The sequence below is a fragment of the Rhopalosiphum maidis genome, chromosome 3 (genome assembly GCF_003676215.2).
Source record: "Rhopalosiphum maidis isolate BTI-1 chromosome 3, ASM367621v3, whole genome shotgun sequence".
NCBI lineage: Eukaryota > Metazoa > Arthropoda > Insecta > Hemiptera > Aphididae > Rhopalosiphum > Rhopalosiphum maidis.
Window position 1 is genome coordinate 50785042 of NC_040879.1, and position 107208 is coordinate 50892249.

General features: G+C 27.8%; 1 protein-coding gene across 1 annotated transcript; it reads right to left on the reverse strand.

The window, feature by feature from the left end:
- Positions 1-9044: 9044 nt before the first annotated feature.
- Positions 9045-88079, reverse strand: LOC113559143 (mediator of RNA polymerase II transcription subunit 12-like). Its single transcript, XM_026964759.1, is given in 19 exon segments — positions 9045-12235; positions 16307-16664; positions 16666-16792; positions 17810-18033; positions 18449-18668; positions 23439-23746; positions 25577-25830; positions 32682-32881; positions 35446-35731; positions 36456-36795; positions 37286-38421; positions 41379-41550; positions 47008-47340; positions 49382-49463; positions 49631-49769; positions 51372-51587; positions 52853-53760; positions 58333-58495; positions 86933-88079. Coding segments are annotated over 19 exon segments (6453 nt in total). The 5' UTR covers positions 87555-88079; the 3' UTR covers positions 9045-11870.
- Positions 88080-107208: the final 19129 nt, after the last annotated feature.

Below are 107208 nucleotides of genomic sequence, written 5' to 3' on the forward strand. Positions count from 1 at the left end.
AATATATAGGTATTGATGATTTTCATTTTAATCTTCTAAGACAAAGAACAATATAAATTATGAAATAAACGTCAAAACGGACCGTTGCAATTTGTTATAAGGTGCATTACACTTGTGTGCGTTGACCGCTTCTAAATCCGCTGTTATTGCTTGAACCGAAATTGGAAAAACGAAAAATGTCGAATTTAATTTTTTTAAATAGCCAAAAAAGTAAAAACGCACTTAAGGCGGATACCTATTTATATAAAGATAATATAGAACCAGTGAAAACAAATGAATTTGACGCTGTGTAGAGTTCATAAACTATAAATGTAAATGATTCTATCATACAACTAATGACGAAGAATCAGATACGTCAAAACAGATTGGTACAACATAGTTATAATAACTATATATTTATATCATGTACTATTTTCATTAGAATAAAATACAATAATAAAAATATGAAATAAGGAATAATATTATTGGAGACATTTGTAAAACGGGTATATTTTTAACGTAGGATTGTGTTTTTGTAACTGTGATATTTTGATGCGAAGAATATTTTTAGAGTGAAATCATGAGAATTACATTGTTACGAATGGGGGTAGTAGGTAGAAGACATAAAATAACAATTGAAATAAAAATTGTAATAAAAACAAAAAAAAATGTTGCCACGTACAACAATTTGAGCAGTAAGTGGCTCCCAAACTTTTTTTCATTACTAATACTTCTAAAGTATTGTTACAAAAGTATGCAATGAAAAATTAAATTTATTTTTTATAAATAAGTATATGTTTTATCATAATATTGTATAATGTTTAATTGTATAGGTAAAAATTAAAAGAGGTGTCCTTATGAGATGGATGTGACTGGTGTTTTGCTAGAAATTGGTTGATGTTAGGTTCGATTTTCGTAAGAAGCAAACAATGTAGTAATAAACATAATATTGTTGAAAACTTTTACAATGAAATGTCCACAAATTAAGCTTGTAACTTCCATTGCCCCCTTGGAGAGAACTAACGCCCCCAAGGGGACGATATCGCCCACTTTGAAAAACGCTGAGTAGACGATGGTATACTAACTCGGAGCGGGGTCCAGTGGATCGATCTTATAAGTGGATAGCAAATATGAATGTTTTACTTACCTCATAGGTTAGCCATAAAATTGTTTAACACGCTTGTTTGATGAATTGACCTGTAGGAAAACCTTGTGATTGAGTGGGCTTAGTACGGTGGGCACACCTCACACAATGCAACACCGCAATACGATCACAAATGCGAACATTTATTTTGAAACTGAAAGAAACGCCACCTAACATGGTCACCAATCCACGATTTCACATTATTAAAAACTAACTGATGGGTATGAATGGTCTATTTTAGCACTTTACAGCTTTTTTTTTATCAACAGTCTGGTCGTACACTCTTAGTGAACGTTATATTAAACGCATCGAGCAAGTTGCTACGAAAACGACGACATAGTGCTACTGGCTATATTTAATCTACTTAATAAAATATTTTACTGTTTTTTATTATTATTTTTTTTTCAACTTAATTGGTCATTTGTTAACCCCTTGTGTTGTTGTCTGTAAAGTGCTCCCGAGAAAGTGTTTGATGAACTCACTTTATGATGGTATTGTATAAGTATGGATATACTCGTTTACGCAATAACTAAAACAAAATTAGGTACGTACTCACTCAATACAGTTTCGAAATTTTTATTTTGGAACTTACAACCTGGCAACTACAAATATTTTATCATGAATATTGAATATAAATTATGCCTGTGTTGTATCTACTGTATTTCAAGAGGACATATCATCTGGCATACCTGCTTAGTACATATTATTATGTCTATACCACCATTCCATGATAAATCCGTTTATGCATAAAATGGAAAATGTAAAGTTCAAAAACATTAATTTTATTTTTAAGATAGTTATGAGCATTTTATAAGAAATTTCCGAGGGAAATAAATGTGTATGTAATCACTTTTCTGTACAGTCGATAAGGATCAGACTTTTCGAACCAGTTCAAGCGTTTGTGTTAAACTATAATAAATTACTTTACGCTCAGTAGTATAGTTTTAATGGTATAATTGGGTATATGGTAAATTATTAACCGTATGTGGTGTACAGGCTGCGTGTCTCGGTTGCCATCTACTTCTAGTTAATTAAAAATAATTACGACTCTGAAAAAAACTATTACTTAATTAGAATTGTTGAAATTTAGTATTTTAGTTTATAAAAATAAAATATTTTGTATACCTAATACGTTTCAATAAAAATATTTGTTTTCTTGATGTCGCATTATCAGCTTGCTGTTGTGTGATTATTTCAGTGTTTTATCATAAATTTTCGGTACAATTATATTTATATTCGTTATTAAAATATATAACATGTATTTACTAAATATTTGTATTTACATTAAATTATAAAATGAAATGTAAAATTATACGTAGTACCTAGTAACATTAAAAGTATATTGATTGATAATATTACATTATTATTTTATAAAATCACGTTTAAAACCTTGTAATTCATTTTCAGCCGTAAAAAGAAAATGGGATAGAACCACAGAGTTACATATTTATCTTTTTGTTTTTGGATTTCTTGTTGTATTTTGCGGGTCGTCACTCATCGATGGTTAATCAACAACCAAGTTCTCAAACTAGGCATTACTTGTATATACTAAGTTTTAAGAATATAGATGATAATATTATTATAGGTACCATTTAAATATTTTATGAACAATATATCATATATTTTCAAATATATGATTATCCGTATACGCGCGGTACTATATACGACCGTATAACCATAGGCGCAATTTGGGGGGGGGGGCTTGGGCATGCTTAGCACCCCCAATTTTGAAATTAGCACCAGTAAATTGTTTCATGTTAATTTATATTTTAATAGTAACAGGTATCCATAACCTCTAGATAACATTACAAAAAAAAGATAGAGGAGCTTCAGCACCCTCAGATTTTTCAATAAAATTGCGCTCCTACGTACAACCGAGTTATTATCTTCAATTCTCTGATAAGCACACCTGCAGCAATTCTTTTCACCACTCTACGCAAATCCAAAAATTATAATACTCTAAACTCAATGGGTATAATATAGCATGGTTTCATAATATTAAATACCTTTGAGTTATATTATTAGATAAAAAAAAAACTTACTCGGAAACTTCATCACATATCTTCCAAATTACAGCAAAGATAGCAACATACATATATCCAATATATCCATTAATTAATCGTCAAACTTAGCTGAACTGAAAGTGTTTATTATTGTTACATAAAAACAATTATTCGCCTTCCACCATTATATGTTGTCCCGGTTTGGAGTCAATGTGCTACAACTCGTATAAACAAAATACAAGTCCTACATTCTAAGTTCTCCGTGTGATTTAAAATGCTCCATGGTTTGTTCGAAATTATACACTTTTAAATTAGCTCATTAACTTTACCTATAATATTGCAAAATATAATTTAATTTTAATTGTTATGTAGTATAATTGTTTAATGTACGATTATATTATTGTACTCTGTTAAATTTAAAACCTAATAATCTTACGGTAAGATTCTTACTGAATAGCTAATCAATATTATTACTTATCAGACTTACAAATGTTAAAAACTGAAATTTAATATTCCTAAGTTTAGATGATTAAATGTTAAAAAAAACTTTAAAATAATAGTAAAATGTATAAAAAATAAAATTAAATAACCGTGTATTCACTTTTAAAATATTATAAAATATGTGATAGCGAGTATACGCCATAACCTCTGATGTATACCAACTAAAACAACACTGCAATTGCGCCGAAAATTACGAGATTGCATGATATTTATGGACAATGTAATTTAATGACACAAGACACAGCAAAGAGTATTGAGAAAAAAAATAAAATATTTTTCGAACATCAAATAGTTAATACTATATTGTCTATATTATACAGTTTATTAGCAGCGCCATGCATAATACCTATAGTATATTGCATTATTTAATAATATCTGCAGATGTTTATAAATTGTTAATTGTAATTATTTTAAATAAACATAAATAAGGCGTTTTAATTAAACATGCCTAAAAATAATACAACACGTAATAATTATTTTACATTCAAAGATATCTCGTTTTTATTTTCACAACATTTCAACATTAATATTTTATTCTTTGAATCACATTGTCGTTAATTTTTGTAAATACGAAATAGTAAAATCTTTTTTTTCAATTCAAAAGATAGAACTGTTATAATATTTATAGTTTATAGCAGTATAAATGATTTGTTTCGAAATAATTAAACAGAGGTAAAGGTACATAATATATAAGAATCCATAATAGTTACATAGTCTGTAACGGCTTATAATTATTATAATGATGATAAAATTATAATAAAAAATTATTATTTAGCAGTAAAAATAAAAAAAAAAAAACATACATAGAACATAATAGACACTTAGTAAAATGCTGTCAAATGTATTTAAAATACATTTCATTTCATTTATTTATTAACTAACAATGAAGTGTATATCAACAAACAAAAAAACTAAAATAACAATAAATAAACATTACATTATTTGTCTATGTTATATTGAAAATGAAAACGAATTAGATTTAATTTAATCGGACGAATTTTAAATAGTTAACAACAATTAGGGAATAACAAGATAAAAAAGTTTAAAATTTCATACACGACAAAAATTACACAACTATTATAGCAAATAATTTATAGGTAGTAATAATACTTGTAATTTTTATAATATAGTAATAATATAATATCCAACAGAAGTATAACTACAATTATTATTGTTTTTTAATCAAGTACAATCAATATAAAAAAAAAAAAAATGCATAACTCAAGATAATTGTATATATTATTACTTGGTGGAAAATTAGTAAAATGTACTCGTCCGATACAATGATAATAAGTATAATATAGATAGATTATATATAGATTAATTTTTTTTCCAAGTGAATATCAATAAATAAGTGTACTTGTGTAGGTTAAATATCCTATTCCTATTGATTTATTTTTTTAATATTATTATAAACAGTATTAAATTATTCTCGGAAATTAATATTATTATTATACAAAAAGGACTCATTACTGATATTTGGGTTTAATAATTTCGATAAGTAGATAATTATAGGTTCTATAAGTCTGACATTATATAAAATGTTGTGTCATGCTCATTATACCATTTGTATGTGTGTACATGTACATATATACGAGCAAATAAGGTATATATACATTAGACATGTATATTATGTTGGCATCTGTATGTAAATCTTTATTAGCCAATAAAATGAAAAAATATTCATTAAATTAAATTTTTTAATATTCATTTTATATCGGTAATATAATATATATTTATGTAAAGCGTGTGTGGGCATATATAAATATATTTGTTATATTTGTACATATACTTAATACTGAACCGATAGCCGATAGGTATACTTATTGTGTAATGACATCAAGGAATATTATTATTACATAAAATACAACAGAACTTTAATATTATCGTTGTAATAATAAGTACACATTAATATTATTTAAACCGAATATAAGCTAAAAAAAAAGTTAAAAAAAAATAATCCCAAAAAGTGCACGAAATACTCAGATGCATAAAATCGTTTATTTTTGTGATAGCTATTTTTTAACGCGTTGCGACAATGTGTAGTATTCGAATATTTATTATATATTATTACAATAATAATAGCAATATAATATAGTTGTATATTAAAATAATGAAAGAATAAAACGATCGCACACTTTTTGGTTTCAACTACGTGTAAATTAAATTACTTTTTTTTTTCTATTAGGTATACATATGTAAATGGAAGATAACAGTGTGAAAAACGAATAGGATGATCATCTATATTAATTATTATATATAGGTATTTTTCTCATCGCATAAGTATGTACAATATGTCTAATATTGCTTACATCAAAGAGTAAATAAATTAAATTTTCGAAAGATAATAGGTAACAGTAACAATTGAAAATTATATAGGTAACAGTTATACAAGCGGTGATATTATATTTAAAAATGATTTGTTGATAGTAAAATAATATCAAAGAAAACATTATATTAGTGGCCGATAAATCTCTACATCTAATACCTACAAGCACAATACGGTACCTATGGAACAAAAACTGGTAAAAAATATTTTGAAATTTAATTTTGATACCAAAAATTGTACCCATATCGAATACTGACAATTTAAACGCGTAATAAATCTCAGTCTTTTGACCTCAACAATTTCCTATTATGATAAGCTCCCAAACCGGATTTTTCTTAGAATTTTCTGGTAGTACTTTGATCGCGTCGACATTTGTGGTCCAAATTTGTTATGTTATTCTTCTATCTTCCTGAAAGCAAAATTGTTTGTTTTTCAATCGTATTTTGATTTATTATATTTAGTCTAAATTCCATTAAAACAATATTTCCACCAAGTAACAATATAAAATTGTCTACTGTTAAGTTTTAATATACATTATTATACATGCTACGATATTAAATTGTGTTCCAAGTGTTTCTAAACGATAACAATTAACTATATATAGGTAGTTACACAATCCACTCCTATCGAGAGTAATCATAATATAATATCAATAATTACACGCATTATTATTTATAAATTGCTAAATCATTATGTTATATATTATTCAACAATTTATATTATAACACATATTATACCTAGTAACATATTTTATTACAACAGTAACACGTAACGTAGGTCAGTATTTATATATAATATATTTCTAACTGCGTTTAAACTTGTCAAGATATCATCAAATCGAATAACGCATACGTTAACAATATATGGTAACAATAACCGTAAATATATATAATTAAAAAAAAAAAATAATAATAACAAATTCAGAAGATTAAAACAAGGAATTGGATGGATATGTAGTATAGTAATAAGTATAAGTAAATTATTATTGTTATTATTTCAATCACTCTTATATATTTATTTTTTTTCACGATAAATACATCAAAACTTAATGAAAAAACACACAAAACAAACGCATCGTCAAATATGCGTGAAAATACTAATTTTAAACTTTTGATAATATGATGAAACATCAAAAATGAAAATTTATCATTGATTACAGCGCTAGAGATGTATATGATAAAAAGTTACAGTGGAATAATATAATTAGAATACTGTTTTGGCGGGATTCGCTAAAGGTATTTGCACAGGACTGCTGAGAAAGTACCTATATAGTATATAGTCATATTTTTTGAGAATTATGTACGGTTTTATTTAAAATAATTTATTTATCGTTATATTTATAAGTAATTCTGACATTAAATATAATTAAGTTAAGTTTATTTTATGTTTTCTGATTTTTATTTTATATTATTTTCATTATTTATTAGTGTTATGTGGAACTTTACTCGAAAAAATTACACACAATACGCTGTTTGTGACATACGAAATTAATTCAAGTTATTGAATTATATTTTATATCCATAACTAATTAATATAATTTTAATATTATATATTCTAATGTGATGTAACAGCGTGATTCTTTTGGCATTCTCACTAATTTCTGGCGGGTTAAATAGGTATAATACTATAATAAGAGGTATGTTCTCCCGTCAAAAATCAACGGACTTTTATCTACCAATATGTGTAGTGAATCACCCTGTAGAACGTTTCATTTATACCATATTATGATATAATATATAACGTAATTTTTACACCGACAAACACACTGTGGTGTAGATAAATATAATATATAGTTAATTAAAGTAATGACACACAATAAAGGTCTTAAAATTACAAAGTCTTATTAAATTACTCGAGTTTTGAGAAAATTAACTTTCCGAATTTAACAGTCGGATTGAGAAATATTGTAACAGAATATAGTTATTCGACGAACATATTTATACGTGCGTTTGAAAAATAACCGTCTTATATATTCGAAGTAAATCTCTAAGTATATTATATTAAAAAATATATTCTTAAATAACTAAAACAAATCGTACGAAAACATCAGACATCAATTATTATCATCATCATTATTATTTTTTCTACGCATCAAATCGCAATAAGTACGAATACATTATATATGTATTTGTTTTAATTCGATATTATTCCAACGATACAATTATACAACTATAAGGCTTAATAATAATTATAACATTATAGAATTATTATTAAATTATGTTAATAGTGCTTGAATTGAGTGGGGTGTGATTGAACGAAGTCCCTCCTTGTTAAACAAAAATATTTATTGCGTACTTTATCTAATATTTTTATATCCTAATTAATAAGACATTTAAATATTCAGGACTCAGGTACGCACATTTCTTCACTCTTTTACATCCCCATTCCGATTTTCCCCCAAATTCAAGTCTTGTGTGTTATCTCATATAGAGAGATATAATATAGAACGTGATCTATAAATTGTACTTGTATACAACGTTAATCTTATACCACATATTATATCATATAATGTTAGCGACGCATATATTTTTATTTTGAGCACAACAATACCGCAGTATATAAATGGTGGCAATATTTTATTATGATGTATACTGTCATTCGGTTTAATCCGGATTTAAATGTATGGTATGGTCTGGCCCGTGTGTGCAGGAATTGAGTTCGATTATTAATTATCGCTATTAAAATATTGAATGTTTACCCAGAATTATTTAAAATCTAGTAGTTTATGTCACCGGGTTTTCCATTACGTAATATTTATTTAAAATGACAATTTAATTATTAAAGTAACTATAATAGATTTTATATAATATAAGGAATTGTAAATCTCTAGTTTTGAACATACCATTGAACACCAATAATTATTACAATAACTTATAATTAATAAATAAATCATTTTTATGTGAACACAAGATTAACATAAACGATGACGAAACCTTCGGCAATGTGTATCTCCTTAAAATTTGATAATTAGCAGATATTATGACATTATTTTATCCAACAAAAATGTCTAAAGTTAAGATACAACTATAATATTTAATACAAACTACACCAGTATACAATAATATTTATAAAAAATAATTGATTGTTTAACGTTCGTAATGAGATGGTTTGTGTAAGAATCTGAAGTATTATATTATAATTATTTAATTATTATAGTTATAAATTATTATAATCTGAAATAATATACAACCAAATGTATTACTGAGGTAACATTTGATATATGAATGACAACCCATTGATATTAATTTGATTAAAAAACGTCCATATCCATTAAGGCTTACTATATTTTTTTCATTTACTTTTCTTCCATAAATTTTGTCAATTGAGCTTGAGGTAACAAAAAGTGTGCGATTATTTTTTATTGCAAATATAAATCAAATGCACCTATTTTTTCAAAACATATTTAAACGTTATTTGTTCAATAGATTTATAATACTAAATACGTACCTACATTGAAACTATGATATAATTGTACGGTATATCCATTTATGTTTATGACTAAAATATTGTTCGTTAAATAATAGAATTTTTATATGAATCAGCATTATTATTAATTAATATTGTGCGTAAATATCATACAAAAAATTAGTTAAATTTGTTTTCAAGACTATATATTACGTTAGTAATCACCGTATGCATTTAACACTATTTATTAATGTATATTTACCGACATTTAAATACTTATAAATTATTTTCAATTATATGTGATTTCTAACCAATGCGATATATATGTAATAATTGAAAATGTACATTGTTTAAATAGATATTAATGATATTATTGTAACCTTTTGTAGAGTACCCAATATAAACGAATGTATAAATCTTGAGATTCTCAATAACTTTTTAATAATTCAAGACATCGATGGTATCAAATTTAAAAAAGTTTTATTGAACATTTACATGATCGCAAACATTTTGAGAACACTAGAGTTGAGTGATGGCTTAAAACAATTAGGTACATACTTAGATTATACCGTTTCGATATGATTTTAAACCACGAGGAAGCCCTTAGAATAATGTTATACCTAACATTAATAATTTTCACCATCATTGACGTTACTAAACGATAATAGCTATTAGAGATATTGGAGTATAGAATTATTTCATTAATTATATAACTATATGTCTTATATTAAGTCTCAAAAGATGAATACTGTTAACAACAGATTTGTGTATAATTGAAATCTGGCATGTATACGTGGGGGAAACGAGCAAAAACGAAAATCGAAATACATTGAAGCGGTGATTGATCGAGACCATGACATAAATAGATCGATTACAGAAACCACTGTGATAAAATCCCATAATCCTATATTATAAAACGAAATTACATACTATAATGTTTCCTGGCTGATTAGCGATTTTCCTCTGAATGGTACGAAAGCACTTGGCTTAGTTATGGATTTATGATAAAAGTTTAAACGTTTAAAATACATAAACACTAATATCGTAAATTATAATAATAAACATAAAGCACCACTCAAGAAAATTACCACGCAGCACAGACTATAACGAAATCCTATTATATTATAGGCTGTGCGTATTGGGAAAACGGTCGAAAAAAATTGGACGGCGTTCGTACGCTATACAAAATATAGTAATTATTAGGTAGATGTGTGCTTATAATATATAACATTTAAAATGTAAATTGTAGATATTATAATAGATCTAATACAGTTGTACGTGTAAGTATAATAGTTGGTTGCTTACCTACCTATAATAATGTATTAAAATGTAAGTTGGTTAGTATAGTTGGTGACATATTCACGGGGGAAGGATGGGGCAATCCGATTATTGGTCTTAGTACACATTTTTAAGGACGGGGAAAACATTTCACTGTGTTTTATTTGAAATTACATGATTATGTTTCATAAAATTATAAGAATAATATTTCTAAAAATTAAAATAATAAATGTCAAATTATTTTTTTAACTAAATGGACGTATATAATTTTCTAAATGTAATGAATTCGATTTATAACCATGCGATTAATTAAAATCACTTATAGTTTTTAATACTAAAAAGGAGAATAAATAGGGCACTTAGCATAAATACTAAGTATAAGTATATTATGCATTTACGTATTTTCGAAAGGGGTACGAAACCCGTCGATTTTGTACATTTGATAATAATAAGTGATTATTGTGCGTGTCGATCGTTTCGCCCTTCGAAAGTCAGGTGTACGTGGGCGAATCGCAAATTGTATAGTCAGGTGAGGTAGGTAACAATAGGTACAATTAATTACAATACATTACGGGCGATGTAGAATACCTGACGTTTTGGTCCTGTGCGGTTAATTTGAATCGTGAATATACGTATTACTGTGGGATATACTCGTTAAATTTATTATTACTATCAATATTGACCAAAAACAAAATAAATAATTTACTATAATAATTGTATTATATTATAAACATTATAAAACAATTATAATAATAATAGTAATTATACCTAATATTGATGGCATAGTGACCTTTTAAAATGAATAAGTTATTATATTTTATATATGATTTACTAGAATTTCGCTTTGAATCGCAGTTTGTCTGCTGCTTTCCTACACTTGTATTTATTTACTTTGATCAACATTGATCAACATTAGGTAAATACAAGTAGTTATTATTATTATATTATTATAATTATTTGAAAGTATTTAAAATATAATACAGTTATAATTAGTAATATATTATACTTTATTAATATTAGAAATAATAAATTTATTAGAAAATATTGCAAGAACAAAAAATTTGTTGCTGTTACTACTCACGATTCAAATTTTCCCTGGACGAAATTGCCCGTATCATATCTACATAACGTCATAACAGCTAATTATAAGGTAAACTAGTAGGTACACATAACATTATCAATCATTATAAACGACGTCGCGCGCGCGTGTGTGTTTTTTTTTTTTGTCTAATTATAGGACGTTGAGAAAGTTGACTTTTTTCTGCATGGCTTTCTGTTCGCCGTCCAATAACACGGAATCTGTGATCGGTGAACTTCCCAGGTTCTCCAGTAGCCTCCTGCTCCTAGTCGGCATGTCCGGCAACAGTGGCATAGCGTGCGGGGGTGTGTAATCACCAACCCCGCAGCCGACCGCCGTGCCGTACTCGCCGTAGATGCCACCGCGGCGCACGTAATCCTCGGCGGCCGCCGCAGCAGCGGTCCGGAACGTGGAGGCGATCCGCTCCATTGACCGTTCCTCGGCTATCTTTTCGGCCGCGCGTGCAAACACTTGACACTCATCCTCGGTCATCGGCCGCCGTCCCGCGTAGCAGCCACCTGTGTACGATATATGCACAAAACGCCCCCGTCACGCTTTCCCATATCGGTTCCACTTATAGGTAAGTTATATATTGTATAAATATATACATATATACACAGTAGAATTCGAGTATATTATAACGACACCATCGATTTTGTGGTCTCTCGTCGTAGGATATATCAGCGTATGGTGGATAAAAATTACGGCTCTGCAGTAGATGATATTAATTAGTAAAATTCAGTCAACTTTCGATGAACCTTCGAAAACTCGTAACTTTTGTTAATTTGAATTTTGAAGTATAATTTTGGACGTATTAATGCCAGAAAATCGAAACGCTTTTACTTACTGTGAATACGGATTGCTTTGAAAACTTGACACCACTTCTCATAAGAGAAGATACAAATCCTAAGTGATTTGAAGGTATATTATATAATTTTTCTATAATCGAAGCAAAAAGGTACGGACGATCACACTGCAGCAGTTATTTAACGATAAAACTACTAATAATGGTTTTACTGGATATGGGTATAAAAAACAGAACTACAAAATTTTTCTTTATTTTTTTACTATTACCAAGTTCACAATACTACCCCTTAACTAATACTGAAATAAACTTCTTCCTTACAATATAAGGACCAATCATTCGACCCAAGTATAATTCAGAATTGTAAGAATTTTTACCGCCTAGAAGTTATGAAAATAATTTTTGAAAGTAAACAGTTACGTACAAAATTAGTCAATACACTTATTGACAGTTTTGCTATTGGTTGACAAGTTGAAACAATCATGTATTTACCTATTTACAGAAATACAAATGTACACATAACTCTATGATTTAAATACATTTTTTCGGCCTCTTGATATTTGATTATCTTGTATTTTAGTAATTCAAACATTTAGTTATTCGAAGTTTTTCATCGAGAGTCGATTTTATAATACAGAAATTGACAATGGATTAGTTGGTAGCCTGCGGTAAGTAAATAAATCAGATTAAGTTAAAATATTTAACTAAAGAAATTTCAAAAGAAACTAAAAATATATATTTTTTAATAAGATAATACTTAAGTGTGCATTTTCACCTACGTATTTAATATTATTTTATGATAATAATATTTTTATTACACTCTTAATTGACATATTTTTAATACAAATCGATTGTATGTTAGTATACAAGTATACAACATGTGGAATTAGACATAATTTTTACTCACTCCCGTAAGGTTGTTATAACCGATTTCTACTGTATATATATTATACATTCATGCAATTTAAATACATATTACATAATATACTAAATATAAATACCTACCTATACATAATATAAAGGTATAGCTGTGTAACATACGCACACACACACAACACATCTCTACCACAGTGTACCTATATATTATGACATAATTTGGAAATAATTTCTTTCAGTTATTTTACTTGTATAATTATAACTATACCAGTTTATTTTATCTACGCTGGATGTTCTTAAAATCCAAGTAATTTGCAAAAATATACAAGTGTATTTTATTATTATCATGTTGACCATTGACCATCGTACAAACATTTTGAATGGAAAATTCGAAAACGTTTGATAAATTTTGTATACTAATATTATACTATAAATTTTCAAAACATTACTATCTACACTTAACCAAAATCGAGTAGCTATATTATTATTATTTTTTATACTAGTTATATCGTTATAATGTGTTACCATTTAACCTAACACATATGCATGCACATCAATAAAGTTTGATAAACTAGTATTCTGTTTTAAATTTATGTTTTTACAACATATTGTATTGATCATAAATAAAATATTTAAATATAACTTCAAATATACTTGAAAATATGTAAACTCAATTAACAAATTATTTAATTATTTTACTACGAGTATGTACGACGGAAGATATTCGGAATATACATATTATATTATATTTATTTTAACGGACATTATCATCAGTGAAAATTATTGTGACTCATTGGTTTCCTATTAATAAAATACCACATAGTATACACAGAAAATTTGTAAAACATGTCACTATTTTAATAAAAATGTTAAATAAAATTTCAAAAACAAAATAATATTTAAGAATGTATATCTAGTGAAACAATTTATGCACGATTTAAGTACCTACAGTCCTCTACTATCGTCAGTTTTAATCTATCATTATTATTAACTACTCAAAAATTATGTACAAAATACAAAGCAGTTACACTAAAAATATAATTTTGTAAAATGTTAATAAATTGTAATGTCTTTTCTCGATATTTCGTATAATAATAAATATTTTGTAAAATTTTACATATTTCTATAATGGTAACACAAACGAGCCAAAATTTTGAAACAGTATTCCCATTGTAAAAGGAAAACATATCATTATCATATATAGTATGAGTATATATTACGTAGTTTATATTATGGCTTATTTTATCATCATGACAGACCACGCGTTCCTTCTTTTATTATTGGTATCATGTATCCACCGCCAGTATATGATTGAAACTCGCACCGAGTTAAACCCACGGGATAAACGTCATACGTTATGAATGGCTTAATTAAATACGTATTTATCTGCAGTTCTGGCATTGTATGTTATATTTTTGATTGAGCAATTAAAGATTTTATTTTAATATTCCTACACAAACTATACCTACATAATATATAGGTATAAAGCGACTGATGTTGCAGATACGTGTATCGTGTATGTATGCATGTATTGTATTTATATACAAGGTATTTTATATGGTAGGAAATTTTCATTCTCCAATTTATCATGAAAAGTATCGTAAATAAGTCCAGTTCAATCTATATATAAAGTGAGACGATCTCCGGGGAAAATGTATGTACGCTCATTTAGGAGGCGACGATCAATACGAGTATCATGGTTTGTGCCTTTTTTCCTGCAGCCGTAATAGAAATCATATAAATAATGACCTATACTAAACTATACGTAACAGTCTTAAAGAAGATGTCGTCTCCGAAACGAGTGCAAACACTTTTCGCACTGAGAATTATGGAGGTCGTGCCCACTTTTAAACGATTTATCGCCCGACGTTTATCGTGTACAACATATAATATAATATATCATAACGCAATATATGCCGTACGTTTATAGTAACAAAAAACAATAATATCAAACAAATGAATACGGCATTCCTATCTTCGTTAAACATACACTTTTAGGCCAACACAAAGGAGAAGGAAAGGTTTGTTGTCACTTGCTTCCGTAAAAGCTTCCGAGCCATAATGAAACTAACATTTAAATAAGATGTAGAACAGATGTAACGATGTTGGAAAGGTTAACAATGATATCAGTTTTGTTGGCTTACAGATTTTTATACAATGCCGTGGCATCCATAAGTGTAATATCGATGAACACAAATAACATCACTGCCTAAGTAAGGTATCGTCAATAGATAATGCTATTTTAATTTACGAACAATATAATACACAGTTACTCGCCCAACCCTATATTATCCAAATAATATATACTAAAATTATGTACTCGGCAATAATATAATATTATTATCGATGAATGAATGATATTATCCGTTCCGTTACGCGTATAATTTTAATTATATATAAATTTAGATATAAGAGTTTGGTAAATTTACGTGAATAAATTGTATATGGATATTCTTTTTATCGTTCATCGAAATATAAATGACCCCTCATTTAAATTATTTTCATGAGCATAATAACATAATTTTAATAATATTTGGTTCACTTACTGGTGAACGTGTAACATAATACTATTACAAACGTAAACTAAGAAACCAAGATAAAAGCGTTTATAATAGCAATATCCGTCGATGTTTATTAACTGATATAATTCATAATAATAATACTATTGAGTTTGTATTAAATGTATTAATCGAAACACTAATTATTCCTACCGTCTGCCAATAAAAAAAACGTAACATTTAATTAGAGTTTAAAACTACCATCACTGTTTTTCATAAAATATATGTTATAATATATTATTATTATCGTCGAAAATATTAAAACGGCGTGGTGATCACACAACGACAGGTTTAATATTATACTGTTTTATAATATTGCCGGTATTATTGATTTAATGATTCATATATACCTGCAGCGGATAGCGATGGCAGCATGGACGACGAATACTCGTGTTCGGCGTTCTCACGGATCCGGGCCAGGCGCAGCAGCTCCTCGTGCAGCCGGACGTTGTCCTCGATCTGCCGCCTGCGCCGGGCGATCTCCGCCTTGATCCTGGCCTTTTTCTCCTCGCGCTGCAGCTCTTCGTCGTGTTCCTCCTCGGCGGCCAGCGCGGCCAGCGATTCGTAGTCGCCACCGCCGCCGTAGTCGTCCATGTAGTCACAGTAGCCGCCATAGCCGCCGTAACCGCCGCCGTCGTCGCCGCCGCTCAGGTAAGCGGTCGGTGTCGGCGACGGCGACGGGTCCCACGAACGCGACCGCCGGCCTGCAGGTGCCGTACTTCATCATGGCCGCCGTCTGCAGGTGTTGGTGGTAATCGTACGACCGTCGCGGGTCCGAATCGCCGCCACCGTCGCTATACCGCCGCTGTCGGCGGTTGTGCCGCCGAACGTCCCATCTGCGGAAGATGTAAAACATATATTTGTATACTTAAACATTTAAAAGGGCAAGTCTTGAATGACTGATTTATGATCAACTTACAGCCAAAACTGCCAAGCCGGTTTAATTTAAAATTTCAAGTGCGTGTACTACTTTTACTATTATGTATAGGCGCACTAAGAAAGACCTTTTTTGAAATTCGTATTTTAAAGAGGGGTTCATACAGGGATTTGTGGACTCGTGAAGAACGAATATGTTTTTATTTATATTGGCTATAAATTATTACAGAAAATAAAATAATGTATATGATGTGATATAATTTTAGATCTGAATTGTATGTTTAGTACCTATATAAAATTTAAAAAAAACTGTGTTTCAAATCTGTTTAGTTTATATTTAACAAAGTTTAATACAAAGTAAAACCCAGAATCGGTTAGCATATTATATAAAAGAGAATCGAAAACACTATTTCGCGGACAATCGTCGAATTGTCACCGACACTAGTTACTACGTCATCGAAAATACATAGATTATTTTTAATATTCAGTTTATATGATGAAGTCTGGATAAATCGAATTTCAAGAAAAATAATAATACATTTTACAAATGTATTTTTTTAGTTTTATGTATCAAACACAGCTTATAAATACTTCAAGGGACAAGAAAAATATCGAGTTACAACTACTCGATCGTATTATATATACATAATTTACTACATTTGTCTATGCTTTTTATAGAACCCGCTTCAAATGTCTCAATGCATTTGAACAAAGTACCAGTGTTAAAAATGTATTTTTTGGAGATATTATGGAAAAACTAATGGAAACTTATGTATTAATATCTATGTAGAATATATTATAGAACAAGGCATTTACATACAGTTTTGGATTCAGTGCATAATATGTAAATACGTTATATATCATGAAAAAATGAAAAAAAAATGTGCTTAAAAACCATACGAATCATTATCATAGGGTTCTTTAAAGATTATATATAGATATTAATTGTCCAAAGGTGAGTGTGAACTGTATCTTACCTTTTTTGATCGGCCGTAGCGGAATTTATTGCAGTATTCGTCGCGCGACGGTGGCCATTGTGGTCGTAAATTGCTGCCGATGAACCGATGGCGGTCTCGCGCAAAGCGCCGCCCAGATAACCGGATCCACCGCTAGTATCGGGCCAATGTCGCCAAGACGTCGAGGACGACGGATCTTCGCCACCACCATATGATCGGGACCTCGGTCTAGACGGCATAAAGTCCTGTCACAAACACATATCGTATTAAATAGTATGATATGCGTATTCGTTGATGTTAGTAGATATAACCGTGGTAGTGCCAGCACATGGGATTGACTGAAATTAATTATCTAGTTACCAGTCATCCAACAATTTTTATGAAATATAAAATATATAAGATTACATTAATATAAATATAACTATAATTCTTGGAATTGGTTTAATTCGTATTTCAATGTTTTGAATACGACATTTTATGTAAACAATTTATATTTAAGAATGTTTACGATCATTTGCAGAATATGTTCATATTATACTAAACATAATCAAACAAAATAAAACTGAACCCAATTTTCATTGGTCCAGACGGCGATTGCCACTTCCATCCATGGTTAGAGGCGGCCCAGCGTGTGGTCGCTCTATGATATAATATACTTACAGAGTTTCTGCCGCTGTAACCTCCGCCCAACACGACATCGTCCAGCAACAGTGCGGCAACCGTGGCGTCATCATGCTGCTGTAGTCGCAGCAGGTCGTCGTCGTCGTACACGTCCGACAAGTGTTTGGTTCCACCCAGCCCTCTAATCAGTCGTCCGCCGCTGCTGCCGGTTTGTCGTTGATGCTGGTTCTGGTACCACCTTCTTTCCAAGTGGTCAGGCCTGTATATACAAAACGAGTGAGTATAAAATACATAAAATATGTATAATTAATAATACTGTCGTAGTACCACAACTGGCACAACCGTTGATTGTGTTGGATATTATTCAAATTATAGTCATAACTCATAAGTTATAAGTGTTATGACACATAACTCAAAAGTCAATTCGGTGTAATATTTGTGGTAGGTAGGATTTGTATACATGGATCAATAGCAGCTTTTATTGCCTAACTTCGTCTGGGTCAAAATTAATTTATATTAATATCGTTTTCTATTTTTCTTCAGTCGAAATATATACGTAACACAAAAGCAACATTACAATAGTTAATTTATGATTTTCAGATTTTTAATTCAGGACATAGTTTTGATGTAAGCACAAAAAATCTATAGACAAATTTATATTCAACTAATATTTAAAGTACACATCTTTATGTTTTTACATAAAAAAATACTGAATTAAAAAAATTAAATTATGATTGCAAATTATAAAAATTTTGTTTTTAGGTACTTATTTGATTATAATATTCGTTTTGTTTATTATTTTTTAAACAGGTATATTCGTAAAATATTTTATGCACCATATTTCTACTAATTAAAATAATATTATAGAAATATATTTTCACAACTACGAATACTAGGTATTAGTAGGTAGTATACATACTACCAACTATGGTAGTCATTTAATAACAAAAAAAAAAAATTCAATTTGTATAAACAAAAATTTAATTCACGTATGAGCCATTCTGTATCTACCTATAGATAAAGAAATAGTTATAAACACTCTCCGAGTCTTAAAAAACCTATTTATATAATTTTTATTTAAAATTGTTGAGTAATTTTGAGTAGGTATGTTGAAGACAAAAAAAAACAACAACACTTTCATTTACAATTTTTTCTACATTCTACATATAAAATATTAGCATACTTATTTTTTTATTTTGTTCAATTCATTATTATTTAATAATAACTTGCATGTGCATCAAAAGAAAATTATTTTCAATTCAATATAATGTTAAGAAAATATAACTGTCAATTGTCTTAGAAAAAGCTTGATCACCATCAATCATAAAGCTATCAAATATAGTTATTGAATTGTAGGGAGGTGAATTTTATTTCATAAATATTATTCAATACATTTTTAATCTCACTATTATGACATATAATAATGCGGATGTATTATTAATAACCTAATGTCATGTCACAGAGTGAGTAATAAATAACAAATAACAATATATTGAATGACAGTATGTTTATAACAAATACTGGAAAGATGATCGAATTCTTACACAACTGCAATTTTCAAAATGCCATTTACATTTAAAAGTCAAGGATTTTTGAATATTCATCAATCTATTTACCGCATACTCAGACATTTTCCATTTTAAAATTAAAAAAAAAAAAAAAAAAACAAGGATACCTACTTTGTCATAGGTGTCGAGTGTATCTTGTTATTGAATTAAGGTTACAATAATGGATATATTCAATTTAAACTCAATTGAATATCATTGTACCTATTTGGAAAACAATTCTGAACGAAGAAGATAGCGTCTATTCCAAAAGTAACCACCAAAGTAATAAGGAGTGTTTCAAGTTTCTACGATTAAAATGTTATGAATAAAAACATAATATTAAATTGTTATTTTTTACTTAAATATTGAACTAAAATACTTATAAGCAAAACAAAACAAAAAATAAATATCAATGAATTTTAGATTAATTTAATATTTTGTTAAGAATCTTAGTAAACTATAACCTTGTATATTTAATTAAACATACATTTCAATAATACAAAAAAAATGTCCACTGAGTAAATATGTTTGAAAACTTAATATAAGATTCCTCATAAGTTTTTTATTTACCAATTAAAAATTTGAAAATTATACAATTACAATATTTTTTTAATACGCGTTTAAATTTAGAATTTTTATTGACTGACTTTTTATCTCCACTCAGAAACGTTCTTCATATACAATGTATACTATATATCATCGTATTACAATTTAACGCTTCCATTACAGAATGATCACATTTTCCTCTAAAAATAAAATACCATTATTATTTATTGTTCATTATCATTACCAAAAAACGGTTACATTCTTTTTTTCTTTAAAATTATTTCTGGACTAAAATTATGCTATGTAACTCAAACGAAAGACAATACAAAGTTTTCATCAACCCATTCGACACCATCCACACAGTAAAGCGATACCCACTTATAAACTTTTTTTTCTGAGTTACAACAAAAAAATAAAATCAATTTTTATTTGTTTACCCAATTATAGAACTTATACTGTTTTTTTTACTCTTAACTATCCTATTAATATAAACTACATCAAATTATCCATTAGAAAGAATCCTCATTGATGTAGAAAATTGAGTTGCGTTTTTTTTCCATAAAACGTGTAGTTAGACACAGACACACACACAAAAAAAAAAGTATTGTAAAACCAATATACATTATTTTTAAATTACTCACTCTGAAAACAAACTATATACACATTTTGTAAATAAAAATAAAATAATTTATTGTTTATTTTTTACAATATTTTGGATTAATTACAAATGTATATGCATAATGGTTTTATATTGATTTTTTTATGCAAAATGATACGAATCTCGGAAGACAAGAATAAATATACATTCTATAATAATTGTTTAATTGTACACAAGACAATGAAAATAGTGCCAAGATATTTTGTGTTTAGGTAAAATGTTCCTTATAGAGATAAACATTTTTAAATATATTATCATGTATTATTAGAAAATATTTATTAAAAAATATTTTAATATCTATACCTACATAAGTTTAGTGTTTATTTTATACTTTATATTAAAGTGCTTACTAAAGTATTTAATTTTTAATAAAGTAAATAAATTTATGTTCTATAATCATATCAAATATTTAATATTTATGGAAATAATTAAGTTATGTATTTTTTTTTATTTTAGATTAATATATTTTACAAAGTTAAATTTTCAATATCTTTTTCTTATTAGTTTTATGTTACTTTGACTCAACTCAATTTTCCATAGTAGTAAGCACTATCTAATTTCACTTCAACTTTGTTAGTTGAAAAGTATGGTATTTTAAATTGAAAACTAAATTATCTACATTTTTTTATAGATGAAGATAAAAAAAAAAAAGCTACATTTAGTCAAGAATTTGAAAATGTATTATAAGATATAACACGTTAGTTGGTTCTTATAGCAGTTTAAAAATATTTAAAATATATAAACGTAATTTTTTATAGAAATTTGCTGAAGTTTAAATATTGATGAAATATTAGTTATTTGTTGTAAATCAAAAATATTATTTGTGTATTCTTGAATCTTTTACGTATATTATAATATTTTATTACACATACCTAATGGTCAATGACATTCTTAAAATATTCAGATTTATTTTAAGCTATTACATATTCATATGTCATGTCCATGGACCTATTCATAGATGGCATTGGCTCTAAGGTTAATAACAATGATATATGAATAAATAATAAATTACTAAGTTATTAATAATGTAATAAATGCAATAAGTCCGGTAAAAATGTATTCAACCTAACATAGTGCCTACCATATTACCTTTACTAAAATAAATATCACTATATAATAGCAATATAAATTAATAATATAAGACTATATATATATATATATATATATATATATATATATGTATATAGATAGACTGACAAAATTCTTCGATCGGAATCATTTTTTCAATAATTTAATATTAAATTCAAATTTAAAACATACATTATCGGTAGTAACCCACTCAATAACGAGGTGATACACCCTACATCTACAGTCTACACAATTCCTACCATATTCATCTGTAGTTTATCATAAATTGGTACAATCGAACTAATAAATACATTTAACTGACAACGTGGCTTTCCAATTCTTTTTAAATTCTAACTTATAGGTACCTCATTTAATAATATGTTTGTAAGATAAATATAGTGGGAAAGTATTTTAAGTAAAACGAATGATACCATGGTCATAACCATAAATATTTCAACCAGTACTGATATTCATTACATATTTTTGAAAAAATAATAAGTAGTTAATTTTAGGGATAGGGAGGAGGTGGACGTAATGACGATGATTTGTTAAGCACACTTTCAAACCTAAATACGAACTTTAACTACTAAATATTATATTGCTCTGCTCAAACCAAGTCTTTTCTTTCTGATTGAACTATCTATTCAAACGATAACGCACAGAATTATATTAAACTAAGTTTTCAAAAATCGAGTGCTATAAAATTGTTCTAAAAAATATCAATAAAATTTGTTATAAATCTATTATATACTGAGTAATATAAAATTGAGGCTTATATTTGATATGACATAACTACTATAATTAATTTTATTACATTTTATTATAATTTTTACGCATTTTATAAAATTGCATCAATATCATAAAATTCACTATTAAAATAATTTGTAAAACATTAAAAATACATGAAATTATTTTCTAGTTATTAAAATTATAAATTATGAAAACATTTCAAAATGTCTAGTTTAACTGTTGTTATAGTTCTTTAATTGTTTTCATTTATCATCGTACGTTTTTTATCATTCACTCAACTTTTATAGATTACAAATTTTAATTTAATATTTTACATAACTCTTTTTAAAAGATTTTATTTTATAGGCTTACCAAAAAACAATTTTATAAAACTTGATTTTATAGCACTTGGTTTTATGGAATTTGGCTCCAATTCTTATAAATCACATGCATCGTGTAATATATTTTGTGCTACACTTACACATTACTGGTCGAACAGCGGTATAGCAGACTGTTACCGTCATAGACACCACCCAGCGATCTTGCGGCACTTATCGTCCTACCCCCGCCACTGTTGCGGTAGTGGTGCGTGTCCAGGCCTCCGAGACCCGCGACGCCGCTGCCTCCACCAAACAGAGCGGCTGCCTGCCTGCCGGTGCCGCCGACGCGACGGTCTATGGCTGACGAATAACCAATACCGGTGTCGTCGTGATAAGACCATGACGACGACGATGACCACGGTTTCCTGACTCCGCCAGCGCCGTACAAGCTCATCGCGGCTGTGTTGTTCTGTAATCATAATTTTTTAAAGTTACAACATCGATGGGTCAATCACAAAAAAGACATAAGACACACGACACAGTTACAGTTTTGTACAGTACTCGATTACACGTATTATTTATACAAATATGTTTTTAAGTACTAAAGTATGTAATTAAAATACTTTTAAAATAATATACAATAGTATAAATATAAGTAGTATCATTTATTTCAGTAACTGTATTCAAAAAATCAAAAACTTTTTCTATTTTTTTTATTTTCTTGAACCATGAAAAAAAAAATTGAGGAATGAACATGTACATTAGATTTAGAAAAAATAATTTTTATAAAAAATATTATATTGAATGAAATAAAATTATCATCACACATTTTCTATATGTTTTATTTTAATTTTAATAAAATTATAAAATAACATTTATGTCTTATTATAGTTAATTTTTCATCACATGTACAGTCATTTATTTGTATTTCGTGTTATTAAATAATTATACATATTGTGGTATGAATTATTGCAAATAGTAGCAGTTCAGTTACCAACAATATTTTTAAAAAAAGTTGTCAGGCCATATCAATGGTCGTGGTTTTACATAGTGAGTACTGAGTTTAGTATCCTGTACAATATAATCATTCTTACAGTCAACTATAGATGTATAATAAATAAGAATTATAATTCAATACATAAAATAAAATAGTATAATTTAAAAAAATAATTATTTTCAGATTACTGCGTACGCATAGTGCATACTATTATGTTCTATATATATAGGTTTGAGAATGTACTATAATCGTATTTTATAATAATTTATTATGTTATGAGCACTATCTCAAAATCAACCACCGAAAAATAGAATAAATACTTTAGAAAATAAGTAAAACATAGGTAGATTATAAAAATATAAAATAAAAAAGCGTTTTGAAAATTTTAATTACTTTTCTACATAGTCCCCGTTCTATGGGCGTTTTTTAACGAAGTACGAGTTTTTCGCATTTTTTTTTCTGAGTGACTAGACTAAAAATAAAAATAACTTATACAAAGAAAACAGATGAATAATTTATAGTTACGCTAAACGTAACATGTGCGTAAAATGTTTTATAATCTATATAATTAATGCAACTAAAATATGAAAATGTTAAAAATAGTCGGCTCAACTGATTCGTAATGTAAACAATATGTATGAATTAAAATATTTAAATGCATATAAAATTTAGATTAGATTAGGTTTTTTAAATACTTTTTAAATTAAGTATCTATATTTGTTGTACTTGTAGACTGTAGTATAGCGTATTATCTCAATTCTAGATTCTATAGATAATTGTATTAAAATTAAAATAATTTTTTCTAAATAAAAATAATTCATTTATATGCATATATTTATATATTTATTCAAATAAAATTGTCGTCTGACATAGATTATCTAAATAATATGTTTTATTTTTATTTCCGCGAAGAAAATTTCAATTTTATTAGTATGTGTAATGTGTGTATACTTATAGATTGTAGGGGAGGTGTTGATTATTCTGTTCTTCAGCCAGAATATATGATTTTATTTTTATGTTATTTTATGTATTTTACTATAGTTTTTTTGTAATGCATTGATCATGTCCGTATGATCATTCTCTGTCCGTACCGATGGCTAATGATATCTAGTTAAAATTTCAATGAATTATCTGTTAGATCTTATTATTTAGATAATGTTTGAACTATCACCTATCAGAGCCATTTTTGTACAACACTATGTACTTGAAAATACTTTTTAAAAAGCATCATTTACAAAACTACAACTGTTTTGATGGTCGTTGTCGACTTGCACGAGTTACAATAAACCGCGAAAGACTTACCAGTGAATTGGCGGCGGCCGTTGCCGCGGTACTCCTCTGCAGCAGTCCGTGTTGTTGCAGCCGTTGCGTCGTCGTCTGCCGGTGGTGCGATTGTGGTGTCGCCGCCGTAGTGGCGGACAACAGATGCCGCAAGTCGGGTGGCAGACAGGCGGCTAGCTCGTCGCCGCCGTCTGACCCGTATTTCCGCGTCAAACCGCCGTAGTGCCTGGCCATTGACGGCGTCTGTTCTCCGGTGCTGCTCACCAGGCTGGAACCTGCAAACGCAACGCAATCGATGAAACGGTGCAGGCAGTCGTCGAATAATATCATAACATATAATAGAATATTCGACGGTATGTTGTAATGTACCACTGTATTATGTCAGTAACAATATCGTTTATTTATGATAAATCGACGAGACGAACCTTATATTTTGTATACATTTTAAAACACATAACATAATTTACTTACAGATAAACAAAATAACATTACAGAACAATACAGATAACAATTAACAAAAGATAAAATTTAATTAAAAATATGGGTTTTTAGAAGTGACCTAGTTGGTCGATTTCATCATGCTCAGAATGATACACGATGAACTTGACTGAGCCTGTGTCGTATAAATAGTTAAATAGTTTATAGCGCACGCTGGGATACGAAATGTAGAGAATTTTCATAAATTTGTACTAGGAAACTTAAAATTGTCCTTAACTAATAGATCTGAATACTAAGTTAGTCTCTTATATTACTTAATACATCTAAATTTAGCAGTTTGAATACCGGATCGGTGGGTACTCTTCTTGCAGGGTCAAAGACGCATGTTTTAAAATTTTACACTGCACGCGCTCACGAGCTGGCGAGTACGCTATAACGAGATGCGAACAATAGATCTCGAATCACAACGTCATATTCCAAATGGGAATAAATAAATACACAAAACATATGTGTGAGAAATCTATAATGCTTTTGAAGAGCTATATCATTTAAATTTAGATGAATTTTTTTTATGAAACCTCAAACATTTTCGGGGCTTTATGTGTGTAAGGATGTAAATTTTGCAATAGAGGCATAAAGTGTATAGATTGGTTAAACGTGATATACCATGGTCTATATATGCTACTATCTGAACAATTTAGACTGATATTATCAAATGCATACGTAGTCTAACCGAACAAAACCACTTAATTATAACGGTATGACGACAATGACAACAACTACTACAAAGAAACAATGACGACAACACTACGTCATATACGCATGACACAAACACATCGTTGTTTACAATCCATATTTGCACCCTCTTACTTTTTAAACTTGAATCCTGTCATTGTCGTTGCACAATCGTTTCCACGACGCTGCTCTACCATTCTTTTACCACATAATCGTTGGCTAGTGGTTGTGAGGAAACGAGTTTTGGAAATATGCTCCACGGAAATGTAATGCTATTATATAAATCCTACTACGGGTGGTAATTAACCCGGTGTTTCCTAATTGCGGAAAATGTACCATGTGAGTATAGGATACAAGTTTCCAATAATTTTTTATAATACAACGATTGCAGACGTTTTTGCAATTTGTAAATTGTACTACTATACGAACTTTAAAGAGAGCAAAAAAAAAAAAAAAAAAAGGAAGCGTTTATCAAAAACCAAATGTTGCAATATTCTGGTGGTGAAATTAATAGATTAACGTTTATACAGGCTATTTCAAAAAAAAAAAAATAATAGCTTCAAAATCTATGATGACAATATGGTTATATATAAAAAAAAAAACGTTTTTAAGAATAACGATTGTTCTTTTGCAAGACATTTTGATTACAAAAACTCGATTCCGCAATATTTGAATATTATAATATTGGCCTGAAAAATTTGTCCACAGCTACGTACGTAGCCAGTTAACAATACCAAGACAATAAATGGCTATAGGTAGGTTAGGTATAAGATACACCGATATAATATACCATATTGTACTAGTATCCTACACTTGTACGATTGAAGCTCGATTGAATAAAAATGGTTATAGGTCTCCGATAAAATTAATTTTCTTCGGTAGGTATGAATGCTTGGTTTAAAATATTAAATGATAATACTACGATCATCTCGACATTTGACGTGTAGTAGCACCAGAATATAAATATTGCTTTCCTAAAAACACCGCCTTAATTGTAAATGTCTACACATGAAGGCGGAGATTGCAATTTACAGGGCGTCCACTAGCTCATTTTTTGCAAAAAAAGGGGTGAAAATTTAGAAATAGACTTAATATTTTCATTCTATAGTTTATACATATCCGAGAAGGAGTTGTACCTGCATGTGTTGTTTGTATCTATTAAAGTTTAACATAGTAAATCGTTCGTTCAGAATAATCCATTTTATTATATTATTTTTAATATTAAAGTTATTTGACCCGTTATTAATTTGAACGTAAAAATATTATTTAAGGTCCCAAAAAGGCTTTTCTGCGTGGTAATATCTATATTATTCATTTATTTACAAGTGTACTAATGTTGTATGTAGGTAATCAAAATACATCCGCTCCTCTGATTGCTACTTTGAATATTTTATTGAGGTTAATTCTTGATATGCCAAGGTTATATCCTACTATACTGTAAGGTATACAATGCATGTAATCTTGTTCCATTTACTAATATTAATGTTGGGTACGATTTATTACAAAGGCACTCAATTATGTAAACAGCTTGTAGGTAATTAATTTAAATAATTTTAGTACGTATCTTTTATTTAAATATTATGTTTGTTTAACCACATAGATATTTAGTTAATTTAAATTCTATAATACTATACATATTCTATACACTACATCAAACGTAGTTAAAAAAAAAATTGTATTTGAATCTCTTTTGAAAGGGAAATTATAATTTTTTTTTCTTAAACATGTATAGAATATTTACGTAAGTAATATAGGTTCGTTTAGTTGTCTGATTGGAGCAATAAAATTAAATAATAAAAATAAACAAAAATCAGAAACAGTTCATTTATAAAAAACTAATAATTTTTTTAAAAAGTCATAAGTCTTGTCTCCCCTTTAGATATCCCTGTATGGTGGTATCGTCGAGAGAATCTCAAGGCGGAGGTTACACGCAGGAGGTGACGATTTCGTAGAATCGTGTTAGTTTTTTACAAAATAACCCACACCAGTCATTCGTAATGTCTACAAGTAGTACAATGTATTTGAATATTCGGGCTCGATTTAGTTGGTTTAGATGGTGCGACGCGGTGTCGAGGACGCGACGACGTCGGCGACGTTTCAGCAGAGATCCCGTGCTGCTACGTACCGTACAATCCAAAACTGGCCGGCTGCCCGCCGTGCCGATGGTTCTGGTTCTGCAGCTGGTGCAGCTTCGCGGCGGCCGCGGAATAGTGCGGCGGCGGCGCGGACCTGTCGGCGTAATGCATCATCGTGGTCGCCGCGATGCCAACCGCCGAGGGTGACGGTCGCGCGCCGGCCGCTCAACCGAGACGGGGCCGTGGGCCGCGACGTCCGCCGCAACAATTGCGCCGCACGAGCGTGTGCGACGTCGCCGGCACGGCCACTCGTCCAACAGCCCCACGGACGCCGCAGCGATTGGACGGCTCGCGTGACGCCGGTTCGCCGGCGGCGGTACAGCCGCCGCCCGATGCGACCACGGGCATGTGGTATGGGATATGAGTTGGCGACTGTGGCGGCAGTATGAGACACGCGCGCGCGAAACGTTTCCCGGCGGGTGCAGAGGAAGACTAGTAGACGAGATACGCCGCGACTTGCGACCAGCGACCGCGCGAAAAACGCCAGTCGGCAGCGACGATGTACACCCGACGGTATTGTTATTTGCGATTGCAGTGTGTTCGTGCGGTGACGTCGACGACAACGAGGCGGCCGCAGCGACACGCGAACACGACGCGGTGTTGGAGCGACGTGAGCAACGGTACTACAGTCACGGCGCGACGGCGGCGGCGGTCACTAGTTCACACGGACGAGAGCGACGCGCGCGGCTAACGATTTTGTTATTCGCAAATATCCCGCGGGGCGGTTATAACATTATATATTATTATATGCGCTCTCGTGCATAGGTATACAGAACGACTATCGCTCGCGCCTGCGTGATGCCTACAGCATATGTCGCGCCACCCGCACGTATAATAACCCGCTCGCCCACACCCACACGCCGCCCGTTTGACGCTCGTGTGTGTGTGTGTGTGTGTAACACATAATATTGTACGATATTGTATATAATATACAATGATATGTATATAGCACCAGGTCTTGGTGGTCCGCGATAGCTTTGCGACGGAGGCGGCGGCGGCGGCGGCGGCGGCGGCCACTACGACGACGACGACGACAGTGATGATACCGCCGCCGCCGCCGCTCGCGTGCTCCGCGGTTCCCGCCACGATGATCAATACCGCCGCCACCGCCGCGGGACCTTTTGACCCGTCGCCTCGATGCCGCCACCGCGTCTTCGTCGTCGCAGTTTGACCTCCACGGTCACGCCGCGACCGCCACCAGCGAGCACGTTCGGCGTTGTAAATCTTTGTCGTCGTCATATACCTCGTGGCTCGTACCGCGCACACACGCATGTATACCGGGTGATCCGATTGACGTGAAACGCTCGTTATTCCAAAAACTGCTATTAACGTTTTTGAAAATATTCGAAGGCGTCGAGAAATAAGATTTTTACATTTTTCAACGGCAATATGTATTTCTAGTTCATCATTTCAAAGCACGATATTTTTTGGAGTACTCAGATCTTTTGTACTCCAATCGCTTATTATTAATAACTAATAAACTACCCACTTATCGTCTAAAATTTTATTATGATAGATCGAAATACTCAGCGGTAATAATACTCTGCATTGGGATATAAAATTGAAAATGTATATTATTGGCAGTTATGAGAGAAAATACTTAAAAATCATAACGATAAATACAATAGTAGAGGGATATAATTTTTTTCCAAAAATGTTGTTTTGTAATAGCTTAAAATTGTGTTAATCAAATAAATTAATAAACGTTAGTGTTTTTTGAAATTATATATGTTTTAATAGTTATATTAATTAAACCATATAATATATAAGCTACTTATTCTCCATCGCGTAACATAACCCCAGACCTGGTGCAGATTCTACAACCGACTTCTGAACGTATATACTAGTGCTCTGCATGGTCCGGTCTAGTTCGGTCCTAACATACAAAAACTATAAATCATCGGTTTGGTCCGGTTCGATATTTTTTAGAAGTAATTCAGTCCAGTCCTCAGATAAAATGCATTATTTTCAGTCCCATTCGGTTTCAAAAAAAAAAAATGAAAATAGTTCAGTCCGATTCGGTTCGGTCCCAATCACGATTCTTAAAATCTAAATAATTGATTATAAATACTATGGATAGCTCACTTAAAAACAATATCTTTCCATTGTAATACAAAACGTATCATTGTCCAGTCTGAGATAATATTGACTGAACCTTACGGTCCGGTCCGTTAACGGTCCGAAATGTTTTAAGATCGAACCGGCAGTCCGGTCCCGGTCTATTCTATATGAATAAAATCCGGTCCGGTCTATAAATAATACGTCCGGTCCGAATTTGGTCTTCTATTAAACTTTTAAATGTGGTCTGGTCCGAATTCGGTCCTTTCCTCAAATTTTAAGTCCTGTCTGATCTTTAAAATAACGGACCGTGCAGATCTCTAGTACATATTAACGCACATAGCTAATTAAGTATATAGCTGATTTTACCCGAACTCATAACAATTTTTTCTACCGTTTTGACGGCGATTTAATTAAATTAAACTCAGGAAAATTATACCATTGTCGTCTTGTATATATTATATAAAAATAATATTGTTTGATCAAAATCATTCATATATACTAGATAAATTGGTTATGTATATATATAACTATATATGACTATACATCATATAACTTGTAACGAAATATTGCAAATATTTTTGAAAATTTGTAAATACAGAAAAATTAAATTCCCAATTATACGTTGCTCTATATTTTTTTTTAACAAGGAAGTAAATAAATAATAGTAATGATAATACTGTAAAACTTAAAATATTTTTTCGAACGTTATTAAATTAAGAAATGTTAAACCTCCCGATATTAACGACTTCAAAAATAGCCTCATCTAAAACAGATGGAATTTTCGCATTTTTATTTTCATACGTGATTTTGGTTTATGGTTTACTTAACATTTATTTATCTATATCCTTTTTATAGTTTAAATAGTTTAGAATACTTTGATTTAATTAAACAATAATTTATCTACGCTATAATACGCGTTATAATTCTTCTAAAATTTAAAAAAAAAGTCCTTTAGAGTACTTTTATTGATACGTATGAAATATTTATTTTAATAAAAATAAGTCTTGTTATAATGTCTTTTTCTTGTTGACAATTTTAAGGTCAGTCTATAAATTCTATACACTAAAAATTTAATTTGAATATAAATAGCTCTAATTAATTAAATAATTATACTTAACTTGATCTGATTTATAAGGAATTTAAGATCCTGCTGTAAAATGTAGGTTGTATAATGGCAATTATTTAAAGCGACAATTAAGAAAAAACAGTTAATATTTAATAGTTAATTACAAGCTTTTAACCGTTTTCCAGATGAAATAATTTTTCATTGTTTCCAAACTTGAAAATATCAATTAGGAAGGTACTTAGGTACTTTTTAAAACATCTTATTGCATTTTAAAACTCATTTTACCAGTATTGTTTAAAAATGTATAATTATAGAAATAAATATATTATTATTAGTAGTATATATGGTAATATTTTATCATTTTCAATCATTTAACATTTTAATTATAAATACATGTTAATTTACATTAATTATAATAGAACAATTAATTTATAAGTAGGGTCTAATTTATTTTAATTTTAATAGTGGAATACATAGTTAAAATTACCTTATGGAATATAATATATAGACTTTTCAAATAAATACATCATTAGAATATGCTAAACAATAACGACACTCATCTTTATGGGCACAAATGTACAATATACTATGCTACAGTATCATAGTTAAACTTTTTTTCCATTTTTTCGGTGGATATTTTTTTTCATGGATATTTAAGTTCTAAAACACTACAACACTATATAAAACGTACCTTGCAAAAGACCCAGCGCTGATTCTGGCCTGACCGTGGATGTCGGACCACCATCTTTCTGAGGACGATACTTCAGTAAATTGGTTTCACTCATACTACCAGGTCGATTAATTGAAAATTTGTTGCCAACACTGCCACCATAGCCATAAACTGTAGTCAAAGCATCCACGTTCGCTACGTTCCGTGATGAAGAGAATGGCCTGTGTGAAATTTGTAATAACATGTATAATGAGTAACACAGTTAATAGCTCATTATAAAAAAAAAACACACACATCAATTTGTTGTACCCATCAATTTTGTCTACTATAATTCACATAAATCTAACAAATAATGCTAATTTTACTTTTTGTACAGCCAAGTCTTAAAATTGTATAGGTTAACGTCAAACTTTTATTTTTAATTCCAATAAGAACAATTTATAACGTATTTTGCATCAAATAAAAATTGAAAAGTAAAATTAACAAGATATAAAATTAAAATATTTATAAATGTTTGACTTAATAATTTGCAAAATGTAATGATTTCCTTCAAAATATGCTTATAAATAAATGTGTGACAAATTATTGATAATAATTGTTTATTGCTTGTAAGAACAACTTAAGGGGAATCGTGTTTTATATTTTTAAACTCTTAAAAAAATGTATGAATAAACATATAAATTAAAAAAACTAATTAATGTAAACAACATCAAAACTCTATACATAACTTAAAAATACCCTAAACATTTTTTAAATGTATTAGTCTAGAATAAGTAAGTATAAATATTTAGTCAAAACTTTAAGCATCTACATATTGTTGTTTTTTTATTTTTATAGTCAATAATTTATATACATAATATTATATTGTTATTATTTTATTAAAAAAAAAAACAGTGATAAAATACTTGACTTTTTTAAAAATGTATTCTATTATATCTTTATATTTATAATTAATAAAATTTTTTACCTCTATATGTAACTTCAAGTTTTCTATATCTTTTTTAAATTTAGAATATATACGCACTTAAGAATATATTTTGATATTATTTGGTGCATATTTTTATTATTTTATTTTAAGTCCGGTTCAAGTCTCCAGTCATTCATTAGTTATTGTTTATAAAATATTATTTATGAACACAAAAAAAAAATTACAATTTCAAAGTATAGTTTTTAAACTCTAATGTATGAAATTAAATATTTGATTAAAATAAAATGTTTTAGAGCTCGAAGAACAAGTTATATACTTTTAAATCGATTCCTTAATTAATAAAATTAATACTTTAAGAATATAATTTTTCAATAATTTTCTACATTTAATGAAACTTATACTTTTAATCATTTTCAAAATTATATAATTATATAATCGCCATAATTTTACAAAAGTTATATACCAATTATTTTATTTTTTTACATAATATATTATGTACATTTTTGTTTTGGCCGAAAAGGGAAGGGTATGTGTAAGATTAAATTACCTATATAATCTACATCTAAAATAATATGTTGGTTGGATATTTAGATAATTATATTAAAATAATTTTCAAGTCGAGTGATGTAGTAATATTAATTTATAACTTTATAAGTCATTAGATAGTCCATAAAGTCAAGTAAAACTTGTTTTCCTACTACAGTACTAGCAATGCGTGGAGACTCAATACTTGCATACATTGGACGGCCAATAGAGTTTGTGTTAAAATTGACCAAACTATCATTAGTAGTTGTTTTTCTATCTTAGTATTGACGTGTTACGGGCCGAGTACGATAACAAGTACAATTAATGTTGGACTATCTTTGGTTCTATATAGGCAAATTATACGGAATGTGATTTTCTCAGAACGTTTTTCATAAATTTAGTTTGGTCTCCTTATTTTTATTCTTTGTGGTAAAAAAAAAACCTAGTTTTTTAACCTTAGTCCAATTATTACGTTATTCATTGTCTTTCGGTTTATTATAACTAGATAGATAACTTGCCAAGGATGCTCACTTTCATTTTTTCCTTCTATAATAAATTTATTCATGTTCTAATTTTTAAATTTATTAAATATACAGAAAATCGATATTTTCAAATTCTTGAGATTACTTTGTACTACTTGTCTACTTAACGGTTCTGTGGCAACACAAATTTTTATTTTTTAAATAAAAATCCATTATTTATTCAATAACTTTTATTACAATTTTGAAGTATGTATAATTCAAAATCAAAATAGAAGTTTTGAGTTATTAAAATATTTACACAAAGAATAATAGTATTTTAAAAATATAAAATAGATATTAGATCAATGTTAAAAGTTTATAGATTAATATTAATTACTAAATTATTCAAATACCTTAGCCTCATATTTTTCAATTATAATTGACCCATATTATCCTTAGTTCACAAAGTTGAATAACTCAAAAACTACTACTTAATCGAATTTTGATTTTAATTTTGACTTTTAAATAATTTATTGTAGGACTGGGATATTCTAATTTTAAAAATAACAACATTTTTCATCCCTGCAGAATATTTAATAAGCAGAACAAAACTCACAAAAATTAAAAAATAATGCTCTCTATAGGTAATTAATAAAATTAAAAATTCCAAATCAGATTTTGAATAACTATATTATTAAAGAAAAACGAATGTGAGCATGGTTAGTGAATTAATCTGTAATATAATTAAGATGAATTATTTTACTTTCATCTTTTAACAGATATAATTGGATATGGGGCATGTCACATGAGGAACATATAGACAATTAATATCATTCAAGTATTAGTGACAGTAATACGACACCAAACTTACTTAAACTTATCCATCATAGCTCGCATCATTCGCTCGCGACGCTTAGCGTTCGCAGCCGCTGGCCACTGTATGCCAGCTATCTCTAGGTCAGGTGGCGGCAAATCGGGCAGCCGCCGTCGGCCGTCCCGTCCGTTGCTACCCCGCAACGACGACGAGCGCATAGAGTCCGGTTCACTGAGCGTGTCCGACGGCGAAGCAGTCAAATCTCTGAGCCCAAGTGCACCGGCACTAATCAGCAAGGTGTTCCTGGGCGTGCCGACTGGCGTGTTTTGTTGTGGTGGTGTGGCTGCAGAAACACATGTAAAAATTATATAAATTAATAAATTAACAAAACATAAATAATATTATATTCATTACCTAGTTATATTATTATAAAGCGTTTAAAGTATTATAATTACATTTGGAATCTATTTTCTATGATAAATTGTAAAATTATGTTAAATTATCAACTGAGTAAATTAAGCGCTTCAATAATGCTATTAAATGTTTGCTTGTACATAATTAAGCAAATTTATTTTTAAGTTTTCATTCCACAAATTTTCCTTTTCATTTTTCGGTTGGTTTATCGTTTACTTTATGTTTTCATTATCTTATGAAACTTTGTTTTTCATCTTATAAATTATGTAAAAACAAAGATGTGTCTTAAGAACTTACTCGTTTATTAAAGTTTAAGTTAAGTGGATTATAAGTGTAGATTGTTATTACAAATTTTGTTCAAAAGTTTTAATGTTTTAAAATAATAATATTATCATACGGCCTTACTTTAAGAATACATTATTTTGTATACTTTAATAGAATTTTATATTATAAGAATATTTGTAAGTGACTTTAATTTAATTTTTATATTTTTAAATAATTGAATGCGGTCAATTCAGTATACACATAATACACATTAATCATCATTGGATAATAATATTATGTAATTATAAATATATTTGTATTGGGAGGAGAGGCAGTGTAAGAATTGTTTAACGTTGTCGTTAACAACTCGAACGATCGGTACTACTTACGATGCAAAGTCGATGTCTGTGACGCAGTTTGTTGCTGAGTGGCTGACTGATATTTAAGACCAGCTGACCCAGTCAAAGGTTTAACACCGATCTGTTGCTGTTGATCCACTGTAGCTGAAGATGAATTAAGTAATACCGTTACTCTGGCCGTACTTGTACCACTAGTTGGCGCTGAAATACTGTTCGGTTGCTGTTGTTGTTGTTGCTGCTGCTGCTGCTGCTGCTGCTGCTGATTTTGTGACTGTTGTTGTTGTTGGGGTTGCTGCTGTTGCTGATAGTTATTACCATTAATATAGTGCTGTTGCTGTTGTAATGCAATATTCGTCGGATTGTCGCAACGCTGTAACACAACAAATGATAATCAATTTTATTGATCAATATTGATAAAATAAATGTATATGTAAACATGATAACTTAGTCACGTGTACTAAGTAGTTTGCTATTTTAATTAAGGATGATTATTATATTAACTTTTTAGCATATTCCATTGTTTATAACGACATTGTTAAAAGCATATATTTTTGGAAAATTATGTAAATTCAAGTTACTGAATGGTAAAATATAGATTTTATCTATCTGGTACTATAACAAATGAAGAAAAACATTCTTATATTTTAATATTAATAATAATAATTCAAATAACATACCAATGGACTGATACCAATTTATTTATAAACGATATTATTTTAACAATAAATTTGACTCTGTAGTTGAGTTTTTAAATCCGATATGATGATTAGAATATATATTATTTTTTAAGACATAATTATGTAAAATAGAGGTTTATAAGACTATCATAGGATCCATGCACATTGGCTATAATTACTTACTTGGCCCTGTGGTTGCTGCAATGGTCTAAACGCAGTGGAACTAAATTCCGCCGACGTCGTATCGTATTTTATACCCCCCGAAGTAATCGGTACTCCACCAAGTGTTGAAGCAGATGGATTTTGTACAAAGCTGTTGTCCACCCTTTGTTGTTGTTGTTCAATGACATATTGATTTGGATTATCATTGACAGTCGTCGGTAACTGTTGTTGATCTTGATTCGAAAACCTTTGATATTGCTGTAACTGACTTGACTGATATTGCTGATTCTGTTGCTGTTGATATTGGTTTTGAGATTGTTGTAGCTGATTGTACGGCTGCTGTTGGTGCGTCTGTTGCTGTTGTTGCAGTTGATTGTACGAGAGTTGTTGCTGTTGCTGCTGCTGCTGCTGCTGATTCTGTTGCTGATATGTGCCGTATTCCGGTTGATAAGGCTGATACAAGACTTCTTGCTGTTGTTGATATGTCTGTTGTTGGCAGTTAAACAAAGCACCACCGCCACCACCACCGTCTCCTCGTTTGTTAAAGAACAATTGTTGTTGTAGCGCGGCCGCGTTTCCGGTGACACTCGGCGACGATGAATAATTCGTTTCGGACAGTAAACTATTTTCAGTGGCCATGCCGGTAGCCGAGTATTGTTGCTGTCGCAGCTGCGAAGCAGGTGCGATGGTTTGTTGCTGTTGCTGAGCCTGTCTCGTGACGATGCTCGTCGGCCCACTTCCAACGCCACCGCTTCCATATAACGAACCATTGTTCGCTGACCCGTAAGCATTTTTGGTGGTTTGCTGCTGCAGTTGAGCGACGGCTGTATCGTTATACTGCTGCTGCTGTACCGATTGTTGCTGCTGAAGAGGCGGTGACGTGCCAGTACAATACAGCTGATACTGTTGGTCACGTAAGTTTTGACTGATGATAGATTGAGTGCGACGCAATTGCGTCGTAGTACCAGAAGATGTCGCAAACCCATGCTGTTGATACTGATTCTGCTGCTGCTGTTGTTGCTGTTGCGTTTGTTGATACTGTTGTTTTTGGGCGTTTTCACCAGACAGCGAATCGTATTTGTTGTAATTTTCGACGAATTTTTCGCTACTGTTAAACAACTGAGTCGTCGTTGTCGGTCCACTACCGTTCATGTTGGCTATAAAAAAAAATTATAATTTAGTATAAAGGAATAAAATATACAAACTATTCGTAATTTGTGATTTTTAATAAAAGTTGAAATTCGAAGATACATTGTGCGTTATTAGCTGTTTAATCCAACTTTAATCGGAAAGCGAACGAACAAAAAATACTGCACTAATCGGTTATCTCGATTCTAGTGTAAAACAATTCCACCGAGATGGGAAATTCGCCAATGGTTGATAAAACCCATGATATTTATTTTCTAACGAAGTTCAAAATACTCTTTAAACTATAGTTACTATTATAGTACTGTTTTCTCCAAAAATAATCTCTGTAACTTTTGTTAATTAGGATCGAGTAATTTTTAAGTCTATATATGTTATACACATAAAGGTTAAGTTAGGCCTTTTATTATATATTTTAATAACAAACAAAAAATTAATATTATTTAAAAAAAAATCTTATAGTAACGTATGTTGATTTAGTTAGTTGGTCTACACCAATTTTATATTCTGAGTGTAGCAGTGAATGTTAATACATTGTAATCAATGATCTGTATTTTTATTTTTGTATGTGTTCACGGAACTTTTTCTAGTAGAAAAATATGCTCTAATTATTAAATTCCATGAATGTTTCTTAAAGAAAATTATGTAATCTAGTTAATACTCGTACTTTTAGGCCGTTAATCAAAGTTGAAAAGTCTCTGTACTCTTTTAAATAATTAGGAAAATATAAAACGACTGTTCGATAAAATTTTAATATTATTGTTAAATAACTATTCGGTATCCTTGGTTAGTTAGACGATATTTTCTCATCATCGATTTTCATCGTAGATAATAATTTACTATAATGTACAATAAATTGTATTATTATTAATTTTTATTCAAAAATAGTAATAATAAAATGTTAATTATTAGCGATTGTTTGATTTAAGAGGACACTGAATCCACATATATTTCTCTGTGTTACTAACATAAAATATAGAATATTTGCGTTCAGCAGAATCCATTTTATGCTGTTAGCTTTAATATTAGAGTCAATTGACCTATTATAAAACATTATTATTAAATTATAAACAGAAAATGAAAATATTAAATGTTAATAGAAAATTACTTCACATCTATAAGACCATACGTATAGGTTAATATTTAAAATTAAAATATTAATGAAAACCTATATGATGTTCTAAATAATATTTTTACCTTTAAGGATGAATAGTAAATACATTTTCTGTACTATTAAAACAAACGGCAAAAATTCATATGAACTCAAATTACCTATGGTCTACGTTAGTACAATAATAAAACTAAAATAGCACATGCGGGTACAACGTCCTTTTAGTACGTATAATCTTATAGATGTAAAGTAATTATCTATAAAAATTTAATATTTTCATTTTCTGTTTGCAATTTAATGATTCGAATTTGGTTTACAATTTTTTTTAAATGACTTAGTTTGAATAAGAATTTTTTAATATTTCTCAAATTTACCTGCGTCAAGGTAAGCCATATAAGTATCAAGGTTAAGTTAGGATTTTAATTTTTAAATATTCAGTACGGCGTAATGTATATGCAATATCGGTACATTGGTGCGTCGAAGAGCAACGTATCTATATATTTATTTTGTATTACTCTTCGTTTATATTATATTTTTAACATAATGTTTTTCATATATAACACATTAATTAAAACTACTGATTTGACAAGAATGTCAAGTGGAGTTAAACATGGGGCTGGTAGGTCATTCAATGCTCGTGTCGCACCCAATCCACTTGACTAAATATTCATGAGTTTATTGTATAGAAATATCTGACCTATATAAAGTTCTTTATTATATAGTAGCACTATTTAATTGGAAGAAATATAATCATTCAATGGTGTATTGTGTTTTAATTTATTAAAATATTTTATTTGTCATTGCATTTCTTTGCTAAATTATATAGCATAAAATTACTTAAATTACTTTTCACATGATAGGAAGCAATTTAGCCTAAAAAAAAGTATAAAATTACATTTCAGACTTTAGCTAGCAATTATCCTACTTATTAAAATATTCAATCTGTAAAAAAAATTTGAAATATAAGTCGCTATTAAATGATATTACATCAAATTATTTTAATTGAAACTATCAATTAATAATTAGTTAATACGATTTAAATAATGGCCCAAAATTTTGGTATAACTCAAATATATAAAGTGTTTAGAAAGCTAACTCTACCTAGATCAATTGTTAATAATAATAAATAAATTAAATTTATAAAAATTCACATTCTCGATTCTACGATAGTAGAAAATATTTAAAATTACACCAGATAAACTTTATACTAATTTAAATATCTAACCTATTAATATAATCACATCAGAGTTTGAAACCGTTTTAAAATATTAAAAAAATTGTTAAATACTTTTTACAAAAATTAAAAGTACTATTAAAGTATAAAATGTTTGTTAATGATATTCAAAGTATATAAATAATATTAATAATAAAATAATAAAATAATAATAAAAAAAAAAGTATAATCAGAGCACAATCAAATTGATATTGTGCAATAATATAAATCATAAAATTAGAATATTAACTTATTATTTTTAAATTTAAATTATATAAGCTTGTATTGAGAATTAAAATTAAAAATATTTATATCAATTTAATTTCCACCACACAAAATATTACCCGATCGATTTTGAAACATTTATTATGAACCCTGCCCATGATACATTAATATTAAAATTTTACCTAATAGCTAAATAATCATCATACAAAAGTATTTTTTTAAACTAAAATGCAGCCTAATTTGCTCTAAAGTATTAATGAAAATCGATAATAATTATTTAACAAAAACGCATAATCAACACAAAATGGCGTATTTCAATTCATCACGAGTGTCAACGTAACCGACGGATGTACTCATTAATCGCGCATATTATTTTTGTTTAAAAATACCAGTAATGAATATTAAACGTTTGCTATTACCAATGGATCGGCTAAAGTCGGCCAACATTCCGCTAATTGTGCCACTGCTATCGTTGTCTGATACCACTGCCGACGTCGTCGCAGCTGGTTGCATTGCATAATTGTGTCGCTGTGTCTGTTGCTGATGTTGCTGCTGCTCCAACAACTCTTCCTCGTCGTCCTCGTCGTCATACTGTCGAAAATAGACGAAAGTGAAAAAAAAATACAAAAGCGCATTTGATCGGAAACAAAGTATAAAATATATCAAAACCACCTACGAATCGTTTAAATACCACACATGAAAAAATATCTACTTAACATCTACGTATTTTGGTTTTCCACTGTCTAAATAACATTAAAATTAAATACCATATCTTACTACGGCGCATAATTATATGATATATAATATTGTTCATGATTGCAAGCAGGCTTGTCAACGATAAAAATAATATAATATATCATAGTAATATTATACATAGTTAACGAAATCTGTTTCGTTGAAATACCTAATCGTGAATAATCGCATTTTTATTATATCATAGTTTGCATTAAAAGCTTCCGTTATATTATATTATTATTAGTATAAAACACCATCATACGAGCGCGCGCGTGCCCTTGGTGTTGTCTGTAATTATTAGTAATTACACACATAAAAATTAAATACAACACCTACCTAGGTATAATTTATATATATATAATATAGGATGATAAAATATTAATAAAGAATATAATATGTCAAAATAATTAATAATTATATACTGGTGAAGCGGGGGATCAAGAACAGTGTGCTATTTATAGGTATATACGTTCGCTATAACTATGTTCGTTTCCAAACACAATTTACGCTCTATACAAAAACAATAGTATAAATTACAATACATAAATATAAAGGTAGGTAATATTGTCGACTCGATCATAATAATAATATCTTTCATACCAGTGCTAAGTTCTAGTCTTTACTAATATGTAGAGATAGGATGTTGATGACTTTTGCATTTTTAGCCATTAATGCATTCTTTTAACGTTATTTTTGTGATTTTTGTACACGTTCCAGATCATATTTTTAAACTTTATATTTTAAAGAAAACATTTAAATTTTTAAAAAAATTTGTATTATTATTAATGAAGATATTTCTTGTTATTAGATTAACCTTGTTAAATTGCTTGTATAGATACAGTAAGTACACACTATACATGATTTTATAGACATACGTTTATTGAATATTATATTTATTTAAGCGTATCGTAAAAATCTTTCAGGTCATCTTTTATTTAAATAATAAATACATATAATTTTGAATAAAATTTAGATAATCATCAATACCCTATATCTACCAATATATAATATAAATTATGTATACACGCATAACGCTACATGGCGTATAAAAGTCTACGTGTCCATGTACAGCAACGATGCAACTATATATAAGAGACGTGGGTGGTATAAAATAAATAGCTTTAGCGACCACGAACCTTGAATGGGTTACTTTTTTTCTTAGAAAATGTTGAAATACTGCATGCATACACACGGTGATGATAATTTATCGTTTTTTTAAATTTTGACGCCCAACGTCCAACCTTCTATATAGTTACGCTCGCAGTGAACAGTTACACTAATATATTATCTCTACGTATGTAACATAGAATTAACAGAACATCATGTATGTACCTACGTAATATATGTATAATATATTATGTTAGACTTTCTAAATTGATCGCCTTATCAATAATACGTAAACATGTTATTGGCGTTGTTGGCGAGCTACGATGATTACAACATAATAGTATATTATGTGTTATATACTAGGTATGTAAACAATAATATAATATGCCAAGTACTCGGTAAACTTCCTACTTACTATATATTATATATATGCGTATATAAGGCATACTAATATATGAGTACTATTATACGCCATAATATAACATCATCATATAAATTTAATATCATGTAAACAATACCATATCACTTTAAGTAATAAGTAATGACTTATATAATAATACTGCAGTATAAACATCACCCTTGCACAAACGATATAATATAAATTATTCACCTACCTACTACATGTTCACAGCAACTATATAAATTATAATAAACAAGAATAATATAATATCTAATTAATATCTACAGTATTTAGAACACAAGTCCTGTATAATCTATTAACTATTTTTATATGGTTAAAGGCGTTAATGTGCCTATATATAAACATTAAACGTGTTCGCGGACTTAGTGGCGGCTCAAAATATCAAGAGGTTTAGGAAGAAATTATTAAATTCCATTTATATACCTTATGCTAATTACAGATAACTGTTGTTTACACCAGTTGTAATGAAAAATCAAATCCTTTTTGTTTTATTCACTCGCTGTATAAATAATAATATTATATTTTTATTTATCAATTGAATTTTAAAGTATATCACACAATTATAAACGCAAATAGGTAAACCGCCGCACCCGTAGATTCCATGTAAGCGCTCCCATTTTTCCAAAGTAATTTATTATACAAATCACTTGTCAATAAAAATATAAAATGATTTGGAGTTTGAATTTTTATTTGAATAAAATGTGTCATATTTATATTAATTCACTCGAAAATATTATGTATTATTATTTAAAAACGGAAGCACTTTTAGTATTCTAGTTTCTGCTTTTTAGTGATAAAATATGTTTGTGCTATTTATTGTTATATAACTACAGTTCTAATTTCTTTATAACATACTATATAATATGTACAATTATGATGAAAAAATAACTGATTTATAAAATAAATGTAAAATATGAAAAATGGAAAGCTCACTAAAATTTCTATAATTCTCATAGCACTGAAAGAGATATTTTTAACTAGGTAGAAGGGTAATTAATCTGAACAAAAAAATCAAAAACTTAATCTTAGTTAAATTATTATAACTGTTAACATATTTGTATTGATTACTAATAGCAATATTTATCTATAATAATAATTTAATTTAATTAATTTTTAATTAAATTAGCGACATACGAGTATATGGGAGGAGGTAGCATATCACGTGTTCGTGTAACATAAATTATTTAAATTTAATGTAGCACCAATGATATACAAAGGATATACCTCAACCACGAAATAACCGCCACTAATGCGCGAACTCGTTTATCAGGTAAATAATAATAATAAAACTGTTATTAGGTACATTATAATATTACAATAATAATAGTTTTACGCTCAAGCAATACTACTCTATAATAGATACCTATCTTTGGCGCAAATAGGGAGTTCAATCAAATCTTGAGCACTAACTTTAAATTGAATTTAAATCAATTACTTTTTAGTTAAAGATATTTTTCTACACATTGAATAATTAGTGAACATCACTGATCCATTTATAGAGGATAAATAATAATAAAAATATAAAAATAATAAATGCAACTGAAATACAATTCAATTATATCTTCTTTCCCCTAATCACCGAAAAAAGTATGACCCTATTTGCGCCTGTGCTACATATTATATAGGTATTAAATATTATGGGACGTATATTTACGGCACTATATTATAAAATAATCTGTGCACCAATAACAGCATTCAACTATATAATATTATACTATTTATAAAAATAATTTTAGTATAGTCTAACAGTGGCCATCATCATCCCCGTCGTCGTCGTATATAAGTTTAATATTGCCACTACGTCTTATACAAAACTCCATCCAGTGCCTTTGTAAAGGAGAAGAGGTAAAGTGGGCAATTAATACGTATAGCAAACACAATTTTAAGAGCTACAATTTTTTTTTTAAAATGAATCCAACTAAAAGTTTTGTAGTTACCCGTTTACTAATTACTGATAAATATGCATAATTATATAATATATTATATGCACTTTTGGCGTTTGAAATTATAGTGTGTATTTTTTATATTTTGATCAAATACGAACGACCATATAAGACGTTAAAACGTGGAACGTTCAATCGAAAACAACTTAATGAGAATTGCTGCATCATCTCAAATACAACCAAACAGAAAAATTAGATAAGGAAAAATAGTATCAAATATCCCACTAAAATAAATGAATAATTTGTAATTTGAATTTAAAACTATATGTTGTAATAATAATAAATGAATACAAATTATTTATGATTATTTAATGATAGTAAAAACTGAATTTACATATTACTAATACTTGAAAAAATTGAAGACACCTGACCTAGGTTATTATTTTAGTACACTCTGGTCAATAAATAAATATTATAACTGACCCAATATAAGAGTAGCCTAGTCCGATTGAATGAAAAACACAATTTAGTTCACCATTTAAATATGTTTCTTTTAAAACAAGTGGAAATTGAATACAATTAAATAGGATATACCATTTTAAGGGGTATATAAACGATGAAAAAATATTTATTTTTGTTTTCATGAAGGATAAATATGGGTATAATAAAGCATAGCGTTTTAAGATCTGCCCCTGGGTCATATATATTATTACACGACACAGCGGACTTTACTACTCGGTAGTGGTACGGACCACAAACACTATATATAATGTACAATATACATTATACATATTATACTACTTCAGGCTTTATTGTAAAGTTCAGTAGGTCACTAATAAATGTATGGTAAGAAATTTAAATGTACAGTTAACTTAACCAATATATTTACAGTATTTACACTTGATAAAAATATAAAATAAGAAATTACTTTACTATACTAGTATATATAATACTAATAAAGTAATAACCAATCTGTTAAAATAATTAATTTTTATAAATGATAAATAACGGTAAAACCTTGATTATGTTTCCAACTACTCAAATTACACGAAAATTTCTAAACTTGATATAACTATTTGGAGTTGTCTGATTACCATATTCAATATATTTTTTTCAAACATAAAATTTGAGTTATGAAAATAAAATGTAAATTTAATCAAATTAAATTTCATTTAAATATGAAAACATTTAATTAATTGTATTTAAGGATTTAAATTAAAGTATCTGTCCATTTGTTTCACCCACTCGTAAAAGGATACTTTTATATTATATTAATGCTTTGCATGGAAAAAATTGATTTTTTCATAAAAGCGGAGTTGTTTAGTTGTTGTAGCAAGCCTTTCATTTGTAGTAGGTAAAAACATGTATTAAATATACAATATACCTACGGTTCGCTATGTAAAGAATAAATATCTAATCGTCTCCTACTCTCCTGTACGACTTTATTAAGCCTAACCCAAATTAAAATAATGAACGATACATAATTGCATTAGCGTCGTATATCTACAGGGTTACTTAACCACAGGTATAACTTACCCATTTTATCTAAAACCTATGCTTATAACTTTAAAATGAAAATAGAGTACCTAAATAATTTACAATAGTGCGTAGATGCTTTATAAAATTTCACTCTAAGTTGTAAATGGCTTATTTTTTTTTAGCTTAAAATAGAGTATACATTTTTGGGTATAGGATTATTAACAAAGGTTGCATTGCAACCCCTCTCGAGTTACTATAACGTAAATTCTATTTGTGCGGTTGAAAGAAACCCTTACAATAAAGCCCGACACTACTTAAAGATGTACTTTTATTGGCGCCACTATCACCACCATTGTCGTCTACTCAACTAACACACTAAAAATAATAGCGACGACGACGACGATCGTTATGATATACCCTTACGCGAAAATTCGTCCGATTACGGTTCGCGGTTTGAACGTTTCCAAACGTATTATTGACGTTGTTCACGCCCGCCTGCCGATTTTGCTGAGAAGACGACAGCGCGCGGCCCAGCATACTGTTATACTGTTGTTGTTGTTGCTGCTGGGTCTTGTGCTGCAATTGCTTAAGTTGCCGTTGTAAGTGTTGTTGCTGCTGGTGCCGACTGGTTTGCTTCTGTAGCCGTTGCTGTTCAGTTTTGCCTGTCTTCGAATCGGAATGTCCACCCGCCACAACCGCACGAATCGGCTGATTCAACAGTTTGCATATTCGATCGTATTCGGGAGTTTTTTCCAACTATATTCAAGAGCGAAATTGTCGTAGGTACAACAACAACAACAACAACAACAACAACAATAAAATATGAATACACGTGCAGTGCACAGCCCGCAATTGATGATATTGTATAAGTAGTTAGATATCATCAGTGATATGTTGCCCCAAAAATAAAATCTTGAGTGCACTACCCTTTTTTACAATACTAGTGACAATATAGTTATACAACAAAGACATTATGATTAAGTCAAAAAAAAAATTTCGCTTCAGTCGAAATCTCTGTACCTATTGGCTATTATTCTCTATTTTTCTATAACCATATTCTTTCGCAAAGTTCATACGGACGTATAACATTACACGCAACTTTTACAAGACGAAATTTAATTACCTGACATTTAAATACGTTTTTTAATATTTTTACATATTTTTATATTTTACGATAAGATAAACGTAATATTTTAATGTTATATACTTATGTCTAATACACAAACACACATATTTATAGTCTCATAGGAAAGAATATTTAATTACAATGTTTACATACTTTAAATAATACAAGTGAATAACGAATTAAAAATAATATGTTTTTCAAATATATCGAGTATTTTTATCGGTGTTTTGGTTCTTGATTTTAAAAATATTTCGCAATAATCAGCAGATATCTACAATATCAAGTACTAGCTAGGTATCTGGGAATGTTGAAAATCGCGAATAACTAGAGACTATAATTTTGCCTACGACAATGAAATTTCAATTGTGTTTTGTTTATTACATACACAAACATAATATTTGTTTATTTTGTTTGTACAGTACACAAAAAGTGTGTTATATATTTTATTATTATAATAAGAAGGTTACAGGTTAGTATAGTATAAGTCGCGCATGTGTTTATTTGTTTTTGTGAACTTTCTATTTGTTTTATATAAATTTAAAACAAATAGAAAACCAACGCACTTCGTTATCTGAACAATTTTGCCACCGTTGTGAATTATTTTAGGGATTTTCGTCCTGCAGAAGTGGTAAATAGTTTTAACATCCCATGAAATAATCTTTTAAGACAGCCTTAGAACCCTTCCGACTTTCCTTATTCTATCTCTGTGTTTGGTAAATATTAAATAAACTAGGTAGGTATATATAATATAGCTCATGAGTATTTAAGATTTATTTAATCGAAAACAAAATATACAACAATGAAATTAATAATCTAACCAAACTAAAACTGTTTATTTATCTTTTAAACTCTAATTACCTAACATTAAATAGGAGTAAATTTAGATGTATAATAGTAGTTAGGCATATTAAGATCAATATAATATTATTATTAAATACGTCAAATAAAACCTAACGTACATAAGAATTAGTAACATTATTTTTAATTTTAACTAAAATTCTAAATTTTGATAATACAAAACAATTGAATTTTTTAAAACATATTGATTAATGATAAACTTATTTGGTTGTAACAAATATTCGCGCCGATTATTGATTGAAATAAATAATAAATAATAAATATAAATCGTTAATATCTAAAATTATAAACCATCAAAAGTAGACATTAACGAGTTTAAATGTTTATATTAAGTTAAGAAGATAATTTTATTTTAACTTTTTAACTTAACTAGTTACATTTAGATTTCAGTTAATGTAATTATTAACGTAATTATTTTTAACCAAAGTGAATTCACTGAATTCAATTTTAATTTATTTTGTTTTCAATTTTATTTTATTTTATTTTATTACAATTCGATTTGGTTTTTATGTCCAAAAATATTTTGCGTTATGTTTGGAGTGAACGGTTCTTTTTTTTTTTTGTGACAAAAAATGCAATGAAACACTTAACAAAAATATTGAATAAATGCCATATACTTTACTAAATTGATAAAAAAAAGTGTTATAAACAAAATAAATTCTCTATTAACTTTTAACCTAACCTACTTATTAGTATTGCCCTAAAATCCGAACTCAAATTCATTATTGCTTATATATTAATAATAATAAATATATTAATTAAAATTAAATATGAGAAAATTTTATGATAATTATTTAGGCAATAGGTACTCACGTCATCTTGGAATACGCAATTTTCCGCCGTAGTTTCGTACGCGGACGATATGTTATTGTGATCACCGTCAACCGACGCAAATCTAAAATGCAAACAACATTTGAATAACCACAATAACTTTAAGTGTTATCATGCGTGTCTTCGTAACATTTTACACAACCCTCATCGTAACCGGTGTATAACTGGGCACATTGTAGAAACTCTAAGACGCTAATAATCAGCTGCATAATATTGTCATGTATTATATACCTGCTGCTGTTACTGCTACTGCTACTACTGCTGTTACTGCCGTTGTAGTACGAAGGGGAGTTTTGGGCATAAGCAACAACTACTGGCTGAACAACGGTTTCCCCACTGCCAGCCCGGAATTTATTATTTTGTAAGACACCTAAAATGTTATAGTAAAGTAAATAACATACATAAATTCTGAATGGAATTTATAATAATTGTACAAACATTTAGTGATAATCAATTCCTTGGAACACGTAACAAATTCCTATAAATTATATGGAAATTGTTGGAATAAATTATATAATTTACACGTCATATCGATTTGGACATGTTTATTATTTATCTTTATACTGGGGAAATAATTTTGAAATATATTATTAGTCAAATATAAAGTTTTAGCTATTAATTTACTGTACTCTTTATTAAATTGGTTTTTTTATTTTCTATCCAAAATACAGTATATACTAGAAATTAATTTATTTCTTATCATATGTATTTGACGATACCTCTAAAATACATCAAAGATTTCATTTATGTGTAATGTTGTTTTTGTTATTTTATTTTTTATTTGCATATAATTGAGTATTTAAATTTTAGATAAGATGTTGACGCAAAATGTTTACTAACGACTTAAAATTATGTAACTAAATTTGTAATCAGGTGGATTATGCTAAATCATAAAGTAACTTAAATCATGTTATGACAAGGTTTGACATAAACGGTTTATGTATAAACACAACTAAACGTCTACAAAATATCTCTCTCACGTCGAAGAGGCAGCTACGCGATTAATAAAGCGTCGTTGATCATGGTTTCTTCCGGTGTCTGGAGATCAAATTATTTATATTTTATATTATACATAGACAAAAATGTATAAAAAAAAACTATACAATTTTTATGATTTATTATATACCTAAATTAGATTAATTACCAACAAAATATGATCTTTTTATGATTCAATATAGTTGCTTAATGTTGATTGTTAATTATATATACTATAAATTGATAATAATAATCACATTGTCTATCTCAATTTGTTACCTTAAACTAAATTATATGTACTCATATTTAACATTATTATTTAGTATAAATAAAAATAATAATAATAATAATATATTTATTTTATAAAATTTATAAAAAAAGATGACATTGGGAATAAAAAATTAATAAAGTTAAAATGTATCTTAACCAAAATATTTATACAAATATTGGTAATATGTATATTACCAATTATATTGGATATATATTTTAAATTACACCAATAAGTATTAGTATATTAGTAAAAATACTAATAGATACGTAAACACAATTTTTCTGATATGTGAAATATTTAAAGAAATTGTACCCAATTACATATTTTATTAAAATAACCTTAACACAATTTTATCCTAACCAACAAATAAAATTATTAAATTCCCGATGTTATTAGTTTTTGTACTTATTGATTTTTCTGAAATGAGGTTTCGAGAGATACCATTATTCGTTACATATCCAAATTCAAATTGTACCGTTTACAAATAAAAAAAATAAAAACTAAATATTTATATCCAATAAATAAGTATTTAGAATTAGTGTAAGCACACTTATATGATAAAGTATAGACTTTTTAAAGTACTAATTATTTATAATTATCTAGCGAAGGTACATTAATTTAATATGTATTAATATATTTTCATTAATATTATTATATTGTTATAAAATAATGATACATGTGTATTATAAAATACAAATACACATGTTGTAACTATAATAGTCATACCGGATTGTATTGTAGACGACTGATTGAGTTTTTTCGATCGGGTTTGCTCGGAAAAAACGGACGTTGCTGAAGATTCTTCGTTTGACAACTTAGATTTTTGATGCGATTCCGAGCTACCCGAATTCGCAGCAGCGTATTTCATCATAAACCGCTCGTTATCGACAATCTGATGATGCAAATTAATCGCCGCTGAACTACTGTTCAATCCAGAAATAGCTAAAAAAAAAAAAAAGAGGATGCAAAACGATCAAAATTAATTTCATTATTGGACTAGAAAGATACTATTACTAAGCATTAAACAGTTTCATACTTTTACATTTAAAATTATTTATATTTTAGATTAAACATTGTCAAGGTTGTTAACGATACATTACTTTTATGTTAAGTTTTATGATTTGATACTTTAATCATAACGTAATTCCAAATTTTCCAATTTAATTAAGTTTAAAATGTAAATTACTTTTTTTCAATTCTATTACATCATAGGTAGTTATAACTTTTCTATTTTTTTCTTTACACTATCAAAAACTCAAACTATTTATAGTTTCAACATCAGCAATGCGGCAACATAGTTACGTCAGCTATGTGCTGTAATTTATAAAATAAAAAATTTAATTTAGTTTAAAAACGTCAAATTTAAAGAACTTTAAATATCAACATTAATAATATATCCATAAGTTTAGTAGATAAAATATCTGGTCATCGTTGTATTGGTGCGCTATATAAAAACGCGTCATAATAGTTTAATAAGTACTTCAATACATTTTCTAAATGATAGTTTTAAGAAATATCAACGAATAAATAATAATATAAATGTTAATAAAGCTATTTATCTAGCAATATTTATATATCTGAAATTTAATCGAATAAAACAAACTTGTCTTGTCATTATATAAGTATATATTAATTAATTGTATTTCATATTAATTTTAAAGTATAACTATTATAAGTTAGTAACTCTTTGTCTTTAACACAAGCTTTGCTTATAAATAGTGAATAAATCAATTGTTTATTATTTTAGATGTATTTTAATTTCCTATTTTATGCATTAATATGGTGTCCTATCAAAACAAATACATAATAATATATGAAATACATTTGATGATAAACAATTAAAAATAACAGCAAAGACTATTCGATTTAGTTCCTTCTTCCTCAGCAAAAATGTCTATGGACACACTTAGCATAAGTGGTAGAAGAGGGAGTATCCTTTTTTTTACTATTATTTTACTAAGGTTTTAGAGTTTTGCTACTGCAGATCACTATGATATTATACCATTTAATACATAGTATTTTTATAAGCAAGTCACGATATACATGATTATACACGATCTTCCAAATTGCAAGTGACAAAAATGGTAGGGAATTGAGATTATATTGGTTTTTACGTAATAGACACCAATTGTATTGCATGAAATTTAGAAGACCCTGTATAATAAAATAGATATACATCATCAATCATTCAAGTATAATAAACTGACCGGTCAACGTATTAGCCATCTGCCGCTTTCGGAGGCTTGTCACACCGTCCGCGCCCGTTGGACTGCTCAGCTCGTCCTCGTCCTCGGGTATGGTATAAACGTCCGAGGCGTTGGCGGTCGTCGCATTGCCTCCGTAGTACACTTGTTGCTCGCTGCAATACTGCTCTTCGCGCCGTTGCTGCTGCTGTTGTTGCTGCTGCTGCTGCTGCTGCTGTTGTTGTTGCTGCTGTTGCTGCATCCTGGCTGTATCGACATCGTCTAATAACACTTGACCATTCTCGTCCAACATAGGCATCGGGCGCAAGTTCATCAACTCGACACCTCCGCCGGCCAGACACTCGGCCAAGCTTACGTCGTCACTGGAATCCGACCCAGAACGCTCTCCTGGCTGCTGCTGTTGCTGTTGCTGTTGCTGCTGCTGTTGCTGTAGTAACTGTTGTTGTTGCTGCAACAACTGTTGCTGATGGTGGTATTGCTGTGAGTTTTCACTAGTGCCACTTCCATACGGCATGGACACCTCGTTTTCTGGCGACACGGGTGACAATTGTTCCTCAGGCGACAACTGATGGTAGTCGTCGAAACCACGTTGCTGGATATGCCGTCTGGCCGCTGCCGCCGCTGCCGAATTGTAACCGCTGTGCTGCTGATATGAACCGCTGGCGGATGGCTGGTACGCAGGAGTAGTGGCGTGTTGCTGCTGTTGTAAGTACGATGACCCACTATTGACATCTCTGTGCTGTTGCTGATAGACGTTACGGTCTTGGTACGACGGGTTTTGTTGCTGTTGCACGCCACTTTTGCCGTCAGTAACGTTATAGTACGTGGCTCCAGAGTCTTGACTACCAGATGACGCATAACCTCCGTTAGTGACGACTTCACTGCGAGACGACGACGTTATCGGCGTCGTTCTATATAACATACGACAATAATGGTTAAAACCTAAACGAAAAATAATTTTAGCTAAATATCAATAATTTATGCTTGATCAGTAAAATTAAAGAAAGTTAACTCAGACCTGCGGGGAGGCATTACAAATTATTTTTCTAATCACTATATGTATATTACATACTTTTACGGTTTAAAAATATAACCGTGCATGTAAGTGAATGTGATTTTAAATTCATTTAAATTCACCAAATACATTTTATAGACTTAGCTTAGAAAATCAAAAATTTAAAAGAACCATTAATGATAATTAAAATTGTTAACGTAAACAATACAAAACTTATGATAGAATATTAGAATAATTTGCATTCGTTGAGAGTTGAAGATCATTGGACGGATAGAGTAAAGCCATGCAGACATGTTACCAAATAAACTAAATAAAAATACTAAAAATTGTGAAATTCATTACATTATTTTTCCAACTAATTTATTGACAGTAAAAATTTAGTTACCATTGGCAAAAATGTAAAATGATTATTACATAATATTTATTATATATGTATATATATATACATACTATCCCCCATTGCAAAAAAAAAAAGGAAAAGAATTAGTAGGTATCCACTATAGCATAGCACCTATATAGTAAGTGTTGAGTGTACCTCGTCAATGAGTAAGTCGCTGTAATGAATGTGGTAAGTTTAATTCAATGATAAATCAAACTGATTCTGAATGAAGATAGTTTATCATCCTATATTACTAAATATATTTTATTACATATTAATCATAGAAACTTAAATTCACCCAAGAAAAAATAAAAATAAAAAATTTAAATACGGTGTTATCTTCTCTGTAGTTTAGTTTTAGTGTAATATATATAGTTCGTGCACAAATCCGTACATAACTTTGTAATCTAATTGGACCGGGATGGATATTGGATAATCCATTGATTACACTATTATATTATATAACCTAACACTGTTCAAACTACAATTTAAACTATTCTGATATTTCCAAAAACAATTTCTGAAACTTCCGTTAAAATCGACCGATTAGATTTTAAGCCTTTATTCTATAAACATTAAAACATAAATTTATTGGTTTTTGCTGTTCATTTAAGAAAAAAATAATAAATAAATATTATTTTTTTTTTTCAAAAAATTCCATAGCAACGCAAGTTAGTTTGGCTAGTCTATACAAATTGTATATTTTGAGCGTGATGGTGATTGAAGTGCGTTTTTATTTTTATTTATTTATTTTTGTGTTCATGATGACCGTCTTCGCTCAGTGTCGTATTTTCATAGTATACATAATACATCATTGAATTAAAATTTAACACATCCATAACAGTGCTTACAAGATGACGAGGTTCACTCAACTCCTACTGTATATAAAAACGATTAAATGTGCACAAAAAATCACATACATCATTGTAAAATCAATAAATTCACCACTCCACTGAAAATCTAAAATAGTTACATAGAAAAAAAAAGAAAAAGTATAGGCAAGTGAGTACCACACTGCTATACAGTAGAAATCGAGTGGGTCACTGTGATGGATGTGTTAAATTTGAATTCAATAATATATCATTATACAGAAAAAAAGATTCTGAGCGGAGACGGTTTATCAATCTTTATCACCAAGTATATTTCATGTAATGTTTTTTATATTGCAAATTATGTACAATAATTTATTTTAAGTTGTTATTAATACTACTCTAAAGTACAAACTAGATACTATTTGCTATCAGAACTATCCTGAATGCTGTAAATCGAAGCATTTTTTGACTACTGTATATAAACACACAAAAATAATATACAGTATACACATCGTTGAAAAATCTATACATATATTGCTCTGCTCAGAATCTAAAATCTTAGATAATCTTCGTTCAATTGCGCGCCTCCCACAATCATTTCGAACATTTATTATTATTATTGTTATTATTATAGAATAAATCATACTCGTTAACCCGAAATGGCCGAAACCCGACTATTTTTACTTTACAAATAACATGTGATAATATATAATTTTGTATGTATTAAAAATATAGCTTGATTTAGTGGTTACTAAGTGTTTTAATAATAATTTTTGGTATTGTAACTATGAAATACTTCTTGTTTTTGACACATTTTAACAATTAGCAGTTGTATCGTCTATCAATATACAATATGATTTTATGAAATTAAATAATATTCTAAGAAACGTCTTACAATCTATATAATTTTATACCTACATAGGTTACAAAATTATATGTTTTCTTAAACTATGTTTAACCTATATTAACCCGAAACAGTATACAATAATACAGTTTTATAAAGCCAAACGTATATTTTAAATTTTTTACTCCGTTTTTTGAACAAATAAATACATCCAACACCATAAACCCAGAGTAAAATACGATTCAGGTGCAAAGCTTTCATTATATCTGCATGCGCTTGACAATCGTAAAGAAATACCACTTGTATGTATACGCAGTTATACCCCTTAAGGTAATATGTAGGTAATCGAATAAAACACATAAAATATAGTTGTGGTTTTTTTTTTTTTTTTTTAGTATTGTTTATAGCTATATTGTATTACTTTAAGTGCTGTTTATTATTGATTAAACCGTCAGCAGGCGGTCCTATTGTAGCGCTTAATTTCGTTTTCTACGGAACGTTTAAATAAACAAACGCGCAAACAAATATTACTACCTATTCGGCAAAAAATTAGCAGCCACTCGAAGCTGTCGTAAAACAACAATTATAAGTGTTTTAGCCGTAATTCGTTTTCAAAACGCGGTGGCTGCGACAATGCAATTAGTTCTGTCGCACGACGCGCAGTCGCCATTTCTCGAACACTGCCGATAGAAAAATATTACGTCTCGTTTGTGCATGACTACAGTGTGCGCGATCGTAAACATTAAAATAATATAGTATAATATTATTATAGTATACAAAATTCCAACAGTGAGTTAGAATGCACCACGGTATCCGTGGTTAAAAGTAAGCAATCTAGATACGAATAATAATATGTATATCGGATTAAGTGGGAAACCATTCTAAGATAACATTATTATAAAGGCGACTGACTGTTTTCCGAATACAATAATGATAGCTCCAGAAAAAATGCCCTATTTTCAAACATTTTTCCACGATAATAACTTATGACATAACAATAATATGAGTGTATTGCTATTCTGGAGACTTTATATTACCTACTTATAAATTATTGATATAAAGACTTTGGGATTGTATTTATATTATATTGTATATATGTATATATATTTAATCATACGTGTGTATTATTAATGTTATTACCAACATTTAAGCAGTTAATAAAAATTAACTGGCCAACAATCTTGGACATAATTGGTGTTATTCTGATTAATTATGTAAGGTTTTGATAGATATTGACGTACATTTCTCTAGTCCCACCCATTCCAAATTTTACCTAGGTAAAATTTATCATAATATGCCTTATTTTCACAAATTTATTGACACGATATATCTACTCGAGTATAAGAAATATTTTGGTACGATCCTTCCTTTTAATTAAAATTATAAATAATAGTAATAACTAATAAGTGTACAATGGACCTCTTCGTATTTTATATTTCATAACAATAATGGGAAAAACCTAGTGTTCTTACACTTTATATCACAATAAATTTAAATATTTCAAATAAAATGCATGTCTTATGGCTCCTATAAGGATAAAACACTTTAAACAACTTGCGTACAAGTCTTTAATTAAATTAAATGGTGATAGATATTTAAAATTAATTTTATTACTTAACTACGTGGCTACAAATAATCAATAATCTATTTTGTAAAATGAAATACAAATAAAACGAACCTACGTATATGATGTTTATAAGAACAGCTGCATAGTATACAGTACAATAATAATAGGATTCGATTCATATTCGCTCCGTTGGCCAATCCTCCTACAATTTTAATCAAAAATTGGCTTTTATAATTCAATACTCATCAGTCATCACTATCTTTTTTCCATTTTCTTTGTTTCGTTGCCACAGAAATTATTAAATACAACAGGAAAACAAAAAAATACAAAACTATTTTGTACAAAAACTAACATTTAACTAAAATATGAATTCATATTAAATTACCTGGATCAAAAATGTAATACATTTTAGTACTTTGCAAAACAAAATAATATCTACACGATATTTTATTAAGGAGTATTTTGTATTTAACATTTTTAACAGATATTTTGGTGTACGTGTGTACTTGTGTAATTTCTGAAGTTAAAATCAATTCTATAATTCTATATAGCGAAGTTTTACTTACTTATTATAAGGAAAAGTCAAGTATAAAGTATTTTAATAAAAACAAATTCAGGATGATTCGTTTGAATAGTGTTTCTAATAATTTACTGTAATAGATAGCAAACAACTACAATAAGAATAGTGGTACCCAAACAATAAGGATCAAACGAATTCCAGACTTAAAGTCAAAGCTTTGTAAAAACTGCACTATTAGGTTGGTCACTTACATTCACATACATATTATTATCTAACCACAACCTACCTCGTTTTATAACAAAAAAAGAAAATGTACACCCAAAGTGCCGTCAAAAATTTTTGTTACCTGGTCATCGTTGAATGCGTTGGCGCCACCGGTGTAGGTTCGGTAGCGTCCATGTTCTTCGCCTTGGCCATAACGTTCTGGATCAGTGCACGCTCCTCGGCACTCAAGTGGCTTAAATCTAGGCTTAACGGGTCTGGGTCAGCTGCTGCGGATTCCATTTGATCTGTAAAATACGTATAATAAATATGATGATAATTAAACAACACGAGCGTAATGATGTTACAGACACGCAAGTAGATAACTACTGGTTATTAATGCGAATCTTGTAAAAAGATACTTTTCATTTGTATTTAAATACAAATAGAAATGCATCAACTCAAAAAGTACTTAATGATTACTTTAAATATTTGTTTCAATATGTTAAATAATTATTGACAAGAGTACAAAGAACAAATACAAAATATATTTTGTAAATATTTATGGTAATACAAATACTATTCAAATATACTTTTTTCAGTTTATTATTAATACAAATTATTTTATGTTTTAACTCAAAGCTGACTCGTTAAAAATATACTGTAAGCCTCGAACAATATATAGCTGCTGCAGTAGCATACAGCATACTGTATACATATAGGTACATAAGGGGTATTTTCTTTATATCGATATTTCGTTATGATATTTGTACCGGTATAAGTTAGTAAACTGAAAATATCTTTAAACTAATGTTTTAAGAGCTAATATTATTTCGGTAAAATCGATATTTTGGTATTTTTGATATCTTAATACATTTTTTATGTCAATATTCTAAGTTTGTTTGATATTTTCAACAATTTTGATATTAACGTTTTCCTATATTATTATTATTTAATTTACATTATAACAAAATAGTTTACATATTAATAATATAATATAAAAATTGTAGGTAAGCAGTGTAATAATGTTAAATTTAAGTTTAGTCATATAGATCATTGAATACAAAAAGTGATTCTAAGTGAAGACAATTTATGAGCCTACTGCAGTATAATTCATAATATATATTTTTCTTAATTTAGGTACTATACATTGTCAAGTTTTAGAAATAAAAATTGAACATTTAATAATAATTTTTAAATAAAAAATAGTTTGCAAATGTTGGTAACTTGAAATAGTTATTAAAAAAAATATATCTATGTATCATTATTATTTTTAAATAGTTTTAATAAAAACTTGTGAGGAACCTTGTATTCAATTTTTAAGCTTTTTAACTGAACAAATAATTATGAAAGATAGTGAAAAATTATGTTCGCATTAATTTATTTAAATACTCCTTTCTTAGAATATATTATATATACAATATACACACGTTAAATAATTAACAACAGTGTTTAAGTTTATTTTAGAAGCCTAGTGTTGGATTGCATAAACAATCACTAAAGATTTAACGAATCATTAATAAATTAATAGCCTCATAAACTTGATTTAGTAATGCACAATCGGTCCATTAAATTTTAGTAAACCATTAATTTAATCAATTGTTTTTTTTTTTTTAACCAGGCATAAGGTGTAACAAATATAAAATGAATAATTTCCAATGATTTTATTTCTGAGTAAAAAAAAATATAATATTAATAACCTAAACAGAGACGCCAAAGTATTTGAATTTAAAATACGTAGGTATGAAATAATATGTCAAATATTTTGATGAATTCATTTAAAAAGTATTCTAAATATACTGTAAAATCACTTGAATACTTTAAAAGTTTGCTTATTAGAGTATAATAACTTTGTTAATATATTATAGTATATATTCAGTAGATGTTATAATAATAATTAGTAAATAGTAATATGAGACCACTGCACCGCTACTGTTATGGTAATAATTTTACACGCGGATGGACACGCGAGTTATGATAAGAGTACCCATATAAGTATATTACACCACGGTATATAATATTAATATGTTAATACAAATATGCAAGTAGTAATAATTATAGTAATATAGTAATTATACATAATATATAGTCTCGCGCACAATTTATTCCACCGTGTTTGACAAGGTTCATTAATAAGTATAATGTTTTCATTTATATTGATTTTAAATTTTAAAATTTAATATTCTTTAATAAAATATTATGAGGTTATATTTAACCCCATATATTAAGGCATCTACAGGGAACAGCATAGAGCATAGAAGCTTAAGAGTATACTGATCACAAGTAGTTTATACAATAATAATCAACATAATATATCCTTATATAGTATATATTTACTTATACTAATATACCTATATCTACGTCATAACTCATAATATAGTATTTTCATCAATAAAAGGATACAAAATAAATACTCCTTTAGAGCGTGTCGTGTAACAACATGATTGATGTAAATACACTTTATACAACTAGATGATATAAACTATAATATGTAAAAAAACAAGATAAACATAAGGCTTAAATATATATTTATAACATTTTTGACAAAATATTATTAAGTTAAAAATATATTAATTAAATTTTAAGCATAATAAATTAAACAAAAAGGTAGGTAAATGGGTACTATTAATTTTATTATTTTTACTTAATACAATAATGTACTAAAAATTTATTGAGGAGAAATAATTATTTTATGGATGAATGTCGAAACATTTTCGTAAATAATGTCGTAAACATTTAAACTTGAAATGCTCAAAAAAATTAATTTGTATTTCTGGTAAATTTTGTTTTTAATATATAGATTCATTCAAAAACTTATATAAAACCTTGTATTAAATTTTCAAGCATTTCTACAAGTCAAATAATTTCAAATCGACATTTAAAAAAAATTTCTTATGATTATAAGAAAAAAAAATTGTCGAAATATTTTTAAAATTGTATGATGAAAATAAAACTACAATATAAATATTTAGTGAGAATTTCAAGTTACATAAAAAAAAATAGATTTTGTCGAAATTTCCTGTTTTTCTTTAATTTTTTGTTTGTTTTTCGCGAATATAAAAATAAGTACCGGGAATTTTTAAGTTCGACCTCTTTAAAGTAAAAACTAGATCCAATTTTGTATTCTATATAAATTACCCCTATTTTTGAAAATCGAAACTATTTATTGACAATTCTCGTCCACAAAAAAAACACACACATTAGGTATTGTAAAATCAATAAGTACATCCATCGTTCTACTTAGAATCTAAAATATTATATATTCTTCGCGATGGGCGCAATTACCAATGGCTTTAGGAGCGAATATCGATAACTAAAAGTAAGATCGGCTAGTATTTATGTATTATCGCCTGTCGTTATAACTGATAGATAGATGGCTTTTTTTTTTTTTGAACCGATGACCGACATATAATTTCCATCAATTATATCAATATTGCCAAATCAATTTGTATGTATAATGATTATAATATATCACCGTATTTAAATATACTATTATTCTGTTATGCTTTAAATTAATAAATTAAAATGTCACAATATTAGTTATTATCAGTCAACGATGATAAAAAAAAAAAATAGAGACGAGAGCTCAGTGAATTTACTTAATAAATTTTAGCGATAAGGTAAATTTACGTACATTTTACTGATATTTGTTTTATCCAGTAAACTTTTCTTAGATGGTTATTACAATAATAGTTTATTTTATTAAATTTATATTTACATTAATATTACATGGTGATAATCACCATATTATAGTATCAATAGGTAATTTAATTTGATCTTAGACATGAAGCATTGAATTAATTTTTGACAAAAATATAGAACATATTTTAATATTAGCTAGGTATTTTAATAGTTGAATATTATATTATTGTTAGTAACTACCAATTTTTGAGTTAATACCGACTTACGACCGTAGAACAGTTAAAAATGGGATCATGCCATTGGTAGATCGGCAATAACTAAAAGCTAATCCAAATATTCTAAAAATATCATTGTGTATAGTAAAATAAAATAAATATAGCTACTTAAAAATTTAAAGTTTACAAGAAAAATATTTTTAAATTACAGCAAGATAACTAAAATTATTATTCTTAATTTAAATATCCAATTTCATCGAAACTTTACTTTCAAATGTGTATAGAAAAAATGTTGATACAATATTTTTTAAATAATAAGTTGTTGATAAGAATGTATGAGGAACCTGTATTAAATTGCATACTTTAGCTATAAAATATAATATTTTATACATTTTTAAATAAATTATAATTTGTAATTTTTTGTGAATTTGACTATTTTTTTCTAAGTTTAAAGTTCAAACGTATATAAAAATCTTACAAATATATTTTTAATATTTTTAAATCAAAATAAGAAAAATATATGTGGGTTCTTGTATTCAATTTTCAAGATTTTTGATTAAAGCCTTACATTTTTATTATTTCTACATTAAAAAAAAATTCGAAATTTCAAATTGAGTAGCTATAATAAATGATTCTTTAAATAGCAATAAAATCTTATAATTTTCGAAAACAAATAAATGACAAGAATATATCGTTATTTTACATAAAAATGTCCAATTTCATAAACATACTTTGGACGTTTCACTACGATTGTACACAATATTTGTAATAATTTTTGCACATTATTAATTTGTATAACTCTTGTAAGCAAGAGTTATGTTGAAAATATAATTCAATTTTCAGTTTTTAATAATTTATGAATTCTTCACTATAAAATGATTTGCAATTTCGATAAATATTATTAACATATTAATTTTAAACGAAGATAAAAAATTATTAGAACTACACTCAATTTTTTTTTTCAAGTATAAACATTTTATGAGGACATTTTTGCCAAATGTTCAATCTTTTTGACCTCGAATAATGTTTTTAGTCGACTTTTATACAGAAAAAAAATTAAAATAAAACAAAACTAAAAAAAAATCAAAATATTTTATACTTTCTATGTATAAAAAATGTTATACATTTGTTAAACATTTCGAGTATCTACGGTTATTTTTTTTCTTAAATTATAAAATTAAAATAATATCAATTTTATCGAAAATTAAATTGAGTGAAAATTCTTTTTTTCCACAATTGTTAAGAAAATTATTTGAAATTAATTACTTTTGGCTCTCTTTCCTTGATAGAAACCAGATCCAATTTACAGCCAATGAATTTTTGTGTTTATATTGCTCCGCTCGGAATCTAAAATACTTTTATATAATATTAAGCTTTTGTTTTTTTAGTTTAAAAACTAAAATTTCTCCAACTTTTAAAAACCTAGCTACATACAAGTATTATACGATACCTACAATTAAATCACGACATTTTAAGACTTAAGTATTTGCCCTTTTCACTTTAAATCAAGGCTGGGCATTAACGAGTTAATAAGTTAATTTTAATTTAACTAGTTACGTTTGGATTTTCATTAACTTACTAAATTTATTTTTTAATTAACATTAAATTAACGAATTTATTTTTCATTTTAAGAAATAAGTTAAGTTAATTAATTTTTTTTTTACATTCACTATTTCAGTCGTTTTCATGTCAAAGAATATTTTTATTGTGAATTTATTAGTTAAAAATGTCATTTTTCCGATCACTTTGTACTCTAAAGAAACACCCTGTATATATTAGAAAATATGAAAATATAGAAATACTGTATGTTGTATGAATTATAAGCATTATAGTCTATAATTTAGTTGTTTGTTGATAAGAAATAAATAACAAATAAAAAAAAATAATTTTTTTTTAACTTCATAAAAATTTTTTAAAAAAATGTTTATTAACTTTTAACTTAACTGAGTTAACCGAAAATTGTATTAACTTTTAACTTTTTCTTATTGATGCATATTAACTTAACTTAACTGAGTTAAAAGAAATCATTAATTTGCCCAGCCTTGCTTTAAATTCAATTCAATTTTATATTTTATAAATTAGGACTGGCATAGTTACGTTTCTGGGGCCGGAAATATATTATATAGTTTGAATTTTTATTAGTAAGTACAGAAGAAAAAAATGTTTAAACTACTATGTATTAAGTCGTTAACCTATGAAAAAAAAAATATTAACATTTTAATCGAAATTAATACAGAAAATTTGATAAAAAAAATATTAATGATAAATTACAAATCTTACTATGATAGATATAAGTATTAAGTATCTAATATAAATTTATAACATTTAACGTAAACAAATATAACGTTAATATAATCATTTTAATACTTTTAATTCTTAATAATGTTAATTCTATTTTTTACATTTGACTATTCAAAGCGTCAACTAGTTTTACTTTTTTACTATTTCAATTTTAAGCAAGTTTACTGGGGGGAAAAAATATAATTTTCAACCCGTGATTTGTCAAATTTTAAAATTAGTTTATTTATATGCAATAAGTTTCAATATTAGTTCTTTTTTTTTATAATCATTGCAATAACTAACGGTGTTAAGAATACCACGCCCTTAATTGTATATAACCACTTTGGTAATAACTAACAAGTATGATCTTCAAATACACTTGAATACAACGAGGTCCTATCTTTGTATATATTATGTATCGTACATGGTAATATCAGATTGAGTTAATATTGATTAGGTCAAGTTAAAATTTAAGGCTATGTTTGCTTATATAAATTTTAATTAAACTATTTTATTGAAAATATTTGACATGCAGATTAAATTGAAACCAAAACTGATTGAATTTAACAAACTCATTTAAAATACGTATGGATTTGTGTCTTGTGAAGACTAAAAGAATGCTGTTTTAAAGTACTATTAACTTATACTACTATTACCTATTAATACTAAACATAACTATAAATGTACAATTAATTTAAAGATATAATAAAATTATGTTTTAATATTATTATTTGATAACTATGATATATTATTTTATCACTATTTCGTATGATGTATTAAAAAAATAAAAAATAAATGAAATACTTAACCAGCATATTTGTATTCAACATTAATTCTTAAAACTGTAACTATATAAGATAAACTACTAAATAAAATATCATAAAAAAACAAAAGAGAACGATTAGCCACTAAAATACTTCACTGTATAAAAAATAAAGCCATATCAATTTTCATTACCTACACATCGGTTATATATTATAATATTTATTACGTTATTTTATTTTACAATTTGCGATTAATTCAACATATTTTTCACAGAATAAATGATTTTTGGCAATATGATGTTTGTAAATAGACGAATATAAAAATACGAAACATTCAGTATGCATTAAAAAAATATTTTAAAAAGTTTATATTTACTTCAAAATATGTAAAAATATGTAAGAAAAAAAATTATTCTATCTCATTCGAACTGTTAATTGTTATAAAACGAGCTTATTTCTAATAAAAATCAAGAATCTATCGGCATTCAATAAAATTATGTATTTGCGTAAAAATCCGCGGTCAACTTTTGCATTCTATCTAACCTAACCAACAAACACCTCGAGTCCTAGTTCAATAGCTATAGATATATTATAATTAGTCAATAGAAGCAACCTCTCTATCTCTTTGATTCTCTTCCTCTATCTTGAAATATAAACTACTTTTGTATCCATGGGTATCGAACCTCAGGCTTTAATTAGGTTTTAATGTGGTCTATACTGCAGAGAACATAGATGTATCGTATACATATATAATATTAGCCCTTTGTATTAATGTTATAGTTAAACACAAATAATTCAGTTATAAGTTGGCCGTCTATGCACTCAAAAATATGATGATAGTTAAAAAAAAATCTATATAAATATCATCTTATTCTTAGCCCTCTTCCTACATACTATACGATAAAGTTCAAAGTGTTTCAAATTCCCCTGAGAAAGCACAACCGTACAACGTAAAAAAAATCGATATTTTTTAACCCAGTTTTACGCACACGAGGCGTGCGCCCCCATGCGTGCAAACCCCTTAGGGTCGCTGCTGTCAAACGAGCGACACAGTTTATTGTTGTTGGAATAATGTACGTATTTGTATTATAATTAAATAATACATATAAACATATTTATAGATAATAAAAAAACAAAAGGATGGTCTCTCTTATAGAAATTCTACACAGAGTAAGCAGGAAGCCATTGGTGTATGTAATTTTTTTAAACATTTTTACAACACAAAAAGCGCTTCAAACGTTTTATAAAGTCACTCTATAAATTGGAAAGTGGGTATATACAGAACGTATTTTAAAGGGATGATCACTTGTATGAATACACAATAACTTTCAAGTAATTAACTAAAACTATTTATTATAGTTAATATAAATTATTTATTTAAAATTTAAACCACAATGAATTTGTTTAAATTTGTTCATACATATTATATAAAATGTGGTCAAAGAAACACCAAAAAGTCATAAATCAATTTTAAGTGAAAAATCAAATTTAAATTTTTTTAACTAATATATGTTTAATACAAAAAAAGAAATACCGGTTTCAACATGATCCTTATGTCAGATTGCATATACAATTACTAAATACACTAAGTAACAGAGTTACGTATTTGTAATAATTTCTTACACCTATTCAACCATTATTGAACATTTGATTATCGTTTATTTTATTCATAGTCATTTAATCTATAAACAATTTATTCAAAACATTCAATAAATAAACTTATATGTAGTTGTTCAACAGATGTATAATTTATTGGTAAAAGTATCTATATTGTCCTATTTTATACCTACAATATCATAATTATAATATATCTATAATATATTGTTATGTTTATCCATGACAAACAAAATAATGCCAGTGAATTTAACCTGTCTTAAACTCCGTTAATTGCAAACAATATATTTTTGGGTGGTTTTAATCAAAATATAAAATACAGGTCTAAACATTGATGACATATTCTACATAATTTGAATTCCGATAAACAAAAAAATTAATTAATTTTATAGATAATTATTTTTTCATATACATTTTGCTTATAGTTAGACTACTCATTCAAATACATAATATGTATAAATACACGCCGTTACTTATTAGTATTGTATGTATTTAATAAACTAAAAATCCATTCTCAATTTTCTTAGCATGGGTATTTAGTACTAACTAGATTAAATTTGATAGTAGAAATCATCAGAAATTTGAGATTAATGCATTTTTTCTGGTATAAGATTATAATAGATATCGTAAAACAAGTAAGTACATGCATCGGAGTGATAAAACTCTAAATAAATTTTAACACTTGAATTCAAATCATTTTTAATAATTAATTTGCGTGAAACTTTGTATAAAATAACATACAATTTATCAAAGGTCAAGATCATGAAAACCAATATGAGAATATGATAAACGGCTATTTAATCTGAGTGCTTACGTTTTTCAATTTGTACCCTTATAATACTCGCGTATATTCGCCGTTTAGCCGGGTATTTCTAAAGCCGATATTAAACACAAAAAGTTTAAATTATTAAATTGTTATTTAACGTATTTATTATATAAATGGGCGTCGCACGAGTACCTTTTTCACCCTAAAAATACTATAGGTATTTGAGCTCACTTTTATAGTCCATTTTGATCACGCGTGGAAACCCTTTTCACCTTAAAATAACCATGGGTCATTTGAACTTGATTTATATACCTAGTATATTTTAGCATAGATTTTTACTGAATCGTGTAGCAGAAGAATTATTGTTAAGTTAAGTTAAGTAAAAAATAATAAGTTTATAATATTTTTCTTTCTTGTAGCCATATATCTGTGTATAATTCTCCATTAAAAGCATATATCTATTGTCAATTAAAGATATTATATGTTTTAAAGTATTCTATACGATTGATACTTGTATGCATCACCAATTAAACACTTTCTATAGTTATTAAACTGTTTTGTACTTTCATTATCAGCTTGATAAGTAATTATAAGCAAAAAAATTTAATTTATGACGAATTGTATTGAAAAGTCTAAACTATAATATGTATTTGTATATCACACGTTTAATATAAATAATAAATATGATAAACGATAAATGTACGGGAAATTAAAGGTTATAAATACAAAATATAAATTAATTCGAAGTATGATTGGATAATCGTGCTTATTTTGGGCTATAGAATTTATCTGTCTAAATATAACAACTGCCTGACATGAAGTTCTCAAATTGTTCATCACGCAATCACGTGACCCACGCGATTTTAAGTAAATACGTGTACACCCAAACATCCAACTCCCACATAAGTAAAATTACATTTTAAAAAATATTCCACATGGATTAACAAATAAAATAATTATTAATAGTTGATTCTCATATTTAAATGAAAACAATCTTCAGTATGGCTAAATAATCATTTAACTAATTATATAGTACCTGGTAAAATATAAAAAGATTTTTTTATATTATTCTATTAACTCGGTGGGCTCAAAATTTAGACTCTAAATCTCAATAAAATAAAGTTGTAGGCACAACAACCCATTACTTAGAAAACATGTTGATACCCTATCGAATAATACCTACTCGATAATTTAACAATTAAATTTAATCCACTAATCGTTTAAACATATTTTCATCAACTAACCATGTAAAAAAAATTTTTTTTTAAATATTAACATAACTTTAGCTGTTTTAATTTAAATGAACATTTATACGTATTATAAAAAAAAAGTACTTTGCTGTGTTACTAATAATAAATATCACCATACAAGCAATACTTAGAAGTATTTCATCCGGCGCAGAAGGTGTTTCATAAAAATACTGTATTAAACATTTTAAATAGGAATCGACAAAAATTGTTTATTTTCAACTTAAATTCACTGAATTTCCAAAAATTAAGAAGAAAATCTATCATAATGTTAAATTATAAAGTAAAAAAACTATAATTATATTGGCTATATTGTATACGTACTGTATTATAAAATATTTTTAAATATTTAATAAACTCACTGCTTTGACACATTTTTTAGTGTACCTACCTACGTTATAAATTATGTAACGCCAATTCTGAACAAAAAATGTAAATGTTTATCGACTAAACTAATAATAAATATTTTGCACTCCTAATTTTTAGTAAAAAAGTTTAGTTTTAAAAGATAATTGAAATTAAATACTTTAAACAAACATACTCATAAAGTCATAAAGTGATTCACCGAAACGCCAATAAAAAATCTTGATTAATTTCTTAACACGATATAAAATTTAAGACATTTTAATTTATACTTTTCTTAAGATCTTGATACAATAAAATTAAAGAACATTTTATTTAATAATTAAAATAATTTAATGGTTTCATATTATACATATAATGATTTTAATATGGTAAATTTAATTTTGAAAAGGGGTAGAAACTAGAAAGTGGGTAATCATTCTACCAAACATGTTGAGTGTATAGTCATCGAGTAAGTCATTGTAATGTACGCGTTAAATTTCAATGATAAATCATTAAATACGAAAAACGATTTTGAGCAAGGTCTGTATTACTAAGTTTATATTGTGATATTGTTATTTATATATTATATTACTATACTATAAAAGTAATTTATTTTAATATATATTAGTAATGCGATAGGTTGAATCAATATTTGCCGAAAACATTCGTTTATTAAATTATTTTATTTGATTATTATAGTAATATACAATTAGTCTAAATGTTTTTTTAAAATGTCAATGTGTACATATTATAATATGATAATATACATAAAAGTTTCAAATTCCAACAATAATACTTTTGAATCACCTAATTACTAACTAAATCGTTATTCTTCGTTTAAATATCTATTTTCGTTCAAATTTTAACTTCGCTTTTAAGTATGATTTTTGTATGATCACTTATATACAGAACTTCATAGGTATTCAATTTTCAGCCATACCAATTGGACGGTTTATACATTTTCTAATATTGTAAAAAAATGTGCGAATTTTTGTGATTTTAATAGCTTTAGTACTTTTAAATAGTTATAATGAATTAATGACGATTTATTGGGAAAATCTATTTCCCAAAAAGAAAGGTGCCTGCAGTATGGAATGAGATTAGCTAACTTATGTGAATCAAACACTTTAATAACAATAAATATTGGAAAGAAAAAAGAAAAAAGGTCAATGGAAAGCATATATGACCATTGGTCAACAGAATTTATAAAGATTTTTATTATTGATCGGAATTTGTGAAAACTGAAAAGTTGTACACGTATGGTATATAAAGAAAAATTTATACTTTATTGCTAGAAAACAATAACGTTGCATTTTTATATGCCATTAGCATGATTACTGAATAATATAACCTAACATTTATTGTTTGAAAAATATTAAGAATTGAAAAGTTTCATTGTTAGCAAATTATTTCCAAAAAAAAAATATTTATAAACTAATACCAGAATACTGGTATAAGTATCAAAATTCAGTTTTATTTAAAACTCAAAAACAACAGTGTAAGTAGATAAGAATTGTACATATTAAACTGCAATATACAATGTATACTCAAAAAATTATAGCATTTGTACATAACTATAGTATTAATTATATTAACCTAAAGGTTCTATTAAAGTTATATTTAATAATAATCAACTTTTTTTAACGACGCAGGTATTACAAATATTTTATTTAAATAAACTATTTTATAAATCACCCAAATTGTTAAAACTACAAGGAAGACTTCATATATATTTCTTAGACTGTTTATTAATATTTAAAATTAGTAGCGCGATTATTCTAGTATTTTACTGTGATTTACTTTATTACAAGAAAAGTATACATTTATAGTACCCTTAACACTAATTTTGAACAAATTTTAACAACTACACTCAAATCATTAAATTAGTAAAATCGACATATACAGTTAACTCACGATAATTTTAAGTTGGTAGGACTTATGAAAAATTCCAAATTACCGATGAAAGTTCAAATTTCTGAGTAGCTCGTAATATCAAGAGCAAAAAAAAATTCAAATTACTGACAGTTTGAAAAAAAAATTTATTATTATTATAATTATTTAATATTTCAGCAATTTAGGCGACATTACACCTATTTGTAGCTTTTTTTATTGTTTTTAAAATGTAATTATAAAATTATTATTATTAAATTAATTAGGTATCTATGTATATTAAATTATTATTATAAAAGATAATTGTTTTTTGAAGAAATCAATAATGATTAAATTTTTATTTATTCAATTTATTTTTATGTTTTTATTAACGAAATGATTATAAAAAATACATTTGGTGAATATGCTACGAATTTTCGAACGTTGAACGGATGTAACTTCAAATTGTTACGTCACGTGATAGTGGTCAATTTTCCCATTTCCCCGAATTGTTTTTATTCTAATTACCGTGTGATTTTCAAGAGAGAACGAGCATTTATTTCGAATAACCGAATGTTCCGAATTATCAAAGATTTGAATTATCGAGATTCGACTGTAGTACGATATATTATATTATATCTATTAACATTTCAAAAATGACTGCAAATGGAAAATTATAATATTATATTGCAAAAATTAATATTATAAATAAAAAATAAACTGTTAAAAGTGGTAGAATTTAATACCGACCTTTTTTTTTTCATTTTCATTTTTACTTTGTCCTGGCACATGAGTAATAATCCACCGCAGAAAAACACATTCAACTATTCAAGGGGGTTGTTATTTTGACGGATAACGTCTTCATAGTCACACACATAATAATGTTCAAACCGTAATATTATATCCGTATTCAGTGGACTGTATACGCGTATAACGTGTAAAATGAAAAGTGTAAACATGTCACTATATCGTATACTTGCTTGAAAATACTACGCGTATACGGTATTACATTTTTTTAAAGTAACAACAATCGTCGTTATTTTAAATACACAATACAACGTACACCAATCTTAAATATTTTATACATTATTAAATATCTATCATTTGTATAACATATTCACATACATAATATTCAACAAAGAATAAATATATTAGACAATTTCCAACAATAATATACTTTATATTATTATTAATATTGTTTTTGTACAAAACAAGGGAAAAGTAATAATACGATTCGAGTATATTATACTAGTGGTCACCAACCTTTTTGGACTCTCAGGCAGTCAGGCCACATTTACAAATTCAAAAGAATTCGCAGGCCAAACAAAAAAAATGAATTATACTTTTGTCATAATATTTACAATTAGCAATCAATTTAATGGTGAATATTTGATTAGAAATTTTAAATTTTGAGGTGATTGGAAGTAGCATATCAACCAATATTTATTTCATACTTCATACTTTATAGGTTTAGTTTAGCCGAAAACTCACTGTATACCCACAATATCGGGTTCAGCGCAGGGGTGCAGTGGGTTTAATGCACTAGGGCCTTGAAGTTGAGATTGTTTTTAATGTCCGATATTATTGTCGATTTTCTAATTAATTAATTCTTATTGAATTAATGATCAAGAAAAAAATAATTTAAAAAAATTACATCCCATATTTTTATTTAAACTTTTATAGACTTAGTATTATCCCTACTGGTAACTCAATTAAAAAAAACACAAGAGCCACGAGGTATCTAATTGAAATGTTTCTTTTTTTAAATCCATTTTCACTTTTATCGAGTCCCTAAGGTAAATCCGTTGTGTGGTTAAAATATAACTTTATATTGTTTATTCCTCAAAATTAATGAAATAAAAAAATCGATAAAATTAGTACAGTATTTCTAGTTTAATTCTTAACAGTTGTCATTATACACACAATTTTTATTTTGCAATAAATTACGTTCAATTAATCAATAATCAATAAGTAGCGTTTACGCGTTTTAAGTTTATACATAATATTATATTTATTTTACTGCTTTGCTTTGCACTGCTAAATAACCATGGAAAAGTGTTTGAACAATCGCAAATTCTTAGAAAAAAAATATTTTGCATAAATAAAAATATTTTATCATATGTATTAGAAATATGTTTAGTGTAGAACTATTTCGTTTAATAATATTTCCTTATTATATTAAAATAATAATTTATCAATTATTCCATGTGACGCACCTGGTTTGAATTAAAATAAATTAAAAAGTATATAAATAATATATTATTATTCAACGTATTTAATATTTTATTCGTACATGTAAATAAGTTAATTATTTGTGTGCATTTTTTATTAAATAAAACTATTATTATAGTTCAGGCTACAAGAAAATTGTATTTGAAAAATGGTCGTCTAATAACCACTTTGAGCTGGCCCCAAATTAAATCCTTGATTTAAAAGTAATTCCATATTTCCAGACATATATGGCTGAATACACAATTATTGTTAAGATAACTTTATATTATATTATTAGAAAAGAATAACCCACGGCATATTATTTTCCGACCACAATAACCAGGCTTCTATTCGTCCTATACTCTCTGCAGGCCTTGGGCGTTTGGGCGGCAGGGGACTAGTACAGCACTTCGCCTCGGCGTAGTCGTCGTCATCGATTTCTGCTTTACTACCTACCTTACCGCCTACGACCAATTATTACCTATTATTATTAGTAATAGTAGTTTTAGTATTATTATTGTTATCCCTTGTGGCTTTGTTGTTATACGTTTTTGACGGAGCGTAAAAAAAAATCAGTCGAAGAAATTACGATCGTGGGTCGCCGAATTCAATAAATAAACAAGACATTGACTGAATACGTTAACACGTTTTGTGAAAACTTACTATTCTGACATGCCATTATAAAATATACACGTGATATAATGTGTTGTTAAAATATTCACAAGAGTATAATTTCTAGTTATTTTTATTTAAAAACTCCCAATGCAATCGTAAATAAAAATAAATTACACTGAGTTATGACTTGTAGTTTTTATTTCTAAATAATAACGATTATATTTAGGTAAAATGCTTATAATTTATATGTATATAATATTTTGTCTGTTAAAAATGTACCAATATTCAGTATTGTCTTTATCTATTTATAATATAGAAATTTACAGACTTGGTTAGTATTCCAAAAATATGTATACAGTACTTGGAATAATTCTGTTTTTTTGTTTTCCCAAAATTATTAATGCTGTATTTTGAGTAATATTGAAAGTTTTTCAAATGCTTTATTTAAAATAACTTTATAATTTATATATTTTATAGTATTAAAATTAAATTTTTTGTTTAATATTTATTATTATGTTGTAAATCATAAATTATCACAGTTATATTATGACAATTCAGTATATTTTAATATTGTCTATAATTTAAAATATTCCCGAAGGAAGACAAGTATCGTTTTTACTAAAACAAAAAATTTTTTAAAATATTTGAAATACTATTATAGTATTGAAATTATTTCATTCGAGACACTAAAATTTATTACAAACACTTTTTAAAAACTGTAAATTTAATAAAATACGTATTGTTGTTATTATTATTATATATATTTATATAGTTGTTGTCCGTGAGATATAGGTAAATATGAATCTATGACTGCTAACCTTTATAAACATCTAACATCCTCCTCAAGATCTTTAGACTAATCTTCGTTAATATTATGTTTTAGAGTAATTGTATTTTTATACAAATATGTTCAAGCTGAACACATTTTTGTACAATTATTTAAATAAATCATGATATACTAACGTGTAACTATTATTAAATATATTATTTGTGTATATAATATTGGTATAGATTTTTTATGAATCCTATAGCTATAGTGTAATATTTTTAGTAAAACGAATAAATTATCTTACATATTTTTATATTTATTTAAAATGGTTAAAATGAAAACATTTTTATAGGTATCATGTATCACTATCTCAAATGAAACTACCCTATTACTATATAAGTATGGGTATTATGCCCTGGTACAAAGACGTATTCAACCATTCATCAAAAACATACGAATAAACTTGGAGTATTTCTTACATATTATTATATCAATATGTTTTTGTATTTTATTGTGATATGAATTCGTATTCAGCAAGATACATTACATCATTCTTAAAAAAATAATTAAAATGAAAAAAAAGTTTTTATTTATGCTGTATCCTAACGGCTTTCTTTTATGATGTGTAGGAACTTACATTTATCCAATTATATAACCAGGGATCTTTAATTAGAGTTTCTTGGCTTTTAAAAATAAACTTTATTTGGCTACTGAGTTCTTCTGATTGTATAGGACCTATACATACTATAGGTAGTAGGTACACCCTAATAAATTAATTTATTATGTAGAATGCATTTATATACTCTAATGCTGAGCCATTGTATGCATTTCTCATTTATATTTTTTATTTTCTGTCATTTTTTATTTGTATTAACTATAGTTTTGATTGTTTTAAAAGACTAACGAAAAAGAAAACATAACTACACTGTAGTAACTACAGATAACGAATAATAATATCTAATGTCTAAGATTTTTTTCAATGTTTTTATTTTCAAGCGAATTATTTAAATATATTTTAATCAATATAAATTACTACTAAATTTAAAATATATTTAAAATAAACATTTAAAAATGTTTGCAAAGAGAGTTGCATAATATTTCCCATGACAATTAATTTGATAAATTAGATTCCTTTACTCGAAACAAACACGGATATATAACTATGATAAATGCGAAAAGAAAATATAAATAGAGATAAAAAATGTTTCAATGACATTCTGTCATGGTTAGTTCTGGTGCTATCGATCAAATTCTGGTTGGCTAGAAGACAGTTTAAAGTACATATACAATGAAAACCGATCAATATTAACAAAACAAATTAGTCTCGGCTAACCGTATAAATTCAACTTTTAATTTATAAAATGTGTATTATTTACGTGTTGTAATATTTAATAAAAGATGGAAAAAAATCTAATTAAATAAGTGTATTATTAATTAATAATTACCTAATAATTATATAATGTTATAAATGTATAAGCTATGAACGTTGACAAAGGCAAAATTGTCTTACAAAAACATGACACTAACATAAATACTTTTATAATTTGTTAAATATTTAATACTTTTTCGATAGACAAACTTTTGCATGGCCGGTTCCAAGCCATAATTTAAACAAGATGGCGTGTAACAAAACTATTGAAACTAATGGTCAAATTCAAGAAGTAACTATCGGTAAAAAAATATACAGAGATATACTTATTGGCGGAAATTAGGAGGGCTTATATCACTTAAAAATAAAGCCTACTAAAAACAAATAAAAAAATAATTGTAATATTATTTTATTTTATAACCATTGTTCAAAAAGTCAATAAAAAAATACTAGTATATGTATACAGAATATTTCATCAGTATTATTGGTAAATATTTTAACTAAAAATATTCCTATTTGCTTTGAAATGTTTTATGGGCAGCAACAAACTGTCATTGTTTTAAAAAGTACCAGAAAGCGCTTGTTTTTACCGAATAGTTGTTTTGAACTCAATAAATACAATAAATCTCTGTATGTACAAAAAAAACAATTCTGAGCAAAAGAAACCGAAAATTTGAATTTAAAACGCTTTTTAAATAAAATTGTGCTGTCTTTTTGATATTTTTAAATTGTTATACAAGAAAAACTTCGGAAAGATATTTTATCACATTTTCAAATCTTATAATAGGTATAAAGTTTTTAAAACGGAAAAATTTGTAAGTTTTCTGAATTTGAATCTCGAACAACATGACAAAATCGTTTTTACTGAATTTTATAAGTAGTTAACCCTCAACCACCAAATAACTATTATTTCGATATTATTGTACGATTTCCACTTGCGGGTACCTAGATGTAATTGAGTATCACGTTGTGTTCGGTTAGTTCAGGGGTCGGGAACCTGCGGCTTTTTGGATAATTATCAATCGAGATCCATAAAATATAAATTATATTATACCTGCGTTATTATAGCGATAAATAAAGTTTTTCTATATTTTCTAAATTTAAGACGTATTATTATGTTTTTATTGCCTATCATTTTCTCAATGAAATAATAATACTATCTTTATTCTAATACATGTATTAACAAAGTAATAATTTATACACCACAATTAAAAAAAAAAAAGGTTGTTCAAACCTGTGCGGCTCCCTAGATATCGTAGTTTTGTAATTTTTTGAAAAAATGGCTCTTTCCTACGAAAAGGTTCCCGACCCCTGGGCTAGATAGTATAGGCTTTATTATTATGTTAACAAGGTTTGACTACGTACACGTAAAGTAGAAATGTATAATATTCTTATATTATATATCAGTAACAACTAACAGCAAGTAGCCATGTGGAAAATAAATTAATTATATCGTGCCACGCAGTCACCCGTCTTACACACTAGCATGCACAGTTAGCTACCCTGCAATATAAATTACATGATAGTGAAAGATTTTAGTGGCGAGGGTTCCCAGTCCTCTGCAACATTTAAGTGATTCGACAACCACTAGCTGACAGGTATTGTGAAACATATAGTATCTATAGGAGGCAAGAATCGGTAAATATATACAATTATACAAAATACCTAAAGTGCATTATATTGTATTCTATATTCATAAAACAACGATGATTCAACATCAGTCTTCGAGATAACACAATAACATTATATGTATGTAGAAATATACATCAGAAAATATATCAGTATAATATGATAAACCTATGTCAGATCTACGTTCAAAAACCGGTGACTAAATAGATATTATAGTTTCATGAATTTCAATTATATCGTGTATGTGGTAAGTACCTATATAATATATACCTTATTTATTTATTTCGTGAAATAGATAACAACCAATCGCATTGTGTAATTTTGTTTTCATTATTGAATTTATAGACTGACATTTAAATGAAAATTTATTCATATTATATTAAATTTAGCTGTTAATTTCATCCGATAAATTTATAGTTAAATAAATTATTTTATTAAATTTATTAATTATACCTAACTGAAACTTAAATAAATTAGCATTGTATATTTATTTATAACTACAAAATTGATATGCTAAACTTAATTTCTTGAAAAATTTATTCATTTGTTTTTTATTAATTTATATTTGATAATTAAATTTCATAGGAAGTTACTGTTATATAAATCACTGTATATACGAGTATAGCAAAAATTAACTATAAATACGTATTTTAATGTAAAAGCTTAAAAATTAAAATTAAATAATCGCGTTTCACTAAATATTTATATAGATTAGTGATTGTTTTTCATCCAATTTGAAAAGCCGGCACTTTTCATGTTTTATAAAATTATTACGGAACTCCAAGTCCTATCGACGTACAACGTTCGGTTATAAGTACTACGGATATAGTACCTTAAGTCTTATAATATAATTTCCACAGACTGTCAATAACCTATACATAATACTAATAAATAATACACAATATATGACTAAAAGACTTCAATATTATAATCAATAGTTGGTTTAGTTGCGAATTTAGTTAGTATCTAATGAATGTTTTCTTGAAATCAAGGCGCGCTACGATACTAGTTCAAAGTTTAACATACATGATTTAACATTTTCGGCAGCTTCCAGATTTAAAAAAAAAAAATACATAACAGTTTCACGCTAAGATATGTTTACGTCATACCGTTTAAAAGCTACTGATATAAAAATCATTTCAGGCATCTAGTTATTATTTAATTTTCAAATGTTTCATATTACACAATGTTAATATATTGTATTATAACCTTATAGTAACAATTATATTTATACAAAATACCTAATATTTTGATACTTCGACAGCAAATTTAAAATCTATTTAACATATTACAGTATAATAAGTAAGTGATATGAATAAAATTTAAAATGAAAATTTACTTAAACCTAAATAATACTATTATGAAATACTGAAACTAAAAAATTTTAAATTAGTACGAAAAAATAATATAAATATTTAGAAAAAATATAAACAATTTTCAAATTTTATTATTTTTATTTCTTTTACCTTTTTATTTATTTCCCCGGAGTCATTAAAAAAAACTAATTCCACTGACATCGTGTTATTTTTTATTCAAGGTAAAATATATTACAATTTCACGAATTCGCCAAACTGACAGACGATTAACCACCATTGCCTTTAAAAATATGATTTAGTATAACCATCATCTATAAAATCATATCAAATGATTTTAATTTAGATTTTTGACAATCACAGTGATAAAAATAGTAAAAATAAAAGTTATTTCAAAATAAAGTGACATGGAGTGTTTGGGTGGTACACATTCACCGGACGATAATGGTGTTTCTCCAAACACGACTTTATATATGACGCGCCGCCGTTTAAAAGGATATTATTGTTGATCCAGATTGAAAATGAATTTGATTGATTGTGAACCAAAATCGTTAATCAAATTTGGTGGTGAAGGAAGCTGTACAATATAACACTATATAATTTTAAAAAGGGGGGAGCAATAAAAAGTCCCAATTTCAAAAATTTCTATCGTGGTTTATTCTAATAATTATCTATATTACTTCAAGCCCACCCATACAGTCGGAAACAAATATATATCATAATATTATATAGCTGAGTGATATTAGAGCCTGAGGACACGGCAGAGCATACTTTGCTTATTTGCCCGTTCTGGACGGATGTTAGGCGGGAGATGGATCAAGCCATCGGTCGGCAGTTACGGATATCATTCTAGGGTCGGAGCAAGAGTTCCTCCCGGATGGTATGACAAGTAGGCGACAGATCGAGGCGTCAGCGAAAAGATTGAGGCTAGTGTTTGGCAGCATAGTGGAGACGATACTCGGGAAAAAGGAGGTTGCAGAGCGTGCCAGGCAAACAAGAGAAGGACGGATAGATTAATTATGGTGTATTCTGTGGGCCGAAGGCCAGCTTTCCAGGGTGGTTAGAGGCCACCATCCATATATATATATATATATATAAAATTTAAAATTTTCAAGTAGTTACCTTTATATATAGCTAGCAACTTAAAAAGGAGAGCTGCATAAAGTTACTCTTTTCCTTGATCGTATATTAACTATATAGTGGCCTAGGAAATTATTTTCCAATTATAAAAACCAATTTATGAAATGATTACATAATTTCCTAATAAATTGATTGGTTGCAACTTGTGATAGGTGACTAACTTCACCTACGTCTAATCAGGGATTGGACCCTTTTGCCCCTCAACTAAGCTACTGTAATTATATACATATATTATCATTATTAACGCTACGCCACCACCACTGTATGTAGTTTTTAAGACAACGCATATCAATCTATAATATTTCCCAAATTAAAAAAATATAACGACTGATAACATTTATTACAAGAAAATTGAAGTTAAATTCGACAAATCGATAGAGCGGCTAAATATAATATTACGATGGTTGGCTCATGGCTGACATAGAAATGCGCGCCTGTATATATTCAATCAATCCTTATAACGTTATAAATAAAAGCGTCGGTCGAAATAAAATGCTAAATACTCTTTTCTCTCCGTATTTATAACATGTATAATATAATTGAATTCAGGAAACCACATCGACGGATATCCAACTACGACGACAACTACAAATGTAACGGTATAGTGTATATACTCGTATGTATAGGGCGATTCACACAAACATAGTCACATCCACCATTTCCATTAATAATGAATAGATATGAATTATTCTGATTTTGAAACTTTTAAATATACCTTTAATTAAAAGGCCATGTTTTCAAATAGTTAGATATTTTTATACCACGTGAGGAGTTTCTCGTGGTAATACCGTTTTCTTATTTCCAAATAAGAATCGCCGTTTTTTTAAATGTTGATGTAAATATCTAAATCTCACTTTGAACTAGTAAATCTGATTTATTTAAATTTTATTTACTTAAGTCCATTATAATAGGTTTGAAAGATATGGGTGTGATGATTTAAAAATTATAATAATTAATCTTTCAATATTTAATATATTAAATATTAAATCCTGAAATATTATATATATATATATTAGGTATATATTTTTATAAAACCGTTTTTAAGGACTATTGTTCTTAATAAATACAATTTAATAACTCAAAAATCACTTTTTTTGAATTTGTATTCAAATGCACCAATGTCAATCATCTGATTAATGAATTACAGTAAAACATGTTGGGTTTCATTTGAAAATAAAAACGTTTCTATAGCCACGCAGGACACTCATAAATGATATAAATAAATCCAAGTATTTTAAAATATGGTTCGTAACCATACTCGAGTATTTCCAAAATCAGAATTCAAATAAACTCATTATTATAGGAGTGGATGGGATGATCATTATTGGTGAATCACCCTGTATACTATAGGTATACACTATACATATATAACGACGGGAGCTTGTTGTAGCTGTTGCTGATTATTATTACCCAGGGCTACACTAACCACACTGCTCCCCCTCACATCATGATAACTGTACGGCAGCTGACCGTTTGAAGTTTTGGATAATTGAATTTCGCTGTTCACAGAAATCCGTTCGACAGTAGTGCAGCAAACATCATCATAATTTATATTATACAACAACTATTATGTCGTTTCTTTGGCGTTATTTTGCCGCAGTATAATTAAATTATTATATACTCGTCGTGATGCAATGACGACACTGACCTCAATGCATGTAGGTTTATAGACCCACCCGACACTCACTATACCCATCGCCACCATAGCTGTCATAATATTTTATATCTGTAACCCTGCTAACCCATAGGTGGCTAAGCCCATCTTTGATTCATGCCAATCGCCGCATAACAATATCACATCTCCGTTGTATGATGTGCAATGAACACTGCAGATAATAAAAACGAAACTTTTTAAAGTAGAGATAGTAAAATACGTCGATTACGGCTAGTTTTTATATTTAACTAAAAAAGTCATAATAATTTTAGTGATCTATAAATATGTTTTATAACCCTAGAAAACTATATTAAAAATTTTATTTTACATATTTTTGCATTATTACTGCGTATAAATACATATTTGAGTATATTAGAAAAATCAAGAATACACATTTCACAATTTTTTATATAACAAAGTTAATATTGAGGTACTTATATAAGTTTGGAAAAATCAAAACACAATTGGAAAATTTTCTGTATAAAAAAAATTGTTACATTAAGACGGCATTTTTATAAATTGATACTGTGTAGGTAGTTATAACACACGATATACAACTTGTAAACGAAAAGAAGCTATAAGGATTGATATATATTATATTTTGTTCTTATGTACATCTAGTGGTAAATATATTAAAATATTAATGTAAAAAATATCCTTTGATAGCAAAATAATAAATAATAAAATATATTCACCGTATACATGCAAATATATTTTAACATACCTAAATTTACGATTTTACCACTATAATGAATTAAAAACAATATTAGGAATAAACATACATGTTATCTTGACAGTTATTTTAAAACTACTTATTATTGGAAGGAATATTTTTTTTTTTTTTTTAAAAAAAAATTCAATGTCAAATTTACTTATAAATAACCCTCCTTGCAATACTAAGCCGATTGATTGATAGAAATTAGTTTTTTATCGCAAAAAAGAAAACTTTTGAAACAGGTACCTATAAAATAAAATCACAGCAGTGTTCAAGTATAATCATCATTTACTTTTCCCTCCCTCTTTGCTTTAGACTTTGAGGTAATAAAAAATTTGAGGTTACTATATACCCATTACCTTTATATTTCTAGCGATGTATTAATATATAACCGCGGCACCGCTCATGTACAAACATTATAGCCTTAAAAGTATATAATATTATTATATCATCGTATTATTCTGCAGTTACTTCAATTTAAACACGACGACTTTAACGTTGACATTTTGACACTTTCATGGCTCAGAGTAGTATATATTTATATATGACTATCCCCTATACCTACCACCACCGATATCATTTCTCTTTAAGGGATGATGGTTGTTATCGCATAATGCTCCAAGGGGTTTCTCCGAACGTCTTCGATTGCTATTTTATTCTACCCTTTTCTGCCCATAACTTCAGTTTATAATACATTATATTATGGTGTGCAATGTACTTAATATTTGTTGCGATATCAGCAATAACCCAAGCATAATATATCCAATACAAGATTAATGTGTAGGTATGTCAATATTTGATCGGATAACAAAATCAGACATCACATCTGTTTAATAAAAATTAATAAAAGTACAAGAACATTTTAGTCGTGTTTATTTAAAACAAAATATTAAATATTATAAATTATAATATATACGTAATGTATACTATAATAGCACCTATAATCAATTTCACCGAGCAATATGTTTAGGTCAAGCCACAGCCTAACAATTTTTTTTAAATAATTTCAAAAGGAAAATAGCTATATATGATTATATATATAGGGGTCGTCGTATTTTCATTTGACCTGAATTCATTATTAGTAGCTCAGCTTGGTGCCATTATCTAATATTCTAATGTATATTTTATATCATCGAATCCAGTTAGTTTATTAGACCCATCATAAACATTTTTTTAGTTCAAATAATTTCGAAATTGATTATTTTCATGAATAACAATTGAAATATGTATATTTTTTAACTAATATTTTTAAACTTTTAATATTGCGTTATTTCAAGTTTCAACTACATATCATAAATTATTATTGAAAAAATAACAAGATATTCTATTAAAGTATATTAAAAAGAGCTTATTTTTATTTTTTATTTAAGGCTATAGAAATTAACAAGGTTAAACACTGAATTTTTTTTTATAAGCATATATGTACACACATGTTTGTATTTGAATGTGTGTTGTATATTAAAATTACACATGGCGTTAATTAAATTTATGGACGAGGCCGATGTATGTTTAATAACAAATATGTTTTAAAATAAGCAAAAAATACTAAGTAAATAAAATGTCTAGTTATTTTTACAATCGCAAATTTAGGGGAGACAGCCCAGGTTGCAGATCATGTTACATTATAATTTATTTTCATAATATATACGTAATATATGGACCACGTAACATGATTGCGTTCGTTGCCAAAAAAGTAAAATACACTTTCTATAAAACTTTGACTAACCGCACATCCGCAACCGTACAGTATTTTATCTAGAGACACACACTCGATTAATAAAAACAATAACAATATCATAACACGTTGTTATTCTCAAGTACATATTATAATGAAAAAAAGTCACAACAGCAGCGACAACTGCTACTGCAGTTACGACTGCTTTTACCCGCACCGCACCAAAAGCGAGCTTGTCTATACATTTACTTCGAATTTGGTGGTTAGAAATAAATAATAATACGCTATTTGCGAGTTAAACGAACTATTATTGTATAAATCATGAGTTGCAAAATAATAATTTAGTTTATAGTTATGCTATAATCAACTATAATATTATAACGACCACCACCACGATCATAATATGATCATAATCGTAGTAACTCGTAATTACATACTATACAGTCAAACAAAATGGACCGCCATTTTTTGTTTCTGTTACAAGAGATGTCAAATTATGATACCGTGAAGAAGTACAAATATATTATGTTACAGTTACTATAACGTAGGTAGAAATGTGTAATGTATACGTATCGGCTGCGACTTTTGGCCACAATGCGACGATAGCCAATAGTTACAGCGATTAGGTTACTCTAAAAAATCTAATGTGATCTAATGATTACTTACAATAATTTTAAACTAAAAATGTTATTATAATCGGTGACACGAAAACTGAAGTATTGCGGTACAATTTTAAAACACATATGGATCGAAAATTCGAAAGTCATTAGATTAACATTTTCATATCATACGAAAAAATATATCTCTAAATGCGCCACTCACGACCCCCAGACAAGTGTAAAGTAGTATGACGTTTCCAGTCGAAAAATCCCGAATGCGTTAGTTATCGCACATTGCAGTTTCGAAACGAAATAGAATCGGCATTTTTCTATCGGAACTTTTGGAACTTTGAGACTGATTTTAATCACTCATTATCGGAATGATTCGCAATTATATTAAATTCAGAATTAGAACTGTTATAGATAAATGTATTTATTAGAACGATTTCGTTTTACTAGATAATTATTATGTAATATGTATACGTGTCCGTACTCCGTATATTATACTATAACAGTTTGCGTTGTAACGTTTTAACAATTTTTATTTTAAAGTAAAATACAAATTAGTTATGATGTTTTTATAATAATTCAAAACGACAAAAATTATTTTCGTATAACACTGTATGCTCTTAGTATGCATATCATATAAGTATACAAATAACGTTTCTGAACCCACAAAAATATTTTTTCAGTAACTATACATTTTTTTCATTCATTCTGTTCGGGCAGTTCGATTCTATGTTCCACGTACCAGTGTGCGATGACGTTAATATTAACTATTAAGTTAATTGTAGTATAATATTATTATATATTAGGTGTCCGCGTCGCCGTCGCAATGAACAACGTGTTGCACCGCTCCGAATATGAAATCGGACGCGCAATGCCGTACAACAATAATATTATGTACCATTGCGTGCAAGAGCTCTGCGCTAAGTGACGTTGTGGTTTTATCATCGATATACGTAATGTATTACATCGTTGTTTAGTATAATCTAGGTTGGTAAGTGAATTGTACCGTGTAACTTGCGTGAAAAACCATAAAATGAACAAACAATATATGTGTGTGTGTGTGCGTGTATTGTACAGAGTGCGCCTCAAAAAATGGATAGATTTTAAAAAGCAAAAATAATTTTAAAAATGTATTGAATTGAATTGTTATAAATTGTATTTACTAGATTCTTAAACAAATATAGTTTATTCTGTACAGAACACAACATCATTTATCATACGTAATGGTGGTCATTTCCATGGATACACTTGGTAAGACATTTTCTGAAATTTTCAAACTCTTATGCGAAAATCATCTCAAGTGGAACGTCATAATGACTGATTACTGTTTGAAAAAATCTACTGTTTCTACAGTCTTGGACCACGATGACAACTGAAACTACATTAGTCTACCAACAAAACAGTCACCCTCTAGGTCTATTCTATCCCTCTACCCCACCAGCTACGACGAGTAACGCCTGATCCAAATTCATCCGTCTGTTATGGCGTACTCTGTATAATACCTACGTGTATATATATATATATATATATATATTATCATCATGGTTTGCGTGATGTAGTGTATTATTTTGAGGGGGTGAACAGAGGAAGAAGGATTGGAGAAAGAGCGTGTGTGGGCGTTTGTTACAAAGTGCCGAACCATGTGCGATAGACGCGAACGGTCGTATAACCACGGCTTGGTGGGGCATGGAATACACGTGCACGAACCAACGTCTAAGTCCCACGTCCAACTTTCGCGTGCCAGAACTGTATATGTATAGGTGAGTAAGTTTGACGGTACCACACACATACGATGGCGAAATCATCTCTCACCCCCTTGCCGCCACGCATGCACACACCCATGACGTTGTTACGTAGTATGTAAGCAAGTAGACCCACACCCCCGCCCTATCCTTGTCGATAAGTTAGACGTAGTGGTGACCGCGAAAACATGTTTGGTATGCCGACCCCACCCCGATCCGCCCCGATCAAGAATTGACTTAATATATAGTACGTTTGCTTAATGACTGCAGCGGCCGTATAAACATATAATAATAATAATGTGTAGCACTTTAATTGTTAAAAAAAAAAAAAACAGAACTTTATATTCAAGGTTTGAATCAGGAAAAAATTAGAAGTATGACACAAAAGTGTAAAAACAAATTTATTTACCCGAAGATTTGAATGTCTTATATTAATTGAGATATATTTTTAAGATGATGCGCTAAAATATTTTTTTTAAGAAGAAGGACTCCGTCACTTCTAAAATTTGAACACTTAAATAAACCCTTATGATATAGTATAATATAACAAAAGTTGCACTTACTTGCTGATAGTGTTGGCATGCCCATGCCGACACTACCGGGACGTTGTTGTTGATGCTGCTGCTGTTGCTGTTGCCTTTGCCGTTGCTGTAGCTGCTGTTGGTGCTGCTGCGGTTGCTGCTGATGTTGTTGTTGTTGCTGCTGTTGTTGTTGCTGCTGCTGCTGTTGATGGGGCAACGACTGGGACAATGGCCTTCCACCGCTTGTATTGCCACTGTTGTACAAAGGTGCCGGTGGCTGTTGTCGGTAAAAGGACGGCTGAGATTGCGACTGTTGCTGTAATCTATTCGGTGGCTGCTGCTGCGACGGTTGTCTTGGCAGTTGCTGTTGCTGCAGTGGCTGCTGCGCATACCCACCACCGGCCATACTCCGCTGTTGTTGCGGTGACTGCTGATTCATACCATACTGCCTAGCCGCGGTGGATGCGCCTCCTACAGGTCGTCCACCGCCATAGTCTTGCTGCTGCTGGAATTGCTGCTGCTGGTGCTGCTGCTGGTGCTGCTGCTGGTGCTGTTGCTGACGGTGGACCGCGTTCTGCGGCTGCTGCTGCGGATCGGTGCCCGTGACCATGTCATCGCCTGCCGCCATCAGGCTATTGATCATCTTACTAGCAAAGTTGAACATTTTTGCCGTATGCGGCGGCGGCAGCGGCAATGACTATTTCGTACAACGTGGCGGTTACGACCGCAATGGCGGTGCCACCGCCGTGTGCTCACGAGTTCGTACCTCGTCGTGGTCGTTCGTTGTTACGGTTGCGTGTGGTACGCGAGCACTGCAAGCCGATGCACTGGTGATGATGAAGTGGCTTTTATAACGTATTAAGAAGATAGCTGTGGTGACGTAACGCGTGAAGACGAGTTTAATATCAAATCACGAAAGAATATGTGAGACGATAATTATATATATAACACACTTGAAATTAAAGTAGTTTTACAGAGCAACAATCAGCCAGTAAGTATAATTATATATACCGACAATAATAATAATAATTACTGTATATGCGTTTTGGTAGTAGTCAGAGTGACCGTTATCGTTATCGTTACGGTCGGTGGTGATCAAGTGTCGAAAGAACGACGACGGGCGCGTATACCCCGAACGACCGATCGTACACACGAGCGTACACACCCCTAACAAACACACACGCGCGGCAACGGGGGCGCGGCGTGAATGACGTCGACCGAGTTCGGTACTGGTCGGCGAATTCGTCGGCAGCGGAGGCGTTCGGCGGCGGTCGGTCTGCGCCGTCGGCGTGCCAAGACAACCGTCAAAACCTACCCTTTGGTACTGGCGGCGGCGGCGTCAAGCGGCAGCGCGCGCGGTCTCCGAGTCGCGCCCGCTCCGCGCCGCCCGAAGCCGTTCCGCCGCCGACGTCGTCTACATCGCCGCCTTCGCCGCATTACACGGCATGCCGCGCGCGCGCCTGACCGTCTGACCGCCACCGCCGACAATCGATACCGCCCCTGCCCTCGTCATCACACTATACTCCTCCGCCTAAAAACAAAACAAAAAAAAAAACCCATCCCTCTACAGACAACGATAGTGGGTGGGCGGTGAGTGGCGAGTGGATGTATGGATGTGAGTGTGTTCTCAGTATATAGCATTGTGTGCGACGGCGTTAAGGATATGATCGCGTGGTTATTACCGCGACGTCGTATCCGTATAATCTGCACCGCGGGAAATAGCGACGGTAAAATATTCTTCGTGGAAACTGAAGGAACTATTATTAATAAACGTTATTCGTAGCTCATTTATCGATCTACACGAACATGTGTCGTGTATGTGTGTGTGTGTGTGTGTGTGTGTGTGTGTGTGTGTGTGTGTGTGTGTGTGTGTGTGTGTGTGTGTGTGTGTGTGTGTGTGTGTTTATATATATAAATTTAAGGCTTGGTAGACTCAAAGAAGTTAGCATATTTTTCAACAATTATTCAAAACATATAGGGGTAATAGTTAAATAATGAAATCAAATAAATTTATTCCATAATATTAGGAGTTTTTAAGCATATTTGGCCTATTTTTCACGTACATATTATCATATACCACATATTTTTTAAAATTAGAATTACATTTTTCTTTAAATTGGTAAACAAAAAAGAAAATAATTTACACGTTATTTGTGTTTGAAAAAATGTTATTGGATAAAATATAAGATGTGTGTTTTTCCCAATTATATTAATCGAGTTTATTAAACGTCAACTAAAATTATATCTATACACCGACTTTATTTGTAAGTACGTGATACTTAAATCAGTCGATTTTGTCTGTCTATTCGTTTAGATTTCCGTCTTATCTGTTCATTGATATTGTAGTATTGTAATAGCCGTTGGTTTTATTTTTTTAACATTAACTTAAAATAAAAAAAAAATGAAAGTAACTTAACCTCTTTTTAATAAACATAATTCAGTTTTTTCTGTATTATTTATTTGTTATTTGTTACCCAAGTACCTAGACCCTAACCATGATTCGTCTATTATTATTTTAATAAATATTCAAATGGGTTAATGTAAATTTTTATATTATATATAAGAAATGATGCATATTTGTTGATTTTTTAGGGCACAGATGCATGTATATTTTAAGGGTTTTTAGGGCATCAAGTCCTTAGCCTTGTATATAATAATAATAATAATAATAATAATATAACGCAGATAATTCTTTTTAGGGGGACCAATTTCAACGTTAATGTAATGACGGAAGAAATTATAATTATTAGTAGGTAAGTAAGCTATATACCTAAACTGCGGTGATTGCAGGCAGAGAAGTGAAATATTTTTGAGGCGTAAAATTGCATAATAAATAATATTACCACCGTAATTCTATACCGTATTTATTTCAGAAAGAGGCACTATATAATTTAAACTGTATGTATACTATTTAATCATTTTGTCCTAGAGGTCACACGCTTAATCAATACTGATAGACTTAAAAATTAATTGAAATTAATTTTTTTTCACATTTACAACCCTTTTTATTGTAAAAAGTGTTTTTATTTTTGTAAAACGTATAAAAAAAACTAATCAAAAAAAAATATGAATCAAAATGCATTGTTATCATCAATCACATACACGACACATGAGTAAAAAAGGGATAAGGAAGCATCGCTCTGGTGTGTTAAATTTGAATTCAATGATTAATCACTTAAACATTCGAAATGTAATTCAGAATGGAAATGGTCAGCCTCAATTTCTGAGGATATTTTATAATTTATTTATATTACTATAATACCTACTATCACTTAAACTTACAAATTTTATTTTTCTATTAATAATACATTAGTTTAAACTAACATTTACCAATAACACCTAGTATAGATACCTACTATATTAATAATTATTACTTATTATAATTAAATTGTTATTCTAATTAACTCTATTAACTTACCTAAGTCAATACCGATGAGTAAGTATAATTATTATGTAAATAGGTTCACATACATATACGATATAAATGGCAATGAAAAATATATTGTGTATAAAAAATCATAATATTCTATAGTAATAAGTAATGAAAATAAAGTTCATGTACATACAATAAATAATTTTTGGATTACAACAAAATAACTAAAATCCTTGAAAAACGGTTTGTTAGTTTTCGTAAAAATATCCCATTTTGTCAAATATTAAACACAACGATTAAAAAAAAAAAAAAAAACAATTGAACACGTGCATTTTCAATATTTTTTTTATTACTTTAAGAATAACTGACGAGAAACCTAATACTAAATTCAGACCATAGATAACTAACATGATTTTTAAAAATTGAACTTAAAACACTTTTAAAATTATGACAATGTATTTTTAATATTTTTTTTTAATTTTCTGAATGAACAACTTATGAAGAACCTTATATTATAATTTCGAGTTTTTTTGCTTTGAAAGATAATGTTACCACCTGAAATTGAAAAGGCTATTTATTCTAAATGTCCTTTTTTTTATTATTTATTTAATGAAATTTCAACAAGTATATCATAATATCTCTACAATTACTAGGTACAAATCATTTAAAAACAAGCATATATATGGTAAATCTTACACTACTAAATTTTAAATGTCTATTAATAGTTCAAAAAAAAAAACAAAATATTATGTCTCAAAAATTCTAACATAAATATTTGATTAAAAATTCAAGTATCAAAGATCCCTGAATTTTTAAATTATAACAAATTACTAAAATTGATTTTGTTGAAAACTGTAGATATTGTGCAAATATTCCCATATAACCGTATTTTTTATTATTAAGTGTTTCTTATTTATTTTATTAATTAATATATATTTTTACTTTAGTACCGAGATCCAATTGCCTACCAGAATTTACCATAAAAGTTTAAGGTTGAAGTATTTTTCTACTTAAAAATGCGATGAAAAACATAAAAAAAAACCGTAATTTCATCTTTCTATCGCCAATACACTCATCACTCCGCTCAAAATTTAAAATTTAATTAGAAACAAAATAATAATTTTTAATTTTACTAGTATTATAATAAATATTAATTTTGTTTTTAACTGCACCGTTGTGACAACCGTTCATTTATTTTAAATAAAATATAATCAATTATCCTAAAATAATATTTGAATTTGTATGACTATAATACAGTATTAGGTACTTACTAAAGAAAAAAATATAATAAATATTTATAAATACTTTAACCTATATAATATTGATATAATATTAAGGTACAAGTCTATACATCTTAATCATTAATAAATATAATGTAATTATTCAATTAAAACTCAAATAGTAGAGCAAGTTAATAAAGAAGTATTTCCAAGTATTATTTATCACAGTTTATATAACCTATTATGCGAATTACTATTTTCTAATAATTAATATAATATTAACTACCTATTGATTTTGTTAATGTATTTTATTTTTATATTTCAATTAATACGAGTAGAATATTTTATAGAAATACATGTGTATACAAATAATACATGATAAAATATACATAAGAACACCATTATATCAAATAATAGTACCTTCCCTCTACCCCAAACTTAATATATTGAATAATAATAATCATAAAAAATTTTTTCTTCGATGAAACAAAATATTGAATAAAAACAAGTATTTTTCAAGTCTGCTTCTCAAATTCAACTTTATTCAATACTTATTAAATAATAAATAACAACATACGTATTAAAGAATAGCAAATTGTTGAAAACAAATATTATTTAAAACTTGACATAACTGATACACAGTAGATTTGAGTGAATCATTTTAATAAATGTGATTAATTTGAATTGAATGATGTATAGTTGTATACGAAAAATGTTTCTGATTAAAAACGGCTTATCAGCCTATATCACTATAGGTATATTTCATGATATTATGTTTTTTTCTTTTAAAGTAATTTATTATAAATAAATATTGTGATAAATTGATTCAACTGTTGTCAAAAACATTACATTTTTTATAATTATATATTAATATAATATAACCTATTATATTATTCTTAATAACTTTTGAGACAATACTACAGCTTATCGTAAAATAGTGTATTAGGTTCATGGTACGATTATAAATAGTTATAATATCTTGAAATTAATCTAAATGTTTTGGAAATATCAATGCATGTAGTAATTTTTATAATACAACGTAAAAGTCTCATAAAATAATGTTTCTAAATTAATACAAAATAATTAACATCATTATTTATCATTAAAATATATTTTTTAATACAAAAGTGAACTTTAAAATGGATATAAAAAAAAATTGTAAAACCTATATATATATTTTTTTATATTTGCGTACAAATATAAGAACAACTTATATGAACTCTCATATTCAATTTTCAAGATTTTTTACAAAATGAAAACATTTTTATTGATATTTCTAGGAATAAAACTAAAAATAATTGAAAATTTCAAATGTCTATTAATGTCTCAAAAAATTTCAAAATTTTATGATACAAACGTTTGGTGAAAATGTAACTACTAATTAATCTTATTTGAAATAGAATAAAATATTAAAAATTGTTTAAGAAGAAATAGTTATTTTACGACTGAATATCCAATATAGTAAAATTTTAAATGCAAACGCTTATAAAAAGTTAATGTGACCTTCCGGTAAACTCTCTTCTTTATAAGATGCAGGAAAAACTTATATGGAATCTTTTGTTGCATTTTCAAAATGTCAAAATAAAAAGAAAAATGCTTATGTATTTCTAACTAAAAAATAATTTGAACATTTCCAAGATTTTACGAGTTTCTTAAAAATAATAAATTGAACGCTATAAAACATATTGCGACTGTGTATTTTCAATATTTTTAATTGGTGAATCAACAAATTAAGTTTTCAAGTATTTTTATTCAGCGAAAATTAAAAAATTTCAAATGTTGATAAATATTTAAGTAAAAACATTTTTAAAATTATGGTATGTATAGAAAATAATAACTAAAACATTAAGTGAACATTTCATTTTATTTTTTTAACAAAAAGTATTTTACATTAATTTACACTTATTATTACTACAAACTTATTATTTTTGAAAATATTGAGTATTTTTAAGGGTTTTTAAGGGAGCCCTTAAAATTGTAAATCCAAGCATTTTTTTCAACTACTTATCATGCGTATATAATTACAAAAAAAATACACATCAATGAAAAGTAGTATATTACTTCTCTCTCTCTATATATATATATATATATATATGATTCCATTGGTTATATTGTAACTATAAAAAAAAAAAAATAGCATAGAATCTATACTATAGATCATCGACTCACTATCATATGTACCACCATGACATTTTTTTAATGAAAATATATAATATATATATTATATATATGTTTATAGTCTATAGACTTAAAAAATACAATCTAATCGATTTTGATAAAAGCTTCAGAAATTATTCTGAGAGATATCAGGAAAGTTCAAATAGTTGTTTGAAGTATGTTCGAATATTTACCAAGTGCTATATCTAATCTGATACAGTGAATTGCCCATTTCGGATAAATTTGATAACAAAACTATAGGAGTAAATCCTAATGCCTTCTCTTAGAGCCGTTAAAAGACGTACTTTCTATAAAGTTTACAGATAAACCCACACGTAAACTCAATTTCTTCCCGAAATAAATACGATAACATAATAAATAAAACACTACGGTTATTACATTATGTATATATGCGTACAAATTTAAATAATCATAAATTGTCTATAATTATATAATTACAATTGTCTATTTATCTAGTCCATATAGAACATTTGTCAGGTTAAGTTTAAGCATGTCAAGTACGTGCAAAGTTGTTTTGAACGAGAAAGGATAAAACTTGCTGCCTAGGAATGGTTACAAGTTTTATTTTCAAAATATACTTATTCGATGCTTTATGATAATTATATATGTTGAGTCCTACAAAGACGTTTTTAAAACATCAACTAAAAAATATGAAGAGAAAAACATACTTAATTTAGATATCGATTTCACTCGACTCATAAAAGATAGATAACCGATCTCAATTGTATTAGTTCATAAAGCTAAGTAGGTATATCAATCATATCATCTTTATTATATTATTATTGTCATTTCAATTATTAAGTATATAAAATATTGTATGAGCATAAGGGATATGTTCCACATTTATATATAGTAATTTACTATCGCCTGGAACAGGGATGGCTAATTTATGGCACACGTGCCTGAGGTGGTTGCGAAAAATTAAAATATTTTTATAAACCAAATATCAACGAATTGACCTCAAGTATTAAACAACAAAAAAATCACATTAAGAAAATAAATAATTAACAAAATAATATTATTATATTATATACCTGAACTTTTTTATATTAATACATTAACTACACAATATAATTACAATATTTTTTTTCTTACAATATTGAATATAAATTATAATATATATAAATTTTTCATGGCACGCTCGAAAAAAAATAGTAATTTTTGGCACGTAGCGTTCAAATAAGTGTCTACCCCTGACCTAAAAGTTCCTCACCTGGTTTATATACCTAGGTAGTTTTTATCGCATTATATAAACTCAGTAAGCTTTACATACTCTAACCAAATTCATCAGTAGCATAATCAGAATTTCTCCATTAAAAGGGTCTATACTTTATTTAATGCACCGATTAACGCTGCGGAATTTCCATAGTTATACTAATTGTTATTATCATAATGTAAGCTATCACAAATCGTTTTTAGTTGTTAAATTATTTATATTATATTCTAGATTAAATAAATTATTTTATACGACCTGTGGGTAGTGGACTCCGGACTCAATACCTCCTTGATTGCGACACTGATATAACAAAAATTGTATACATTGTTTTTATCAAACACTATATTATGACTACCTATATTAAACATTTAAAAATAAAACAATAATTTTTTTTCGTCATCATAATATAATAATGTAATTTTGTTTTAAATTTGGTATATCTAATAGTTAAAATGTGAAATACTTCCAAGATGCCCCCTGAATAATGGACAAGAGTGTATATTGCCTAAACCTTTACAGCTAGTATAGGTGTGAAATATTTAGAAATATTATAGTCAATATAAAAGAATTAATTTATAACAAAATGTTTAATTATTGTTTAAAAAAATTAAATTTAAGGTAGCTAATTAAAGATAATAATTATTGTCAATAAATGTCATGCCTTTGATAAACAGTAAAACATCAATATTATACAAAAACCGTCTTAAGTCGTGTTATTTTTGATAGTACATGGCTTAATAAAAAAACTTATTAAATTTTGTATTATCAGAAACGATAAAATATATCTTCTTTGCGTTGAATTCAGATTAATACTTAATTTTTGGTTTCAGATAGAAGAGGCCAGAAAATGTTCCTTTGGTGTCTATGAATCGAGATAGATTATTTGCTCATACATTCATATTTTTGATGTTTTTGTTGTTTTGTTTTTATACTCCGATAATTTGTATATTCGATTGATAGTATTTCATTATTTACATAATAATCCCTGCGGTTATTTTATTTGATATTTTAATCGTTTTAAACACTCACTGAGACTCAATGCGAATTTTATTGATGCTGTATTATAGCACTATAATAAGGTGTCTATTTTTGTTTCCGTAAAATAATCAGTAATTGTCTATTTTGTAATATATGAGTATTGACCTATTGTACCTATACTTTAATGATTGGCTAGTGAATAAGTGGTATAATATGTTGTTGCAGCTCATAATATGAACATTGATAGTTAGGAAAGTCGAATAAAATGAATAGTTCAAATAATTCTTCGTTATGAATTTAATCGTATATATTCTTTATTATCTATTTAAAGCAGTATATACCTCTATAGTAATATTACGGCGTACATCACATAGCTGTGAATATCGCCTCAATACTTTAATATGATCTCGCTTGGCTTATAACTATGGAGAATGTGCGTCATATTTTATTTTATTATCACGTTATGAGTTAGGTAGATATTCTTCGGTATAAATAAGTCTATTGTATATCGGTTTATCTGCAGTTATGTATTGTGTGATTTTTTTATAACACTATTCTGAATGTTTAGCTTATAGTATTATAGTATTATATTATGTCATGTGTATAGAAACACGTGTTATAATCCATTTACCGAACTATAAGTTTTGTTCGTTATATTAACAATAACTTATAACATTTAAAGTATTTAATTTTGAGATATATAGGTACAGTGCCACACTAGTCACTGGCAGTGAATTAATTTGAGAGGGAAGCGGGCCAAAGTGGCATCTACTACTTTCTGTTTTTAAAAGGTGCCCAATGGACTGGTTGTTGGAGAAACGCCATAATTATTTTTATAATTTTTAGAAAATTAATATTGCATAAGTACCTACAATAACATTATTGTCACAATAATAATTAATATGTATAAATTTGTACTACTATTAAGAGGAATAAGCTACACCAACATGTATAGTCTCCGTCTTACTGTAAACAAACAATATAACACATTTTCGTTCCATAGTACCAATTTTGGGTTAGCTTTAATGTTCAAGTGAATTGATCTATCATCAAGTTTAAAGAAAAATAACATTATCTGTAATTTATTTTTGGTTTTTCATATTAATTGTTAAGTAATTATGAATATGTAAAATATTAAAATAAAAAAAATGCTTGTATAACTTGCTTAAAAAATTAAATATCGTAACAAAACCAACAAAAAATCACAGATAATGTTCTTACTTAATGGTAAGTTTGATCATAGATCAATTCACTCTAATATTAAAGCCAACAACAATAAAATTAATACTATTAATTAACGAACATTTTCTGTTGTATGTTTATAACACGAAGACAATACAGGCGAGTGTGACGTCTTATATAATATTAAAGACACGTGGGCGTGTACCTATATATAAGATTTAATATAAGTGTTGTGTGAATCTATTGTATGTAATGATATAACAATATACCTTCCTATATCATATATTTTTAAAAGCAATCTATTTTATTTATTTATCTTCTTCTGTGGAACGAAAAGTTATTATTTTTAAACTTAATTTTTTTATTATTAAAACACTTGTACATTATTATATTAATTAACGTAATTAAAATTTAAAAAAACAAAACAACTACTCTTCAATGTTTTTGATTTTTAAGATGGATAGTATTCATATTTTTCACTTTCTCTATACCATTTTAACCGTAGCGCGTCGTGTCTAGTATTGTAAATTAATTTGTACAACCTTTCCTCTATTGAAAAATTTGAAATTACTGATAATACATTTTATAGAATTATATATATTATATTATTAGGAATGAAAAATTGTATTGAGAAAATAAAAGTAAGTAGAAATTAGATTGCGAATGAAGCGAATCGTTTTTTTTTTTAGTTCCTATAGGAGCTTGGTCAAAACTTATTTATCCGTTTGTAAAAATCTGAAATAACGCCACTAGCCACTACATTACTCATCCTGTACATAATACGAATGTATATTACTATTAAGATATATTTATATATTGTGTTATGTTGCTGTAATCCAAACTGAATGGTTAATGATCAATATTTAAGTAATTTGTGCAATTGCGTGTAATAATAGTATTTTTACGAGCATGTTTCAAATTATTCAGTCGATTTGGGCAATCTCAGAAACACTGATTAGTGATTATACAGTAGAACCATATGGCTCGATGAGACTAATCCAGTCCAAAGGCGTAGCAAAAAAAAGGCGCAAAAGCCGAAATAAAATATGCGTATTTTATTATAAATATTAATAATATACATTTTATACATTTTATTTAGAATAAGCAAAATAGTTATACTATAAATTAATATAAATCATAAATATAAGTCAATTTTAGACTATTCAAGATAGATTACCATTCAATAATACATGATATAGATAATAATAGGTACTTAGTATTAAAATATTACAAAATGCTTAATATATATATAAAATATATAACGTTATAATATTACGCCAATTGGTAGTAATAGATTTTAAAATGTATTTCCATTATTAAATGCGTTAATAAATATTAAATTAAATTAATTATTATTTTCATTATATTTTATAAGTTCATGAAATTAAGTTCTAGAAGTTCTATAGTGAATTGTTTATTATTGTTAATATAAAAAATTTAATTATATTTCTTATATTCATATGAATAAAAGAAAATTAAATTAACATTTAAACATCTATATCTTATTAGTTATTTGGAACCAAGTAAAGGAGTGTTAAAGAATACAAGTGTGAAAATATGGTAAATGGTCATGAATTGATTCACCTCGCAATGGCTATGGATATTGGTATGAATAAAATATGATTATTGTGTGTTAAATACCGGATATCTAGTTAGTGCTGTTTTTCAATGATGTAAACGTTCCATTGCCTATTCCCAATACTGTTTGTTTTATCGTATGATATACATAATATGTCGTAGGCATATAGTAAAATGCCTGATTTTACTAAATGCATGGCAAATAGTCAACAAATTTAATTTTTATGCAATATTACTATCCACCTAGGTTCTAGACATTTAGTTAAATACTTAAATGCCTATTTCAAACGAGGGAAATAATAAAAATTGACATATTTTGTATTATTTTAATAATTGAACTATATTTTATTATTAATTATCCATTTCTATTATATGAAACAAAAAAAACTATGTATATTTAATATATAAATAAATATAGGTAACTACTAATTAGGTGTGATAGTATGAGTACTAAAATATATACTATTATTAAATAATAATAAAAGTTCCATAAGTTTTTATCTTAGAAAATTAACGTAGATACATTATTGTACATTATTTTATCTTGTCTATATATGGTATACTGTAGGAAAAATTTTAAACTAATCGATTATAACGAAAAAAATATTATGTTACGAAAAAAGATACAGAACATGCAATTGAATTGTAAATGCCACCAATGAATAGTTAATAATAAAATATTGTTAAATTTTCAAAATAATACAAAATTTGTCATTATTATTATATGCCCGACTAAAAATAGGCAAATACTTATAATACATATATTAAAGGACTATAAGCATTTAACTAAATGTCTAGGCGGATAATAAAATTGCATAAAAATTAAATTCTTTGACTATTTGCCTAGGTATTTAGTAAAATGCTTGATTTGACTATATGCCTACGACATAATATACAGTGATTTTCATAGTAATTAATGATTAGATATTGATGCTAGTTCATAAACTATAACTTACGATAATTCTTATATTTTTATAAATTATAATTATTATTTTATTTCTTATATTTTGGGTTTGCCACCCAAATGTAATTTACTTTATAAGTACTTAATTCTATATGATCTTAAGTAATTGCTAATAATCTAAAAAGTAATGCTATATTATAACTTTGCATGACAAAAATACATCGTAGTGTATACTGCTGTAGACTTTGTGATCTTTTGAAATTATTACTTAACTGACTACTATATGTATTCTTTTTGTTTGATCTTTATAGAGAATAATTTTAATTCCATCCTTTCAGCTATAGCAATGCATATCAATTGAACAAAATATTAAGGGGCCTCGCTACTGCCGTCAATTTGAGCTCAAAAGACGTAAAGTTTTGACAAAATTATAATTAGTTTAAGATGTCCGATTTTGATTCTGAAAAAAATTCTGAACTCTACAGAAAATTGTCTATAGATCGTATGGAATACTTTGTAAAAATTAAATCTTATATTCTAATAAAATGGTAATAAAAACTAAAAAATATGAATTTTTTAAAATCATAATATTAAAATTAAAACTGGAATGTTTCGTACGATCTACAGAAATTTTTCTGCTGAATTTAAATATTAATTCAGAATTAAGATCGGACCACGTTAACTAACTGTAATATTGTTAAATCAATAAGTAAGTTGTCGTAAAATTCGTATAGTGTATTTTTATTTTTATCGAGTTATTGACATGTGCAATACGCGTACTCCAGCCGGTACCCGCTTGCATTTCACTTACATTAATAATCATTTACAACTAACACATATATCTCGGGCGACTAAGACGAGATTATGAATTACCTTAATGTTGTCCCTTAAATAATAACCGTAGCGAGGCCCCTTAAAAGATCACAATTTTCTCGTATATTTATATATTATGGTTATGGAGTAAATATCACCAGATCATTTATATTGTTGCCGATAAAAAATAATCAAATAAATGTTTGATAAATGCGAGTAAATATGCAATGTTATAAAAATTTTAACTTCAAATGCTCATAAAAAATTAATTTATCTTTCAGATATAATTTTTTTTTTAATATAGATTAAAAAACTTAAGAAGAATCTTGTATTCAATTTTTAAATTTCAGGTATAAAAAGAAATTTTATAAATTTCCTACTACAAAATAATTTGAAAAGTTTCAAAAACTTCGAAAATTTATAAATTTTATCAAAATGCTAATTTTAATCGCTTATAAAAAAAATATTATAATTATATATTATCATTTAATTAGCATATGAAACACATTTGAGGAACCTTGACTTAAATTTTCAGGCATTTTTTACGACCAAAAAAATAAAATCGATTTTGTCAAAAACCGTTTTTCCAATTACCTATATGTTTGTTTTACCAATTATTTTATCTAAAAATTTCATGATATGTTTTTTGATAGTGCTATTAAAAAAATTAAAATAATTATTATTACAGTAAGTTGAGTTTCGATTAAAATTATTAAATTTTTCAACAATCATCCTAGAATTTTATGAATTGTCATGCAATTTTAAGTATTTTTTTGTTTGCTCAAAATAAAATTTAAATTATTTAATAATGTCTGAAAACCTACAAATACAAAAAAAATTTTTATCGAAACTTTAACGAGTTGTCATTTAATCAATTTTGATTTTAAAGCTATGGTAAAAAAAAACCAAATTGACTTTAAAAAAATCGGTCTATCTGAATTTGGTATTCAAAACACCTATACTTAGAATTATTTGTCAAAATATAATATAATTACTATAACGATTGTTTGTTTAGATTTTAAGCGGAATAATAAATATTTTAGTACAATAATAATTAATAATGTGTGTATTTGATTTATTGTTCATCACATTTTAGAAAAATAAAACTGCTTCAATCATCATCTTTGATGGTAATTTCTAGTAACTAATTGAACCTAGTTATAAAAATCTTGATTAATCTATAAAATCCATTATTTTTTTAAAATGTAATAAAAGATTACTCATAAAGTCATAAGTTTTTTCATTGGAATTTCATAAAAAAATTGACAAAGTTGGATACTCAAAACAAAAATGATTTATCCTTAAACAATATTAGTTATTAGTTAGTACTTATTGTTTTGTTATTATTTAAAAAATATTAACCGTAGAAACTTTGAATATTCAACTATTATTTAAATTACTTTTCTATACATAAAGGAATTGTACGAAGAACAATTAAAACGAGTAAAATATATATTTTTTTAATTCCTAAAATTAAAAAATATCAATAATGTATGGTGACAATAATTTGTTATAAATCTTTATTTTAAATTTTAAGAGCACATCATACACGCATGTGTTGTTTCTGTTTTACGAACGTAAAACAGGTGTCACCAGTTTCCACAAATATCTTTTTGCTTTTTTCATCGAATTAGAAAAAACATCATTCCTTTTTGTGACATTTATAAATTATAAAATGTTTAAGTTTGGAACTCTTACGTAAAGATTAAATAATATTTTTTTTTTTAGTAACTATAATATGTGTACTGTGTATGGATTTGGTATATACACTGTGTAACTATAATAGTTAATTAATAATTATACACCTACAAAATATCATGCACTGTCCATTGATCGGTGATCTCTACTTATTACTTTAAGTGCCGACAAATTGAACAAATTTCAGTATGAGATCAGAGACAGATTATATAATATAATATTTTTGACGTAAATAAAGACGCATAGGTATAAAAACCATGATGAACATAAGTGTAAATACAGATAATACAGTATATGATAACTAGCAATAAATGTTATGATAAAATTATATTTTTTTACTTATTTTGTTAGTACAATAATATCTTCATAAAAATTATTGTATTTATATATAATAACTTTATAAAATACACTAATGTGTGTAATGATAAATAGTTGTAGGTGTATTACACTTATCATTATTTAACTGTATAGTGTGTACTTACTACTTATTCACACATTAAAGTTACTAAAAAATATAATATTATTAAATCTTTGTGTAAGAGTTTCCAAATTTTAAAATTCTATAGTTTATAACTGGTGGAAAAATAAACGACGTTTTTTCTAATTTGTAGGAAAGTAGCAACACTCCGTAAAACATAGCAAATTTGCGTTCATCGTAATCATTTTATGCTAATAGCTTTAATACTAGAGTCAATTTACCTATATCAAACTCAAATGTAATGATATTATCTAAGGTATCTCATAGGCTTTTATTGATATTTTAATTTTAAAATTTTAATATTTTACATAACTATAACTGACTTAAAAATTAAGATATTAATAAAAGTATATGAAATGCCTTAAATAATATTATTGCCTTTAAATTTTATTATAGGTAAATTAACTCTGTCATTAAAGCTAACAATATAAAATGATTACGCTGAACGCAAAATTTACTATGTTTTATGTTTGTTACACGGAGACAACACATGCGAAAATGACATCCTCTTAACAAAATTCGCCAACATCACAAAAACTTTATAATTATAATACAGGTAGTTAAAAATATAATAAGTATAATACGTATATAGTATACTAATATAGTAGCTAAAAGCAGCGTCGTAAAAAAATTACTAACTTTAACTGAGTACAACTTCGTAACTAAATCCTGTCACCAAATTCTAACTTGACCGTCATTATCCATTTAGCAAAAATTATCAAAATAAGCCTTGTTTAGTTGACAGTAATGTATAAATATTTTTATATTCGTGTCTATATACACTATACAGTAATATAATATCTACAGTTATACATGGTATAATCGTAAAATCATAGACAGATAATGGAATAACTATCTAACCGATTTTCCAACTTGAATCGATACAACCATAATAACTATTAATAACTATTGTATTCTTCAATTTAAATTTATCTGTACATTTACATATAATTATTTATAAATATTCTAATGATACTCAAAAATTACTATTGTAATTAACAATAATATGCTGCTTACTAAAGAAAAATTATTTTTAACTTGTAGAAAATCTCAGGTATAAAATGTAATCTGTAATAATAAAGAAAATGTATAATTTTATAATTTTATAAAAACGTTCAATGTTAACCAATAATTTATTTATATTTTATTATTATTAGGTATGTGAAATTATAGTAAAATGCATTATTTTTAGCTTACTATAAAACTAAGCTTATTATCACCAAAGTTTAAATTAGGTACTAATGAATTCAATTTAAAATTAATTTTTTTTTTTTGCATTATTTGACATTTTGTTTTTATTACGTAATTTTTTCATTTTTTGATAACGTTTTTCAATATGTTTTATTATTTCCATAATTTAGAACTAAGCACGTTGTACTTAATCAATTTTATTTTTTTTTATATTTTTTATTATGGATTAATAAATTTACTATCCAGCTTTTTTTTTTTGAGATTATAATACATTCATAAAGTTGTTTAGTGCATATTTTTTCAATTCATAGAAGATAGAATTAATTTTTACAGATACAAAAAAAACATCGCTCTGATCAAAGTACGAGTATATTAAGATTTGAGTGCACCAGCCTCATGTTGAACAGGTTACTATCGTTAAATATTAATTCAACGATAAATCATTATTTTATAATTTTTTATTTTACTTGTTAACTAAGTCTAAATGGAACTCCCCTCGTAAAATTCCGTTATCCATAAAAATTGATTATTTAAAAATAGTGAGACGTTTAAAGTTTAATATCGCATAATTGGTAAAAAATGTCGGATTTTTGCCAATGCCGGTGCCTGGTTGTTGTTTATCCTAAGATTTATCAAATCTCGTTTGTAAAAGTCTGAAGCTGAATTACAAAAATCATTCGAGGTTTGACCAAACTATATTGTGTCTCGTAGATTTTATCGAAATCAATTAGTAAATGTCCGTGATTCGGACTTAAACCAAACGCAGTCGATAAATCTTAGGTTTTACCGGTATTTGTACTTTTACTTATATACTATATAGTAATATGTATATTTAGTATATACTGACACAAAAAACACTCATCACTGTAAAATCAATCGCTTCGCTTAGAATTTAAAATGTATGGAAATTATTGTTCCTCATTAATTATTTGAAAACTAACTATTTTGTCTAAAGTAAAGAAAAATATTTTATTGCTTTAGTGACTTTTTAATGTGTTAAATGCACTAGGATTTTAAAAATAATATTGAGTACACATTGATAAGGCAGAGAAAAAATATTTTCGCTGCAAATTTAAATGTTTTTCTTTAAATTTGATGAACACTAAAATTTAAAATTTGAAATTTATTCTCCTGTTGAAGGTTTCCTTGTCTTATGGTATATCATGTCTAGAAATTTCTAAAATAATATTTGGTGAACAATCCAAATCTCTATTCTCTACGCTTATTTTAATATTACAAAAATAAAACTGATTTTCCCAAACTGACTTTGCTTAAATATAATAATTAGTCGAGAAATTTGAAAAGTACTGGAAACATTTTTTATTTCTAGCTGCACTAAAATATAATACTAAATTTAATCAATTTTTAATAAGAAGCCAATAACAGACACTAAAATATCACATACGCATCATTATTGTAAAACCAAGTCTCTGCTCAGATAATAAAACTTAGGTAAAACTAATAAAATGTAATTAATGTAGTATAATACAATATGTGTATTATGTATACAATAAGTATACATTTATGCATGAAGTACAAATAGTGCGATATACCTATTAAACAATTATTATTTTATAATAATTATGAACGTTATAAAAAGTATATTAAGTATAAAATTAAAACTTGTTTATAAAACCCACATCCATACATTTGTGCTGAACTTAAATTTTGTGTCTGTCTTATAATTTATTGTTTAATAATTACTTATTTATTTGTATAAACTTAAGTTAAAATTGTTGATAAGAATTAGTAGTTGTCTTGAAATTGTAAACACACCTTAAAATAAAAATTGTTGTCTCCTCCACAAGCCTATAGGCTTTTGGATACAATCATTTAAATATTTTTTTACTTGTATAATGTATGTAAAATGTTTTTCTTAAGTGCAATAACGTTATTATCGTTATTATTATTATAAACGTATATATCCGAATGTCCATACAATATCAGTATTGACTTATAAAATTAAAAATAATAATGTATTACCATTAAGTTATAAAGTTAACGTACTAATATGTACTATACTTTTATAGGCTGAAGAAATAATAAAATAACCATCACTATTCACTGGCACTGGTCTTATTAAAATTCGCTGTGTTATACTGTTATGTTACCATTTATATTAAACTTACGGATAAAGAATTGCATGCAAATCTGTAGAGTCGAGTACACAGCTATGTCGTTAATCGTGTTCTGTCCAAAAGTTGAGCTCGGCCCAACTCACGGTCATTCGTGGCTAGTGAATGATACCACGATTACTACAACGTCTACAACCGATCAGAATACCTACGATATTATAAGGAACCAGACACGACAGACAACGTAGCTGTGAACCCGGTTTGGCTTAAGTCAACACGAATATATAACACCAACGATACCATTGTTAACAGTTAACTACTACGTCACCAATATCGTGTTACATGTTACATGTTTCTCTGCTGTTTATAGACAATATAAACCTTAATTTAATTCTAGGAGTTTTTATTTATCTACCATGGTTTAGTAATTTAGTTGTCACCTGTCACTTTATGTGAATTAATTAAATTCCTATGCCATCGATTAAAATATCTATGTTTCTTAAAATCAATTAAATTAATAATACATTTTTATTTTTCAATTTTATTTTAAACAGTAGGTTACCTTACACGTCTACCAACAGATTAAAATTTAATTTTCATCTATTAAAACAAATTAAAATCTATACTTGCGAATAACATAACATCAATTACTGATTTACCAATTCATTTAAATTTACATAGGTAACATTATCAATTATTTCTGTGCATATAGGTACATATTTTCTGATGTATGATAAGGAACTAATATACCTAATATAGTAATATATAATAATATATTATAAGTTATAAAATAAAAAATTCTGAAAATATTCCTTAATAATACATAATAACTAATAATTATATGTGTTTTATTAAATTCTACTTGGTATTAATTAGTTTATTAGAATACTTACTGTTGCTTAGTAATATTAAAATTTTTAGAATCATCAGAAAATATAAATATACTCAGAAACAATTAATAATGTTATGTCAATTGAAATGAATTAGTAAATTATTACTATTACTATTATTATTATTTATCTATTATTTCTTTTTCGATTAGTCTTGATTAATAAAATATTATTTTAATTTAGTAATTTCAAGAGATAATAATAAATTTAAAATTTATAATTAAATTTAAGTATTTTAGTAATGTATTGTAAATAAAATAGTTTTAAAGTAACTAAAAATAAATTAATAAATTGGTACTCAAAAAGAATTTTAACTTATTAAAAAACAATTCAATTTTTGAACTGCAGTTTTACAATTACTTGAGGCAGTTTCCATATTCCGAACAAAAACACTGCACTGCAGCAACTGATGGCTTTTTATTTTTAAAAAATGTTCATAAATACTTATCTATTGACCATAATAAAGTAAAGTACTAACTATACTATACTCAGTATACTCCATGCAACTAGTCGGCGATTAAAAATCGTCTTTTTTCGAGCTCTC